Consider the following 144,179-nt stretch of genomic DNA (forward strand, 5'->3'; position numbering starts at 1 on the left):
TGACCTCAGTGAGCTCAGAGCAACCTAAAGCACTTTGTTCAGGCACCTGAGCAGGTGGACAGAGCCTGAGCACTCTAGCCATTGAAAGTAGAGGTGGCTCAGTCAGTGGAGAACGCTTTAGGGAGGGACAGGGCTGGGCTGGTCCTGAAGCGTGAACTGTGTTGGAAAGCCTGGGAAGGTAGGGGTGGAAGGTGGGCAGTGGGCAAAGTCTCAGTGGATAGGTGTGGGTGTAGAGCAGTAAGAAGAGACCTGCCTAAGCGCCAACAGAAGGGAGGGTGGTGGTCAAGGTGAAAGAAAGCAGGACGGAGAGGGTGATCCCATGGCAGTGAGCAACCAATGACCTTGAGCAAGGAGGTGAAGGCCATACTCTAGGCACCCAGCCGACTTTCATGGGGCTATGCTGCAGGATGGGGAGACAATGACAACTGGGACAGGGTCCCTCCCTCAGGAAGGGACAGGTGGGATTGCCTTATTTTCATCTCGGAATGAATGGCTCCTCACCATGAAAAGGAAAATGGGGGGAGGGGCGGGAAAGGGGGGCTGCAACCTAGTTCGGTATCTGGTTAACACTGTAGTCTTACTTCCCCACTCTGACTGACTTGGGCGGAGCTGCAGAGCCTAACCCCAGGGCCCCACACAGCTGACTTGGGCGGAGCTGCGGTGACCCTCAGGGGCCCACCACAGGAGGAGATATATAGGTCAGAGCCTCCCGAGGAGTTCAGTTCAGACTTTGGGTCCAGAATTTCCCTGGACTAGCAGATCTGAGAAATGAAGGTTAAACTTTCCTCCCTCCGAGTGCTGGCTGATCGTTCTCCCGTGCATTCTGCCACAACCACCACACTCCGATAGCATGAGGTATCACTATGAGGTATCTTTCAGCTCTCAGGAATCAGCCTTCCAGTTTTCTAAAGTTTGTTTTTGTTTAAATTGTAAACAAGTCTGTTTACTACCTTAGCTTATCACTCCCGTCAGTGTGTCCTGCGGAACACTAGCCCTATTCTCTGCTCAATTTAGAATGAAGAAGCCTTACTACTCATCCCTCTCTTGGAGACTCACAGAGCTCAGTAGCATCTTAAAGGCTCTGATAAGTCCTGCAGCTAAGGAACACCTTTTGTTTTGAGCAGAAAACCCTTTTTTGGGGGGCAGGGGGGGGGTCTAGAAACATTTTATTTATTTTTATTATTTATTTATTTATTTATTTATTTATTTATTTTTATTGCTTAAAGTATTACAAAGGGTATTACATATGTGTCCTTTTTTTTCCCCTGCCCTTGACAATCCCCTGGCCTCCCCTACCCCCCAGTGTCTTATGTCCATTGGTTATGCTCATATGCATGCATACAAGTCCTTCAGTTGATCTCTTACCCCCCTCCCTCCTGCCCCCCAACCCTCCCTGGCCTTCCCGCTGCAGTTTGACAATCTGTTTGAGGCAGCTCTGCCTCTGTATCTATTATTGTTCATAAGTTTATAATGGTCTTTATTATCCATGAATGAGTGAGATCATGTGGTATTTTTCCTTCAGTGACTGGCTTATTTCACTTAGCATAATGCTCTCCAGTTCCATCCATGCCGTTGCAAATGGTAAGAGTTCCTTCTTTTTTACAGCAGCATAGTATTCCATCGCATAGATGTACCACAGTTCAGAAAACCCTTTTTCAAGAAAGTCCAAGAACATCTCCTGGAACTAGTGGGCTCACAGTCACTGCCTTATCCCACTCAATTCTCACAACTGCCCTGGAGTATCAGTTATTATATTTATGTCCAATGAGAATACTGAGACCAAGACGTGTAGTCATTTGCCCAAGGATACACAACAAAGAATGGTCAGATTCAAGTCCAGGATTTGATACTATAAGTCTGAGGCTTTGTCCCTAACTACTTCTGAATCATCTTTTGAAGATGTTATTGTACTTTTCCTAATGAACAAAGCACGCCTAATTATTTTGGGGAAAAGATACAGAAACTTATAGAAGAGGAAATAAAAACCACTAGGAATGACTTAAAGCTGATCAGGAATAGATCACCCTAGAGGCCTGGGCTGCTTTCCAATTCGGAGGAACTCCTTTCCCTGGACCCATCCACCTTCCCTCAGATGTAGCTCCTATTGGCAGAGGATAGTGCGGCTAGTGGCTGGAGGTGGTTGATGGATTTCAGTTAAGATCAGATGGTTGCCACCCTGGCCAGTGTGCTCAGTGGTTAGAGTGTTGGTCCTCACAGCAAAGGATTGTGGGTTTGATTCCTGGTCAAGAGCACCTAGCTGGGTTGCAGGTTTGATCCCTAGCCCTGGTTGGGGTACATGCAGGAGGCAGCCAATCAATGTGTCTCTCTCACATCAATGTTTCCCTCTCTTCCCCTCCCTCTTTTCCTCCCTCCCACTGTCTCTAAAAAAATCAGTGGAATAAATATCCTCAGGTGAGTATTAGCAACAGCAACAAAAATAAATGAGATGAGTGCTTTGAGATAAACAATGATAAATCAGAAAACATTTATACTATTGATCAAACAAAATTTTATAAAAACCACAAAAGTTAAATTCCTATATCATTTTGTGTGTACAATAATTTTTACCAAAACTATCTCCCGAACAAGACCTAAATTGATGAAGTTCATGGTATAAATAAACAATAATTACATTTTAAAACAGTAAATCCAAATTCAAGATTTTGAGAGTACACACTTTTCAGCAGGATATTCCAACAACAGAAAAAGATAAACACTGGTCTGCGAACACTGCATAAAAAATGTTCTTACAATAGCTAAGATTTGGAAACAGCCTAAGTGCCCATCAGCAGATGAGTGGATTAAAAAACTGTGGTACATCTACACCATGGAATACTACCTTGCTGTAAAAAAGAAGGAACTTTTACCATTTGCAACAGCATGGATGGACCTGGAGAGCATTATGCTAAGCGAAATAAGCCAGTCAAAGAAAGATAAATATCACATGATCTCCCTCATATGTGGGATATAATGATCACCATAATTTGATGAACAAAAATAGATCCAGAGGCAAATGGCAGGGGAGGTGGGGGGGTTAGAGAGCAACCAAAGGACTTGTATGCATGCATATTAGCATAACCAATGGACATAGACACTGGGGCAGTGGGGGCTTGCCTGGGATGGGAATGACAGGGGGGAGGGGGGTTTCAATTGGGAAAAAAAGAGACATATATAAAACTTTAGACAATTAAAATAAATAAATAAAAATTTTAAAAAATGTTCTTGAAATATTTGTATTGGATATGAAATAGGTTAAAAACTAACAAAAACACTAAAGGTGATTATAAAGAATATATTATTTTTGTAGAGCAGGCCACAAATAAAAACATAGCAAGGCACCTAACCAGTCCAATTGATTCAGACAGAAAGTAGGATGTGGTTTCCAGGGGCTGGGGCACAGGGAGAATAGGCAGTTGTTTAACGGGTAGAGAGGTCCAGATCTGCAAGATGAACAGAATTCTGGAGATGGATGGAGGTGGTGTTTGCACAACAACATGACGCTCCTTAGCACTACTGAACTGTACACTTCAGGCTGCCTGGCCTTGGGCAAGTTCCTTAGTTCCCTCGTCTTTGTGAACTTGGAATAATAGTAGCACCTCCCTCATAGGCTTGTTGTCAAGCTTAAATGAGGTAATGTGAGAAAAGCACTTGGAATTGCCTAGCACATGGCATAGACTATAAAGTGTTTTCTCCTCTCTTCCTCTTTTCCCTTCTTTCCTTTTTCTTATTCTTTCTCCTCCTCCTTCTATTATTACTATTACTGTTGTTATTATTATCATGATTATATCATGACTACTTTTTTCCTCTGTGATACAGGCCTCATATTGGAGCTGCCTCCCAGGACGGTCAGGAGGCGTAGTCACTGAAAGTGACGAAGACATTTCTGACCCAGCTGTGGGTTGGCAGCTGTACTGCGAAGAGAGCTGAGCCTTGGCAAACTGTTCTCATGCATGAGATCTGACCCTCAAGTATTGAGGCTGAAGTTTTAACCAATGAACGGGAGCCTGTTCATAAATGCCACCTCCAGAGCTCTGTCCTGGGGAGTGGTGGTGGACGGTGGGGAGAGGGGCTGTCCACATAAGTGGACTGTACTGCCATAGCTCAGACTATTTTTGGAATTTCCCTAATGCCTTCCCCCATCTCCACCCCAATCGAAATGCTATTGCTCTCTTAACGTTTTGGTTAGATCTCCTTTTCTAAATGTAATCAATCCTGCTTAGGGTTATAGTTATTTCTTCCTGAGCCCACCTCTCATCCTTGAGGACAGCGAGCTCGTCTTACTCACGCCCGTAACACCCCCCCCCCCCCCACCCCCTCGCCCCTGTGCGATGTCAGTTCTCCATAAATGCCGGCTTTATTGCTGAGTTATGTTGAGATTGACTCTGTGAATCATGGGGTGCTCTTAGGAATGTCCCCACTGTGGCCAATCTGTGTCCTTTAGGGTGGATGTGGCTTTAGGAAAACATGAAGTAATTTTAAGCTAAGTTTGGGGAATGCGTTAAACAATGCCAATTCTGTCCTACAAATAAGTTTACGAGGCTGGTTTCCTTGCATGGATTGTAAGCCAGGTCTACCTGCCATTTCCCTAGACGGTTTCCAAAAAGTGCTTTGAGCAGGGCCTTTAGAATAGGCACATGAAGACCAAGGCTGGCTTGGCTCTCTGGACCTCGCAGCCATCCCCGAGTGGGCTGTAATGCCAAAAGTGGCCACCAGAGGGGGGACGTGTTCCAGACCCCAAGGTGGGCCTCCACAATTGCTCCAAAAAACTTCGCATTTAAAGACTGGCCGCCAGAGCAGCTGCAGTTCACATCTCAGTACCTAGCAGAGCTGCTGGTGCCTCCACAGGACATCTCCCGAGCGCTGCCCCGGCTGGACCAGGCGAGGCACCAAGACCGGGCTGCCCAGCCCCAGGCCCCCACTTGGGCACAAAGCTGAGCCTTGCCTCCTGATCTCATCCTCCTGGAGAAGTGACCCCCAAGACGAGTCACTGGGCACCCCTACAGCCTCTTTCTATGATTTGTTCTGGATTTGGCTGGCTGTGGGGACAGGCTCCCAGGGGCTGCCTAGGTCTCAGTGCGGCAGGAGCAGCCACCTCTCCAGCCACCATGGGTGCCGGGAACTGAGGGGACAGCCTCTGCAGCCTCCGTGGAGGCCCTAAGGTGAGTCTTTATCACTTTGACCCTAACTTTGTCCCAGTACCTGGCAGCGGGAGGACACGGTGTTCAGGGATCCTCAGGCTGTGGAGCATGGAGGGGCCAGCCCCAGGTGGGAAGGCCTCAGTGGCAGCCTGAGGAGATCCACGGGGCCCTGGTCCAGCTGTTTGCACTGGCGACTGTGAGTCTGCATTTGGGTGCCAGAGGAAGCTATTGCCTTAGGGACAACTATTCCAGGCACGGGACACTGCTCCAGAGCCTATTCAGGGAGCAGAGGGTACCGGTGACAGTCTCCCTACATGTGCAGAGTGCGCGCGTGTGTGTCCGTGCATGTGTGCGTGCATGTGTGTGCATCTGTGCATGTGTGTGCGTCTGTGCATGTGTTTGCTGTGTGCCTGTGCATGTGTGCACGTGTGCGCGCATGTGTCTGTACATGTGTGTGCATGTGCTTGTGTGTCTGTGCCTGTGTGTGTGCCTGTGTGTCAGTGTCTGTGAATGTGTGCATGTGTGTGTGTGTGCCTGTGTGTCTGTGCGTGTGTGCACGTGTGTGCACATGTGTCTGTACGTGTGTGTCTATGCATGTGTGTATGTGCCTGTGTGTCTGTGTCTGTGCACACGTGCCTGGTGGTGGAATATATATGAAGGGAGAGCCTATTTATAAAACATCTACACCTTTCCAGCTTTGGGCTGTGATTGAGGTTAACTGAGTACAGTTAGAGGAGGAGAGGGTTTAAAACCCACTTAGGGATCCACTCTCCAGAGGGGGCCACGTTACAGCTAGGAATCCAAAGAAAAGCTGTGCGCCCTGCAGCATGAGGCACTGGATCCCAGACACGCCATCTTTGCAGCAACAAGCAAGGCACATGCCACCCCCTTGGCAGGAAGAATTGATCGAGTCCTCCTGCTGCCCGGAGAGGGACCCTGAGAGCCGGGGTCCGGATCTTAGCTCTGGCCCGCATTCACGATCGCCTTTTGCAAAGGGCACCCAGACAGCATTGTTCCTGACACTGTCAAGGCGGCCGGGAGGCCCCAGGAACCTGCAGGCCCTCCTTGCTGGCTGCTGGGCAGAGTCAGAAGATGCTGGGGGCTGATGGGTTTCACCAGACCCTGCCGCCGACCTCCCGTGTGCCCTTGCTTGTACAGCCCCTCCATGTTCATGTCCCACATGAAGCTCTCGATGCCGAGTGGCTGGCAGATGTGCTTCTCCCCATCACAGAAAGGTCGGCCTGGGGCTGCACGAGCTCGGCTGATTGGGCCAAGTCCCCAAGTAATAGGAGTGGAGCCAGGATAGGCCCCCGTGCCTGCTGGCCTGCAGAGCGCCTGGGGTGGGGCTGTGGATGGCTGGGAGCCTCAGCTCTAAAATGCACCAAGACACTCTAAGGCAGCGGTTCTCAACCTGTGGGTCGAGACCCCTTTGGGTGTCGAACGACCCTTTCACAGGAGTCGCCTGAGACCATCGGAAAACACATAAATAATTACATACTGTTTTTGTAATGAATCACTATGCTTTAATTATGTTCAATTTGTAACAATGAAAATAACATCCTGCATAGCAAATATTTACATGACGATTCATAACAGTAGCAAAATTACAGTTATGAAGTAGCCACGAAAATAATTTTATGGTTGGGGGTCACCACAACATGAGGAGCTGTATTAAAGGGTCGCGACGTTAGGAAGGTGGAGAACCACTGCTCTAAGAAGTAAAGTGTCTTCTCTGTGGGGGAGCAAGGCCCCACTCTGACTGGAAACACGGAAGTCCGGGCTCCTTGGACTTCCTCCGCAGGGCACCTGGGTGTCCACACCCCCCATGTGTCCATGGCCCTCGTCCCCTCCCTTCCAGCTGTCAGAGCCTCTCCTTGCCCCCAGAGCCCCACCTGCCCCCCTTAACTGACTCATCTTGGGCCCTAAAGGTGGTCACCGAAAGGGGTGGCTACACCCTTCCAGGACAAAACACTGGTGCTGAGCCAGTGCCCTGGGTGGGAAGCGTTTGCGTGATGCCTCATCCCTCTCTAACACCCTTGGTTCTTGCCTCTTTATGCCTCTGCTTATCTTTAAAATGGGAAAGACAGACTGACACCACCTCACAGTGCTCCTGGAGGGCAGAGAGGCCCCGGATGGCAAATGGACTGCAGTGCGTGGGATGTATGCACACGTGAGGGGTTTCGCTCTATTATCACACACTCGGCGGTTCGCTGTGCCTTGCCTGAGAGCACAAACTCGGCCCAAAGGCTATAAGACCAAAGACGGAAGGGTCTAGAATAAACCTTGGTTTGAAAGAACATGCTTAGGTTTCGTTCCCAAGGAACAAACATTAGCAGAGCTGGCTGAGCATCTGCAATCTCATCTCACTCACATCTGGCCTCCTGCTCGGCCAGCCCGTCTCCCCACCCAGCTCCCCAGGCTCCTGCTCCACCAGCTGAGGGGTGCGGAGGGAGCAGAGATGGGGCCGCCTAGGGACACATCCCATGTAACAAGCAGTGCATCCTAGCTCTGGCCTGGAGCTGAGCACCAGAGCGGATGGTGGAAATGAAGATGGGGCTACGCCGGCCCAAGCCCGTCTCAGCGCCTCCCTCCGGCAGGCGGCTCTGGCTCCCTGCGGCCCCGGGGCAGCAGCGCCATTGCCTTTGGCCAGGGGAGGGTTACCACTGGCAGAAGACGCTGGCCTCCTGCTTGCTGCTCGCTGGGATCCCCGAGAGGCAGAGGGAGGGGTGCTGCACACAGTGCTCTGAAACTAGGGAGGGTCCCCCGCAGCTTAGCAGCAGCAGAGCTGTTCAGGGCCCCACCTAGAGGCCCTTACTGGGTGGAGGACTTGGATGGATGGAGGGTATCGGGAGACTAGCAAACTGGACACAACTGCAGCCCAGAGAAGCTGGGGTAGGAGCCGTCTCCGAGCTCCGGGAAACCCTTGGTGCAGGGAATAAAGACCGTGGCGGAGATGTGGGCTCCCCTCCGCCCCTTCTCCCACAGGCTGGGAGAAAGGCCTGCAGAGACTGCGAGCACCCTGGTGGTGCGTGCGTGTGCGTGTGTGCATGTGTGTATGTGTGTAAGTGCACGTTTGCAGGTGTGTGCATGTGTGTGTGTGAGTGCATGGGTCTGAGTACATACTTGCATGTGTGTGTGTGAGTCTGTGTGTGCGCACATGTGTGCTGCATGCACACATGGGTATGCAGATGTGGCATCTCATTACTTGAAAAGACAAGGGCAGCATCCACTGTCCATCCCTCTGGCTGTCCGAAGGGCAGTTGTTTGGCAATTGCTCATTTGTGGCCTCTTCTCGGCACTGAAGTCAGAGGTCTCTGGAGGCAAAGGTCAAGTCATGAAACAGATTTACGTTTGCTCTACCAGAAGGAGCCGTTCAGCCAGCCTCCTCCTTCTTTCTCCCTGTTTACTGAAACGGCCCTGAGGCCACGTTTCCCACCTGCCTCCGAGGGAACTCACTGGATGCTGCTCCTTCCAATCAGCAGGCACTGTCCCCCCACCGCCACCTGCTGTGCCTCCCCCCCAAATACCCCCCCCCCGCCACCTCCTTCTCAGTGGGAGACCCCTGGCTGGCACTCTGGGCCTCAGAACTGAGCTTGCTCCACGCGGGGCCTGGCACCCACCCATCCTCCCAGGAGCCTTTATCATCCTGAGAAATCACTTTTTACAAGTGGATTTATTTGGATTCAATATCCATAGAGTCAAAGAACATCAGAATGAAGGTCAAGCTAGATGAACAGCTAGAGAGTCATTTATAAAATCACTGAGCATATATGTGAGGAAAGAATATCAAGTATTTTATGTAAACAAATACTTTGTAATTTGGCTCGAGAAAACGGATTTTCTCCTTATACAAAGAATGCATCATAGAAAACCCAGGAAACCCAGCAAACAAAAGGAGGCCCTGTTCCCACCAGAGTCCTGTAACACACCTGGATCTACCAGGTCTCGCCTGGGACACCCGGACGTCTCACATACAGTTGTCCTGTCACACGTGCAGGACGTGTGTATGTTACAAAATGGGGTGGTGTTGTACACACTGTGTAACCGGGCCTGGTTCACTTCAAACAGCAGAACACTTGCTCCAGTTCCGGGTATGTTCCTGGGACACCAGGGGTAGGACCACAAGGCCCCGTGATGCAGCCTCAGGAGGCCATGCAGGACCGGGGCCCTTCCTGGGTGCAAGGTTGTCCAGGTCCTTGTGTCTGGGGGGCCCCACCGAGGCCACCTGCTCCTCAACATCCTCCCGTGGCCCCACTAAACCCAGCTCCTCTCACCACCAGCCCAGCCAGGTTGGGAGTAGTTCTGATCTTAGCTCTGTTGGCAGGTGGTCTCCGTATCTGCCTTTGTGTCTAGCTTCCCTCCTTTTAACACAGAGTAGAAACCCATGTCTCTCTGACATGCTCAGGGCTCCAGAGGCTCAGAAATTGCTCCATCTGAGTCAGAAGAATTGGCTCCTCCAGGCCCCACACAGCATGGCTCTTGGAACACCCTGATTGTGCATGCATGTGTGTGTGTGTGTATGCGTGTAAGTGCATGCATGCATTTGTGTGAGTGTGTGCATACCTGTGTGTTGCATGCACACATGGGTATGCAGATGTGGTATCTCATTACTTAAAAAGACAAGAGCAGAATCCGCTCTCCATCCCTCTGGCTGTGAGAAAGACAGTTGTTTGGTAACTGCTCATTTATGGCCTCCCTTCAGCCCTGAAGTCAGAGGTCTCTGGAGGGTGCCAGCCCCAGCTCAGGGCGCCAGCCCCACAGAGAGCTGTTGAAAGATAGAAGACGGATACCCACTATCAGAAAGGCTCAAAGGGCCTTGGTCCTCGAAGCACTGAGGGAACCGGGGAGGGGGGATCAGAGTCCTAAGCAGCCTGTAGATGTCACCTGTGGATGAGGACAGCAGCCCAATGATCAGACCACAGGGAGGACACGTTGTTCTACCCACTCGCTTCTGTTTCCACCTACAGTTTATTCTCTCTCTCCCCCTGCCTCTCCCCTTCCTCCCCTCGTCTCTTGCTGTCTCTCTCCTGCTGCTGCTGAAGGACAGGATGGAGAACAAAGCCATGTACCTGAACACTGTGGGCGACACCGGCTCCATCTTCGAGGAGCCCTTCGATGGCAGGAGCCTGTCCAAGCTGAACCTGTGTGAGGATGGTGAGTGCCTGCGGCTCGGTCTCGGGGTGAGAGATCTGCCCTGAGCCCCACCCCAACCTTGGCATTGCCCCAGGGTGCGGGTGACCTCCTGCTCATACTGCAGTTGTTGAACTTCATGCTTTGAAGGGTCGTTTCCAAGTGTCTTCTCATTCATACATCTCAACAACTCTTTCTGATCAGCAAAATGAAGAGCTGTTGTACAGACGAGCTTATGGAGGCTGAGAAAAGCATGAGGGATCATTCAGCTCACCAGTCGTAGAGGTCTCCTGACTCCTTTCGCCTCTCTCCTCTGAGTGAGTGAGACTGGGGCCAGACAAAGACACCTGAAACCATTAGCCCGGACCCTCTCAGGTTAGGAGCCAACAATCCATTTCCAGAAAAGCCTGCCTCCTGGGACTCCAGCACAGAGCTCAACACTTAGTAGGTGCTTTGAATAAGTTGCTGCATGAATGCACACACTTCTCTTCGCATTGAGTAGAGAGTGTCATCAAAGATGAATAGAACGGGGCTCACAGAAGAGTCTTGTAAAGACTTATGGTCAGTGAACTAGAGATAGTCTGTGTTAGTCAGGTTCTCCGGACAAACAGAACTGGTGTGAGATAATGTGAGGAATTGACTCACGTGGCTATGGAGGCTGAGAAGTCCCACCGTCTGCCATCTATAGGCTGGGGACTCGGGAGAGCTGGGGTGTAATTCAGTCCAAGTCAGAAGGCCTGAGAACCAGAGGAGCCAGTGGTATAAATAGCCGTTTGAGGGCTGGAGAACATGAGGTGAGATGTCCCAACTCAAGCAGTCAGGCAGGAAACAAAAAGCAAATACCTCCACCCTCTGTTCTAACTCAGGTCCTCAACTGATTAGATGAGGCCCACCTACATTAGGGAGAGCAATCTGCTTTACTGAGCCCGCCAATTCAAAAGCTAATTGCATCCAGAAACACCTTCCAAGACACACCCAGAAATGATGTTTATCCTGGGCACAATCAGGTTAACAGAAAATTAACCGTCATGCGGGCCTTTTTTCAAGCACATGTTCATTGTGCTCCACTCTGCTAGCCACCTCTGTTGTGAAATCACTCAAAATATAAATGACTCTCCATGCTCCAAGCCTGCTTTTCTCCCCAAAGGTGCTAAGTGTAGGAAGGGACGCCGAGTGGCTTAGAAAGGCAGCGATGGAGGACAGTCTCCGCTGGGAGAGAAGACAAGGCAAATTTGGGCTTGTGACCAATACACCCCCCTCATGCTGCCCTAGTGAACTGCCCACCATTACATCTCTTCCTCTGGATCCCAGTCAACCAACATATTTGAGAACCCACACTGTGGCAAGCTATTGGTTAGGTGCCAGGCACGCTCCCATGAGAAATTAAACCATCCTTGCCCTCAGAGCGCTTACGATCCCAGTGGAAGAGACTGGCATGCGGATGATTACCCAACATATAAAGTAGGCAAAAATATGGTGATTGTTGAAGTCAAGCAGGGAGAAGCCTTTCGGGAATAGGCCTTAAAGATTGAACACAGCTTTCTAAGAAAAGAGGTAGGTGGGGTGGGGAAAGTATGACTGGCTGCGCTGCACTAAGCCAGGCCAGTGTTTCCGTCAGGTTAATGCCACCTGGGAAGAGAGGAAGGACCCTGGGCCACTCGGTCACTGGCCAGGCTCGGCATGTCCCCACCAGCACCTCAGCAAAGGCCAAGCTGGTTTTCGTATCCCTGCTCCAGCCCTCTTCACATGGCCCATCAGTAGGGAGGCCTGGTTGAGCAAGAGAACTGGGGTCCAGCACAGTGGTGGTGAGTGAAGGACCACCAGGCCCAGCCTGGGTGCCAGTGTGGGAAGGGCAGGGTGGGAGACCCCAGGGTGAGAAGAGGCCTGGGATTGGAAGTACCACTGGGCCATCATATCCTTTTCCTCGTACCTTATCTTACTCTCCATTTTTCTGAACCCCAAATTAAAAGACAAAGATTACTGGGACCAGATGATTGAAAAATAACAGTAACCCTAGCCACTGTGCATTCTAGCCCCCCCCCCCCCCCCCCCCCCCCCCCCGCCTAACCCCCGCAGCCATGGGGAGATCTGATCAGAGCAGATCTCAGGGGTAACCTGAGGCCCAGCACCCCATAATATAAGGACAGGAGAGGTTGGAAGTTGTGGGATCGAGATTGACTCACCTCTCCCAGAGCATGTGACCTGACCAAGGCACATCCCATCTCTGGTCCTCAGTGTCTCCATCTGCCAAGTGGGGACATTGGGGTGTCTCTGAGGTGCTGTCTAGCTCTAACACTGTATATAGAGAAGGTTTGGTCATTGCATTTAGGGTGTGGTCCTTTTAAAACCTAAGCTGGGACATGACGCTACCCTGAGCAAAACCAGGCAAAGGCTCCCGCCTCAATGGGAGTAAAAACCCAGGCGCTGACCTGGCCGAGGAAGCTGACTTTCACGTTGAACCTGCTGGCATGCTCACCAGCGGCCTCTGCTCCCCAGAAGGTTGCTCCCCCAACCAACTCAACTCACTCCTTCACCTCCTTCCAGTCTTTGCTCAAATCTCACCTTCCCCAGTAGGCCTTCCTGCCTCCCCTGCACTCCTGACCCCTTTTTCACATAGTCTTATGTCCTAAAATGACATTGTCATGTTCTTATTGATTGCGTTTATCATTCACTGTTTCTCATGGGAAGAACAGACTGGACAAGGGCAGCATCTCTGTTTTGTTCACTGATGTCTCCCAGCCTGGCACATAGTAAGTGCTCACTAAGTATTTGTTGAATGAATGAATCAATCAATCAAAACAGGGTCCTTGAAAGTTAAAGGTCGCCAAACAAATGCTTTCTAAATCTGAATTCCAAATCATCTGGGTCTCCCCCGCTCTTCATTCCTGGATGCCAGGTGTGAGGGGCACAAGGAACCCCAAAAGACTAGAGGGTTGAGATGCAGCCAGCTACCTAAAAGCTTGTGGGTTCCTTTCCTTTCCCCATCCCCTTCCCTTTTGTTTCTAAGAGGAAAATGATGGGCTCTGACTTGGGGAAATTCCAGCCAGATTTGATCTGTCTCCCCAGGATTTTGCTTTTTCTTGATCCTCATCGCAGGAGAGTGTAACAGGAGAGGGAAGAGAAGGGTGGGGCTGGCGGGAAGGGGGTGCAAGTTGATGGGAAAGAAGACAGAGGGCAGAGGGGGGACAGGGAGGGAGAGCCCAGCCGCTCGTGGGCCTTGAGTGAATTAAAACAGTACCGTCTGGTGGGCCTCACAGGGGTCCGCGTCCTTTGCAGACTCTTCCCTTGGAGGTAGGGAGGTGGGGAAGAGAGGAGGTGCCTCCTCCTGGCCCTGGGGACACTGGGATCTGGGGAACACGGTTGCAAAAATGCAGCCCAGATACAGGGTATGACTTGGACGTCAATGCAGGTGGGACTTTAAAAAGGTCAGGGGGCAAACGCGTTACTTCACAGGTCACGCGCTGGCAGCTTCCCCTCCTCTCCTCTGCTCTCCTTCCCTTTCCCCGCCCAGCCTGCCTTTCCCTCCCAGCCTGCCTTTATCCATCCCCTTCCCACTTCCCAGGTGAGCAGGGAAGGTGAGGACTGCTCAGTGCCTGGGTCCTCTGCCCCTTCCATGAGCAGCCACCTCGCCCTACTCCTGTGTCCCCCAAGGCTCCCTCCCACACCCCACTCTGTGACTCATCGGGACCTCTCCCTTCTCTGCACCCCTTGGTAGGGGCACCTCTCAGGGCCTGCCTCCCTGCTGTGTCTGAGCTTTCAGCATCCCCAGTGGAGCTCCTGGTGCTGGGAAGGCCCCGAGGGCAGGACCTTCTCACCTCCATGTCTCCGCCTGCAACGCATTGGTTGCACCTGCTTTGCTGGACTAACGCGGAAGGAGTAACTGCAGCTTTAGGCCTCTGAGGTCCTTCAGCCAGGCCTCCTCTGGCCTCGATGCCCACTGAACAGAAACCCAACAGGGACCTGCTGGGCCTGCTCCCCCCACCCCCTTCCTTTTTCCTCTCCCCCTTCCCCTCCATCCCCTCTCACCTTCCCCGGGTCCTTTCTTTGCTGCTGCCTGTATAGCCGCAAGCCTCTCTAGTCTGGCGCCAGGAGGCGGACGAGGAGGAGGCCTGGGCGGACTGGTGTTTGGCTGGGTCCGGCCCTTTCTGAGGGTCAGAGAGAGGTGTTAGTGTCAGAAAAATATTGCCGTCAGCTCACCCCGCAGCCTCAGACCCTCCACCACACTCAGCATCCTCCACTGGCCACAAATGGAGGCTTGCGGCGGTAATGAGTTACACATGTTCCTGGCTGCGCCTGGACGCCTGCTTGCTGAGTTTAGGGCCCGAGCTCCCCGTTCCGGTGTTCCTTCCCCATAAAGTGAAATTATTGTCCCAGGGGAACCCCCACTTCTACTTTCTCATCAATCAAATTTTCCCAGTTCCTCTGGCGCAGACGAGGGCTGCTGGGCAGCCGCCCAAGGGGAGGAGTGGACTTCCTGGGAGGGTCTGCCAGGGGCCTCTCGGAGGGACCCCGCCTCTACAGGTTGGAGAATGGGCGCTGAAGCAGGAGATGAGCAGGGAATTAACTCGTGCAGCACCAAGGTGCGCCCAGGTTCTGTCCCTGCGAAACCAGAACAGAGGGCGGAGCACAGCTGGGTACACGTGTGGTCACTGGGGGTGAGTCCCGGGTCTCTCTGCCCAGAGGACCGTCCTAGCACAAGGTGGGGAGCAGCCTGGAGCGGGCAGGAGCCCCGACTTTGAAGTTTGGCAGGTCTGGGCTGAATCCATAGACCGAGTGGCTGTGGGCCTAGGGCTTGGGGCAGGTGTGTTCTGCTTGCCCCTCCTTCCTACTCGCCACCATTGGGCCCACTCTCCGCCTGGCTGGGGTTGGCTCTTGGGGAGCTGCCCTGAAAGGAGATGGGAGGACAGAAGAAAGGGAGGTTGGGGTGTCTACTTGCCCAGCTCCTGCTCTATGGAGTCACCTCAGGCTGCTGTGTCCTTCCCCGCAAGGTCAGAGCTCCTTGTGAGCCACCCTCTCCACACTGGCTTTCCCTGACCCTGGGCCCCTCCTTGACCCTGGGGCTGGGGGTGGTTACAGCCCAAAGACACCACTTTAACCCTGTGGGCTTCTTACACCCTGACCACACCCTTTACTAAATCCTGTAGTTTCCTAGTCTGAATGGGCCACCTGCTTCTCTGACCCTCTAACCCTCAGTGTCCCCGTCTGCAAAATGGGAATAATGTTACTCACTTCACGGGAGCAGCGGGGAAATCGGGTGACATAACCCACGTAAAGCGCCTCACACACAGTTGACCCTCAAAACGCATGTGTTGCACCTCCCTGACCTTTGGGGGTCCCTGCCAATCTTGGGGACACAGGGAGAAAGGAGAGGGAGAGACGAGGAGGAGAGTCAGGAGCAGCTGCCACCCGGGGCTTCCCGGGAAACACCCACGCCACTTCCCAGGGGCCCCGGCCTGGATAGCATTTTAAAGCTGGCTCTAACCTTGGCTGTGGTTCTCAACCTTGGCTGCACATTAGAATCACCTGGGAATCTTTTTAAAATCCTGATTTTTGGGCCTCGTCCTTCAGAAATTCTGTTTCTTTGTTATGGGGTGAGGCCACAACATTAGTAACAAAGAAACAGAATTTCTGGAGGATGAGGCCCAGAAATCAGGATTTTAAAAAGATTCCCAGGTGATTCTAATGTGCAGCCAAGGTTGAGAACCACTGTACTAGAGAAAACACTGCTTCTGCCCTGGCCAGTGTGGCTCAGTTGGCTGAGTGTCGTCCCGTGCACCCAAAGGTCACTGGGTGATTCTGGGTCAGGGCACATGCCCAGGCTGCAGGTTCAATCCCCGGTTGGGGGGTGTGCGTGAGGCAGCCAATCGTTTTTCTCCCTCTCCCTTTCTCTCTAAAAATCAATAAAAACTTATTAAAAAAAAAAAAAAAAAGCAGTTTCAGTTAATGAGCTTCTCCATGAAGCCTAGATAGATACTCAAGGAAACGGAGCAAGTTCTTTCAGTCCAAGTTCTCAGACAGTAGAACCTTTAAGGGACAGCCTGGATCCTGAGGGCTCCGGGCTCTGTGGTGTGCGTGAGGCTGGCGACTCCCACCCCCCACCCCCCACCCCGATCGGAGCAGTTGGCTCCTGGAGGCTTTCCTGAGGTTTGCTACCAGAAGGGCTGAGGATGGGTTTCATGGTCCCTGGCTGGAGCCTGGTGTCTTGCAGAGGGGACAGGGAAGAGTGATCGGAGCCCAGACACCCCGAGAGCTCCTTCCCACATTGGTGCTAACAGGAGCCTCTGCCTTCTTCCTCCACCCAACGCCCCGTCACTAAACTGTGCCATGTCCTATGCGGCATTACTCCAGGGGTTGGGACTATGAGGGTGGCTCTGAGAGGAATGCTACTGGCCTGGTGCCCTCTGGGGTGGGCGGGCTGAGAGGAGGACTTGCAGTGACATCAGGGCCCTCGGTGGGAAGGGGCCCCCAGGAGATACCCTGAGTGGAGGGGTGATGAGTCAGGCCATGGCCATTCTTCATTGTATCCCCCATTTCTCCCCACCCAGGGACTTTGCTCCCTGGTTCCTGCCCTTCATTCCCTTGCTCATTCCTTCCTTCACTGTTTCCTCTTCATCTTTCAATAAGGAAGGTGCTTTTCAGGCACCCTGCAGGTGCTACGCACTGGCTGTGGGCATCGAGGCCGCAGGAGGCACAAGACAAGGCCCTGTCACCATCACTCTAGCTGGCCTGTCCCCCTCTCTCCTCCTGCCCTCCCCGCTGCCCAGCAGCTCAAGGTTGGTCCAAACACAAAGCTGGCCTACAGGTGGTCCAGCGGGAAGGACATGCAGGATTTGGACCACATGCAGCCTCACTGCCCCGAGTATTGTTGCAGCCCTTCAGTCTGTCTGGTTCAGCGGTCCTCAACCTGTGGGTCGCGACCCCTTTGGCGGTCGAACGACCCTTTCACAGGGGTCGCCTAAGACCATCCTGCATATCAGATATTTACATTACGATTCATAACAGTAGCAACATTGCAGTTAGGAAGTAGCAATGAAAATAATTTTACGGTTGGGTCACAACATGAGGAACTGTATTTAAAGGGCCAGAAGGTTGAGAACCACTAGTCTGGTTCTACCCGGGGGCACACTCATGGCTATGCAGCTCCTCCACATTCTGGTTCTGTGTCTCCAGGTCCGTGGGCCCCACTCTCACCTCGTTCCCAGGTTTATCCAGTGTCGATTCCTGCTGTCAGATGATACGAGCATGCCTGAGGTCCCTTGAGTCTAGAAGCCCTGGCCCCTCTCTGTCTCTTTCCCAGGCCTCTGGCCCTGCCTCCCTGGCCCTTGTCAGTTATCCATTCACACTTAGACTACAGCTTGTGCACCTGAGTCCCCTCTGGACTCTAAGTCCTTGAGGCCAAACACCTTGGATTCATCTTCATGTTTCCAGCACCTAGCACTGTGTCCTCCACATGGAGACACCTTTGCTTGTGGAATGACGGAACACATTCTTATTCGCCAGGATAAAGGAAACTTAGAGATATAAGTTTAAGACAAATCAAAGGATCTGTGACTTTGTTTATTGAAAGACTAGAGACCCAGTGCACGAATTCATGCACAGGTGGGGTCCCTTGACCTAGCTGGCGATTGGGGCGATGGGGGCCGATCAGGGGGGGCCGGCTGGGAGGAGGGACTGTAGGAGGTTGGCCAGCAGTGGGAGGTTGGCTGTGGGAGTGTACTGACTACCAGGGGGCAGCTCCTGCATTGAGCGTCTGTCCCCTGGTGGTCAGTGCATAGTCATAGCAACCAGTCAACTGATCATCCAGTTGACCAGTCTTAATGGTTGCTTAGGCTTTTATATATATAGATTACTGGGCTTTAGGGTGCTGCTGGTGAATGCAGGAATAATGGTCATGGTTCCTGCCCTCAAGGGGCTTCAAATCCCCTGAAGACACAGACATGTGAGCAGACATTGCATTACAATTTGATTAACACTCGGAAGGAAGGACAAGCAAAGGCAGTTAGAGGGGAGGAGAAGGAGCCCTCGGTCTGCCCTGGGGAGGAAGGAAGGCCTCCTGCAGGGATAGACGCAGGAGCAAACTCTCCGAGGGCAGGCCCCAGGGTGCCTGTAAGAAAGGGCAGGGAAGGGTTTCCCAAGCCCAGGGAAGGAGCACTCGGGCTGAGGGAGGGTGGTGGTGGGAGGTAATAAACACTCACTCATCGAGCTCTGCCAGGCCAGGCCCTGCTCTAAGCATTTCACGAGTATGAGCTCATTGGATCCTCACATCAACCCAGTGAGATGAGTCTCATTATTATAGCCAAGTGACATATGAAGGAGCCACGGCACAGAGACCTGGTAACTTGCCCAAGAGCACAGTGTTAGGAAGGACTGGTGTTTCCGTGCATTCAGGCTGCTGTAACACAATGCCGTAGGCTGGGTGGCTGATAAGCAACAGATATTGACTTCTCACAGTTCTAGAGACTGGGAAGTCCAAGATCAAGGTGCCAGAAGATTTGGTGTCTGGTGAGAGCCCACGTCATAAAAAGCTGTCTTCTCACTGTGGACTCTTGTGGTGGAAGGGGAGAGGGAGCTCTCTGGGGTCTCTTACAAAAGGGACTAATCCCATTCATGAGGGCTCCACCCTCATGATCTAATCACCCCACAGAGGCCCCCACCTCCTAATGCTATCACACTGGGTGTTAGGTTTCAACATATGAATTTGGTGGGACATTAACATTCAATCTCTAGCAATTGGAATCAGATTCACTGACTCTACAGCTCACATGCTCTTTTTAAATTTTTTTTTTATTGATTTCAGAAAGGAAGGGAGTGGGGGAGAGAGATGGAAACATCAATGATGAGAGAGAATCATGGATCAGCTGCCTCCTGCATGACCCCTACTAGAGATGAAGCCTGCAACCCAGGCATGTGCACTGACTGGAAATTATTAATAAACCAGTGATCTCTTGGTTCCTAGGTCAACATTCAACAGCTGAGCCACACCCAGCTGGGCAACACTCTTAATTATATGAAGCTAAAGCCAAATCCTGAAAAGGTTTCCTGTGCCATCCATAGAAATCGGGCTTCTGGAGACACTGGGAAGCCAGCAAATGGTTTCACAGAAGTGAAAGGTTAAGGTCTGATTTGCATGTTAGAACTGCTACTCTGGCTGCAGCAGGATGTTCAATTTTCCAGCAAAGCCATTCATGTTTGAGTGGAGAGAAGCCAGAGTACAGTGGATTAGGTTTTGACCTGAAAGAGAGGAAGAGGATCCTTGTGCCTGGAATGCAGACTCTGATTTTAAGGCACCTGGTTATGAAGTTGGGAAAAGAATCCGGGGACTGGTAGAGGGCGTCTGGGGTCAAGTCTAAGTGGGATAATCCAGGTGAGACATGCTGGTGCCTCAGAGGAAGTGGAGGAGGTGAGAGGTGACTCAGTCTGGTTGTATACTTTTAGGTTAGAGCTGGCAAGCTGGTGGGGTGTGTGAAAACGAGGAGAGGCCCAAGGAAAGAGCTCTGGCTCAGGCTGTGCTGAGAGGTGTGAGAGGGTAGAAGGTGAGGAGGAGCAGCAAAGGAGACTGAGAAGGAGCAACCAGTGAAAGAACAAGCAAGAGAGTTGGGCCCCGGAAGTGTATTGAGGAGGAAGGGGTGACCAACTGTGCCAATGCTGTTGAAGGGTCACGTTGGAAGAGCAGTGAGCGCTGGCCATTGGGCTGAGCCATTGGAGGTCTGTGGTGACCTGGTGTATTAGTCAGCTCAGGCTGTGTAACAAAATACCACACAGACTCTGTGGCTTCAACAATAGACATGTATTTTCTCCTAGTTCCAGAGGCTGGAAGTCCAACAGCAATGTGTCGTCAGGGTTGGTTTTTCCTGAGACCTCTGTCCCTGGCTTGCAGATGGTTGCCTTCTTGCTGTGACCTCACATGATCTTTTTTCCTATGCACATGTGACCCTGCTGTCTCTCAGTGTGTCCAAATTTTCTCTTCTAATAAAGACACCCATCAAATTAGACACCCCATCATTTTCACTTAATAACCTCTTTAAGGGCCCCATCTCCAAGCACAGTCCCGTTCGGAGGGACTGGGGATTCGGGCTTAAACATAGGAATTTTGGGGGAGGGAGGACACAGGTCAGCCCATCACACCTGGCAAGAGCAGTTTCAGTGAAGCTGGGTGGGAGGAGGCTGATTGGAGTGGGTTCAGGAGAGAATGTGAGGAGAGGAGTTGGAGGCCGTGGGTACTTGCAATTCTTTCAAGAAATTCTGTGCAAGAGGATACACGTGGAGGGTTAAAGAAGGTCAAGGGAGATTTTTTGTTTTATTTTTTTAAGGTGGAAGAAATAGCAGTATGGCTTATGCTGATGGAGCAATACCATGTGGAGGGAAACGTTGACAAAGCAGAATTGCTGGAGTCAGGTCCCTGAATAAGTAGGAGAAGAAGGAATCTGTTGTGCAGTCGAGGGTGTTGGCTCGCCAAGAGCACAAACAGTGCGACTACAGTGATAAAAGGGAAGGCAAAGTGTGGGGCCCTGGACGCGGGTCAATGGTTCCATTGTGGTGGGAACTTAAGGAAGCGATTTCCTCATTGCTTCTGTGTTTTCAGTCAAATGGGAAACAGAATGTGAAGCAGGAACAGACATCTGGGAGTTGAGCGTGGGGATGGGCTAGAAACGGGTGGCAAGCCCGCTGGACAGGCGACCCGGCCCACTTGGGTTTAGTGATCAGGCGCTTCAAGTCAGACCAATCAGCATGGCAGCGTGTTTTCTCTTCTCCAGCTATGCCCAGCTATGCGATGGAAGTGCGGAGTGGCAGAATTAAATCTAACCAGGGCTAGAGTGTTGCCACCGGGGTATGAGGAAGCTAGAGAGGGACAGGGGAGGGAAGGGGGGGGTGTAGAGAGTGAATAACAGAGATTACAGAATGGATATCGAGCCCTGAACAAGTTGCTCAGTTGGTTGGAGCGTCATCAGGTACAACAAAGGTTGCAGGTTCGATCCCTGGTTGGGGCACGTGTGGGAGGCAAGTGATCGATGTTTCTCTTTCACAGAAATGTACAGCCTTGTGATGTGAGACCCCAAGCTGGGGAGTCTCTCTCTCCCTTCCTCTCTCTAAAAATCAATAAAAACAAAAACATATCCTCAGGTGAGGATTAAAAAAAGAATACACATGGGATAAAAAGGGAAGGAAGGACTTGAGGGGGAGAGATGGAGGAAAGACAGGAGGACCCATGGTTAGTAGGTCCTGGTGCGGTCAGGCGGCACCCGATTCAGAGTTCGTGAGGAAGAGCAGCAGAACAGGGCCTGTAATATGGGACTTTGAAATCGGGATTAAGGAAGAGTCCCGTTGATTGGCAAAGCCAGTAGAAATGTAATGTGAACCCCACGTGAAATTTTAGATGTCCTAGTAGCTGTGTAAAAAGGTAAACAGGCACAGATGAAACTAATTTAAAGACAGTAAGACATTTTATTTAACCTAATATATCCAAAATATTATCTTTTTGATATGTAATCATTACAAAAAAATAATGGAGGTATTTATATCTTTTATTCTCATGCTGAGCCTTCAACATCCAGTGTGTATTTTGCATCTGGAGCCCATCTCGTTTTGGGCCACATTTCAAGTGTGTCAGGGTGGAGGTAAAACCAGGAGAGGAGAGGAGGTCAGGAGGACTTGGAACTGGAGACAGAGAGAGAGCAGTGAGCCCAGAGAGGGGGAGGGGAGCTGATGTCCCTTAGCAAGGAGGAGAAATGTACAGTCTTGTGATGTGAGACCCTAAGCTGGGGAGTTTTAGGGAGAAGAGAGAAAGTTCTGAAAGTAGCAATGAGAAGCCAAAAAAAAAAAACAACAAAAAAAAACCCCAAACAAACAAAAAAAACCCACACCCACCTTCTACATCCTTAGGCTAGTGGTATGAGTGTGTGAGTGAGAAATCCACACTTGGGACCACAAAGGAGCAGGTTTCAGTTAGAATAAGGAAGTAAAAGAAAGGTTCTGTTCAGAGGTTGAAGAAATCAGGGACTTTGCAGAAGACTGGCTGGGAGGTCCAGGAGCCACCGTGGGGAGGTTTCAGCAGTTGGGGAGGGAGATGGGGGTCAAAGGAGGATACACAGGCTGTGTGGGGCTTAAAGTGGGCGATGGGGAATCCTGGGCCTTCTGGGGACTGATGTAAGCCAGGCTGAGGGCTCAGTGGGGTACTCGGGCTGATCTCAGGGCAGAGACTGATGGTGAGGCTGAGTTTGTGATAGGGGGTCTTGTGAGAAGCATACGAAGTCCTAGGGATCCCCACTCCCTCCCGACAGTGGTATGTGGGCCAGGGAGCAGGGAAGGGCGGTTGTCTTACTCACCAGGAGCTCTGGAGTTCACTTTGGCTCTTGTGAGGCAAGGAGGCCAGCGGAGGTGGTGGGAGGAGGGGCTGGGTCCATTAGAAGTGATTAAACAGAAGCAATAATAATACATGGCTCCCCTTAATTGAGCATCTGGCCAGAGTGACTCAGTGGTTGAGCGTCGGCCTATGAACCAGGAGGTCACGGTTTGATTCCCCGTCAGGGCAAATGCCAGGTCGCAGGCTGGATCCCTAGTAGGGGGCATGCAGGAGGCAGCTGGTCAATGATTCTCCCTCATCATTGATGTTTCTATCTCTCCCTCTCCCTTTCTCTCTCTGATATCAATAAAAATATACATTTAAAAAATTGACAGCAAGCACTGTGCTCAGAGTTTCAATAAAATTTCCCTATTAAACCTCATTATATATTACTAGAGGCCTGGTGCACAAATTCATGCACCGGTGGGAGGAGCCGATTGGGGGTGGGACCAGCTGAGGGGAGGGGCCACAGGCATTTGGCCAGCTGGCTCCGCCCCTGACTGAGGTGTGGGGGGCCAATTGGGGGCCAGGCCAGGCGGGGGGAGGGACTGCAGGCAGTTGGCTGGCCAGCCCCACCCCCTATCAGGATGGGAGGGGCCAATAGGAGGCGGGGCCGGCTAGGGGGAGAGGTCATGGGAGGTTGGCCGGCTGGCCCTGCCCCCAATCTGGGTAGGGGGGGGGGCCCATCAGGGGCCGGGCCACCCAGGGGAGGGGCCGTAGGCAGTTGGGGCCGCAGTGTGCAGCATAGCTACCAGTGGTTCTGGTCGTTCGGGTAGTTCTGTTGTTCTGGTCCCTTGGCTTTTATAGATTGTGCCCAGGTTGTCCATGAGAAGTTGAAGCCTTAGGTGAAGTAAATTGCCCAAGGTCACCCCGCCAGTCAGAGGCAGAGCCTGGATTCAAAGCCACAGCTGCCTGATCCTTAAACCCCACCCCTCCGCACAGCTCTCGCCCGCTCCTCGGTGCCAGGCCTGGAGCCCCCGGTGACCTTGAGGGGCTATGGGAACGGATTCTTGGAGCTTAGGGTTTCAGGGGTGGAGACGCTCTGGTGGATGATAAAGCTAGGGTGGGGCCACGGGAATAAACGACTGAAAGGCAGGGACAGACGGAATGAATTATCCTGAGGTGCCGCTGGCAGGAAACAGCTATAAACACAAGTAGGTTTGGGGAGGAGCACAATGACAGGGTCTCACATGGCTTCTGGGAGAAGCTGGCAACACTAACCTCAAGGCAGAGAAATGCGCTACCCACCCCAGCGACCCTGCCGCCACCACCACCTCCTGGGGCTCTGGCCTCAAGTCTAATGTCCACACACAGCGTTCAGCCCTTGTGAGGCCAGGAGGCCGGCGAAGGTGGTGGGAGGGGTGGCTGGGTCCATTAGAAGTGATAATAATAGAAGCGATGCTAATACATGGCTCCCCTTCATTGAGCACGTAGTGCAGGGCCATGCTGGCCTGGCTCCTCACCCCAACACCTGGTTGCTGGTGACCAGGAAAACCCAGCCACAGAGCTGAGGTGCCCATGATGGTGCCAGCCTTCTGCACGGCGTCCCAGAGCCTGCCCACTCCCGGGCACCGTCTCTCTTCTTGCTGTCTGGCTTGAGATGCAGTGCAAGTCAGGATAACCCAAGGGGTTCATGGCAGGCAGATCTTTAGAAAGTCCTGTTAGGATGGTTACTCGCCTTATCGTAGTGATCACATTGTAAGGCATATAGATGTAAAATCATTATGTTGTACGCCTGAAGCTAATATGTATATCAGCTGCACTTTAATAAAATAAATAAATTACTCCCCTTGGGGGCTGCAGGGAGGGGGCTGGCCGCTTGCCTCCTCTCCTGACACCTCACTGAGAGGTAGAGCTTCTATCCTCTACAGGTGTCCTTGGGCGGGTGGGGTGGGGAGGGCGGGGGCACAGGGAATCTGACTGATGGAGGAGGGACTAGGAAGATAGGACCTGCTGGAAACTTGAAGGGGGCAGACGGCAGCAATCAGATCAGGAGCATCAGATTGGAGAGGTCTCATGAGGACAAGGGGAAACTGAGGACACGCTTCCCCCATGGAAGCCACACCTTCCCGTTCAAAGGTTTATGCCTGCTCTCCCCGCATGCTGCTTAATGGACGATTCACTCTTAAAAGTGTCTCTATCTGAAAGTGATCTCAGAGTTTGTCCTTGAATAAAAATGAGCTTGATGTGCCCCCTCCCCGGGGAGTTTTATGTCAGCATCTTGTTCTCCAGTGTCGTTAAGGCCTCCGTATACTCTCCCAACGGTAGGAATTCATCCCCAACCCTGACCTCTATTAAAAAGGAAATGTAATGCCATAAGTATTCTAAGCATTCCCGGGGTGTCAGGGGAGCTGCCTTAAGCATGTAGATTTATGTTGGGGGTCATCACCAGGAGGGTGTTTACAGGCTCAAGGTGAGAAGGGGCCATCTTGCCAGTGGGTGGCGCTGAGGAGAGCCTGCCTGCTTCGTGGACTCAGGGGGACAGCCTCAGGGACTCTTGGCTTGCGGGGTGTGCCCTTCTCCCACCTTCTGCGAATGGCCCTCCTACGAAATCCGTGTTTAGTTATTAGCCTCCTTTACCTACAAACAGCCAACAGGTGTTAACTGAGCATCTGCTACATGCCAGGACCTGTGGGATCCAGAGAGGAGTCCCAGACCCTGCCTTCTGGGGGCTGACTCTCAACAAATCTGTATTTTTGTTGATGTATGGGTGCGGTTCTATTCACATTATTAGCTAGGCCACCATTGCCGTCATTTCTCAACAAAGCTCCATACGTGGTAACTGTTGGTGCCAGGCCTTACCAGGTGACAGAGGCCCATGGTCTTCCATTAGATCCACTGAAAGCCCTTCTGCGGCTCAGTCTGCTCTGCCTCCTGTGCAGAGGCCACCACGCAGGAGGCTTCTGAGCCTGCAGGCTTCAGGGGCACTTTCAGTGTATCCCCATACCATTGGCACAGGCCGGGATCTTAGACGCCCTGTCTTCAAAACCGGATACTCAGACGGCCCTTCCAACTCAGTTGGTGGTAGAAGTTGGGGGAGAGAGACGGGGGGTATGAAACGTATCCATTCCTGCCCCAAGGATAGACCAATTCATCAACTCAGGCGCACGGGGAGGTGGCGAGGAGGTGGCACCAGCGGCTTGGAAAGAGTGGGGTTTAGAAATGAAAATAGCTGAGCCCTGGCTGCCACACGGCAAACACATCTCTGGATGATTTATTTCCTCTGACAAGGGGCCAGGAGAGCAATTGGGAGTCTTTTTCAGAGGGATCCAGGGCCGCTCTGCAGGAGGAGGGTCCTTGGTCCTGAATTTAGGCAGAACCCTTAGCCTGCTGCTCTCCGGGTCCCTCTGCATGAAGACAGCATTTCTTCCCATTCATGCACTGGCCACGTTGGGCAGGTGTGGGCACCTCCCGCCAGCCCCAGGGCCACTTCTTCTTCCTGGGGACTCCCTGGCTCCTCCCCTCCTTCCAGGTGGTAGCCATGGGCCAGCTCGCCTTGAGTGCCTTCATCTCCCCTCCCACCTGGTTGTCTCTCCACCCCTCGGCCCCAGCTGCACTGTAATCTTCAGGCCACCCAGAGTCCCTTCTCCTCCTCTTTCCTCGCAGAAAATAAACCCACAAGCCCTTGATTGTTTTCAATTTTTTTTTTTTATGCAGAGTAACTTGGGAAGTCAATCGGGGTTGAGAAAAATAGCAAATATTACAGGGAAGTTACAAAATTGCAAGATGTCTCTAGAAGGACCAGGAGAAACTGTTCTAGGTCATCATAACATCTGAAATGAATGAGCTCTGGCCGTCTCTCCTTCCGTCCCCTCCCCCTTTCTTAGAACTGGATGTGGAAGGCTCAGACTCATGCCATCTTGCAGGAGACTGTGCTCTCCTTCGTCGGGTGCCCTCACCGGGGACATCTGCCTGGAAGACTCAGGTCTAGGGTCCAAGAAGGCAGAGATGACTGGTGTGCTAAGTACCCCAGTGGTCGGTTCGGGGCCCTCCCACATTCAGTTGGGATGAAACCGCAAGTGGGTGGCGGTCCTCTGCAGCGTCCCTGTCTCACTCCGTCCTCTTCCCTCCTCTTTATTGAGGGAAAGTAAACAGAGGTCCCCATTAAAACCAGCAAGGGAGGGCAGCCTGGACAGGCAGAGGTTATTTGGGGCCGCGTTCTTACAAGGGACAATGTGAGTGGTGAGTAACCAGAGCGAGGGTGATGACGTCAGCCTTCAGGGTTTAAAGAAGATTCTTGGACAAGAGGAGCTCTGTGGTCCCTTCCAGACCTAAAACCTTATTTCCACCTGCTGTTGACCAGCTGTGGCATCACGGAGAACAAAAAGAAAATGACTGTCCTCGGCGAAGCTCAATTAGGTGACAACTGAATCACTGCATCCTGTTTTCCAAGTTGTATAGACCCAGGTTCACTGGAAATAAGCAAATACCCACTCAGATAGAGTTTGTGAGTTGGTGGTTGTTTTTCTAATGGGAGAGGGGAAAAAAATCGAACAGATTAAGAACTTGAAAAGTTAGTTTGTCAAGGAAGGGCTAAATTCACGAAGGGGATCGCTCCTGGTCTCACAGTCCGTGTGGGACAGAGGCAGGCTTCGAATCTACCTGCACAGAGCACCAGACCCGTGCTAGTCCCCCTGTGGGAGTGTTAGGGAAACCAGGACCCAGAGTTTCTGAGGCTCCCACATTAGCGTGGCATTGACATTGGGGGGTGGGGCATCCCCTGACTCACCCTCAGCTGAACTGTCGAGGGCTGAGTGGTTTTCAGATGAACTTTCCTTTTCTGGTCTTTAATCCTTGCTCCCAGGCACCTCCCCACCCTCCGAAGACAATATTTGAGCAAAAGCTCTTTAGGGAGTACTCTCGTTCCCGTGATTAAAAGGAACCCCTTGCAATGTTAGCCTCTGGGGATCATAAAATAGTTTGAGACAAGCCCATTTTGAATGTATCTTATTAAAAAGAAATCAACATTTTTACAAAAATAAACCAAGCTCTGATAGCAAGACGTTTCATTGATTTTTCCAAGAATGTGTCTTCACATTCTCTTTTGATATGACAAATGCCTTACTCCACAAACTGTGTACCTCTGTGCCATGGAAGTGTGACTTCACCATTGAATCAAAATCAGAACGTCCAGGGGTGGGGCTCAGGCCTCAGGAGGTCTAAGAAGTTCCAATGTATGACGATGCTATGCAGCCAGGATGAAAGCGTCGGTTCAGTCCCAATGGCTCGCTCCCACGGTTTACCTACCTATTTGGGCACGCAGTGGCAATCCGAAGTCACGGGTGAGCAAGCAAAGCCAAGATTTTGTTTATTTTTTTCAGACCAACATTTTGCACCAAAAAAAAGAGAGGTGTTTACAGCCAACAAAAATGTGTCAACTATTTGCGTAAGACACATGTAAGAGATGATCTTTGCAGCAAAAACAAATGCCTTACACATGTCTTTGTTCCTGCAAAGAACGTTATTGCGGTTCTGCTGTGTGCTGGTTGATGGGGTGAGAGAGATCAGTGGGACACACCCTGCCCCAGAGGACCTGTCAGACACGTGGGGCAGATGGAGATGTCAATAGACACTTGTGAATAATGAAGGTACGGCTAGAGGTGTGTGCAGGTCCCGACATGGTTCTTTCCATGGGACTTAAACCCTAATGTTCTACTGTCTACATATTCTAAATCTTGAACATCTAAAAAGTTTGGTTTTGCTTCTCTATAAATAAAATCTCCTTGGAGTACATCAACTTTTTTCTTGCAAGTTGTCATTGAGCTGTGATTTCATGACTTTCCCTAAAGTCCAGTGTTTCGCAAATGTTTCTCACTACATACAATCCAGTGGTACTCAAGAGGATGTGAAGTGACGCATGGGTGTAAATTTGTTATTTTAGTGGTTAGGTATTTATTTTCATGTGTAATAGGAAGATACTGTTTCCACTTACGATGATGCTATCAAGTTGCCTTCCCAAATAAATTCAAGTTTTAAAAATGTGGAGTGGCAAAGGCAATCATAGCCCGGGGATGTGAAGCTCTGGTACAACCACACAGGCCAGATGCGGATGGGTGCCTGGAGGCGGGAACTCCATCTCTCTGACAGCTTCCCACCCACCAGGAAGCATGCGCTCCCCGCTGAGATAAACATCGCCCAGCCTGGCACTGGGGACTTGTTCTGCAAGTCATTTTGCTTCTTCTTCTTCTTTTTTTTTTTTAGTTTCCATTTACTCGCTTAGAGCCACTACCCTCTCCAGACCTCTCGAGCCCCCTCCCCTTGGCTTTCTGATCTCCTGCGATGCCACCCTCATCTCTGGAGGCCGCCGCAAGATGGAAAAGCCTCTTCCTTGACTCCCCTACATCTTGGTGGAGTTTGTCTTTGTTTCTGTTTTGTCTTTTTGTGCCATTTTCTCTCTCGATCTGGTCTTGTGTGTGACCATGTCTACAAACAACTATGTTTAATAGCTAGCAGCCTTGTTTGGTATTTTCTCCAGAACTTTTCCCACATGGGGGAAGATAGTTTTCTTCTTAAAGCCACAGTTTTCCAATAGATAGCCGTACATCAGGTGATAAAGCTAGTGGATCTCAGCCCATTGTCAAAGGCCTGTCCTTCAAAGAACTGCTGAGCTGCTGCATCCTCTATGCAGGCTCTGGGCCATTCACACCCATCTAATAGTTACCTGTTCACATGCCTTCTTCCTCTCAGCTGTGAGCACCCAAAGGGCAGTGGCCATATTTTAATTTCTTGTTCAACAAACATTTCCTGAGTACCTACTATGTGCTAGGCACTATCTGGGCACTGGGAATTTGCAAATGAGCAAAGTTTCTCCTGCATGTGGCTTGTTATCTTTGCGTTTCCTAATGTCTAACATAAGTGTATTAGTTAGCAATTGCTGAATAACAAATTACCCCAAAACCAAGCAGCTTAAAACAACAAAAATTTATTGTCTTACCCAGTTTCTGAGGAATCCACGGGTGTGCAAGGAAAGTCACGATTGTGTTTATTTTTTTACATCAAAATTTTTTTCAGAAATATATCCTATATAATTAAAGCCTAATATGCTAAGTGTCCAACCTTTGTTCGACTGTTCGACTAGTCACTATGATGTGCACCGACCACCAGGGGGCAGATGCTCCAACCTGTAGGTTAGCTTGCTGCTGGGGTCCAGCTGATCGGGACTGGGCGAGACGGGCCGGACACGCCCTGGAGCCCTCCCACAATCCCTCCCTGGCCCCAACTGGCCCCGATCGGGACTGGGTGAGGCTGGTCAGACACACCCTGGAGCCAACCTCCCATGATCACTCCCTGGCCGGCCAATCTCCTGCAGTCCCTCCCCAGCCTCTAAAATATTTCTTCTAATTAATTTCCTTTCAATGTGCACGAATCCATGCACCGGGCCTCTAGTTTATGTATAATACAATCTGGCAGGAGTCTGGGAGCAGCTTAGGCAGGTAATTCTGGCTCAGCATCTCTCATGAGACTGCTGTCAAGAGCTCAGTCAGGGTGGAGTCGTCCAAAGGCCTGGTTTGGCAGCAGTGTCTGCTTCCAGGCTCACTCACATGGCTGTTGGCTGAAGGCCTCAGTTCCTTATCATGTAGCCTCTCCTCAGGGTGTTCATAACATCTCGGCTGGCTTCCCTCCAAAGAATTGTTCCAAGAAAGAGAAAGAGTAAGCAAGAAGGAAGTTGCTGTGTCTTTTGTCTAACCGCAGAAGTGACACACCATCCCTTCTACCATCGTCCATTGGTCACACAAACCAGTCCTGGTGCAATGCAGGAGGAGGTGTCACAAGGGGTCAGGGACCATCCGGAGCCCTTGAAGGCTGCCTTCTACTGTAGGGCAATAGGTGGTGGGTGTTCAATAAATGCTTGTTAGAGTATTACCCCAAACAAGCCAGAGGTCAAAACCTCTACTTTAAAAAAAAAAAAAAAAAATAGACTTTATTTTTAAAGCAGTTTTGGGTTTACATAAAAATTAGTGGAGAGTACAGGAAGTTCCCATATGCCCCATGCCCCCACACACGCCCAGCCTCCCCCACTATCAGCATCTTTCAACACAGTGGTTACGATTTATGAACCTGCATTGACACGTCATTATCATCCAAAGTCCATCGTTTACATAAGGGTTCACTCATGGTGTCGTACATTCTATGGGTTTGGACAAATGTACAAGGACATGTACGCATTATTAGAGTCTCATACAGAATAGCTTCACTGGACTAGACGTCCTCTGTCCTCCACCTGTTCATCCTTCCCTGCTCCCAGCCCCTGGCAACCACTCTCTTATTACTGTCACCATAGTTTTGCCTTTTCCAGAATGTCATATAGCTGGACTCAAACACTATCTGGCCTTTTCAGATTGGCTTCTTTTACTTAGCAATAGGCATTTCAGGTTCCTCAATGTTTTTTCACAGCTTGATGGCTCATTCCTTTTACTTTTTTTTTTTAACAAATAAGTGAGTATGCTTTTTGCCCTGGTTTTACCGATGGTATCATTACGGAGTGTTTTTAATCTTCCACTCAGCTTAAATAATTTGAATGGTTTACCAGCGAACATGCTGCCTGCCATGTTAAATTAAAAAGTCAATACATGTGTTTTGGGCAGACTTAGTAACTCGTCTTTCCCATACAGTCATATTCTCTAGCCATCTTGCCAGAACCCTTCATGTTCTGCTTGTCTAACGAATTGTGGAAAATCTCTATTTGAAACCCTAATTATGTTCTATTTAAAATGGATTTTTGTTTAACAGACAAAGTAATCGAGTCTTGCTAAAAGAACGGAGCGCTCTCAGAGGAAGGCCTAAGTGGTGTGTGTTAGTTGACGAAGGGACCTGTCACCAGAGGGTGCTTTCTATTACATTAAAGCCTCAGGTAGAGGGGAAGGGAAGTCCTCTGTTTTGATGGGAATGAAATGGAGCCAGGCCATTGCAGTCTGCCCCCCTCTTACAGTGAGCTGGCAACGCCCATGCAGAGGACAGAGGCAAGGTTCAAGTTAGCAGCATTGTCTGCGGTGTGATTTTCCTCTTCCTGTTCTGACAGACTTTAAATAAAAGGATGGTGTTCTAATGAGTGGGATTAAAGAAAAAGAAGAGTCCTTGCCGTTATGACTGATTGGATTAGGAAAATGTTTTCATCCCTAGAGGAATGAAGAGGGCCTTAGTTTTTGGTGAAAAATTTCAAGCTGAGTGGCAATTAGCACTAATCTGACACTTTATAAATTTCAATGTAGTCAAGCTGTGAATGCATATTGTTTGCACTTAACCCTTAACTGTGTTAACATTCAGTTTACTGGACTGACTGTCTCAAGTTCAGGCAAATTAGAGTGCCTTGTGCCTCAATAAAAATATTGCATGTAAAAAAAATATATCAAATTTTTTTTTTTTAGAGAGAAAATAACTTCTTATTATAATGAACCAGAAAAACAAGATTCTACTGTAACTGAAACAATTAACAGAATATAGTTTAACTTAATTAAACCTCCAAAGGAAATAAGAAGAGGTCAAAGAAAGCAAATGAGCGGAGAAGCCCATAGTGGTTGGGATAAATATATGAATAATACATTTCAGCTTGGGCATCTTCCGACCCATCCCAGCAGTTCTCTGCCATCATTCTCATCATCATCTAAAGAGGAAGCTGGGCTTAGAGCAGGAGAGCTGGACCAGCCTTCATGATAACTCATCCTATATAATAAAAGCCTAATATGCTAAATGTCCAACTGTTTGTTCAACCATTCGACCGGTCGCTATGACGTGCGCTGACCACCAGGGGGTAGACGCTCCGACCAGTAGGTTAGCTTGCTGCTGGGGTCTGGCCAAGCTAACTGGGTGAGAGGGGCCTGACACGCCCTGGAGCCCTCCCTCGGTCCCTCCCCAGCCCTGTGTGCCAGTGGTGTCCCTTGGCCTGGCCTGCACTCTCTCACAATCCAGCACCCTTCGGGGGATGTTAGAGAGGTGGTTGCAGCCCCATCCCCACAGGCCAGGCTGAGGGACCCCACCGGTGCACAAATCCATGCACTGGGCCTCTAATATTTGTATCATATTCAATGCTATGCCCAACATTCTGACTCTCAAAGGAAACAGACTTTAGTATGTTGCAACCAGACAGCCAGCAACTCTCACAAGAAACAAACAAACAAAAAACAGAGAATGAAATGATACAAGAAGCCTACATATTTAGGAGCGAAATAGGTTATGGATCCTAGTGCATGAAAAGGGATGAAAAAGTCTGGAAAAGAAGATTTAGGGCGAGTTAGAAAGCTGTATGTGCTCTGTGCGAGTCTTAGTGGAAAATCAGGTTAACTTTTCAAAAACTGCCAATATTTAAGGGTTGATGAGAATTTGTATTGCTTAACAACTGGCTCCAAATTGTACCCAATGTTTTATGGAAACATTATGCGATCATTTTCTACTTAGCTGTTTTAACAGCAGTGTTTTCAATAAAATGGGTTAAATGAATGAGAAAATGTTCCTCACCTAACAATACCTCTGGGGAGACAGGGCCCCAAATTAGTCACCACCATTTCCCCTCAATGTCACCAAACTTCCTGAAGGCCACAGAGGTGCTAAGAGGTAATAAGTAGTCCCCACATACCGCCGTTGCAAACCCAGAGTTACCAGGGAATTGTGAACATCACACCACCTTTTAAAACATCTTCTGAATACCAATTATTTCAGCATCTGGCTGTCAACCTTTCTCTGCTCCACACTGTCCTCCAGGTGCTAACTTTGAGAATAAGCATAAGAGGGCGTGCATATTTTGAAAAACGCCCTCCAATGCTTCTTACGTGCCCTGCTGGGGATCAAGGTGGGTGAGCATCCCTTCCCATCCACTGTCAGTTGAAGGTTAGCGGGAGGTTACTGAGCATCCTGGCCTCTGCATGGCCGTCAGAGAAGTGACTCAAAGGAGAAGTCCAGCTGGAACATGACCGGAAGTCAGAGCACCTGGGTCTCTGTTTACCGCTAACATTTGACATCCTCTATTTGTATTATTTAAGAGGTTGGACTAAATTCCCAAGGTCCAGTAGAGCGCTGATACGTTGCTGTTCGATTTGGGCCAGAAGCTGGTGAGCCTTGAGTAGTTTCACAGAATGAAGTTATTATGTTTTCCTGTAAATCTAAACTCAAGGTTGCAAACCAGTGGTCAGATCCAGCATGCTAATGTGTTTGGTTTATACTCCCTAGCGTTTTATACTTTTTGTCTTATTTGTTGTTGTTTTAAATGAGCTGTTCACACTTAAAAAACAGGGCGATTTCTCTAAATTACTTCTGGCTTGTCTTGAAAATCTGGCAACAGCCAACCTTCATTCTTACACCGAAACTTCTTCCAGACCAGGCATGCGCTGTCGGATTCCCCAGGCCCACCTGACCTACTTGGCTCAATTCCATCCCTTCCCGGCCACTGTCGAAGTTGAGGTTTGCAACCAACCCCTGTTTTAAATTCTCTCCATATTCTCCAGATCACATGGGACAATGATGTCACATAAAGGACACGTATTCCAGCCTATTGGAGCTTTCTCTGCTGCTTGGTCTGGCTCTAGGAGGTGGGATTGTGTGGGCACGTGAGCAGTGGACATGCCTATCTGGCTTGTTCAAGGGCTCAGGGAGTGGCCCTATGATTTCACTTATATTGGAATCTAAAGGACAAAATGAGGGAACAAACCAAATGGAAACGGGCTCATAGATACAGAGGACTGACTGATGGTCACCAGAGAGGAGGGGCGTTGAAGGACTGGGTGAAAAAGGTGAAGGGATTAAGAAATACAACTTGGTAGTTACAAAATAGGCATGGGGATATAAAGTACAGCATAGGAAATGTAGTCAGCAATATTATCATAACTATATATGGTGCCAAGTGGGAATATGAGGGGAGCACTATGTGAAGTGCATGATTGACCACTACGATGCACACCTGCAACTAATACAAAATAATATTGAATGGAGGCTGTAATGAAAAAAAACCATTTTATAAGAGCACAGGGGGTGGGAGGAGAGCTAGAAGCTGAAAGCTTGTCATGGTTCTGCAGAGCTCCTCATGGTCACAGCTGCATGACAGATGTGTGAGGCTTCTCCACGTCAACATCTGCACGCACCACGGAGCGATGAGACCAAGAGAGAAAAAGCTTATGAGGTTTTCAAGTGTCTTTTTCCTTTTCCTCCTCTCCTTGCCCTTATTGTTTAGGTCCATGCCACAAGCGACGGACAGGTGGCTGCTGCACCCAGCTGGGCTCCCTGTCGGCCCTGAAGCATGCTGTCCTCGGGCTCTACCTGCTGGTCTTCCTGATTCTCGTGGGCATCTTCATCTTAGCCGGTAAGAGCACCCTTTTCTGTCCTGGCCTTTAAGGATGTGGAAGGAGCGATGTAGGAAGTGAGAGAGCTAGGAACCGGAGAGCTGGAGACTCCGCTCTTTGTTCCCACAGTTGTGAGCCTACACACTGCCCTTCTCACCGTGGCAACCGTGAAGGAGGAAGCTGTCACCACTGTTAGCAGCATTGCCTGCTTCATTTGGGATGAGTTGTTGGCAGGGGCTGCGTGAGCTTGGGAAAGCTCTGAGCCCAGGAACAGAGACCTGGTTGCTCTGAGAGTCTTCTGACTTTCCCCGAATCGTCGTGTGACATTGTGCATTATACCGGGCCTCTCTGGACTCTGGACTGTGGTTCGCACAGAGCAGGCTGGGCCCCTTGTCCTGGGTGTGATGAAAACAGTCATGAGAGACTTTGCCGCTGAGCCTAATCAGGGTCATGGTCAGCCTGCTGCCCTTTTTCTATTCATGGGGTTGGGATGGGTTTGCCCCCGTTCAGTTGGGCTCTTCTCCCAGTTCCTGTCTGCGGGACAGGCTGGTGGTGATGGGCTGAAGTTTGGAGCACATTCTCTAGTGAGGAAGGAGCAGAGCATGGACGTAGGAAGGGATCGGATGGAGGACGCCATACTTTGAGCAGCCCAGTTCACCACCCATTGTCATTCCGCCGTGATGGAGACAGTGAAGGAATGCAGGCTGACTCCCACCCAAGGGGAAGGATGCTCAATGCCCACCTTTCTCAACGGAGATAGATCAGGCTTGACAAAGTAAGCCACGGGGTCGGTTTATTTCGATCTCTCTCGTCCTGTGTGAGTGCCTGCTTTGTGCCAGGTTCCATGCTAGGGTTGCAGACACAGCTAAATAAGACCCAGGGGCTTCCTCTAAGGAACTCCAGTCCGAGGGATGAAGCAGGGACACACAGAGAGAGCCCTGCCATAGGGACTATGATGGAGACTCTATGTTGACACAACAAGTGCTGTGGTAATCCAGAGAAGGCACACACAGTGCGAGTGTGGGTGTGGCAGGTGGGGGATTGGCCAGAGCAAGGCTGCTGGCAGGCAGAGCTGGCTTGGAGTGCTGAGGGTGGGGTCCTCGGGTCAACTCTAGCGAAGGAATCTGGAGGTTAAGCCCTTGCAGACGACCCTTTGCTAGCAATCCTGAGGCAGATGCTTAGGGCCTCCCTGGTCTGGTCTCGCTTTGTGTCAAGTGAAAGTAGTCACCTGGGCCCTGGGATGGGATGTTCAAGGCCGCCTTTGCCCTCAGGTTCCCACACTCAGGGCAAAGGGCTTCATTAGGGGTGATGTCTGTCCCATCAAACGTTGGCCCGGAGGGCAGCCAACAGCCACAATGAGGGAAACTGGTGATTCATCTCAGGGATGATGTCCAGTCAGAGGATGATTTGAACATGTTCTTGGGCTGTTCCAGGGAGAGATTGGGATCTGGGTTTTGTGGGCTTAGCAGCCACAGCCATAGCAAAGTGTTTGGAAAGTGTTTCAGCCCAGCAGGAAATCTAGGCTACGGTATTACAACTTATCTGGGGAACTGGAACTTTTAGGTGACGGAAGAGGGTCTGAAGGAGAGAGTCAGGCTGGTGGGGACCCAGGGGCAGGTCTCTGGACGCCCAGAGGGCCTGGAAGGCCGCCATCTCTTGGAAAGAGAAGACTTGCAGGGGATGAAATTCTCTTCTGGTGTTTGAAGAGCTGCCATGTTGAAAAGAGCAGATATATTCTATGTGGCCTCTGAAGATAGAAAGGGACAAATGGGTGAGTTTTATAAAGAGACAGATTTCCATTCAAAATAGAAGAGAGTTTCAAACAGGTGTGCTGCCCACAATGATAAAGAAGGACTTTTCTCCTGGCTTGGCGTTTCAATGGGGTTTATGATGACATCCTGGATGTTTCAGAAAGGAGGGTGGAACATGATTTCTCAATCCAATGAAAACATTGTCATGCTTCCTTGGTTGTTCCATGTGAAAGGCAAGGGAGGATTTTGATCTTTATCACCTTTGAACCTAAAGTTTCTGGGTACCAAATTGCCTGTGTGGAGTAAAAATTTTGGTTGGATTGGAACTGATCTGATGAAACAAAGCATCACACTTTATCTCTTGGCTCTATGGCATAGCCACGGTCACCTGCCCAGGTTCTTGTCTGGAAAATCATGTTGGCCTCTGGGGAAGATTTGGTGAGGGCGGCCAATGAAAGAAATAGTCGCCAGCTGTCTCCTCCCTAGGGAGGGCACTTAGGAATGCAGTGGAAAAGTCTGGGAGTTTTCAAGGGGGCCCTGCCTGATTTAGTTTTTTCAGATTACCCTGACTGAAGGCCTCCAATGATGCTTCCCTTCAGAAAATATCAAGACGATGGAGAGATACATGGTTCAGAGTAAGCCAGAGCCTGCCTAGCCTTCTGCAGGTGCCCTGCTCTGGCTGTTTCCCCATTTGGGGCAGGACATGCTCGCCAGTGCCCTGCTGAGGTGACGTGAATAGGATGTGCTACGCACTGAATTGTGTTGCCTCCAGCCCCCAATTTATATATTGAAACCCTACCCTCACGTGTGATAGTATTTGGAAGTGGGGCCTTGGGGAGTAATTAGGTCATGAAGGTGGGTCAGGAAAGAGAGATAGATAGATAGATAGATAGATAGATAGATAGATAGAGATCATCTGAGGAGACAGCGAGAAGGGGCCATCTGCAAGCCAGGAAGAGTGCCCTCAACAATAAACAAATCACACACCTGGATCTTAGACTGCCCAGCCTTCACGGTGACAAATAAATGTCTGTTGTTTAAGCCAGCTAGTCTGTGGCATTTTGTTTTAGCAGCCCCAGCTGACTCAGACAGGAGGAGCTCTGTTTGAACCACTCTTAGACTTCCAAACCTTCTCGTCAATAAAAAGCTCATACATCTTACACCTGGATGACAGGATTATTCCCTGCAACCCAGTGCCACGTCTGACTATCTGATCAGTAATATCAGATTGCAGTACAGATGCTTGCTCTTACTGCTTTCCAATGTTATGAAATTATCATCTAATTACACAAAAATATTACTCTATAAAACCTTACATGGGACTTTTCTCAATTCACCTCTTTATCCCAGCATTCAAAACAAAAGGCAAATACTGTACCTTGTGTTTAGGCATCAGCCCAGCTTCCCCTGTCAGAAGGTTAATCCAGCCATTGCACAAACTATTTCAACAATTGAGCTTTCTATATTTCCACACCATCACTGGGTTCTATGACAACAGCTGTCCATCATCTCCCAAGGAGGCCACACCAGTCTATCCTTCCTATCTCTTCAACTCGTTATTTATTACCTGGGCTGATGTTCTGGTTGTTCCAGATTCATCTCTGAACAGTACAGAATAGGGGACCTAACTTCCCGCACAAGAGAATTGAGATTCAATGATCATGAGGTTAGGAGGTGCTCAGTCCAGCATTTTAGGGAAGGTGTTCTCTGATGGAGTTCAAGGGTTAGAGGAGGTTCAATCTTACCCAGGACTATTCTGGGACATTGTTGTGGTGACAAAGGATGGTCATCAAGAACCACCTCTTGCCAAAACCGGTTTGGCTCAGTGGATGGAGCGTCGGCCTGCGGACTGAAAGGTCCCGGGTTCGATTCCAGTCAAGGGCATGTACCTTGGTTGCGGGCACATCCCCAGTAGGAGGTGTGCAGGAGGCAGCTGATCGATGTTTCTCTCTCATCGATGTTTCTAACTCTCTATCTCTCTCCCTTCCTCTCTGTAAAAAGTCAATAAAAATATATTAAAAAAAAAAAAAAGAAGAACCACCTCTTATTCTCCTTTCTTGTCATTGAGGAACTTGAATTCCCACGAGTGAAAATGAAACAGCAGGAAGGGGAAATGCAAACATCTGGGGGTCTAATTTGGTGGGAAGCCGAAGTATCACAGCCATGTAGGCTACAGACCTGGACCTGGGAGAGTTCCTTGGAGAGAAATGGGCTCCCTCACATCTTCATGCAGTTCTTTCTTAACAGCAGCAATTAGATGTCACCATCAGCGGCCTTAGAATGTGCTTCACTTGTGCATGAGGACTTAGTGGGCAAACAAGCCTGGTGTTTCAGTCCAAGGGCTGCTATAGCAAATTGCCAGAGACTGGGGGCTTAAACGGCAAACATATTTCTCACAGTTCTGGAGGCTGAGGCGTCTGAGGTCAAGGTGCTGGCAGATTTGGTGAGCGGTGAGGGTCCCTTTCCTGGTTCATAAACAGCCACCTTCTCGATGTGCCATTGCGTGGTCAGAGGGGAAAGGGGTCTCTTGGGGGTTTCTTTTATAAGGGTGCTAATCCCATAATGAAGGCTCCACCCTCATGACCTAATCATTTCCCAAAGCCCCCCTCCCCTGCTTAATTCCATCACCTTGTGGGTTAGGATTTCAACATATGAAGTTGGGTGGGGTGCGAACATTCGGTCTATAGCATGGGAATAAAGAGAATCATGAGATAGTTGTGGTTCCTGCTCTGGGAGTGTTTAAATTTATAAGCACACATACACATTAGGACCGTATGACGTCGCCAATGCTGCGGGCCAAATTGTGCAAAGGAGAGCCTGATTCCTGAGAGCTGGAGTGCTTGGGGGGGCTCAACCTGGGGAGAGCTGAACACCAAGTGGTCCACGTGCTGTTTGAACTGAGCACCCTGCTCTGGATCGCCTTGTCTCAGGCAGGTGTGTCCCTGACACCACAGCCAGAGCACAGTGTGCTCAGAGCCCATAGCCACGTGTACTCAGAGCGCTGATCTCATCGTGCATCTTGGAATTGCCATCACGATGCCCTTGGCCTTTGTGGGGACACTGTCAGAAACAGGTCGTGAAATTCCACCCTGGGCTGTCCTACGGGTGCTGGTGAGGACACTGTTCATTCCATCGCACATGTCGACTAAGAGGACCCGGGGAGAAGTTATTCTCTGTCTTGGAGGGTGTGCTTTCCTTGAGGAATTAGTTTGTTTGTACCTTAAGGAGACTGTGAATCGGAGAGTCATTAACATTTGCGTTCAAGGAGGTCATTAATGCAAACTGGTAGTTCCTTGTCATCCCATTGTAAGATGTGTGACTTGGAAGGAAATTAACATGAAACCCTGGAGGCAGATCTGTGGTCCACCCATAGCAACTTATAGACTTCATGGAAAATTTCTTCTGTTTGTCTCATTCCTACCTCCTTTAGATTACCTCACTTGCTCTTCCTTTATCTCATTCTCATCAATTGTTCCTTTCATGTATTTTATGTCTCCTTATAGACCTCTTTGGAACAGAAAAGGGTGTTATGCACAGTTTTGTCATTTTAAAAAATTCTGCCTCCTCTATCTTATTCTGCAAGTGCGTGCTATTTAGGTGAATGGATAAGTGAATGAAAGAGACAAGGAACCTTGGAGGGGGTCTTATTGGTGGGAAAAAGATGATTATTTCAGTTTTAGCCAAGTATCTAAATATAGATAAGTATAGAATCTCCACTCAAAGGCATGTGCTAGTGGGTGTGTAATTAATCACATATATTAATTAACTATATTAATACACACATCATATAGACTGGATTGGCATTATAGCATTTAGGAAGAATATTAAGACAGACATGACCATGTATTACCTTACACTGCTAACGCCATGGACTTTCAAGTCAGCCTGCCTGGGTTTGAATTCCACCCTGCCCTCTGCTACCAGCTGTGTGACGTTGGCCAAGTTATTTGACCTTTCTGAACCCGAGTTTCCTCTTTTGAAAATGGAAGAAATAAGTATGCCTGCCTCATTGGGCTGTTTTCACAGTCAGCACGATAAAAATAGCAGCCATTATTATTGTTGTTATTATAGTATTAGTACTACCACCACTCTTAGTATTATTACTCGTCTTCTCTTGGCTTTCTTTACAGTCAATTAAGCTTGATGATGTGAACTGAGAGTTAGAAAAACTTGGGTTTAGTCCCAGCTCATCCATTAACACTCTGTAATCTTGGGGGGAAATCACTTCGCTGTCTGAACCTTAGTACACGCATTTGTAAAATGAGCAGGTTGGACTGTGTTTCTCAAACTTTTTGATCATGACCTAAATTAAGAAATATATTTTACATTGCAATTAGTTTACACATATGTACACAAGAAAAAGTCTTAACATGTGATGCATGCTGATGACTTTCTATTCTATTCTATTCATTTTTTAAAAATGGTCACAACCCATACATTTATTTCATGATTCATGAATGAGATACAAGCCATAGTCTGAAAAACAATGGGCTAATGATAGTTCTATTATTCTATGTGTCTTTACATTCTAAGTGAATAGCTATATTATATTTAGGATATAGGTTTGGAAGGTAAACTTCTGGATTCAAATCTGGACTGTGCCACTGAATGGTAAATTCTCAGTTTCCTCTTCTATCAAATGGGATCCTAAAGGTACCTACCCCATAGGGCTGTTGTGAGGATTAAATGAATTAATACATGAAAACTCTTAGTGCCTGGCACATGAAAGTACTCGACCAATATTAGATGCTATTCTCATCATAACTGGAATAATCAAAGGGATTTTGCTCTCAGAAGAGCAAAGGATTAGAAACCTACTTGTTTAACCAGTGCACCTCATGATTCTGCTTACAAACAGAGGGAACTTGGTGTGTCCTGTGTGGTGGGAGAGTATGTTCCCACAGCCCACACATTTTTATAAACACAGGGGAAGCCCAGAGACCTTGTCTGAGGGACTCTGCGCTTGCTGTGACAGTGCAGGGCCCAGTTAAGAAACAGACAGTGTTTCCAGCACTGTGGCTCCTCAGGGGAGGGAGTGAGTGAGCGAGCCCACTCTGTGGTGCCGGTCCCACGCGTGACACTCAGGAGCCTCAGAGGATGCCCTGTACAACCTCCCTCCAAGGGAAAGAACCTCCCTCCCACCCTCCCAGACAGACGAGGTGCTGTGCTCCTGTTGGAGAACAACCACAAATGACAGACTTTTGCCTGATCTTCCTTGACTATCCCAAGCGTGAGGTTTCTAGGTCCTCTTGCAGGAACCACTCATCATCAGGCTTTCTCCTCATTCTCATGCTCTTCGGTGAGTTGCAAACACCAGTTCCTTCAACAGTGGCTCATTAGACCTGGTTTGGAGACCTCGTGTAGGGATGCCCCTATCTGCACACTTGCTACATTATATTGAAGTTATCAATGTATATGCTTATCCCTTTCTAATCCAAAAGAAAGCTCTTTCATGAGAAGGCACTGTGTCTTGTTACCTGTGTGCTCCCAGTGCCTAGCATAATGCCCTGCACATAGTAGGTGCTTAGCTAATGTTTGACCTACACTGAACACCTCAACATAATGGCCATCCCCCATCCTCACCCAACAAGCTCCAGGTTTGAGTGATCAATGGAACGAGACACAGTAAAACCAGAGTGGTCTGCCCAGGGCAGGGTGTGCTGGGCTGAGACTAACTTTGATCTCGTCTCCCATGTATGCTGATGTAACCTAAATTGGCATGAGCCTTTCTGGTGGTAACCCGTAGCAATACAGGAGACCACATCCAACGGATGGAATACTATGCAGTCATTTAATCATCATGTCCACTCTCCACCCCACCCGAACACCAGATCTCTTTCAAAGGAAACGCTGCCCAGTGAGAGCTCCTTCGTCCTATGTCGGTACAATTGGCTTTTGTTGGTTTTGTTGTTGCTTGAACTTCAATGTGGCTCTTGTTAGTCATCTTAGTTACATGTCATCACTCTGGTTTCTGCCAAGTATTGCAGCCTGTTGGATCAGCTTCAATCTGGACTCGGACATCTGTCACTTAGCTTTTCCTTTCCGCCTTGTGTCAACATGTCTGAACATGTCTGAGCCAGTCTTCCATGCAGCCACGTGCACAGCTCCCAGGGGGACGTGACCAAGGGCATGTCAGCCCGTGAGCACACTTTACTGACCCGGGAGGTGAGATGGGTCACCTCAAAGGCCCTCCACCAGCGTTCTTCCTTAAACCTTGACCTCGCTCACCTGAGAAACCACCTTTCCCTCTGCTTCCCACCTGGGCTGGGTGGGCCTTTCTGAGCTATCGGAGCTTTCCCAGCAGAAGGTGACCCAGGGGAGTGGGAGGAAAAAAAGGAAGAAGGGGATTTTGACACCTTGACTTCTCCATGAAAGATTCCATTGCCCAGGATGAGGAGCATTTCATATCTCTCTGACTTTGATGGATGCCTCCAGCCTCCCCCTCAGATAAGAAAAATGGGCAGGGGGATGGGAGGGAAGGTCACCTGCAAACTTGGCAATAAGCTCTCTCTGGGTCTTCATTCAAATTGTTACAATAATTAGGACAGGACAGAGGACCAATCTCAGCTACATTCTGCTGGAATCCTTCCTTTAGACAAAGGGCCAAATCTGGCCACTGCCTGTTTCTGTCAATAAAGCTTTATCGGCCCACAGTCATGCTCATTCACTTATGAGTTGCCTATGGCTGCTTTTGTGCTGCAGTGGCAACGTTGAGTAGCTATAACAGACACCATATGATCTGCAGAGCTTCACATAGTTAACAGAGCTTCACATACTCCCTGGCCCTTCACGGAAAAAGCCTGCCAAACCCCTCCCCTCCGGTAGGCTTATATTGACCATTAATTAGTCCTTTATCTTTGACCTCTGACCTGTGCTTCATAGTTTTAATTAATTTTCATATACATTATGTCCTTCTCCTAACAATCAAAAGAATCAGAAAAGAGTTTACAGCATAGGGATGAGGAGACCGAGGCTCAGAGGAGCTGCCAGCGCTGGCCCATGGTCCCACGGCTGGGACTTCTCTTCCCCCCGACTCCTGTTGGGAACAGTAACTGTCGCCCCCTGGCAAGGTGAATGGGCACTGTCAGACTGCCAGGGTCCAAATCTTGGCTTGGCCACTTCCTGCAAACCTTGGGTGAGTTATTCAAGCTACCTACCCGAGCCTTGATGCCCTCGTCTCTAAAGCAGAAGTGGTGGCACTCCCCACTTCGGTGAGGATTAAATTGAGTTATCCATGTAAACTGCCTACAACATCCATGACATACAGCTAAGTAACAGCGGTGTTTGTTAGGTGATTATCATTGAATACAACTTCCACCGACCGGACTATAATCCAGCCCTCACTTAACCAAGCTGCACAGGAAGTAAGAGAGACTTGTCAACTGCTTCCATTTCTATCCCAGGAGCCAGGATTGGAGGAAACTTTAGAGGCAGTGTGAACGCAGCACCCAGATCTTGCTAAGAAAAGGAGCTTTCTTATTTAAGAAATGAAAGAAAAAAAGATGGAAATGGGCGAGTGTTAGTCTCTTTTTTTCTTCTGCAGCTTGCATCTTCCTCTCTATGGCTCAGCCTTTGTACCTTCAAACCCTCCCTTTCCTTCTGCTCCCTGGTCCCGTCTTCTGCTGCGCAGGCCAGAGCTATCAAGTAGATTTTGTCACTGACGGGTGGTTTTGAGTTTGGACTGGGACTGAAGCTAAGTAACTAATAAGCTCTTGTTCTCCACCCTTTGGGAAAGAAGAAGTTATAAACTCTTGGAATTTCTGCAGCCACTCTGTAGGCATCATGCCTGGTCTGCCCCCACTCAAGGACCTGGCACTATGTTATACACAACAAGATAGGAAGAGGACTAAAGAAAGGCCCCAGCCATAAAGATTGCACCAGCTAGAGAGCAGAGATGCAAAAAATAAATTACAAAGCACAGTGTAGAGAAAAGAACAGACATTTTGAGACTGAGCAAACCTGAATTCAAAATGTCAGCTTGATCATTTACAAGTTGCGACCTGGGGAAATTATTTATGCCTCATTTAAAAACAAACATTAAAATGAGGTTAATAATGATCACTTATTGGTACTGAGATAACTCAATGAGATAACACAGAACGTGCCTTGCACAATGCCTGTCGTATAGCAGGGGCTCAATAAGCGTTTCTCTGTAAATCTCAGGCTATAGACACTACATTCTGAGAAGTTCCCATGTAATTTAGTGAAGCAATTGATTGGTCTTCTTTGCTGCCCTGCCCCCACCTGCTTCACCTCTAAATCTATGAGTAACTAAGAGTTCTGTCCTTGGTCTTCTTCTCTTTTTTAATTGAATTCTGTCCCTGGTGACCTTCATCAAATTCCATCACATTCCACCTCTGACTTTTGCCCTGGATTCCAGATTAATATGTTCAACGACCTCCTTGTGTCATCCCTACTTGGTCATTTAATAAGCATCTCAGAATCAACATGTGAACAGAACTCTTGATTTTTCCTCCCCCATTTCTCTCCATTCCTATAAATGACACCACGATCTACCCAGTTGTATTCACCAAGAACCAAGGAATCCTCCTAGATTGATCTCCCCTGCCTCCCATGTTCACTTCATCAGCAAACCCTAACAGGCTCCATCATCTGTCAGCTGGACCCCTCCAATTGCCCCCAGGTAGGGTTGCCACAGTTAGCAAATAAAACAACAGGATGCCCTGATCAAGGTGAATTTCATATAAACGATGAATAATTTTCCAGTAGAAGCATGTCTCACATATGTGATGGGAGGGCCTGGGAGGAAGGAAGACAAGGCTGAGAGCTTCTCACATGACCAGCCGGTCTCGACTTGGTGATGGTGGGCAGTTCCACTACTGGGGCCTCCAGGCTGATGGTCTTATGAGCATAATGTCCTCAGAGATGGAAAACCCAAATCTTCTTGATCCCAGTGGCCCTTCCAGCTGGCAGCCCAGTGTGGCCTGATGGCCAGCAGGAGTCCCCGGGGCTTTTGTCTTCCCTGTGCTCCTTTGTGAGAGCCCCACATTCCCTGAGGTCCTTTATGGAGCAATCCAAGGGATGCAGGGATTGGGACAGGGGACCAGAATTGGGCACTTCCTGTATTCCCGTCTCACCCTGCTGTGTGGTCCCAATCCATAGCCTCCCCTCCTCAGGAAATCCCAGAAGAAGTGTGGGCCCGGGCTCTGCTCCAGCTCAGGAGACATGAGTGGCCTCTCCCAAAGGCTTCATCTGAAGAGAGCATCTGTGTGAGCTCAGTGTTGTCCAGTGGGGCTGCCTGGAGCCAGCACCCCTTGTCCCTGGTTGCGGAGATCCTATCTCTACCAGGGGTCCTTGGAGCCCCTCCCCCACTTAGCACCTGCATGAACATGGGGGAGGCCATGAAGGTGTCCCAAAGTGCCTTGCTGGAGCCAACGGTGCCAGTTCCCAGGGTGGGAAACGGGGACTCACAGAGCCCTGGCCGTGCCGACTCACTGTGGGAGGATGTCCTTCCGCACAGCGCTGTGTCTCCTTCTTGCTGCAGTTAGCAGCAGTGGGATCTGGCCACTTGTCCTCTGTGAGACATATTATCTGCCAGGGTTTTGGAAAAACTGCATCTTCCCGGGAGGAGTTGAGGAAGGGAGTCTCCTGCCCATGAACACTTGTCCCCTGACCATTAATGAGCAGTGGCCACTGAGCAAGAACAAACAAGCAGATTGCCTGGAGGAAGTCCGGGTCCTTTCAGCATCTATAAAAGCCTTTTAGACCCTTGAGCTCAAAAAACCCTACTCCACGGCTCTCAGGGAAGAAAGATAGGCGTGTGTACGAAACTCAACATTTTTCACCGTCACTCGAAACTGGGAAAAACATAAATGTCAAACCTTAGGGCAGTGGTTCTCAACCTTCTGGCCCTTTAAACACAGTTCCTCATGTGACCCAACCATAAAATTATTTTCGTTGCTACTTCATCACTGTAATGTTGCTACTGTTATGAATCGTAATATAAATATCTGATATGCAGGATGGTCTTAGGCGACCCCTGTGAAAGGGTCGTTCGACCGCCAAAGGGGTCGCGACCCACAGGTTGAGAACCGCTGCCTGAGGGGGTTGTTTAGCTAAATGATGGCAAATCAACACAAGGGAATATTACACAGCCTTTCCCAGTGATAACTGTGGAGCAACGTGGGGAGATGTTTATGAAACAATGTTAAGGGAAGAAAGACTGCTCCGTTGCGTGTGTACAGTCCGAGGGCAATTATGCAAGCAGATATACAGGCAAAGGGAGGGAGGGGGGAAGGGAACTTGGAGAAAGGAAAACAACTGTGGTCAATTTCCTCTAATGTCCTTGGTGTTTTAATAAAACCGCCTGTTTAAAAAGCCACAGGAATCCTTCTGAAACCCTGAGAACACATCACCCGTGTGACTGCCCTAGAGCCACCAGCTCCCTCCCAGGTGAGCGAGCAGGTCTTTCCTTACTCCCTCTCCCAGCCTGTGATTGTGCTGCCCCCACCTGGTTTCAGATGCTGCCAACAGGGGCTCCCTGGAGGCAGGGGCTAGAGCACACTCCAGCCACAGACAAGGAGAAGCTGGGCAAGAACCCCGAGGGCGCCCAGCGAGGGAGAGGCTGAATGGCAAATAAAACCAGCGCTGGGAAGGATTAGCTCTGACCTCAACAGTTGTAAATGAATCTGAGGCAACCTGTACTCAAAGGCTCCAGATCCCCCTAAACTCCTGCTCCCCTGGGAAGGCCTGTCTTCCTGCGCATCCTCCTCAGGGGTCCCAGATGCCACTCAGACCCAGACACATGCTCTCTGGTGCCTCCCTTGGCTCTTGAAGCGCACAGCTTTGCTAAGTTTGTTTGTTTTGTTTGTTTGATTTTTATAACTTCTACCTTCTTGGGCAGTAAAGGCATTATTTGGGAGTAAAGGGAGTCGGTCAAATGCCCCAAGTTTCCCTTTAAACTGTTTTTTCTTTTATCTCCCCCCTGCCCAGCTTTATAATTCACAAATAAAATTTATATATATTTATGGTATACAATGTGATGCTTTGATATATGCATACATTGTAAAGTGATTGCCACAATCAAGACAATAAACATAACCATCATATCACACTGTTACCATCGTGTGTGTGTGTGTGTGTGTGTGTGTGGTGAGAACATGTAAAATCTTAGCAGATTTCAAGCATACAATACAAAGCGCAGTCATGCACCGCTTAATGATGGGAATGCGGTCTGAGAAACGCGTCGTTTCATTGTGCGAACATCGTAGAGTGCGCTTACAAGAACTTCGATGGGATAGCCCACTGCACACCTAGGTTATAAGGCACAGCCTATCGCTCTCAGGCTACAGGCCTGTACAACACGCTACTGTACAAAACACGAAATTAAATCCAGCACAAAACAAAATGATGCAACCAAGAGACGCGGTGAACATATGTCTGAGGCTGCTGCCAGCATAACACGGTATCCCGTTTTACAGCAAACTTTTTTTTATAAGTAGGAAGAATACGCTCTAAAATAACAATAAAATATAGTCTAGTAATTACATAAACCAGTAACATAGTCCTTTATGATTGTCATTATTATCCCCTGATAAGCCCAGTGCCCATTTGGCACCATGCACATGTGCTACACTTTTTTTGAAAATTTAATCCTCACCCAAGGATATAGTTATATAGTTTAAAGAGAGGAAACGGGAAAGAGAGAAACATCGACGTGAGAGAGAAACATTGATTGGTTGCCTCCTGTACACACCCCAACTGAGGATCAAATCCTCAACCTAAGTGTGTTCCTGACCGGGAATTGAACCTGCAACCTTTTAGTGTGTGGAATGACACTCCAACCATCTGAGCCACCCAGCCAGGGCATATGTGCTATACTTCTACAGGACTGGCAGCGCAGTAAGTGTATTTACACCAGCATCACCACAAACATGTGAGGAATGTGTAATACTATGACAGTACAATGTCACTAGACAATAAAAATTTTACAGCTCCCTTATAATCTTACTAGAGGCCCAGTGAACGAATTCGGGCATGGATGGGGTCCAGCTGGCCCACCCCAATCGGGGCCAATTGGGCCTGGCCGGCCAGGGGGAGGAGACACAGGAGGTTGGCCAGCTGGCCCCACCCTCTGGTCAAACTCTTGGTGGAACTCCCGGTCGAGGGGACAATTTTCATATTAGCCTTTTATTATATAGGATGGGACCACCATCGTACATGCGGTCTGTTGTTGACCGAAATGTTACATGGTACATGACTGTATTATTAAATATAGTCACCATATTGTAGACCTCCAAAACGTATTCATCTTGAATAACTGCAACGTTGTAACCTTGGCCAACATCTCCCCACTTCTCCCTCCCTCTAACCCCTGGCAACCATCATTCTACTCTCTGCTTGTATGAGTTTGACTTTTTAGATTTCACACAACAGTGAGATAATACAGTATTTGGCCCACTCGAATCCAGTATGACCTTATGTAATTTGAGTACATCTGCAAAGACACTTCCTGAACAAGGCCACATTCATAGGCTCCAGGTAGACATGGCCTTAAAGGGGAACACTATTCACTCTCATGTGCCAGGGAATGAAAGAACGCTTGAAGCCATTCCTGATAAAAGCATTGACAGGGCCCTAGTCAGTTTGGCTCAGTGGATAGAGCATTGGCCTGTGGACTGAAGGGTCCCAGGTTCAATTCCAGTCAAGGGCACATGCTCGGGTTGTGGGCTCAATCCTCAGTAGGGGGCGTGCAGGAGGCAGCCAATCAATGATTCTCGTCATTGATGTTTCAATCTCTCTCTCCCTTTCCCTTCCTCTCTGAAATCAATACAAATATATATTTTTTAAAAGCATTGACAGGGAAAAAGCATTGTGGGCTTCCTCTTCTGCTGCATCTTAGGGGACCTCCCTGTTTTGTATTCTTTCATGAGATGCTTAGGTGCTGCCACAAGAGGAAAGAGAGGAGAGGCTCAGGCCAACAGAATGCATTGTTCCAACAGGACCTGGAGACAGGAGGCATGGCTACCACACAGGGCCACTCGGGGAAGCTCCAGGGTGGTCGGGAGGCAGAAGACAGAATGAGAGGCGCACTTGGGCCTTTACTGGGGTTTCCATAAGGCAAGGCAGTGCAGAGTAACCCATTTAGGATTGGCTAGTTTGAAGACTTTGGGTGGGTTTTGGGCTATTGGGGTGGCCTCTGGTACCTGGCACTTAGGCCTGGGATGATTAGGACAGAGAAAAATTGCCTCCTTTTATTATATATACAGATGGACAGAGAAGGTGCAGCTCTGAATTGGTTAGTTTGCATATCAAAGACATGCTAGGACTGGGCTCCTTGCTATCTCTAAGAATAGGCTAGCCCAGGGAGGGGCAGTTTCTCCCAGCAAGGAAGATTTTTTAAGATATCAAGCATCATAATAGACAGAAGCATTTAAGTATAAATAATGCACCACCACCACCACCACCACCACCCTACCCCCACGGGGAAGAGGAAGGCTCTGTTTCCATTGAACCAGCTCCCGCTCCTGAGCACCCGCACAGCCCTCTGGCTGTCTGGCGGGATGCGCTCACATTCTAGATGGGCTCTTTCTCCTGCCTTACCATGTGGCCATGAGCAAGTCAGCAGCTGCACCGGAGAGAATAGATCGCCACACTGGTGGTCTGGCCCTGCCACTGGCTGTGTGCCCTTGGGCAGGAGGCCTCGTCCCTAAGAACCTTGGGACCTGATCATTTGGCATATCAATGGTTACCAGTGGTTCTACCTGGAAAACCCACGTCTACTTTGGGGCTCTTTAGAGATTATATCAGGGACTCCAGGTTGACCACTATTGGACGAGGCTTTCGAAATCCCGTCAGCTCTGAAAAAGTCTGTCCCAGAGAAAAACCGTGGCACCTGCTCTCACACAGCTCTTCTTCTGCATTCATTTCTCACATCTTTCATTTGCTCTTATACTAAGGGTGATGGTTTCTATGCCTGACTCCCCACTAAGCTGACCTCTGGGAGGACAGGGACTATATTTGAATGCCTTTGTATTGTCCACATTAGCCTAGATTACATTCTGCACCATTTTCACTCTATGACTTCGGGCAAATTACATAACTTCTTTGAGCTGCAGTTTGCTCATCGGTATGTGGGGCTCCTGATGCCATCCTCTGAGTGATGTGGTGGCCCTGGACTGGAACAGTGTCTTTAAGCCCAGACCATTCCTCTTGGGAAGGCATCACAGTACACCATGATGATATTAGCTAGTTCTTGGAGTGGGCTATAAACTAAGCCGCCTAGTCCACTTTAACCTGTTGGTTTTTTCTCATGAAGCTAAATACTCAAATAAGCATTTTATCACAGATCTCAATGGGATTGATGGAATGAGTGCATAGACAGTATCTCTTAATATATATTCAAGGGAGGGGGGAATCAGCATCATCCCTGTCCCCATACTTTAGAGGGCCCCACTTGGTCCCTCATCTGACCCCATCCCATCCTATCCCATTCTATCCCATAAGGCAGAGTCCTTGGGACTAAGAGAACAGTCCTCTTTCTGGGCCCAGCTTTCTTCTGGGTCCATTGCGTCATCCTGCTGAGGGCAGATCCCACTGCTGGCCAGGAGTGGCAAAGCAGGAGCTGATTGCAGGGGTTGGGGGAGATGGTCGGGAGGCAGAAGACAGAATGAGGGGAGTGTACAAGCTGGGGTGTCCCCAAGTGTGGGCATAAGGCCCGCTTGGCACAGGACTGCACAGGAGGTGAGATGGGGGCAAGGCTTCCTCCCAAGGCTGGGCCTGGACCAGGTCCTGGGTAGGCGATGTGTTCCTGGAACTTCCAAGTTCTGGCTCTCATCAAAGTCCAGACATGGGTGATTCAATGGCACCAAATGTGTTGGTGTCACTGCCTCAGACCCGGGGTTGGCCTCCAGTTGGCAGTGCCAAGCCCTCCCCTCCTTGCTGCCCCTTGTTGCAAGGACTCAGCGCAGAAGTAGCCAGCGAGTACGGTTACTCTCAGCCCAGGTCTCACCGTGAGGAATCAACAAGCTGAACGTGTTTTCTGTGCTTTCCTGGGTCTCTGCTCAGGACCCTGTTGATGCCCTCAGACCTTGTTGATGCTCTCAGTCCCACCGGCCCACCAGCTCCAGCTCCATCACTTCCCGCAGGGCACCTCTTTCCTGGTGGGGGCAGCGTCCCACCCGTGGCAGCCCCCAGCTCCTCTTTGGAGCTACACCCATGTCCACCACCCACCCTCTCCCAGGCTGTGTGCAGTCCACCCTCTCCCAGGCTGTGTGCAGTCCACGCTCCCAGGCTGTGTGCAGTCCACGCTCCCAGGCTGTGTGCAGTCCACCCTCCCAGGCTGTGTGCAGTGGAGGATGCAGACCTGAAACACTGTCAGGCAGGGGGTTTTCCCATCCCGCTCCAGTCCCCATGAACATAACAGTTTCCACAGGGATATGGTCAGACAGGAGGCGGTCAGGAGGGGGAGTTATGTACTAGTATTACTGCCAATCGGCATTCTTCTTGCCTTCTTCACACTCTGACTTATCACAGGGCAACCATGGCCTGATTCCCGAGCTGCCCCATTTGTAGTGCCCAAGGCCCCCACCTTCCCACCCTCGCCACCAAGGCCACTACATCATAGGAGTATTGTATTTCACATCACTATTCCACTCCATCTTCTCACCATGCTGTGAGGTAGGTACCAGCATCCCATTGACAGATAAGATGATCGAGGCCCAGTGAGACTGATCATTTATTTTTTGTTTTTTATTTTTTATTTATTTTTTTAATATATTTTATTGATTTTTTTACAGAGAGGAAGGGAGAGGGATAGAGAGTTAGAAACATCGATGAGAGAGAAACATCTATCAGCTGCCTCCTGCACACTCCCCACTGGGGATGTGCCTGCAACCAAGGTACATGCCCTTGACTGGAATTGAACCCGGGACCCTTCAGTCTGCAGGCCGATGCTCTATCCACTGAGCCAAATCGGTCAGGGCTATTTTTTGTTTTTTAAATATTTTTATTGATTCCGGAGAGGAGGGAAGAGGGAGATAGAAACATCTGTGATGAGGGAGAATCATCGATCGGCTGCTTCCTGCATGCCCCACATTGGGGATTGAGCAGCTGTCAGGGCATATACTCCGACCGGGAATCGAATCGTGACCTCCTGGTTCATAGGTTGATGCTCAACCACTGAGCCACACCAGCCTGGCAGGTGTTCATTAAATTTAAATGGCACAGGGGGTAAGGGTCTGAGCTGGATTCAGACTCTGTTTCCTAGTCAAGCTCATTGCACAGATGCCCACTGCTCACACATGTTTCCACCTGCCCCACCGGGGAACGCAGATCAGCTGAAAAGTAGAGTCTGGGCCAGGCGGGAGGGGCTCCGCTAACATGTGATCAAAACGGGCCTGTGACTGGGTCTGCCCAAGTGCACTGTTCTCTCCACCACACCGCAGGGCCTCTGGGCAGGAAGTCGGTAGGGAAACTGAGGCACCTGGTGGTGAGGGAGAAGGAGGGCGGTTTTCCACAAAGAAGACCAGTCCTGGGGCAATTCTCGGTTCCTCCCGTTTGTGTCACAGCTGGCCATGTGGGTTTTATGGTGTCTGCTGTGAGAGCACATAGTATACAAACACATCCACAAAAAGGGCGGTGGTACCACATTGCAGATGACGAAGTAACACACACGTCCTCTCAAGGATGGAGCTTTAGATTTTCTTGGTAAAACTGGAGGTTGTGGAGAAGTTGCCATTCCTTCCGGTGGCCGCTGCCTTCCACTTAACTAGGCGTTTGGAGCCGGAATAATTATTTTCCCTTTCGGTCTTGGAACGTGTCCCACAGCTGGAGCCGCCTGCTCTCAGCTGTTTGTTTTTCCTCCTTAGAGAGGGACTTGGGAACCTTATCCTCTAAACCCCAGAGGAACGGGCAGTTTTAAGAGCTCCCAGGCCACACTCCTCCTCCAAGAGGGCCAAAAGGCTGGCTGACAGCCCTGACCGCCGCCAGAGAGCTGGGCCAGCCCCAGGCCCCTCCACCTAGATAGCTGAGGGCAGAGCAGATGAGGGAAGGGAAAGCAGATTCCAGTCCACGGGCCACAGGCCAGGTCCTGAAACTTCGGTTGTGAAAGCTGAGCTGGGCCTGCCTGAGTGGCTCCCAGGTGGCCCATGTATCATCTGGCCTTGGGTGGGACTGGCAGAGCCTGAGTAATGCTGGCCTGGAACGCTCGCTTGGACCCCACCAGACTCTCCCCTAAGCCCCTCCCTCACCCCAGGGGCCCAGTCCCCAGATCCAGCGAGGCTTAGTCCATCTTCCTGCCCCGTTCCACCCTAGCTCTCCTCGTTAGTTCCCCTTAGAAATGATTTCAATGGTGGTAAATCAGACATAACATAAAGCCATCCCAACCCTTTTAAATGTACATCTCTGTGCAGCCATCACCAACATCCATCTCCAGAACTGTTCTCCATCTTCCCAAACCGAAACTCTGTCCCCTTTCAACACTCACTCCCTGTTCCCCCAGCCCCCTGCCCCTGGAATCCATCATTCTGCTTCCTGTCTCTATGAATCTGACGACTCTAGGAACCTCAGGTAAGTGAATCCTACAGTATTTGTCCTTTGGTGTCTGGCTTACTTCACTTAGCATAATGTCCTCAAGGTTCACCCATGTTGTAGTATGTGATGGGTCTTTCTCTTCATTTTTTTTTTTTTTGGTATATATTTTTATTGATTTCAGAGAGGAAGGTAGAGGGAGAGAGAGAGAGAGAAACATCAATGATGAGAGAGAATCATTGATCGGCTGCCTCCTGCACACCCCACGCTGGGGACTGAGCCCGCAGCCTTGGCATGTGCCCTGACCGGGAATCCAACCGTGACTTCCTGGCTCATAGGTCAATCTCAACCACTGAGTCATGCTGGCTGGGCCTTTCCTTCCATTTTTAAGGCTGAATAATATGCCTTTGTGTGTATATACCACTTTCTGCTTATCCATTCATGCGTTAATGGACACGGGTTGCATCCACCTTTTGGCTGTTGTGAACAAGGCTGCTACAAACCCCAGTGGGTGGACAAATATCTATTCAGGTCCTTGCTTTCAATTCTTTCGGATGTATTTCCAGAAGTGGGATTGCTTACCCTTTGGATGTTTAAGTCAGATTGGATTTGAAGGCCCAACAGGACATTCTGACCACCTGGGACCTCTGTTTGCTGGCAGAGACAGAAGAAGTTAAAGGAGAATAGAGAAGAAACCCAAAAGCCAGGGGGATGATGAACTTTAATCATCCTACAGCTCTCAGCACAACTATGTCACTAAAACAGAACTGGGGCAAAGTTGTTAGAAATGCAGATTCCAAGGCCCACCCCATTTTTGGGTGTTTCTGATTTGCAGAAAGTCTGAGAACAACTCCCTGACCTTCCACTCACTGGGCTGAAGATGGCTAAAGGAACCTCCTTAGATTCTCTGTGGTCCTGGGGACACCTGGGGGGTCAATAGGGATCAGTCCAATGCACCCAGTCTTCTGGTTATCAGACCCTTGGATATGGAGAGCCATGAGCCCTGCCTGGCTGTGTTGTCTGTTACAGTCGGCTTTAGGTTTCTAGAGCCACCACAATAAAATACCACAGACTGGGTGGCTTCAATCACAGGAATTTATCTTCTTACAATTCTGGAGACCGGAAGTCCAAGATCAAGGTGCTGGCAGAGTTGGGCTGAGGCCTCTCCCCTTGGTGTGTAGATGGCCTCCGTCTTGCTGCCACTTGATGAAATGGTCTCTCTGGTCATGCAGGTGTTGGCATCTTTCTCTCTTCTTTAAGTACACCACTCGGCTTGTATCAGAGTCCACCCTAACAGCCTCATTTTAACTTAACCACCTCTTTCAAGCCCTGATCTCCATATACAGTTAACATTCTAAGGTACTAGGGTTGGGATTTCAACAGGAATTTGGGAGGGGGGAGAGACACAATTTAGCCCATAACATTATCCTTTTCTCCTTCTTTCAATAAATGATTATTTCAAATTCTTTATGTTGCTCAAACATGATAATACCATCAGGAAATACAATGACATTACTCATCATTTCACTTTTCTAAAAAAGTTAATTATTTTCAATAATCCAGTTTTCTTTTAATCCTTGCATTTGTGTGTGTGTTTGCTTAATATTAGTGCACATGCATTTCCCACATCTATAATAATAAAAGCGTAATATGCTAATTAGACCAGTTGGCGGAACAATGGAACAACCGACTGGACAACCTTCTGGATGACCTTCTGGACAAAGCTGGGGCTGCAAGGGCTGAGTTCCTTGCACAAATTTCGTGCATCGGGCCTCTAGTTGTTATATAATAGACGTCATAGCTGTCATTTTTAGGGTTTCATCCATGTTCACCTAGTTGATATACCATGATTTAATTATTCTTGAATTGTTCATTCATGACGCTCCCATTTTTCACTGCTACAAATAAGAGGGCAATGAGTTTCCTTGTGCTATAGGGTTTCCCTTCTTTTGGACGATTTCCTTCAGCTTAATTCCCAGGGGTGAGATTATTGAACCGAGGATGTGAACATTTTTATGGCTCCTGATACATTTTGCCAAATTGCTTTTCAAAAGTATTTTACAATGTCATCAGCAATGTATAAACACACTAGTTTTCACCATGGTCTTGCCAGCATGATGTAGCACTTACCTCATTATTTTTAGAGAGGTTTCATTTTATTTTAGTTTGCATTCTTTGATAGCTAATGATCTTATAAAGTTGTTCATACATTTGATTATTAATTATGTCATCTCTTAAGGGAACTGGCTCTTTAAGCCTGATGCTTGTTTACCCAGGTGAGGCCAAATCAGATATTTATTAAGCATCTACTATATGCTCACTACCACAGGATGCTATGGGGTGGAAGTATAAGGCTTAGTTCTTATTTTCCAGAAGCCTACAATCAACAGTCACATTGTTTTTAGTTATTGCTGATTTCTCTTTACCCCTTCTATTGCTTTGCACATTATGTATGCTTAATAAATTTTTTTTAATGTAGTTCAACTCCAGATAGCATGTTTATGGTTTTTTTGTGGTCCACAGAGGTCTGCATTCAATTCAAAGGAATGCAGAACATGAATCCAAAATGATCCTGAAAAACAGAGAAATAGCCTGGGCCTGAGAATCTAGTATGAATGAGCATGAGGTCCTGTGTTAGAACATTAGTGAAGATACACTCGACGGCAATTTTAAAGCAAAGTTTAGGGTTTGAGGTTGGCAGCATGAGTAACTGCATGATGTGGCTGCCAACCAAAAGCTGTTGCAATCAAAGTTATATTAATAGATACAGAGGTGTAGTGTGTAGAATAAAGGAGGTGACAGTCCCACTTGGCTCCATGCAGATTAAACAATTCCACAACTCCTCAGTGTTGATCTTTCTTGTTTTTTCTTTTCAATTTTTTATTTTTAACGTACATGAATTTTTTAAATTTTGAGGATATTTAAACCTACAGAGGAGTTGGAAACATTACATAATGAGCACCCAGATACCCTTCATCTTGCTTCATAAATTATTAGCATTTCACTACATTCTCTCTCTCTCTCTCCCCCGCAACATTATAATTACTATTTGTATTGTGGTACCATTTGAGAGTCAGTTGCAAACTTCACCCCTAAGTACTTTAGTGTGCATTTCCAAGAACAAGAATATTCTCTTATATCACCACTTAGAGCTATTAAATTCCAGAAATTTAACGTTGCTACAAGACAATTATACATATACAATATCTACACTAATAAAAGAGTAACATGGTAATTAGCATACGACCGCTACCCTTCCCATTGGCTAATCAGCATATCCTTATGCAAATTAACTGTCAGCCAAGATGGCGGCCGGCAGCCATGCACTGAAGCGAACACGGAGGCTTGCTTGCTCCAGTGACGGCGGACTCCAACATTCCCCGCCTGACTTGCTGGCCTCTCAGCTGCAACTCTAAGCAACTATGTTGCCAATATAAAAGCTAAACAAAACTCCAGAAACCAGCTTTCAGCTAGCCGGCCTTCAGCCAGCCTGACCGCAACATTGTATCAAATACAGAAGGAAAAACAAAGGCCAGAAACCGGCTTTCAGCAGCCGAGGCCTCAGAGCTAAAGCTGGCCCAGAATTAAAAAAAAGAAAAAAGAAAAAAAGGAGTGGTTGGGAGCTTTAGTCACCTGAAAACAGCCCTCAGCCCCTCACCTAGACTGGCCAGGGGGACCCCCACCCTGATCCAGGATACCCTTCAGGGCAAACCAGCCGGCCCCCACCCATGCACCAGGCCTCTATCCTATATAGTAAAAGGGTAATTTGCCTCCCGGCACCGGGATCAGCGGAGCAGCGAGGCCTCACTTCCCCTGTGTCAAGCGGAGCCGCGAGGCCTCCCGGCACTGGGATCAGCGTGACAGGGGGCAGCGCCCAAACCCCCTGATCGCCCTGTGGCTCTGTGAGTGACAGGGGGCGGGGCCACAACCTCCCTATCCGCCCTGCTCTTTTCATGACAGGGGAAGGTGCCCCAACCCCCTGATCAGCCCTGCTCTGTGCCTAATAGGGGGGAGCTCCCCAATCCCCTGATCGCCCTGCGGCTCTGTGTTTGACAGGGTGCGGCGCACCAACCCCCTGATCGGCCCTGCTCTGTGTGTGACAGGGTAGAGCCATAACCTCCCCATTGGCCCTGCCCTTAGTGTGACAGGGTGCAGCGCCCCAACCCCCTGATCCGCCCTGCTCTGTGTGTGATAGGGGGCAGTGCCCCAACTCCCCTATCGGCCCTAATCTGTGAGTGACAGGGGGGAGCTCCTCAACCCCTTGATTGGCCCTGCTCTGTGCATGACACGGGGGAGCTCCCCAACCCCCTGATTGGCCCTGCTCTGTGCGTGACAGGGTACAGAGCTCCAACTCCCCTGATTGGCCCTGCTCTGTGAGTGACAGGGGGCAGCGCCCCAACCCCCTGATCGGCCCTGCTCTGTGCGTGACTGAGGGTGGCGCCGCAACCTCCCCATCGACCCTGCCTTGAGTGTGACAGGGGGCGGTGCCCCAACCCCCCAATCGGCCCTACCCTGAGCGTGACTGAGGGTGGCATTGCAACCTCCCGATCCGCCCTACTCTGTGCATGACAGGGGGCGGCGCCCCAACTCCCCAATCGGCCCTGCTCTAAGCCTGACCAGGGGCTGCACCTAGGGATTGGGCGTGCCCTCTGCCACCCGGGAGCAGGCCTAAGCCAGCAGGTCGTTATCTCCTGAGGGGTCCCAGACTGCGAGAGGGCACAGGCCAGGCTGAGTACCCACCCCCGCCAAGTGCACAAATTTTTGTGCACCGGGCCTCTAGTCTATCTATATAAAACCCTAATATGCAAATTGACAGAACAGCAGAACGACCAGTCGCTATGACATGCACTGACCACCAGGGGGCAGATGCTCAACGCAGGAGTTGCTCTCAGCCCACATGCCCTGACCGGTGAGTGGGTGGCGCCAGGCCAGCCAAGGCGGGTGTGAGTGGGGACCCCTGATCACCCGCTGGTCGCCCCATAAATCGACCCTGGTTGCCGGCCAGGCCTAGGGACCCTACCTGTGCATGAATTTCATGCACCGGGCCTCTAGTAGTCCATAATTTACTTTCTTCCAGTGCTCCAGTAATGTCCTTTATAGCAATTTTTTTTCTTTTTAACTCTGATGCAGGATGTAATCCAGGATCACATATTCAGTTATGTGATCTGGAATGGCTTCTGTAGTCTTCTTGGATCTAGAATGGCTTCTAGTGTTCATTGTTTTTCATGGCACCAATATTTTTGAAGAACAAAGGTCAGTTGCTTGGTAGAATATCCCTCCATTTGCATTTGTTCAACTAGATTAGATATAGGTGAAACCTTTCTGGCAGAAACACTTCATACATCCTGCTCAGAGCATCACATCAGGGGGCATATTGTGTCACTTTGTTCCTTGATTGCCGATGTCAGATTTGATTGCTTGCTTCAGGTCTTTACTGTAAAGGCACCTTTTGTTCCCTTTCTAAAGAAGAAGTGACCTGTGGGACACACTTTGATTCTGTGTAGAGAGGTACTGTTTTTCAGCAATCTTTCACTCAATGATGTTAGCATCCATTGATAATTCTTGGCCTGAATCCGTTATTACAAAGCTGGTCATAAAATGGTATTTTCTCTAATTCGTTCAGTGTCCTTTTCCTCCCTGAGCACTGCAGTTACAGGTGGAGGAAAGCAGTGGGTGCTGGAGTCACTCCAGTCATGTGCATCTCTTCCCAAGTCCATATTTAGGGATGTCACGTTGGCAGCTTGGCATGGGCCACAGTGGAAGTATTCACACCTCAGAAATGGGCCAGTGCTACAAAGTGGGATTGTAGTTTTTGTCCTGGAGAACCAATTGTTAAGCATTTACTGCTGGAGGCAGACAAGCTGAAACACATTTAAAGAAGAATGATTTGGGTAGTGAAGGGACTTGCCTTAAGGAAAGGGGATCTGGCCAGGCAGGCGTGGCTTATGGTTGAGCAACCTATGAACCCGGAGGTCAAGGTTCAATTCCTGGTCAGGGCATATGCCTGGGTTGTGGGCTCAATCCCCAGTAGGGGCGTACAGGAGGCAGCCGATCAATGATTCTCCCTCATCATTGATGTTTCTCTTTCTCTCCCTCCCTCTCTGAAATCAATAAAAAAATATACATATTGTATTTTTTTAAAGTAAAGGGGATCTGTTTTCTTTCTTTTGGTTTTTGTTAATCCTCACCAGGGGATATTTTTTTCCATTGATTTTTAGAGTGAGTGGAAGGGAGGAAGGGAGAGAGGGGGAGCGAGAGAGAAACATCAATGTGAGAGAAACACATGGATTGGTTGCCTCCCGCATACACCCCGACCGGGCCAGGAATAATCCTGCAGCTCAGGTAGATGCGCTTGACAGAGAATCAAGCCTGTGACCCTTCAGTGGGAGGGCCATCACTCTAACCACTGAGCACACTGGCAAGGGCGGATCTGTCTTCAAATATTAAATAACTGTCTTGTTGGAAATCCTCACTATTTAGGAGTTAACTCCCTACCTAACACTCCACCTTCCTTCCCACTTGGTGCCGCAGTCACGCATCAGTCCTGGCAGGAGTCACAGACCCTGCCCACCTCCCACCACGTGGTTTCCTGTGGGAGTTGGCACAGGGTGGCCAGGAACTCAGAGGCTGCAGGTCACCTTGACAAGGGAAAGGCATGCTTCTCACTCTGGTCCCAGAGGAAACAATGTGGATGCGGGGAGATGGGAGGTGCAAAGCACATAGCGTTCCTGCTAACTGGCATTCATATTCTGGGCAAAGTGGACACAGAGAGTTCCCTCTAAGAATGAGAGGGATGAAGCAGGCTTGGGCGGGAGGGGCATGAAGAAGGTTTCGAAGAGCGGCTAAGGGACTTCTTTTCCCCAGCCCACCAATTCGCTCAAGGCCGTTCAACTCCAGGTGCAGGCAAACAGTACAGGAGTGGGCCGAGACAGCACAATTATTCAGCAAGAGCTATGAGATCCAAGAGGTAGAGCAAAGAAAGGAGGTGGCCGCAGCTGCCCGGGTTTGTCATTGATGAGTATAGAAGTAGGTCATCTCCCCAGAGGCTTGGGGCATTTGAAAGCATCTCTGAATCCAGGCACAGGAGTGATTCAGGCATAGCCAGAGGAGAATTAATGGGGAAGGTTAAGTTATAGGATCAACCTGCCCGTTGAAGACAGTGGGCAGGTCCCCTTATGAGAGAGCTGACAAGCTTGGTGGAAGTGGTTGAAAAGAGAGGAGTCAGCATTCTGGATCTCTTTGGAAAGTACCAAATAATTACCAGGTCGTAGGGGGAGTAGGCCTGGGGTCACTGGGGGGAAAGAGGTGGAAGAGCTGTGTCTTCAGGTTGCTGGAGAGACACAAACATGAGGAAGATGAGGCATAAAGGTGGGTGGAATACACTATTTAGAGGAGCAAGACTGAGTCTCGAGGCCCGGCTGTCACTAGCTAGTGGTGAAAAAACCATTTCTTCTCACCGCCCTCAGTTCTTTATCCAGTATAAGTGGGGATTAAATGCTGGTCCCAAATTTAAAATTAGATACTGTACATAATGGTGCTGTGTAAAATGTAAAACTCTATGCAACTGTTAGACGTTGCATTATGAGTAGTAATGCCAGCAAACCTAATAATGAAGAAAGGGAAGGCATCTTGAGTAGAGGATTTCCATGAACATAAATAGCATGAGTTTGAATAGGGTCTTGCAATATATATGGGGATTTTCTTCCCACATATTTTATTTCCTCAAATGAGATGACATCTGCATAAACCACATAGCCATGCCTGGCCCATAGTAAGTGCTCAATTACTCTTCCCTTTAATCCTCACAACAACCCGAGGTAGATGTTGTTAATTCTGTTTTTAGATTAAAAGGGAGAGACTCAAAATGATGAATTTCCTTGTCCAAGAGGAGCAAGTTAAGTGGTGGGTAGGACTTACTAAACCCAAGCCTTAGGATGCTAACTTCATTATCCCTTCCTTTCTAATCTATGTCTAAAAACCATTTAACTCTCAGTCTATGACATTCTAAATCTTTAGGTAATCTTCTGCACTTCACACACCCTGTCAGGTTTTTTAAAATTGGAAATGTGAGATGCACACAGCTTTTTATTACAGTATGTTAAAAGTTGTTATTAAATTTTTTCCCTTTTGTAGAAAATGTTCTAAGCCCACAGGATACCAGATTATGATGGATGATTATCACTGGCATACTTTCATGTTACTCTTTTGCAATACTAAATATTTGTGCAATACTAAAGATATCCAACCTAATAATGCAAGATACACTGGGGACCAATTAACATTTCAAAATAACTCTCACTCTTAGTGTCAATATTTTCGATGGGAAAAAACTCTGCTTGTTGGGGTGGGAATGCTTTTTGCATTATTGCCCATGTTGATTCATATAGATGGATGGGTGGATGGATAGATGAATGATAGCTGGATGGATGAATGGATGGATGGATGGGTGGATGGGTGGGCGGATGGATAGATACCTAATTCTGGTTTTCTGGGCAGTAGTGTGGTATGGTAGATAGAGAGGTGAACTGGGTTTTAAGAAATACAAGTACTAGGCCTGGATCTGCCACCAAAAATCTAGATAACCTGGGATATTTTTTACTTTTCTCAGCCTTTGTTTCCTCATCTGAAAATAAGATGTAAATGATTATTAAAGTCGATTTCAGCTCCAAGCATCTATGATCTTGGCACCAAAAGTCCACTTTCTGAAGAACAGCAATGTGAGAGATTCGATACATGGGTTGCAAACCTCACGTTCTAAAAGAGGAAACCCTGTAAGTGCCTAGATTCCTGGCAAGTCTGGCCCAGATTTTTTATATGCTTATTAGAGAGAATAATTTCCAACTTCCTTCAAATAGTTTATGACAGCCTCAACAAGTGCAGAAAGATGGATCTGAGAAAAAGGGCCAAGGGGGAGAGCTCACGCCACTCCAACCCAAAGCTGTGTGGGAACTCCGGGGGACTGCTACCGAGCTGTTGGAAAGCAAGCGAACTGATACTGAGTGGCCTCTGACTTCATGGAACAAAGTGTCCAGAAAGATAGATACAGAGAGGCATGCTCCCCACTCTCTCCACCCTCATGTGACTGTGCCAGGAGGCACGCTGAAGAGATGGAGAGGGGGCCCTCCAACCCCGCCTCAGTGGGCTCCTGCTAGAGCAAGAGGGTGGACTGCGCCCTGGGATAGAGCAGGCAGCCTGGGGTTTAAGTCTGGACCTGCCACTCACGAGTAGTGTTGTCTTAAACAAACTGCTCCATCTCTCTACACCTCATCTGTAAAGCTGGACTCCGGAACAGGTCTTGTGTTCTTTCATGAAATGGTCAGTCAAATATGGCCACAGAGGAGACAGCGAAGAGGCTTGGGAAAACAGAGTTTATTGTACTCACGGCGACAGGAGGCCCGGCACGGCACACAGGGCCACGGGGGAGGGGATGGGGGGGGCACCAGGGCGGTCAGGAGGCCGAAGACAGGAGTGGGGGGAACTCCTAGGCCAGTGATGGTGAACCTTTTGAGTTCAGCGTGTTAGCGTTTTGAAAAACTCTAACTTAAGCCGGTGCCATGTCACATATAGAAATTTTTTGATATTTGCAACCATAGTAAAACAAAGATTTATATTTTTGATATTTATTTTATATATTTAAATGCCATTTAACAAAGAAAAATCAACCAAAAAAATGAGTTCGCGTGTCACCTCTGACATGCGTGTCATAGGTTCACCATCACTGTCGTAGGCCATGGTCTTTATTGGACTTTGTGTGAGAAAGGCAAGGCAGGGCGTGGTAAACAACAATTATTTTGGTGAGCTTTAGACTACAGAGGTAGCCGAAACCGGTTTGGCTCAGCGGATAGAGCGTCGGCCTGCGGACTGAAAGGTCCCAGGTTCGATTCCGGTCAAGGGCATGTACCTGGGTTTCGGGCACATCCCCCGTAGGAGATGTGCAGGAGGCAGCTGATCGATGTTTCTCTCTCATCGATGTTTCTAACTCTCTATCTCTCTCCCTTCCTCTCTGTAAAAAATCAATAAAATACATTTAAAAAGAACTTAATTTAGACTACAGAGGTGGTGTCTGGTTGCCTGGTACCTGGCCCTGAAATGATTAAGGCAGAGGAATGTGGCCTCTCGGGCATACTCCCGGCTGGACTGTTGGCTATCTCTAAGAATCGGCTAGCCCAGGATGACCTATTGAAGCCTGGAAGGGTGATTTCAGGTGAAGGGTTAGAAAGGCCACAAGCAGTCATCTTATTTACAATGCCTGACGATAACATCGTACCACTTGGTTCTCATGGTGTGTGTTTGCTATTCTCCCCCCCCCCCCCCCCCCCCCCCCCCACACCGTGGTGCGAAGGCCAGGAGGAGAGCCTGGTGGAGAGACGCTGGAGTTGGCCTCAGAAAATCTGTGCCCAATTCTGGTTGTGTCCCTTCCTGGCTACAAGACCTTTGAAAATGCCCTTAATTTCTCTGAGCTTTAGCCTCCTCCTCTTAATGCTAACTTCACAGATAGTTTTGAGGGTTGAGTGGTGCAAGGCACACACACAGAGGGTCTGAAGTATAGGTAGCAATCTGATAAACACAAGCTGACTGATGCTGAATCCAGGGATCTCTTTCAGAGTCTGATTGCAAATGCCAAGTACCACACTTGTCCCTGGTATACATCTCCTCTTACCTTCAGCTGAGATTTCACATCGATGAAGATAATTTTGAATTTTGTCATCTACAATATTACGCTTGCTAGCTTTCCACCTGCTGTTGGTCACCAATGCATACCGATTCAACCGGGCTGAGGGTCCCATTTCACTGGATGCCATGTCATTCAAAAGTATGAAAGCCTTGCCAGCCTGGCGTGGCTCAGTGGTTGAGCATCAACCTATGAACCAGGAGTTCGATTCCCGGTCAGGGCACATGCCCAGGTTGTGGGCTCGATCCCCAGTAGGGGGCGTGCAGATCATCATAGATGTTTCTATCTCTCTCTCCCACTCCCTTCCTCTTTGAAACCAATAATATATATATATATATACATATATATATATATATGTATATATATATGTATATATATGTATATTTATATGTATATATATATACATATATATATACATATATATATATATATATATATTTTTTTTTTTAAGTACTAAAGCCTTCCTCTTCTTCACCCTCCTATTCCAGGAGGCGCTGAGTCCTGACAGTGGGATTTCCTATCGTGTCTTGTGTGTGTCCCGCTCTACATCCTAACAGGCCTGGGCCTGCTCCAAGGCCCTCCTCTGTCACCAGGACCACAGCTTCCCATCCCACTTCCCTTCTCCAGTTCCTGTCCTTTCCTGTCCATTCTCCACTCTCCTGATAAGGCATCTGACAAAAATACAAACAGACGCCACCTCCCAGACTACTAAAGAATAGTCACTAGTTACACTAATTGTATCCAACTTCTTCAGATAATATTACTGTTGGATTTGGTGTTTTTGATTTTTTTCCCCAATGGACATTTTGAAACACATTTATAACAGGTTCCGTGTGTGTGTGTGTGTGTGTGTGTGTGTAGTTTTCTCCCAAGTACATGGGGAGGCAAGGTTGTATTTTAGACTTCTCTGTACAATCGACCTCATTATGCCCAGATGATGGGTTTCAGGACCCCCTCGGATGCTCACATCCCTTATATAAAACTAAAGACCTGATGCATGGAATTCGTGCAAGGGGCTTGGCCTTCACAGCCGCAGCTTCATCTCTAAGGTCATCTGGAAGGATGTACGGTCTAATTAGCATATTATGCTTTTATTCTTATAGATGTGTAGCAGTTGCATATAGGCTACAGCAGGGTACACCGTCACATCACTTCATTTGCATGGACTCAATGGAGTGCTTCATGCACGGCGAATTCAAGTTTGCTTTTTGAAACTTTCTGGGGTTTCCCCCCCAAATATTTCCATCCACGGTTGGTGGAATCTGTGGGTGTGAAACCCTAGGATATGGAAGGCCAAGTGTATTTACCACTGCCCAGACCCACGTAGTGAGTTGGTACCTCACATACACGTACTTAGTGATTTAATGCTTGAATGAACAAAGGAATATTCTAAACTCAAACTTACTTATGGTCTCTGAAAACGATGGGAAATCAAGGTGTGAAGAAGCAAAGCTGAAAAGGAAGATGGGAAGACAGGGGGCCTCTGTGCTGTGGGAGGAAGGGATGCTTCTAGACATAACCTGGGATTTCTACCGAAATCAGAACTCAAGACATGGGCTTGGCAGTTTATTGTAAGAAGTGAACCTGGGAATCAGGAATAGGGGCCTGGGGAGATCAGAAAGAAGGAAAAGCAAAAACAAAGACATGAGCTTGAATTGGTTTCCAATGTGGCCACTGGGTTCATTCCTGCCAGGACCCTCTGAGGAGCTTTGTATTAAGTGCTGCCGAATTGCCTTTCTGTGGAGAGTGCTATCCACCAGTCCCTGCTCAAGGCCATGCATGAATAAGGTCCAGTTGAGTTCCACAACCCTGAAAGTCACAAAAGGCCTAGATAAAGTAAGAGGCTGCCAGGTTATACCCACTCAAAGTTGGTCATTGTAACCCTGGCTAGAATAAAAAGTGGGTTGAGAGAGTGTGAGGTAGGACCAACGGCTGGCCTGTCCATCTCTACTAGTCCAAACTTTTCTATTTCTAAGAAGTGATGCAGGCACTTCTGTGCCTCATAATACTCTTCATTTTCAATCATTCACTTAACCACCTGACAACCATTCATTGACCACTATCAAGGTTCAAGGTTCTGTGTTGGGCACTATGTTAGTCTAAGTAGCAAGTTTCTGCCCTAGCCAGTTTGGCTCAGTGGATAGAGCATCAGCCTGCAGACTGAAGGGTCTAGTCAAGGGCACATGCCCAGGTTGCAGGCTAGATCCCCAGTAGGGGGTGTGCAGGAGGCAGCCGATCAATAATCCTCTATCATCATTGATGTTTCTCTCTCTCTCTCCCTCTCCCTTCCTCTCTGAAATCAATAAAAATTTAAAAAAAAAATAGCAAGTTTCTAATTCCACCTGTGAATTCACAAAGAACTGGTCTCTTTCCTATTAGAATGATGTGCTCTGTTGAAATGCTAGGTGTCCTGGTGTTGCTGGAAATGATTCTAGATAGATACTTTAGTCTCTGAAATGGGAACCCTGGGGACAGTCTCCTCAATAGGAGCCTTCGGATTTATAATTCACCTTGGATCCCATTCCCACAGTAAACACTGTGAATTATCGAAGGCTCCGTCCGTCTGGTTGGTCCACCAAAGGGAACACTTGTGCCAAGTGTACTGAGGATTGAGCCACGCCTCTGTGGAAAGTAATACACATAGTGGTGGAGTTTTCTTCCTCTGAGGTTGTGCCAGGCCATCCGAATGTGGATACCATGGCCCCCAGGCAGCATGTGCTCTGTGCATCCTCCAGCTCACAGCTTTGCTCACCGATGTGCCAGGGTCTGTTTGGAAAGGATCAACATCTGGGTTGCAGCCAACCCACCGTTTCAGGGGGTGGGCGGGCAGTCCTCATCCTTTGCTGTTGGATCCTGCCTCTGAGACCCAGGACTGGCCACCTTCGCTTGCTCTACAGCCCCACAGCCTCTGAACTGACAAAGGCCACTGCCGGTGGGCATTCAGGATGCCAGACTGACACAGGCAACACCTGTGGCCCTGGAGCCACTGTGGGTGAGCCCCCAGGCTGGCATCAAAAAGCACAGGCCACCTGCGTGAAGACGGAGAGTCTGTCTGGCTTCTCAAAGGCGGCCCCTTCTGAAAGCTCCTGGCTCCCTCCTGTGTATGTGCAGGGGCTGGTGGGGCCCCAGGCAAAGCAGCCAGTCTCCAGTGTGTACGTGTTTGTCCTGGACATCCTGCCGAGCTAGAAACGGGGGCCTGTGGTACCGCAACATAAAAGCTCACCCAAAACTTACCCACTGGCTGCCCTCCTCTTTGGGTCCTTATGCGTGTCCCCGAACACCTCCCCTCCCCCATCCGCTTCCTTTCCCTCCCCTCCCCCATCCGCTGCCTCAGCCCTTCACTTACAAGACACAAATTTATCGAAGGTGAAATTACCTTCTCAAAAGAGAGACAACAGAGCATTAAGCCCCAAGCAGAGGGCCCTCAGCACGGAGCCCTGTGGCTGCACTGCCACACACCCCGAGGCCGGCATCTGGGGTCAGGGGAACCCTAATGAAAATGTGCATCACTTTAAGTGCTAAAGATGCACCGTAACCTCCGTCTTACGCAATTCTGAATGAAGAGTATGTTCCACTTCTACTTCAATTTTCTATTCAAGTCACTTGTATCGGGATCTCAGTACAGTCAACCCAGTTTTGCAGACCACCTTAGAGAAGCCCTCTCCCCCGCCCCCACCCCCAGGTCTACTTCTTGGTGCTTATTAATATTCTGGCTTTGCAGTTTCATTTCAGCCCCATCCGTTCCCACACTCTGCCCTTAATGTGATGCTCTATGAATTCTGATACCGCCTTCCTTCCTGCAGCGTCATTGGCCTGCATGAGGCCATGAAATAAGCATGGACTTAGAGCCAGACAGGATGGCCTTGAGTTAGTTAATTGCTCTGGTTTCATTTTTTTCCTTCTGTAAAAGGGTGACACCGTCTGCCCGCAGGCTTGGGGGGGCCACGTGAGAACTGTAAGGCACTGGGCAGCGCTCTAGGCCCTGCCTCCCGGTGGGTACCTCCGGCAGACTTCTCAGATGCCACTTTTTCCTGCTCTCCCAAACCTCTAACAAGCCCCTCCTGCTTCTGGGACTGGTGCAGGGCCTCTGCCCCTGGGGCTGCTGGTGCTCCCCACCAGTGCTCCCCCAAAGGGAAAGGGGAGCGAGTTTGTCTATGTTGTTTTGGGCAAGGGGGGACGTGGGGGCGGGGGGGGGGGGAGCAGGGCCTTCAGATACTGTGCAGCTGGAGCCCGCTTTCATGCTCTGCCACCTACTTTAGCTTTTTCATCTGGAAATGGGCTTAATAATGCCCACTTCACCAGGTGGTTGGGAAGAGGAAATGAAGCAACTTCTAGTAAGAGACTGGGACTGAGTTTGGCAAGCAGTAGGAGCTTAATAAATGTCATCTCATGCCCTGCTTCCACATATAAATTTTGGAGGTTGGCATGTGAATGGATTAAGGGACGGATGACCCAGTTCATCCTTATTTCATGCTTCTGGCCCATCTCTTGACTTCTTTGAGCTCTATTTTCATCCTTAAATGAGATTATGAATATGTACTTGCCCTGCTGACCTCCCAAGGTTAGTTACGTTAAAAAGTGAAGCAATAGATGTGAAGTTTTATACAAATATAAAGGGTTATTAACACCAATGCCCCAGAGTTATGTCACTAAACATCAAACAGAACACTTTGCTTTCTTCCTCCCAGCCCACACGCATATCTGCCTCGCTGGCCTTGGGGGTGTGCCCAGTGTGTTTGGGGAAGATAGCCCCTCTGGTCAGTCACATCTGGAGCGCCTTGACTTAACAAGCACAGTAACATTTTTTTTTTCCATGAACATAAAGGACAATTACGGAACAGGAAGCTGACTGGGCACCAGGGTGCAGGTGGGAAGGCAGTGGCTTGCATATGAGAAGACTGCTGGAGATAAGTGTGTACAAGCCACTTAGCCCAGGGCATGGCCGGAGGCTGACATTAATACATTACTCATATATTATTACAAATTATATATTAACTAGAGGCCCAGTGCACAAAAATTTGTGCACTCGGGGGAGGGGGGTCCCTCAGCCTGGCCTGTGCCCTCTTGCAGTCTGGGACCCCTCGGGGGATGACCACCTGCTGGCTTAGGCCTGCTTCCCAGGGGATTGGGCCTAAGCTGGCAATCAGACATTCCTCTGGCAGCCTGGCAGCCCTCAGGGGATGTCCACTTGCCAGCGGGGAGCAGACCTAAGCTGCAGTCTCACATCCTTAGCGCTGCTGAGGAGGCGGGAGAGGCTCCCACCATCACTGCTGTACTGGCAGCCGTCAGGCTGGCTTGTGACTGAGTAGAGCTCCCCCTGTGGGAGCACACTGACCACTAGGGGGCAGCTTCTGCACTGAGCGTCTGCCCCCTGGTGGTCAGTGTGTGTCATAGTGACCAGTCATTCCCAGTCTTTCTGCTGTTAGGGTCAATTTGCATATTACCCTTTTACTATACAGTGGGGCCTTGACTTACAAGTTTAATTCATTCCGAGACCGAGCTTGTTAAGGAGCTCGTTAAGGAGCTCGTTAACTCAAATTACACTATCAACTCAATGCAAAAAATCGGCTGAGAGACAGCTGGGGTCCCCACTGGGGTGCCTGGCCAGTCTGGGTGAGGGGCTAATGGCTGTTTTCAGGCTGGCCATGGCCCCCAGCCACCCAAGCTCCTAGTGGAGGCTGACTAGAAGCAGGTATCTGGGGTTTATCTTCTATAATTGAAACTTTGTTGCCTTTAGCAGAGGCCAGAGCTGGCCAGGGCAGGCGGGAAGCTTGGCTTCCTCCATCACTGGGGCAACCAAGCCTCCTGCTTGCTCCAGCTCCATGGCTGCCGGCCGCCATCTTTGTTGGGTTAATTTGCATATAGTTGCTCTAATGGGCTGGTGGGTGTGGCTTGGGTCGTAGCAAAGGTACGGTCAATTTGCATGTTTCTCTTTTATTAGATTAGATATATTAATTAATAGTCAGCAATTAATACTGAATCAGAATCCAAATTTTAATCTCTATGTGATTCCTGCCAAGCAGCCTGACTCCAGCTTAAGCTTATGATGGGGAACTCACTACCTTCATTAGATATTTGTGTGTCTCTTAAAAAGTTTGTTCTGTGCCTTCTACCCTCTCAATAGTATCCCACAGTGGTTAAGAGCTGGGAGCTCTGGAACCAAACTGCCCGGGCTTGGTCAATCTCCTCCAACCACTGGCTGTGTGACCTTGTGACTTACTTAACCTCTGTGTGCCTCAGTTTCCTCATTTGGAATATGAGGATAATAATAACACTTATTTCATAGGGTGGTTATGGGATTAAGTGTATGAATAAGGAAAGCACTTAGGACAGTGCCTGGCACAATAGTAAGCACTCAAGAAATGCCAGTAAGTATTGTCAGTTTCTGATTTATTTTCCCCTTTGTGAAAGCATAAAAGTTGAAGAATAATTAAAGCACATTAAAAATAAATACACTAGGCAGAGAGATAAATGGAGTGTTTGCATAAACATGAATTAAGAGAGTCACACTCAAAAAGAATTGTTCCCTGTTGAGAACAGCAAGCATCTGGAAGAAATTAAATGGGGGAAGATGGTGGGTGGTGTGGTGATGTGGGCTGAGAACACACTGTGACTGTTAGAAGGAGATCATTCATTTCTGGGGTAAGTGATCCCCCAAAAGGGAGGCTGCTCTGGGCTTATACAACAGGATTTGATGCCCAAAGAGTATTTACCCCTCTAGATAATTTCTGTTATGATTAGCCGGGGTACCTAAATTGTCACTGTGGCGAGCCAGAACGGCCATGGCATACTCAGCCCCACGTTGGGTGCCTAATGTGCCGCACCAGCTCAGCCAGGTTCAGTGACCCTGAGAGGGGGCAGTGAAGGATTGAGAAAAGACAGACAAGAGAAGAAAGCTGGGTCTGGGTGGGACGCTGCTGCCGGATGGAGAGACAGCACCACTGACTACAAGCCATGTCTTTATTTTATAGCCAGATTCCACGAGGCAAAGTAAGGGTGTGGTCAAAATGTTTACAACATTCTCGGGGGTTTGGATCCTACTCAATTACATGCACCTGAACTCTATCAAGCCCACATCACTCAGGCACGTGGGGCCACGTGTTCGGACCATAGGTCAAGCTTACAACTAGAGCTGTTGGCTATAATTGTGTGGGAGGGCTTTGCCCTCCAACCTGGGACTTGCATGTGGCCATGAGAGGACTGTGCCCTCTCATTAGTCCAAGGCTTGAACCTGTTCAAACACTGTAGCCTCTCTCCACACCTAAAATGTCACCCTAGCCAGTTTGGCTCAGTAGATAGAGCATCGGCCTGCAGACTGAAGGGCCCTGGGTTCAATTCCGGACTCAATTCCCAGTAGGGGGCATGCAGGAGGCAGCCAATCAATGATTCTCTCTCATCATTGATGTTTCAATCTCTCCCTCTTCCTTCCTCTCTGAAGTCAATAAAAATATATTTTGGAAAAATAAATAAATAAATAAAACGTCTATCTCATTCCTTTGAGCTAATGCATTGCCTTGAAAAGGCCACTTCCAAAATGCACATACACTTACAAAAAAATAACAAGGCACCGTTTCATATCTGTAAAATTCACAATATGAGAACTGTAATACTCAGTGCACTGAGGTTTCACTGAAACAGGAACATTTAAAAATCTATAATGTACACATAACTTCTATCATGTAGGTATAACTTTTGGGAAGTGCTTTGGCTGGAATTTTTGAGTCATAAAAATGTCTATACCTTTTGTTAGTAGATCAGTAGCTCCAACTTCTGGGAATTTATTGCTAGGAAATTTTCAAAAGAAGGAGAGACCTTTCTGCATGTCTTTTCCATGATAAAAAAAAATTCAAAAGTAAGAGACTGGGTAATTTACAACACATCCCCTAGATCAATGATGGAGAACCTTTTGAGCTTGGAATGTCAGCATTTTGAAAAACCCTAACTTAACTCTGGTGCTGTGTCACATATAGAAATTTTTTGATATTTGCAACCATAGTAAAACAAAGATTTATATTTTTGATATTTATTTTATATATTTAAATGCCATTTAACAAAGAAAAATCAACCAAAAAAATGAGTTCATAGGTTCGCCATCACTGCCCTAGATAGACTCTCCTGCAGTCATCAAAATTATAAAAGGCAGAGAAAAGGGTGGAAAAATGCTTATGAAATAATCATATTAGGTTAAAAAAAACACACACAAAAAAAAAAACCCTGAAAATCAAATTGTAAAGATTGGGTCTGCATAAGGATGGAACTAGAAAGTGAAAATAGGCCCTGGCCGGTGTGGCTCAGTTGGGTGGGCATTGTTCCCGGTCGGGGGTGGGGGGGAGGGGGGTGTACTAGAGGCAGCCAATCAATGTTTCTCTATTTTCTCTCCCTCTCTCTCTCTAAAAATCAATTTTAAAAATCTTTAAAAAAAAAATGAAGACAGAAAGAAACCAGAGTGCTTTGTTGGAGAGTGTGGGATTGTAGAAGAATTATTTTATTTCTTTTATTTGGATTCATGTTTATATTGGTTGTGCAATAAACAATAATGAAAGATCCAAACAAACTCTCTAGGGAGGGGTGGCTGATTGTCAGCCATCACCATACAGGCAAGTTTCAGTCCAGTTTCCTGGACAGAGAGAAGGGCCCCAGAGCTGGTAGGTTCTCCGAGGAAGGGGCCAATGGGCAAGGCCAGGGGCCTCCTAGGGAACAGGGTACCAGTTGGGTGTGGGAACCACCTGAAGAGGGAAGGAGGGGCTGGTGGGAGCTGGAAGAGAGTTGGAGTAAGGGAAATTGTCTACTTCATGGTGTTGCCTCTGGTTGGCCTGGGGAAATGGAGTTTTAAATCAATCCTGTGACTTAACTCAAGTAGGTTGTACTGTTACCTCAGTCACTCACAATCCCATTTGAAAACCAGAATTACAGAAACTCAGAGTATTCTCACTAGTTCTGATCCACTGCCATTTCTCTTTGAACTCCAGGGACATTGTGAGCAGAGACTGACACAATATCAGACTTGCTGTTTTCCAATTGTCCTGTCGCTAATATTTATCAACCAATCTGAGTCAAATACTGGACAAACACACCAGCTTTATAATTGAACCCTGGGCCCTAGAAGGTTTGGCTCAGTGGATAGAGTGCCAGCCTGGGGATCAAAGGGTCCCGGGTTCGATTCCAGTAAAGGGCACGTACCTTGGTTGCAGGTTCCTCCCTGGCCCGGGGCCCTTGTCAGGGCTCGTGCAGGAGGCAACCAATTGATGTGTTTCTCTCACATCGATGTTTCTCTCTTAATACCCTCCCTTCTCTGCATTTTCTGATCCTTCTTCTGAATCCCATGTTTCCCTCTTCAGGCAAACACCTCATGTCAGTGACTTCCTACTATTCCTCATGGAGAGGTTCCTTCTCTTGGTTGTAAGCAGCTACATCAATGTTTCTTCCCCTCTCTCTCCTACTCTCCCCAAAAAATCAATGGAAAAATATCTTCAGGTGAGGCATTATAGGGTGAGGATTAACAAACAAACAAAATTGAACCCGGGCCTATGATTATTTCTTAAGCAGAGAGTTCCTGTGGTTACTTGGGTTGTGATTGAGTCATGGATCCATTTCCCCAGAACCTTTATTTGTATTGACAACTCTCTGGTTAAGTTTCCAGAGTGGCAGAGCAGTGGAGTGAATCACTGAACTAGGAGTCAGAAAACAGGCCATTGGACAGATCACATATACTCTCCTGGCCTCAGTTTCTTCATCTGTAAATTGGGGAAAATTGTCCCCAAAGACTGCATAGACCCAAAACCAATGGTGAAAGTCTGAAAAACCCAGATGAAGCTAAACAGAGCTCAGTTTTGGCCACATTAATAGAAGTATTGTGTCCATTAATGAAGGAGCTGATCCTTCTACCATATTTTGCCAAATCTGTCTACATCTTGGAAAACCACATGTAGATCAAGCGCCACCTTTTATACGGGGATAGTGACATACTGGAGTATGTGCAGAAGAGAACAGCCAGGATGTATGGACGCGTAGGACCTCGTCACAAGAGAACATTGTAGAAACTTGCAGTTTTAAACCAAAACTTATCACATAACAAAATGATGGGGAAAATTTTTTCACTAGCTCTACCTGACCCCAGAAGGCAGGATCAGTGGATAGAAACTAGAGGGAGGCAAATTTCAAGTCTGAACAGAATGCAGAATGGTCTAATTGAACCAACTAAAGGAGGAGAGATGGTTGTAAGCACAGGCTGGGTGACCACTTGGCAGTGTGATCTTGGAGAGAGAGAAGCTGCAGTGGGGCTCTGAGGCCCCATCGGGCCCAATGAGACCCTGAATCTAACCTGAAGTGGCTTGTCTCCTCCAGAGGGGCCACCGTAAATGCTTGTGCTTCCAGAAGCCTCACGGAAGGATTGCCACAGCTGGTCTGCATGCGGCCCATGCACCCTCACAGCCAATCTTCTCCCCTCCCACCCTGAGGTTCTGGAAGAATGCTTTTCTATCAGAATGTTCTCACTGTTTTAACAAACTGTATACCAAGTTCCCCAGCTCTCTCTATTCTAAGACTTCCAAGGCAGTACTCCCTCTGTGCCTCATCTGCCCCACCTCCTGCTCTGGTTGTCGTTTCTCTAGCGTGCAGACCAGAGAGGGAGATGGCTATGGATGGCACACAGCAAACAGACAGCTAGGATCCCTAGACATCCCAGCGCCGGTGCGCCCGAGCCAGTGCAGCCCATGAGCTTCCGGGAGACACCGGATGCCAGATTTTAATGCTTAAGATGCACACCCCTCCCCTTAGATGGTGAAATAGCTGCTTACAACCAGGAGAAGGAACCTCTCCACGAGGAATAGTAGGAAGTCACTGACATGAGGTGTTTGCCTGAATCCAGAAGAAGGACCGGAGGAGGCAGAGAAGGGAGGGCGTTAATACAAAAGCGTGTGTACCCGTCCAGAGGAGCCCTTGCTGCAGGAGATGAGCCAGAGGGAAAGGGACCCTGAACTCAGGAGCCGGGAAATGAACTGCTGCCCAGAGCCTGGCTGAGTCTGCTGCGGGCGTGGTTCCTGCAGGCAGTGCTGGAGCAGGCTTGTGGGGGAGCACCGGGTTCTGGAGCAAGCAAGCCGTCTGGCTCCACGACTTCCTTGCTGGGCTACCTGGGGCCCCTTTAACAGCCCTCATCGTGAAAGAGGACAAGAATGGCACCCGCCTCCTCGACTTGAGAGGATAACAACACACAGGATCGTGGGCACAGCCAAATGACACTGCTGATACCTGACCATTTTCAACACAGAGAAATGACCATTCCGTAGGGATCAACCTCATGTATATGGTTCAGTGAGCACAGTGGTGCCCAGACTAGCCTGCACCTTGGCATTACCTCTGGCCTCTTAAACATTCCAAAGCCCAGGTCACACCCAGACCACTCCAATCACAGGGTCTGAAGGTGAGACACCTGGCCAGGTGATCCTAATGGGCAGACAAGCGTGGGGGCCATTGGCTGAGCACAGTGGCTGGTTTCTATTCAAGGCACTCAGCCACAGCCACCTCTGCTTGCCCTTCAACCCGGCACGCAAGAGCCCCTATTGCATGCCAGGTTTTGGCCGGACCTCCCTCACGGCACTCACGTCTCGCCCTCCTCATTCTCAGTGTCCAGGCCTCGGAGCTCCCCAGACGACCTGAAGGTGCTGACTCTCAACGTGAACCGGCTGAACGAGAGCTTCAGGGACTTGCAGCTGCGGCTCCTGCAGGCTCCGCTGCAGGTGGACCTGACGGAGCAGGTGTGGAAGGTGCAGGACGCGCTCCAGAACCAGTCGGACTCGCTGCTGGCGCTGGCGGGCGCCGTCCAGCGGCTGGAGGGCGCGCTGTGGGGGCTGCAGGCGCAGGCGGTTCAGACCGAGCAGGCGGTGGCCCTGCTGCGCGACCGCACAGGCCAGCAGAGCGACTTTGCGCAGCTGGAGCTCTACCAGCTGCAGGTGGAGAGCAACCAGAGCCAGCTGCTGCTGCGGCGCCACGCCGGCCTGCTCGACGGGCTGGCGCGCAGGGTGGGCGTCCTGGGCGAGGAGCTGGCCGACGTGGGCGGCGCGCTGCGCGGCCTCAACTACAGCCTGTCCTACGACGTGGCCCTCCACAGCACGCGGCTGCAGGACCTGCAGGTGCTGGTGAGCAACGCCAGCGAGGACACGCGCCGCATGCGCCTGGCGCACGTGGGCATGGAGCTGCAGCTCAAGCAGGAGCTGGCCGTGCTCAACACCATCACGGAGGACCTGCGCCTCAAGGACTGGGAGCACTCCATCGCTTTGAGGAACATCTCCCTCGCCAAAGGTAAGGAGCCACCGTGCAGCCTGGGCCCCTCCTGCTCGGGTCTTCTCCCTGGGCACCCCCCCACCCCCCAGGTGGCTTGACATTGGGAGACCAGGCCTCCTTGAAGTCTTGCCCTACAGCAGTGGTCGGCAAACTCATTAGACAACAGAGCCAAATATCAACAGTACAACGATTGGAATTTCTTTTGAGAGCCAAGTTTTTTAAACTTAAACTATATAGGTAGGTACATTGTTATTAACTTAATTAGGGTACTCCTAAGGCTTAGGAGAGCCACACTCAAGGGGCCAAAGAGCCGCATGTGGCTCGAGAGCCGCAGTTTGCCTACCACGGCCCTACAGGACCCTGGGAATTTCTGCCCAAATGGCCTATGTCCATTTCCAGGCCTGTACCTGTGCCTGTGCACCGCCTCCCTCAGAGAGTGGTGCTCTCAGTGTCCACTCCCCTGGGCATGACAATGGCCAAGGGTGGCTAATGGGGAACTGGGTCGTCAGAGCTTGGATGCGCCAGCTGGAACCACCAAGAGTTTGGGGCTGGGGGTCAGGCTGCAGGCTCAGGCTGGGAAGAGAGAAGTGCTCCTCCCGTGTCACGGTGTTCCAATGGGTAGAGCTACAAGGAGTTGGAATTCCGAATTTGAACCTGGCCTTCCAGACTGTTATAAAGCAATTCAGGGCGGGGCCAAGTACGTTTACAGTTGTGAGTACAGAGTTTATTCTTGTATTATTTATTAACTACTGTGTTATTTTCCATACAAACCACTGTAAACCTACTTTTGCCTCCCCCTGTACTCATCCAGGTAGAAGAACATGTTTTATTTAACAACCTGTCAGCTTCATTTATACCTCTTAAGTATCATGGCAAAAGAATGTGCAGGCCTGCGTTTGTGCACTTGCTGGGGCCCCTACCCCCCTCTCTCCCATGCCTTCCTGTTTCTGTCCACCCTGCACATCACTGTCGGAGGCAGCATTTATGAACTGTGCTTTTCCTGCATCACCCCCTGCTCAGAACTCACCATGGATCCCCAAGTTCTGCCCAGTTCATTATGGAACACCACCTATGTCAGGTATGGTGCCACAAGTATCTCATTCAAGTGCACTGAGATTCAGAAAGTTGCTCACAGTTGCAGGCGAGGAGGTGACAGTGCCAGGATTTAGACCAGGCCTTTCTGGTCCCACAGGTGGTGAGCTTTGCATCGCATACCTGTCCCCAGCCTATCATCCCTGCCTTCTCCTCCAACTGTTCCCCTAATGCAGGGTTTGCAAACACAGTTGTCTGCAGGGGCCAGTGGAGCGATGCCAGTAAGTAAAGTGACCTCAGTATCGGGGGAGTAGTAGGGGCTCTGACAGGTCCAGCCCGTTTGGGCCAGGCTGGCTGACAAGGGCTTCCCATTTTTTCAAGAGAAAACAGAAACATGGAATGTTCTAGAAATTTTTAATTGTTTCACACTGTGAGCCAAATGCAACACATCTGGGGGCCATATATGGTCCATAGACAGCCAGCTTGCACCCCCTGTCCTGTGTGAAGCATCCAGTCCGGTGGGACGCATCTTGTCACTGGCCCAGAGACACAGCCCGCTTTTCCCACAGCCCTGGCTTTACTCCAGCTGTGCCTCCTATTACAATGCCGCCTTCTTCCTCCTCCTCCTCCTCCTCCTCCTCCTCCAAGTCCTTCAGACCTCACTCCAACCCACCTCTTCCAAGAGCCATACTGCTCTCTCCAGCTCACCCAAGTCTCCCTCCTCAGAGCATCTACATTTATCAGAGCAGAAAATAGCAATGATGGGGCCTCCCATTTGCATAGGACTTTCCAGTCTACAGAATGGTTGGTGGCACATTATTTATGTTGTTTTAAAGTGGATCCCCATGACAAGCTGCAAGGTTGGGGGAGGCAGGTTTCATTATTGAGGGTGGGGTAGGATTCCTGCAGAAAAACAACGGAGGCTCCAGGAGGAAATAGCTGATTGACTCAGGGCTACACAGCTGGTAATGATCCGACCCAGGACTTTTGTTTTCAACAGCTTTAATAAGGCATAATTTACATGCTGTGAGATTCACCCACTTTAAGTGTACAGTTTAATGTCCAAGCCAGGACTTTTCGTCCAACGCCCAGTGCTGGTTCTGCTACACCACTGTCCACCCCCATCTGTTCATTCCTGCTTCCCCCAGGGCCCAACAGGGCAATTCATGTCACTGGGACTCAATCCATGTTTGTGGAACAACCAGTAAATCTCAAACCTGGGCAATCAGAGGACTGGGTTTCTTGTCCTGGGTCATTGTGGGTTTCACCTCTCAGAAATCAAAGGAGAACTAGAGGTAGAATTTCTTCTTTCAAACCCACATCATGGGGATCTTAGCTTTTCCTGCCTTCTCTTTCCTTGACCTCCCCTGCCCGTAGCAGGTACTTAGTAATAATAGAAGCTACACCAAATCATGACCTACGATGAACCAGACATTTTGTCAACATTAATTCTCTAAATTCTCATTAATTCTCTAAATCAATTTTCCAGGACATTAAAGACCATTCATCCTCTCATTGTACAAAAAGGTATTATTGTCCCTATTTTATAGATGATACATTTTAATAACGTCCCCACTGTTTATTAAGCAATTGGCAGGTGGCAAAGCCAAGGTCTGAACGTGGGTTGTTCTGGCTCAGAAACCATATTCTTGTCACTGATCATCCTGCTTTCCCGGAGCAGAGAAGGGAGCATGGTCCCTTGGACTCTATTCCTATACTTGGGAGACAGTCCCTCCCAGGCTCCCCCCCTTTCCTTCCCCTCCTAGTCAACAGACATCGGCGTGCTTCCTTCTGGTGCCTCTCTGAATATCGTACATCCTGGTTCTTTACTTTCCAAGTCCACTCTCCTTGGTCCAACTAAAACGGCTCGAGTTCATTCATTTGCCAACGCTCTTCCAGTGAAATCCTCCAAGTAGCCTTTCTTTGGTTCTTAAAGTAATTTTCACACTTGGTTCTCCTGAACTAAAAGTTTCATCTCGGCCCTGCCGGGGCCTGCCTTCCAGTCTGCCTGCTTTGCATTCCTGATGGGCTGCTGGCTCTTCAGAGGTGCTCACCACTCAGCCCTCTGGCTCTCAGGATCACCACTGCATCTGCTGTCCCCCTTTCCCATTTCCCTCTCTCATGGCTGCTAGGGACCCCATTGGTACCATTAAAGAGGATGCTGTCGGGTACATCCAAATGTGAGTACCTTTCAACTTTAACGAGACAAAACTCTCCCCAGGCTTTCGGGTAAGGGATGCTTTATCAGGAAGGCTGCTGTGCATTTCTAGACTGCTGTCTAGCGTGGCCTTCCTGCCCTCACTTTGTCCAGTCCCTCTCTTAGTCGTCACACACACACACTCACTCACACACACACTTTGCCCTTCCTGGCTCAGAATCCACAAATATTCTGCTATGTATATTTTTCAAATATGAGCTTATTTATGTTATTCTTGAGCTTGACCCCAAATGGTTTTCATTCTCTCGCTTTGTTATACAGTTTTCCATAAATTTTGTCTCCAGTGTGTCTTTTGTGTACATTCGCAGCGGTACTTTGTTTCTGCTTATGGTTTCCAGCATTCAGCAGGTCTGTTGAAATCTGTCTGTGGCTTTGAAAGCAGTGGAGAGCTTAGATGATCAGAGAGAAGAGGCATATCAGGATGGGGGGGAAGGTAACCAGAGAGAGGAGGCACACCAGGAGGGGAAAGGTGAGGGCAAAGGCCTGAAGGCATAGCCCTCTGGCCACATTCAGATGGCTCTGTTTGCTAGATGGTCCTTTTACAGAATCCCATAACATTAGAGTGACACTAGGTCTCTGAGGCTCAGGTGGGGGAATGACTTGCCCAAGTCAAATCCTGAGGCAGTGGCCCCACTGGGACTAGAAAACACATCTCTTGATTCATAAAAACAAGTTGGCAAAGCTAATTTATCTGCAGGCTGCTTTTTTCAAGGAAAAACACCATCTACTAGAGTAGAGAGTCCAGTTCAAAAATGTTTATAAAGGAACGTGGAAATGTTGTGGAGCCTTGGATTCCAGGCTTGGACATCGGGCGTTGGCCTTGAGTGAGCAGGGATGTGTTGGAGGTGTTGCTTATCTCTGATCAGAGCAACATGGAAATAGTGTTTCTCCTCCACTCAGGACTGGGAAGCAGGGCCTGGGCAGTGGCTCCCTGGGAGGGCTGTGTGACTCTGTCATTTCACCCTTTGAATCTGGCTCTGCTAGGTCGGAACCGGAGACCATGCTGTGAAAATTAGCGGTTGCACCCAGCCCCGCCCAACACCCCCTTTTCCCTTAGGAGAGCTGGCCTTGCAGGACCGCCCGCACTTCTGGGTTCAAGCCTCCTCGGTGGTGAAATGGGGTTGACAGTTCTGCCCCGTCTGCATGCTCAGGGTGCTGAGAGGAGGCCGGGAATGAGGGAAGGGAGAGAGCTCACAAGTGTGCAGGTGACAGTGCGGAGAATGCAGTGCCCAGTGACATCAGGGACGTGGGAGTAGAGTAACTGGTGGAGGAGCTCCACCCCGTCAGCTGCCCCGGAATTAGCATGGCTCTGGGGTGGTGTTTACATTATGATTTGGGTCACTGCTGTGCTGGCCTCGGGCCCACTTTATCAGCTGTCACGAGAACTTGTTCTTGGCAGGTCGCTGTCCAGATTCCGGCACACAAGAGTCCCCCGCCCCATCGCCAGTTCCAGGATCCCGGAAGGGAGAACGGACTGCCTTTCCCTCCCTGTGGGCTGGTTCCCAGAAGAATCCTGGTGTTTCTCCCAAATGCTGGGTCACGTACACTTTGTTTTGTTCTGGAGATGCTTCCAGCTGGAGTGGCTCTCAGGCAGCCGGGCAAGGGCAGCACGGCCTGGGGTCTGTGGGGTGGGGAAAGTTGGCTAGACTGGTGGGCAGGCTCTGAGAGGGGACCGAGGCACAGGTGTCCTACTCCCCAGGGCCCTCCAGGAGGCGGGCAGGAAGAAGCTGGCACACCAGACCAAAACACAGTGGACTCTGGGGCTGTGGGGCTGTTTTCATGACTGAGGAGAAGTAGGCCCTGTTCCTCCTTATCCCAGCCCACCTCCATGCTCCCGCCTGCTCCAGGGGTAGAAAAGATGAGAAGTTAAAAAGCCAATCTGGGTACCGCTGGGACCATGGCTACCGGAACGGCTTCTATAACTGCCCAGAAGTCATTCTTAGAGTTCCTAGTGTGTGCCAGGTGCTGTATGAGACACAGGGCCACGGAGAGGGGAGCTCTAGCCTTTCAGAGAAGCCTGTCCTCTTTGGGGACCACAGTTGGAGGTGAGTGGCTGGGCACAGAGTGACCTGACTATGCTCTGGGGTGCCCCCCGTGGGGAGTTTGTGCACAGTAATGCCTGAGGCTCTTTCCAGCTCTGAAATGTGGGCGCTCGGCTCTAGTGTCCGAAGAGCTCAGAAGGGTGTGCAGGAAGGTGAGCTCCAAGGCTGAGGGACAGGACTCTTAGAAAGGAAGGGATCGGGGGGGGGGGGGGGGGCGGGGGCACCATGAGGAGAACACTTTTGCTGAGGTGGAAGAAGCATCAGCCTGTAGGTGTGCAGAAGCACGGACCCGTTGGGAGTGACCCGGAGGGGTCTCTGAGAGAGGGGGGCCCAAGGGCACCGAGTCCCTTTGATTCTGATGAGATTAACTAACAGAATGAGCATGGACAGGGTTGCAGAGAGAAAGGGGAGACAAGGGGATCTCTCAAATGGCTGGGAGCGAGGCCATGAGGATCCTGATGAGCTTGGTGTCGGTGAGGAAGGAGACAGACCCGGCTTGGGCGTCTCCTCAATGAGGAGCCTTGAAGAGGAACAGCAAGGAAGGCAGAGCAAAGGGATGAGTAACAAAGCAAGCTCGAGACTTTTAGCCTGGATTCCTGAGAAAATGATAAAACGTCAGATCCCAGGAGTACATTACGCATGGGCAGCAATGATTTGAAGAAACGCTTGATCGGCAGAACTCTAAGCAGCCTGGCCCCCGAGACTCAGACCAGCCACGTTTTAGGCTCCTCTGAGTCTGCTGGGCCAATACCACCTAAGGAAGTGACTATGGTTTGGAAGTCATTACTCACCTTTACTGTCTGCCCCAACTTCTTCCCAATTCATCTCTAATACAGACCCTCACGAACCCATTATTTGTGACTTAAAAATTATGTGTAGCCCGGCTGGCGTGGCTCAGTGGTTGAGCATCGACCTATGAACCAGAAGGTCAGGGTTCAATTTCAGTCAAGGGCACATGCCCAGGTTGTGGGCTCAATCCCCAGTGGGGGGCGGGGAGCCATGCAGGAAGCAGCCAATCAATGATTCCCTCTCATCATTGGTGTTTCTATCTCTTTCTCCCTCTCCCTTCCTCTCTGAAATCAACAAAAAAGTATTAAAAAAATGATGTCCATGTGAAGAATGTTTTTAGACCTGACTGTCTGAATGACCCAGCCAAGCTTGGCAGGGTGAGTTCAGATGCAGGTTAGGATCTTCACACGCAGTCATCTTAGAATCATTCGGATGAAACGCTACGGAAAATGGGGTACAGATTGTCAGGGATGGCTTTGCCACTCAAAGATTCCCAAGTCCCTTTATATCCATGATGCCATGTAATCCACTTATGCATCGCTACCAATGCCCAAGAAGGGAATTTTCATTTAGATTTTCTAGAACCAGGACCTGGAACTCAAGATGCTCCACAATCAGCCCCAAGTGAACTTTGCCACCCTGACGCCCTGCCATCAGGGCCATTCTGCTGGGCAGTGCCCTCCCTTCGTGAGAATTACTCTAAGGAAGATCCATACTCATCAGAGTGAAGAGAACAAATTGGAGTGTCTGGTCCATTGCATCCTTGACCTGCTCAGTTCCTGGAGCTCTGGTTTCCATGAGGGGAGGGGCGGAGGGGGCAGAGGAGAGTGAAAAGGGGTGGGGTGTGCTGGGGGCAGGGGCAGGCAGGCGGCCCACCCCTGTGGCAGCCCATGGAGTACAGAGACCCAGGGACCTCTCTCAGTCTCCTTTCTTCAGCCTTGCCCTGGCCAGAGGTTGCATGGTTGGGCGTTGGGAAGCTGATTGGATTCTTCAGTGTGTCTTTCCTCTCCTCTATAGTCTTAGTTGTGTTCTAAACAGGTTCTGTGTCTCCACTCTGTCACCTGAAAACTGGGATCAGTATGACTTTGCTTTTCTTCAGAGAAAAGAGGAAGATGGCTCCAGAAGCCAGTCCTCAGATGATTGGTGTAACTCGTGCATTTTTAAATTGTTAGTTACGTTTCCTCTGTGCATGTGCCATTGAATTATTAAACAGCTGTCTACTTCGGTTAGGGTCTGAGGACAGTGCCAACTTTTGGAATGTGTCAGTACATCTTGATCTTGGCCTCCTGGTTGTTTTGTATGTATTAACACCCTCTGATCTCATAAACTCATTCATTCATCAAATATTTATTGTGCAAGACATTTACTGCTATGCTGTGAGCATACATGTTTTGGTTTCCCAGAGCTGCCATAACCAAGTACTGCAAACTCGGTAGCTTAAAACAACAGAAATGTCTTCTCTCATTGTCCTGGAGGCCAGAGGTCTGAAATCAAGGGGCCCACAGAGCCACACTCCTTCCGAAAGCTCGGGGATCCTTCTCGGCCTCTTCCTAACTTCTGGTGTTACCAGAACCCTTGTAGACACATCCCTCCAATGTCTGCCTCCAACGTCATGTGACCTTCTCCCCAGGTGTCTGCCTGTGCTTTCTCTTCTTATAAGGACCCCAGTCATTGGGTGTCCTGTTCCAGAAAGCCACCTTCTAATCTTGGTGCTGTTTGTAACCCTTTCAGGACCACCGGGCCCCAAAGGTGATCAGGGTGATGAAGGGAAGGAAGGCGAGCCTGGAATCCCTGGATTACCTGGACTTCGAGGTAATGGGGAAACCCCGGGAGGGACCTGGGCATTCCAGGAAGGGAAGGGGCCGCCAATCCATTCCTGCCCCTGTGCTTTCTCATTGGGGTCGGCCATGTGCCCAATCAACTCAGCCTCAAATGCCCTGCTCTGTTAGGAGACTGACCGGTTATGGGTGTAACAATAGGATGGAGCAAATAATTTTTTCATAGAAAGTACCAGGAATTGAAGGAAAAGGGTACATGAAAGGCTCACAGCTCCCTGAAACAACTTTTCACCCCAGGAGACAGGCTCTGTGTGACCAGGGCCTGCAGAAGGAATTGAGGGTGTTCTGTGATCCAGACCAGCCCTCCAGTTATGCTGTGCCCCCCTCAGTGGATCACCAGGTACCTGGTGTCCCCACCTCCTGCTGAACCTGCACCGGTCAATGAACACCTGCCCCTCACCTACCTCTCTATCCTGCCACACACACTGGTGACAGCCCCGGAGATCCAGTGGCTGGTAGGGAGGGTATTTTTTTTGCCTTCTGGAAAGTGTACAGTAAGTCCTCACTTAACCTCATGGATGGGTTCTGTGATTTTAAGTGAAGCAACAGGTAACGAACCAATTTTACCTTAGGCTAACTGATAGAAATGAGTTAAGTTCCTATGGCATCTCATCAATGTTATAACGAAACGACACTGAATGAAACGACATTACTCAAGGATGTGCCGTATGTTCTTCTTATTCTCATTGTCTTGGAGGCTCCTGCTCCGTTACTCTAGCAAACTTTGCATCCCAGTCTGTCCATTCCTGAGCCTCTACCGTGAGCAACATTTTTCTAGCAGAGTGAAAAGTCTTCTGAACAATGTAAGAAGAGGAAGAGCTTCTCAGGGAACAGGTGTCTGTTTATTTATATCAGGAAACGTACCTCCAAACCATCTCCTTCCTAAATCCCAGGTGCCTCCTTAGGGAGGTTGCAAGCAGGAGTGGAGGCAGAAGCTGGCGGAGGGAGAGCCCTTGGCCTGGCTTTCATTCCCTGCCTCTCCCTCTCAGGGGAGCTACCTAAACTCAAAACAGCACCCCTTTTCCTGCTTTAGTAAAGGATAGGATGGGGATCCCTGGGCGCATCCTGCACTAGACTCACCGTTCTGTGGCATCAGGGCCATTGGACTCTGGGAAAAGTGTGTGAGGAAAGAGAAAAAGAAATGAAGCCCTTCTCTGAGGTCCTGCCACCCTTATGGGCCACCTGCCCTCCTCCAGCCGTTTGACATACACTCTGGAGGAATCATTACTGGGAGACAGGTTTCTTCACGTTAGAGAAAAAGCCCAAAGAAAACTAACATTCAACGCAGCAAAGAACAATTAATCAGTAATTAAGGCTGCACTGCTTTGCAGAGATAACTGTGGGCTAAGGTCAGGCCACTGGGGACCCAGGGCTGTCACTGGGTGGAAACGTTTGTTGATTCTGGCTCGCCCTGGTGGCAGGTCAGGAGCCTCAGGGCCTGATCTGGTCGCAGGCCATCCATCATCCCATTTACTGGCCTTGCTGACTTTCTTCCTGCTCCTCAGCCTGCTGTCCCTGTCTCTACGCTCCCCGTGTGGGGAGCTATTTCATCTTCCACCCTAAGTACCAGTAAACCCTTTTCATGAGTGTGAGATGGAGCCAACTAACCCTGAGCTTTTAGTTCAGAAAGACCAGAGCTCAGATCCAGCCTCTGACACGCTGCTGTGTGACCGTGGGCAGGTTACTCAATCTCTCTGAGCCTCACTTTCCTCATTTGTAGCTCAGGTAAAATAATACTTACCCTAGTTTATTGGGAGGGTTAAATGGGATACTTTATACAAAGCATCCAGAACGGAGTCTGTCACATAAAAAATGCTCAAAGAAAAAATGTCGCCAAATCTAAATCTCCAATGGGGGTGGCACCACCACCACCATCACTCAGGAGAAGTGGATTTTTCGGGGGGAAGTGTCCAGCCTCCCTGGATAAAGGGTGTCAATGGGGCAGGCATATGCTGACCTTTGGGACACTGCCTTTAGGTTACTTGAGAGGAATCTGGAAGCAGAGGCAACAGGAGGGTTCATGCTTAAAGTCAACTGCTGAGCCAGACGGTGACCTCGAAGGGCCCCAACTTGTCTCTTATCTCCCCAGGTCTACCAGGGGAGAGAGGAACCCCAGGACTGCCCGGCCCCAAGGGTGATGATGGGAGGCCGGGAGCCACAGGCGTGATGGGCATGCGCGGGATCAAAGGTAATAATGAATCTCAGAGCACCCTCGCTCACGGCTGGCCCCTGGGCACCAGCATGGGCATCGCAGCGGATGGACTGGCTGTGAATTCTGGCTGTGCCACAGGCCAGCTGAGTGACCCTGAGCAAGTCACTTAATCTCATCGTTCCACATCCGTGTCTTCATCCCCACCCTAGACTCTCAGGATGCCATATTTCACAGAGCTGTCATGAGGATTCAATGGGATGTATATGTGGGAACACACTTTGTTAGCTCGGAAGTGCTGTCGAAATGCACGGGAGAACCAGCAGTACTACTGGTTGCCACTAGGAGGAAGCCCGGCCAGGAGAGGGGCCCGCAGGGGACCCAGGACTGCCACCTCCTCCCAGTCCGCCAGTCTTTGTATTCCCCAAATATGTCAAACTGGAACCAGTTCTCAGCTTTCCATTGCCAATAGTCTTTCTTCTCATTTTTTCTTCCTACTGATAGGCACCTTGTTGGTTGTTAGGGGAGCCCACTTTATAGTCAGTCCCTGTCTTTCCACGTTTATTTCAAGAGTGTCCAGCCCTGCATCGTGGCAGAAGATGACCGGGCTCGAGCCCCGCACTTGTTAAGATGAAATCTAAGAAAAACGTGCTGTTAGTCATTCCCACCCCATGTCTAGGATGGTCTCCTCCTCTTCCATCCCTGGGAACTTTTATTCTACCTTCTGGTTGGTGATTAAACAAGCTGAGGTTTTCCTTCCTTTTATGACCCACATTTTTTAAATGGATTTCGAAACAGAGTACCACAACAAAACATCCTTACTGAAAAAACCTAATGAAACGGAAGTGTGGAGTATAACGTCAAAAGTCAGCCCCCCACCCTTGGCCCCTTAAGCTCTCACTCTGTAGAATAACCACCATAAACAGTTTGGAGCCTATTCTGCCAGACCTTTTCTAAACACATTCATAGTTATATTTACATTTATGGTTGCCTTTGTCTTTTTCAAAACTTGGATCATCCTTGGTGTTCTCCCCTGGAACTTGCTGGCTTGCTTATTTCCACCAGACATCATGCCCTGGGCCTTTAGTCTGCAGAGAGCTTTCTGAAGGTGCTTGGAATAGAATCGCCAGGTCGTTGTAACGCCTGCTCGAGTGGTGTCAGGACCCATTACTTCTGTGTACAGTGAGGTGCGAGCTGGGAAAAGACCATACTCTGGGAAGGGCATCCCACAGTTCCCTGGGAACTCTCCTCCATGTGTTCTGGCCTCCCCACTAGTAAAGCTGCCTCACACAGAACCCCTGTCTCTCTCTCTATCACTGAAGACCCTCCCCGCTTCTCTCTTCCTCTGCTTATTAGAGTGAACTTGGATGTAGACTTCGAAAACCTTGAGTGTTTAATAGGAATGTCTTTGCTTTGTCTTCTTTCTGCTGAATACCACGTACTCCTTTAGTCTGTGCTGGGGTTCGAGGCTTTAATGAGGAAGAAATGAAACTTCTCAGCTGGGCGCCTTCTCCTTCCCCTGGTGACAGAGCAGGTAGCTCCTTCCTGCCATGGCCTGCCCTTCGGGGCTGCTGGCTCCTGCCTGAGGTTCTCCCTGGTCTTGGGTTAATAAGTCTCCTGCAGCCTGGCCAGCGTGGCTCAGTGGTTGAGCGTCCAAGGTCACCTATGCACCAGAAGGTCACGGGTTTGATTCCTGGTCAGGGCATGTGCCCAGATTGTGGGCTCAATCCCCAGTAGGGAGTGTATAGAAGGCAGCCGCTCAATGATTCTCTCTCATCATTGATGTTTCTATCTCTCTCTTCCTCTCCCTTCCTCTCTGAAATCAATTAAAAAACTATTTTTAAAAATGTCTCCTGCAGATAATACTTTATTTACTACTAGTGGCCCGGTGCATGAAATTTGTGCACATTAAAAGGGAATTAATTAGAGGAAATATTTTAATATTGCTATTTGCCCTTTCTCTTTAACCCTTTGAGTGCCAACCAATATCCTAGGAACTATGCTAAAATTGCCAAGGCATTTTTGCTGATTTTACAGCAGTTTAGGAAAAAAATTATGAATGGCAAGTAAATGAAGTTACATATTCAAAAACTTAAGGAAACCTTTACTACATTGACATATTTAGCAATATCATCATCACTAATAAAAACAGACTTAGAACTGGACACCATTTCGAAGCTTTGATAGTGCTCCCGGCACTTTTGGCGAAAGACAGGAGGAGCACTATCGCGCTCCCCGGCACTCTAGGGGTTAATAGAAGTGTCAGAGATCAAAGAAAATTAGTAAAATGTATATGAAAATCTCCCTCCTGTCAGAGTCTGGGGTGTGCCACGGGACCCAGAGTCAAGTCCCCGCCCACCCGAGCGTGCCTCAAAATCGCACGAGACCCAGACCCAGCCGGCCCCACCCCCGTCAAGCCCTGCCAGATGGCGGGGGGGGGGGGGGGGGCACAGCCTCAGGTCCCCCATCAAGGTCAAGCCCTGCTGGGTGGGGGGCATGGCCTGAGGTCCCCAGGCCCGGCACCAGGGTGGGGATGTGGCCTGAGGTCCCCCAGCCTGGCTAGGCACCACACAGCCTTAGGTCCCTGCTGATTGGTCATTATGGTGTCACGGCATGACAACCATTTGCATATTAGCCTTTTATTATGATGATTAGGATTTACTTCCATTTCTAATGCCAGTTTTCTCCTCTGTTTCAGGTGACCGAGGCCCAAAAGGAGAGAAAGGAGATAAAGGAGACAGAGCGGGGGATTCCAGTAAGGAAACTTTGTTGGGGTCACTGGGTTCTGTGTCAGCATGAGAATAGCTGTCACCCAGAAAGCCACACAAGTTTGGGGGTTCAGGGACTGGATCCATGGTCCAGGGCTTTGATGTTAAAGGAGCCCCCTACCTGTGTCAGGGCTCCACCAAGAGACAGGTGTACTCCGGGGACACAGACCACGTTTCCAGGTGTGGTACAAGCCCTGTGGTTGTGTAGCAGGACCTGGAGGCAGACTTCCTAGGCTTTCTCCTGGCTGCCTCACTAGATGGCTATGTAATCTCTGGGCCTCCGTTTTCTCATCTGTGGAATGAGGATAAAAGAGTCCATACCTCACAGGATCACTGTGAGCATTAAATGAGTTAATCACATAGAGTGCTTGTGCCTGGTCATGAGGTTAGGAATCAGCAAGTGTTCATTATTATTCTATGTAATACACCGGTTCAGACATTCTTCCTAAAATCACAGGAGATGCTAAAATTCAGTTACTGGCCTCATTAAAAAATGCATGGCTTCCCTGAGTACTTGCGTGGGGAAAGGCCTGGAGGCAAAGCAGGGTCCCTTTTGTTTTCTTCCTTTGCCACCAACTGAGCAGAGATGTGAGGGATCTCAGTTACTGGCAGGCCCCCAAGTCTCGGTAAGGGCGTCTTTCTGACAAGGGTACTTCCTACAATGTTTATAAGGCAAGCCAACTTATCTAGTTAGCACTCCTTCCTAGGGTTTATTCTCCCCACTACATGTAGAACCTTGGAGAGATTGCCAGAGGAGTATGAATCTCCCAGCCAAGTCTCAATGAATAATGTCTCCTAACCAAGTTGCAAAAGAATGCCGGCATCTAGAATTGCTGGGCTCTGAAATGCTGCAACCCTGTGTGAGGCATACACGGATTATCCTCTTCCAGGGCATCTGTACTGCAGTCTTGGCTTTGCGGGGAGACGGCTGGGAAAGAGCGCCTGCCTCCACCTTCTGCCCTAGACACTCAGGGACAGGCACCTCTTCAGATTCACACTTTGGACCCAGATGGATGGGTTTCCCTAAGACCAGTCTTTGGTTTCAGAAGGTCCTTAAAATATACTTTCCTCCCAGTCATGCATGACCAGAAGGCCTGGCTCCTTAATAGTACCCTTTCCCAAGGTGTCTCCTCCTTCCACGGTCCTTCCCTTTCCCACGGCAGTGATTCAGGATCAAACAGAGAAAACATTTGTGACAGTATTTTGTCACTAAAGTGATGGACATACCTGAGGACAGGTGTGCCTACACATAACCTTGGACTTCACACATCCCCCTCACCTTAGATGCTGTGATCCACAAAGCAATATATGTGCCTCAGAGTCTTTCTAGCGTTATCTGGAGTCCCTTTCTAGAGCAGCCAAAGGCTGAGCTAGCGGTGTCCTGGCTAGATGAGGAGATCTGTTGGACCCTGCAGGAGCCAAAAGGCAAGTTTTGATGGCCAAGGAAGGGAGTCTGGCTATGATCTAGGACATCTGTGACATATCAGAGTCACACTTATGAACTGGGCTGGGCACCATACTTTGTCTTTGGGTTGCTGCCTTCTCCTGCTCTCTTTGTTGACTGCGCTCTGATGGATTGCTGCCAAGGGAGCTGAGAAGGACCATGGCATTTAGCTGTGTGAAATAAACAACTCCTGATGGGGTGGCAGGAAGGGAGGAACTGTGGAAAGATGACCTTTAGAGGGAAATCAGAAACGCTGCCCACATACCAGAGGGGTGCTTGTCAGGAACTCTTTGGCAACCGTTCTTCAGCCGGCTCAAGAGGAGAGAGGAGGTCTGTGCTCGCCGAGCCCAGGGAGAGGAGGTGGTCATCAGTCACCACTAATCCCAAGGCCGCTTTTGTCACTGTTTAACTCACCTCTGCGGGCCCAGCTGCCTGGGCTCTGTGCTGGGATTGGGCTCGGAAGCTGGGGCCACAGTCTGGGAGGTGGGAGCTGAGCCACAGTGGTGTGGGGCTCCCCGGGGCGTGGGTGGGGAGCTTGGGAGAAGGACGATTAATCCACTTGGCCCTGGAGCCTATTGACTGCACCGAAAGAGGCTGATGTCAGCTCTGGACAGCCGCTCCTCAGGGACTGCTGGCGTTCTTTCCTGTCCTGAGGCGGCTACACCCTCCCTGGAGCCCAGAGGTCAGACAACAGCCCTTGTACAGAGTCTACGCCTCTCCTTCTGGCCCCCTGATGAGACCCAGAAGCATCACCATTGGTGATGGGCCTGGGAGACGAGGTGGCCCAGCAGAGACAGCTCCATATTGGGACGCTTTATTCAGCATGCAGGGGATGTAGGAGACATACAGGAACTGTAGAACCACAAAACTGAAGGCCATTCATCCATCTCCCGGCTTTCAGAGGCCCGAGTGGGGAGCTGACTAACTCTTCCAGGGCAAGTGCAGAGGCAGAACCAAACCCCTGGGCCTCCGACTTCTCTGATTCTGCAACGAGAGCTTAGGCCGGGTCTTGAAGAGTAGGGTTGGGCTCCTTAAAACCCCCAGTGACTCCCTCACCTGACAGACGGATTTCAGGGTCTTTTAGGCTGAAGGGGGCCATTGCAGCAATGTGGAGCTGGGATCCATGCCTTCCCACGGCCTCCACCCCCTGGCCTGCCTCTGACCACATAAAACCCATGCTGTGTTGAGACTCCTGGTTGTGTTTCCAAGGAACTCCAATCCCAGAGGCATAAACTATATCCCTGGGAGTGAGGCTCTGAGGAGGAAGCCAAGGATCATCTTTCAGAAAAGTGCAGAAATTCTGACCCACACTGATTGCCCGCTACCGGGGGGCGGGGGGGTGGGGAGGGGTTGTTAGTCATTCCCTGGGCCAGGGCAGCCCTAATGCGAGAGAGGACAGATTCTCAGCATCAGAGCTCTACCCTCCTTCATAAAGGAGTGGGAGGAGGGACCCTCAGTGGAGGAGGGACTCTCCCCTGGGACCCCAACTTGGGCTGAGGCCATGGAACCTTTTCCAAACACCTCTGACCTTTAGCAGCACAAACCTAAAGTTCCAGCAGGTGGGGGTGTTCCTATGTGAAAGGAACTGATGAGAAAAATAGATGGACCCGCCTCAGGTCAAAATCAGAAATTAGGGGTTTCCTTTGAAGAGGGCCTTATAGAGAAGCCTTCTTGGTACCCATGTTTTAAGTCAATATTGCAATATATTTGTACAAGATCTTGCCATTGTTTACCCGTGTTTTGATCTGGAGTCATAGGATTTTAGAGTTGGGTGGGGTTTCTGATCAACTCCCCTCCTACGCCCAAGCACACCCCACCCGTTCCCTAAACAGAGAGCAAGAACAGAGAGCTGGAGAGACGGGCCACAGTGCCCAGGCTAGGTCATGGCCAAATTGGGCCTAGAATCCAGACCTCCTGATTTCTGCTCGATGAGAGGTAAAGTTGTTGTTTTTATTTCAGGCTATGGTGATATCAGTCATTCTGTTAGATGTTTGGCTTTGAGGAGCTTGGCCAGAAAAGATATATACATCTCAAGACAGAAAGACATTTGTTTTACCTTCGTATATGGTCCATTTGCAAGAAAAATAAATAATATTTTTGCAGCTAGGGGGTGGGGAAAGAATTCGGTTTTGTTTAAGCCCCATAGCATGAATTTAAAGAGGGATGTAAGTTCAGATTGTTTAAAATATTTTCCTCAATTTGTTTCCACGTGGAAAATATATGCAGGATGACCCAGGGTTAATTCTAAGCCAGCGCATGTTGATACTTATCAGTGGCATCTCAGAAAACTTGAAAAATATCCAACATCTTATGTGTGTTTTTAATATTTAGGGATGTAAGTTGGGGGGGGCAGTGGACACCCCAGTGTGCAGTATGAGCTCAAAATAAATTATCAGGATGTTGGCTTCTGGACAGTTTTCCTCCCTAGCTGCTGAGATGTTTCAATCTGGTTTAGAAAAAGGGATGCAAAGAGAGGCCTTCTGAGTCTGTTAATTCTCTTCCTCCCCTCCCTGCACCTACAGCTGGCTGCAAGCAGTGCCCCCGGGAATCTGTTAAGGATAATGTAGCACTGGAAGTTAGCATTTTTTTCCGGCAAGGAGAGACAGAGCTACCAGACCTTTTATATACAATCCTATTTATTTACTTAGTGCGTCGACATCCTCTTTTCTTCATACAGTTTGACTACCCCACTGACAACATGATTTAAAAGTAAGCCACACTCCTAAGGAAAAGGAACCACTCGGATAAAACTACCAACAAACTTGTACCTGGCACTATGGGGAGGAAAGCGTCCGTGTACATTATGTACTGAATTCTCACAGTCATGTTCAAGGGTGGGGAGGTGAGGAGGAGGCTGGGGAAGGAGGAGGAGGAGCCTGCCCAATGTCACCAGAGTTTATAAGGTGTGGAGTGGACACAGATGGGGTCTGCCTGGCCCGAGTCCTTCTGCTACCATCTTGAGTTACCTTTTATTCTCCTGGCCTTTGACAGCACGGGATCCTTATGGGCCATTCTGTCTGTCCTTAGCGGTTTAGTGTGAAGGTGCTAATTCCCTCCTCGGCAATTCTCGGTTACTTTAAAGGTACTCTTCCCTGCCCCCGTGTTTTCTCTTCATGTCACCAAGCCAGTGTGAGGGAAGGGGGGCGGGCATCTGCCAGTGAAACCGCTGTTTCCCATCCTTTGAGATCGGGCACCTGTCTCCCTGAGCTAACCTGTGTGGAAGCACCGGGCACATACCTGGCAGGAGGACTGCCTCACACATTGGTTTCCTTTTTACATTCGCTCATTCCTTCTCACTATACTTACTGAGTGAGTGCTCAGCGGATGCAAACACCACAGAATGTGTACAGATAGGAAAGCATTTTTCAAATGTCTCCCCCCACCTAAGTGTATGTCTAGTCACACTGAAAATGCACAGGGACACAACGTTCACTCAGAAAAACTGTCCTGTGGCAAACATTGCTTCCAGTCCCCGCTGACACAGAGCGGGAGACAGCAGAGAGAAAGAAACGAAGGCAAGGACAGTTACAAAATCACAGTAGAGTGTGGTGAGTGCTACAGTAGATGTCTGTACAAAGGCTAATATGCCTCCTGTTGTGGGGGTCAGTTGAGAGGTGTCTTTGACCCAAGTCTTGAAGGGCAAGTTGGTGGGTGTCAGGTGGAGGTGGGAGGTGAAGTATTCCAGTAAAGAGAACCAGGCATGAATTAGCAGAGCATTGTCTGATAAGTCCACATAGTTTGATATGGTGAGGGTTTGGGACGTAAGAAGAAAACAAGGCCAGAGAGGTATGTTTGGATCAATGGTCAGGAGTTCAGGCTTGACCTCGGGGCACTGGGAAGCCTGGGAGGGCTGGAAGCGGGGATGACACGGCAGCGACTGACCAGGGAGGGGACCAGACAGGGGCCTAGAACAAGAGGTAAAGCCTCAGCCGTCCCTGATGACCCTCAACACCGCAACCAGTGCCAGGCACCGGGTGGGCAGGCAGACCCCTTCTCCCCATGGAAAGGTCCATAGTCCAAGTTCATGTTTCTCTGCTGCTCCTGCTGCTCCTCTTGTCTGAGCTGCTCCCCCTTTAGAAAGTCCTGCTTTTCAGAAACATAGCTCCTGGGAAGATGACATGCGCGCTCTGGGGAGTAGCACAGGCCATGGAGTAGCAATCCTGAGACCCGAGGCCCCTGCTGACCCAGCCCTGAGGCCAGCCCTTCAGCCTCCGCAACTTCCTCTTCCCCGGTAGTGTGCAGAGAATGGGATCTGGCCTTCCGAACATTCTGGTTTGCCAAGAGCCTATCTTAAGCCTTCCAAAAACAAAGCCAGTGACTTTTCCTGAAAGCGTCCTAGCGACCCCTTCCAAGAGAGCTTTTACTGGGCTGTGTGCAGAAAGCATTTCCGTTCCGATCAATCCAGGCTGCCCTGGGTTTGATGACTTCAAATAGATTTGAGAGGGGCTGGAAACGCAAAAGGCCTGACTCCTTTAAGAAGCCAGGTGGTAAAATGGTGCTGTGTGATGGGGGTGCCTGAGAAATAGTGTTGAACCCAATAGAAGAAATAGTGTTCCTATTTCTAGGAACCGCTGAGCTCGTGAGCCCCGTTACATCCACGCCTTACAAAAGCGCAGAAAGGAGAGCTACAGCCTGGGCCCTCGCGAGGAAAAACAGCTTAGGCAGGGGAAAGGAAGCCCCCTTGGGAATCTGTGCTCTAGCGCTGCCCAGAGGTCACGAGCAGGCCCGCGAATGCTTGTTTTATAAATATATGCTAAGTGAAAGCAGGAACCAACCGAAAGCCAAAACTGAGGGCTAACTGGGAGAAAATAAACACGCCCGTGTTTGGAGTTTATGTTAAGGATTAGCAGCCAAGCGTGTAAGTGGAATTTGAGAAGGTTTGCTCTTTTTAACTTCGTCTAGTGGGGTATCTCACGCTTGTGAGTGGAGGTGACCAGTTTGTTCCCTAAACACCTATCCTTCCTATGGTGAGTGAGCAAGGGGGCCTGTCCCACGCTATCCCTGTGTCCCTCCTTCCCTGTGTTTAGCTGACACTGCTGTGCCCGCTGACTGGCATTCCCAAACCCTTGGCAAGCATGCGGTGGCCTCTGGGATTGGCCCTGCAAGAAAACTCCTTTAGTAACAAACTTTCACAGTGAAGGTGACCAAGGAATTTTTCTTAAAAAACAACGCCTCAACAGTACTGAAGAGCTAGCGTTTTGGTCTTTGATGTGGGTTTGTACAAAGAAAGTTTAAAGTTGAGACCTACTTTAAAACCAGGAATGATAAAACTGCTTATGCAGAAAGCAATTCTAACAACCTCAGGAATTGATCTTAATCCCCATGACCTTGCACCCTCTCCTCTGAGGATGGGAGAGAGGCATGCTGAAGGCACTGCAGATTCATTCCATCAGGGAGGTCCCCACAGTGTCTTTTTTTTTAAAAAAAAATACATTTTTGTTAATTTCAGAGAGGAAAGGAGAGAGAGAGAGAAACATCAATGATGAGAGAGAATCATTGATTGGCTGCCTCCTGCACAACCCCTCCTGGGTACCAAGCCCACAACTCAGGCATGTGCCCTTGACCGGAATCGAACCCTGGACCCTTCAGTCCACAGGCCGACGCTCTATCCACTGAGCCAAACCGCCTAGGGCCCCACAGTGTCTTTTTTGATGTAACAGAATCAGCTTTAGCTGCCACTGCCTGTTGACTCTTGTGGCAAGCCGGCACGGCCATGGCATACTCAGCCCCACACTGGGCACCTTATGTGCCACGCCAGCTCAGCCAGGTTCGGTGACCCTGAGAGGGGGCAGTGAAAGATTGAGAAAAGACAGACAAGAGAAAAAGCTGGGCCCGGGTTGGACGCTGCCCTCTCTGATGGAAAGATAGCGACAGTGCCTCGGACTACAAGCCGTGTCTTTATTTTATAGCCAGATTCCACGAGGCAAAGTAAGGGCGTGGTCAAGCTATTTACAACATTCTCGTGGGTTTGGATCCTACTCAATAACATGCACCTGAACTCTATCAAGCCCACATCATTCAGGCATGTGGGGCCACGTGTTCGGACCATAGGTTCAAGCTTACAACTATAGCTGTTGGCTATACTTGTGCTGGGACGGCTTTGCCCTTCAAGCTGGGACTTGCACGTGGCCATGAGAGGAATGAGCTCTCTCATTAGTCCGAGGCTTGAACCTGTCCAAACACTGTAGCCGCTCCCCACAGACTCTCACTGCCCTTTGAGGGGCCCCAGGAGCAAAAGCAAGACAAAGGACTCACCTCTGCACCTGGCCGCCAAGTAACTTCCTACAAATCCAGCTCTGAGCAGAACTTCTGGGCCGTAGAGACATCCTCCCACTGTGATGGGGAGGGCTCCTGCTTCAGGGCTGCGCAGGAAAAATGCTTCCTTTCCTTTTGATCAAACACATTTTCCTTGAACAACTACTGGGAGCCAGGCAGCCATGAGCAGGGTGTTGGAGAAACAAAATCAGCCAAGACAAACTCCCAGCTTCCAATGAACCTGCAATAGAAGAGGGAAGACCAACGGGTGAGTCAACATTTAAAACCCACCCAGCATGCCTAATGCAGTGTTGACTGGGGAGACATTGCTGCTACTTCTTTTACGCAGCGATGCCCAAGCACCCAGGGTGACTCGCAACCAAGGACACAGTACAGTGGCCCCAAGGCCTGTGGTTGGAGACTCAGGTGTGACCACTTAATCGTGTGACCTTGAGAAGCCTTCTCTGAGGCTCAGCTTCCTCCCGTTAAATGGGTGTAATCTCACCCACCTTACAGGGGGACTGCAAAGTTCAAAGGAGACCATCTGACAACATTTCTTTGAAGAGGCACAAAGCACCATATTAAGTGAGAGCATATTAAGTTTCCCAATTGCCATTAGGAAATAGCATTTTATGAAGCACACCCACAGGCCAGACCACATTTTAAAAGGGATGCCCTCCAGCAGGGCCTGACCAGAAATTCCTCAGTTTGCTTATGACAGTGATTCTCAACCTGTGGGTCGCGACCCCTTTGGCAGTCGAATGACCCTTTCACAGGGGTCGCCTAAGACCATCCTGCATATCAGATATTTACATTACGATTCATAACAGTAGCAAAATTACAGTTATGAAGTAGCAACGAAAATAATTTTATGGTTGGGGGGGGTCACCACAACATGAGGAACTGTATTAAAGGGTCGCGGCATTAGGAAGGTTGAGAACCACTGGCTTATGGGGTGACTGCTGTCCTCCCCATGCGAACCATGGGGATGTGGATGTCAGAGCGAAAGAAATGTCCACAGAAGGACACGGCCCAGCTTTCTCCACCTCAGGGCGGGGGCTCTGAGGCCCTGGGCTGTGGGGCGGCCGGGTGCATGGGGAGTTCTTTCTGCACAAGAGAATAAAAGTTCAACTTCCTTAACGGGCAGCTGGTCCAGATTATGGCCTGGGCTCTACTCTGCAGCTGCAGAAAATCAGAGCCTGTTTTCCCATCCCCATGTGTTTATTTCTATGCTCCACAGCCTCCTTTCTGTCGACTTGTTTTGCTTTGGTGGGGCCTGGAAGTCAGGATAAACAAACCTAAAGGAGCTGCGATGTTTCGGGCGCAGGCTGGGTGGGTTTCCCTCCTCTGCTTTTCTTGAGATGCAAAGTTCTCTAGGTTTGGGGCCCTCCTGATGCACAGCCAAGCAGGATCTAGGCTTATTTAGGGATCAGATCTGTTCCGAGAGCCCCTCAAAAGGGCTGTGAACCCTGTTCGTTCATTCATTCATTCTTTCATTCATTCACTCACACCCTCAGTCCAGTTGGGTGAGCACTGTCCCCTCCGCCTGCAAGAGGGCTGCTGCGGGGACCCACGGGGGTGCGATGGCCATGGCCGTGGCTTTCACAGGGATTACACTGGTGAGTGTGGAAAGCCCTGGAAGAGGAAGTGGCAGGCAGTGTAATATTTCTCATGTGTGCAGAGCACTTCCTGGGGCCACAGGTCAGGGAAACCCTCCCAGAGGAGGTGACATCTATAGGCCTTACTCACAAGGCCTGACAGCTGTGTAGCTGGGACTTGATCCCAGATCCGTCCCTTCAAACAGTACGCTGAGCCCTGGCAGTGCATTGACATCACCTGTGAGCTGTTGGAAGCTAGCCTGGCCTCCTCTTGGTAGATTTTTAAAGCACCAAATTATATATAAGGCATAAGGGGGAGCGGGGGGTGTAATATCTCAATCCCTAGGCGATCCTTCCATGTGGCCAGGACTGAGAACCTCTGCTTTCATCCAAGGCTCTTCTCCCTTTTCCTTACTGTTAAAGACACTAATTACTGCAGCCCCAGAAGGCTGTTTGGCGATAGATGGAAGGTGCTTTATACATGGAGAGGGCTGTTATTAAATACTTGTCTTGAGTACTCAGTCTGACAGTCATGTCTGTGGTTTGAACATGAAAGGACTTTTGCTCTTTCCCTGGCTTCACCTTGTAACAGCTGTGTGACCATCTGCAGATTCCTTGACTTTTCTGGGCTCATTTTCTCTTAAGAGGGAGCCATCACTAACTCTGTGAAGAAGCATGAGAAAATGCACGCACGAAGCACTTTGCACATGCCTGCTGTAGTCGGAACGGAGTACACATTATTCCTTTCGCTATCTCTCCTTAACTGGGAATCTCTCCTGGGCAGCTCCCAGAACTTGGCTTTGTTGTAGTTGGGTTTGAGGGTGGCTCTGAGCCAGGTGTGGACAAGCCCGGCAGGGAGTAGGTAGTTCTAAGGCCACCCCAGCCCTGGAAATCGGTTCTTGAGATGGTGGCCACTGGCCCTTAGGCTGTCCTCCCGGACCCACTGGGGGGCTCAGTAATGACGCCACTCCCTCAGTTGTGCTCCCACCAGATGCTAGAGAAAGAAGGAGATATTTGACATCCCCCCCCCCCAAATTATAAGCACAAAACCCAAAGCACATGGAGCAAAACAAAGGTAGGGAATAATTAGATGAAGAAACACTGGAGCCGTTTGGAGATACCAGTGCCCCGTGAATAAAACCAGATGCTGGTTTAAAAATCCCGGAATGGATGCCCAAGCGATGGTGTCGAGTTCCCTTCCATTCCCAGAGGCAGGACGAGCAGCTGTCAGGCGTGGTACTGGGTGGGGAGGATTCCTGTGCTTGAAGTGGGAGAGGGTGGCACAGCCCCTGACAGCTCTGGGGCTCAATATTCAAACCCAGGGAGTCTGGGTGGATCCAGCCTGCTTTGTCTGGGCCCTTGTTTTCCCTATGAATGTATTTACAAGGCCCAGAGAACAAAGAAACACTCATTTTGAGAAGAGAATCCCCACCTAGGAGATCTGTCAGGTCTGTGCTAGGAGCCCCACAGTGGCCTCAGCCCTAGCGCCACATTCCTGGGCCATTCCAGAGCTGCTTTGCCTAAGGAATCACATCCAGCTCACATTAGAGAGCAGAAAGTTTGCTGACAGCAGGAGCCGGACTTTTGCCGAAGCCCCTGTCCCCCTCCCCTAACATGTTACCGGGAACTGCGCCCTGGGGAGAGCAGAGGAAGTTAGGAGAGGAATCCAATTGGAACGATGAACCCCCTTTTGCTCCTCCTCCCCACGCAGCAGGGTTGCTTTGCAAAGAGGGTTTCAAGGATACACTCCTGCTGAGCCACTGTATTCAGCCATCCTCAGCAACTCACGAAGACCCCTCAGAGCTCACCCATGTGTTGCTGGGCAAAGTGCTGACTGGCCAGGGGCGGGAGCTCACAGTGAGAAGTGCCCATACTGTGCCATGTGCTATCGCTTGCACCCACCACCATTATACCCGTTTTCAGAAGAGGGTAGGTGTAGAGGGGTCACATCTGGCCTGCAGCAGAGCCAGAATTCAAACCCTGTGCCTAAGTCCAGACCCAGTCTCTTTCCATTCTACCCCGGTGCCTCCCCACCGTGTTTCCTCCATCCAAATCCCCAAACCCACCCTGGGCCCAAGAGGCAAAGTAGCTAAGCTCTGAGGCTGGTGTGTCGGATTCGCAGGCGCCTCTTTGGGGATTTTTACTGGCAAGGACCAGGGGTTCGGTGGGTCTCTTTAAGTCGTGTGGGCTTATAATAAGGACATACCTTCTTTAGAAAATCAGGACTCATAATATACTAGTAAGTGGGCCTGGAATGGGAAGGTCATTCAGATCCAAGGCAGCTCTGGGGCCACAGCACTAGGGGTTCATGCCTTCGCTTTAGAGTCTTGTCTGCAACATGGCTTATTAATTCCTGTCCCTGCCTCTTCTTGCTTCTGCTCGGCCTTCTCCATTTCCCCCAGCTCAGATTCCTAAGAGAATCTGCGTGGTCCTGACCAGCATCATCACAGCGGTTTGGACAGAACTTTTGCGCTAGACCCATCCTTCATGTCCCTACCCATGTGTAAGGAAGGGCCCATGGGCAGTGAGCATGGCTTACACCTTGACCAGTTTGTCTAATAGCAGCCTTATCACATCGGATGTTAAAGAGAAACAAAACCAGCTGATAGTTAAAGTGGTCAGGATGCATTTTAACCAGTAATGCACAACTGCAATAGGAAAAAGAGACCAGCGTGCACTGAACTAAATTGTGATTTGTACAGAGGTGACTGGGCATTTTAAAGGGACAATGGGGAGACAGGGAAGGGGTGAGTGGGGGCTCAGTAGAGTCAGGGGAGTGAAAACTTACAAAAAGCAGGAGGGGGTTGGTCCCTATGAAACCCATCTGGCGCTTCTCCAAGTTAGGTCCCTCCCCTCCCAAAGAGGCTGGGAGGCAGGGTCCTATCTTCAGGTGTTGGCTGGACGCAGAGTAAATTCTTTTGATAACCTTGAGTTTTCTCAGGCAGGCACTGTAGGAGAGGCTAGGGCAGCCGTGGGCAAACTACGGCCCGCGGGCGGATCCGCCCGTTTGAAATGAATAAAACTAAAAAAAAAAAAAGACCGTACCCTTTTATGTAATGATGTTTACTTTGAATTTATATTAGTTCACACAAACACTCTATCCATGCTTTTGTTCCGGCCCTCCGGTCTAGTTTAAGAACCCATTGTGGCCCTCGAGTCAAAAAGTTTGCCCACCCCTGGGCTAGGGCCATGCGTGGCTTTGAGCTGTTAGCAGTTATATTAGTGTTTTGTTCAAATCTTTACAGGCCAAGGTTGAGGCCTCGTAGATGAGAAGGCTCAGAGGGGCCTGGTTAGAGTTTGGTCAAGGAGAGACTCTTTGTCACTGATGCCCTTAACACCCCTGGGAAGTGAGTGTGACCAGTGAAGAAATGAGAACGAGAGTGTGTCCTAGTGTCCCTCAGACATGAGAAGAACACTGGCAGCATGCTTTGACCAGCCCCCTGTGAGTCCCCTGCTGGCTCACTGCTCTCCTCACCGTCCCCACTGCCTGCCTCGGATCTGCCTGCCTGCATAGGATTTGTCCTATGGCACTTTGCAGTGGCATCTTGGAATTGTCTCATAGTATTTTTTTTAAATATATTTTATTGATTTTGTACAGAGAGGAAGGGAGAGAGATAGAGAGCCAGAAACATCGATGAGAGAGAAACATCAATCAGCTGCCTCCTGCACATCTCCCACTGGGGATATGCCCACAACCAAGGTACATGCCCTTGACCGGAATCGAACCCGGGACCTTTCAGTCCGCAGGCCGATGCTCTATCCACTGAGCCAAACCGGTTTCGGCGTCTCATAGTATTTTTATGTCCAGAGAAGAAGTAGGGGTAATATACCTCTGTGTCCCCGTGGCTGGGCCAATACATGTTTAAAGATCAGCCAAGAATAGGGAGTCTACAATGATCGACATAAAGGCAGCACATAGAGATGCAACCCAGAGTTGAGATCCCCAGTGACGATGTGAACAGCGAGTCCATGGTCTCCATCCTGGAGCACCACCATTCCTGCCTGAGCTGATGGGATCTGTGGGTGGGCACAGCACCCATTCTCAATAAGCCAGGCACCGAAGAGTAAGACTGGAACCAGAGAGACAGAGAAATCTGAGGCATTCAGCTGGAGATTCCACTCGTACCCACTAAAAAAAAGTCATGCATCCAACCAGCCATCTGGTCTCCAGCCCATCTACTCCCCAAATATTTACTTAGCATTTTCAGCCAGCCAAGCATAATATTAAGTACCGAGGGATCGTGGACAAATAAATCATTATCTCTCTTTGCAAGGAACTCTTCCCAGGGGGAAATCTGATATATACAGGTAACCCTGAGAGACAGAGCTTGGCTTGAGCTCTCTCAAGCAGTGCCCTCTGGTCTGAGGAGTGCCAGCCTGCCTCCATCTTGGACCTACTGGTTGACCCTCGAACCAGCTTCACTCTGTGGTATGGCTTAGGCAGTATGGAAAGTGGCTGGTGTTGGAAAGAGCATGGGTCTAGAAAGGGAGGGACTTGGCATCCCTGTAACAGCCGGTTACTTTCTCTCTGAACCTCAATTTCCTCATTTCTAGACGTGGGGTTTGGACTGGGCAGTCACTGAGGTCTCTATGAGCTCTGACATTCTGTGTTCTTATCCAGAATGCCTCAAGGACAAATGCAACACTTATTTATCCATGCATCCTTAATACCTAGCAAATTTGGGAATATGGTAGCAATCCCTTAAGTACATCTGTGAACATCTGGGTGTCCCCACTATGGGGTACAAGGAAAAAGCTCTGCCCAAGTCTCCCATCCAAAATGGTGCCTCCACTCATTCTCCCTCCCCTTTCTGTGCTTCTCCCATCGATGCACTCATCAATACTTGGCCATAACTATATTTGTATTTGTTTTTCAGCTTTATTGTTCATCTTTCCCGCTAAAGTAGCAGTCCACAAAGGCAGACACTGTTCCTAGATGTACCCACCTAGAACAGGGTCAGGCCCCTAAGAGATGGTCAGTCACTGATTTCGCGCAACAAAGAAGCGAACAGAGTGAGTTCAGGATGGCGGAGCAGAGAGGATAGGGGAGAGCCTCCGAACATCAGTCCTGGCTGCCCACCCCCCGACCCAGTCTCTTCCTGTTATTTTGACCCGACACCCTGAACTCTGCCTGGACCGTTTGGACCCACTGCATCCTCCTTCCACTTTCCCTCTCCTTATGACCCCACCCGAGGCTTCTGTTGGAGGCCTCCTGGCCGAGGTGGCCCTCTGCCTCCTTGACAGGTGCTGACAGAGGCGAGGCAGGTCTGTGAGAAATCAAGACTGACGTCTTGGCCTCGGCCAACCTACCCAGGGCCAAGCCCCCAGCCAGCCAGAGGCCAGGCCTTTGCTGCTACTGGCTCCAGGTTAGCAGGCAGGGGGTTTCTCTGTCTCAGGCCCAGCCTCTGCCTTCCAGCTTCTCTCCAGGTTTTCCCTCTCTCCAGATTTTCTGTGTTCCCTTGCTCATCCTCAGCTTTTTTTTGACAACCTAGCGCAGTGATGGCGAACCTTTTGAGCTCGGCGTGTCAGCATTTTGAAAAACCCTAACTTAACTCTGGTGCCGTGTCACATATAGAAATATTTTGATATTTGCAATCATAGTAAAACAAAGACTTATTTTTTGATATTTATTTTATATATTTAAATGCCATTTAACAAAGAAAAATCAACCAAAAAAATGAGTTCGCGTGTCACCTCTGACACGTGTGTCATAGGTTCGCCATCACTGACCTAGGAGGACTTTCAGTAAATGTGCAGGGAGAGGATAGTGAGAGATGTGGGAAGCGTACAAATGGCATTAAACATTGTGAGGAGCCTCTGAAAGTTGGCGCCCTGTAATTTCTCAGCAGCTTGGAAATGGTGTGCTGTCCCTGTGACTTCTTTGGTTCCCCCCGAGCAGAATATTCTGGGGTTTTCCCTGCCCAGGCAGCATGTGGCAGACACATGGCTAGTTCTGCCTCCTCTCCTTTTTCGTGTGGCACAGATGTGGGGTTTATCAGTTCTGCCATCTTCTCCAGGGACCTGCGAAGGTCTTTGCCAACTCACAGTCATTAGAAGCAGGAACCCCCCAGCCCACCTGGCGAAGAAAAGGTGGGGGGGAGGACGCAGCCCAAGGCTGCAGTCCTTATGGGGAGCAGAACTCCAGCAGGTTTGCTGCTTCCTCTGGCAGTTCACATCGGGGTCTCCTGCAGCTTGGCACCCACTTGTCACAGGGTCCCACCTCCACCCTACACGTCCCAGGTGATTTCTGGCTGCAAAAAAATACAACTTTGACATCTTCCCTGGCCTTAGAATCATGAACACTGGAGCTGAAAGGAATATTACAGAGCATCTGAGCCTGTCACTTCCAGCACCAGTCCACACATATATGACCTCAAAGTCGTTTGGGGCACGTGAAAAAATATAGATCCCTGATGGCTGCCACCAAGATTCGGACCCAGTAGGGCTGAGTGGGCCCAGGAATCTGCATTTTCACAGGCAAAGCACAGTGGATTTTCAGGGAGTGAAACTAAACTGTATGAAATTATATAGGCAGATCCATTTGTCCAAATGCAAAGAATGTACAATACCAAAGAGAGAACCCTAATGTAAACTGTGGACTTCGGGTGGTGATGATATCTCAGTGTTATCGATTGCAACTAACGTACCACTTTGGTGGGGGATGTTGATACTGGGGGAGGCTGTGCATGTGGGGGTGAGCGGGGGAACCTCTGTACCCTCCTGTCCATTTTGCTGTGAACCTAAAAGTGCTCTTAAAAGTAAAGTCTATTCTCATAAATATGGCTGCCAGGGGGAGGAGGGGGGAGGAGGAGGGAGGGGGAGGGGGGAGGGGGAGGGGGCCTGGGTGAAAAAGGTGAGGGATTAAGAAGTACACATTGGTAGTTAAAAAATATTCACAGGAACATTCACAATTCATAGGGGAGATTGTCAATGTTATTGCAATAACTGTGTATGGTGCCAGGTGATCGCTGGCAATACCGGGGAGCACTTTGTGAAGTGCATGATTGTCTGACCACTGTGCTGGGCACCTGAAATGAATACAAATAATAGTCAATGTAAACAGTAACCTAAAAAGAAAGAAAATAAATTCTATTAAAAGAAAATAAGAGGGGGAGAGAAGGAGGCTGATAAAGGGCAGTGGCCACCCAGCATGGTTTCTGCTGGTCACGGTTTGGGTCATGGCTGTAGCCCCAGCCCCTCTTCCCTGGGCAGGAGGGGTTGGTAGAGGGGAGTCAGGGAAGATCCCTGGAGGTAAGCAGGAGGGGGCGGGGGGTTGGGGGAGCGTATATCCACAGCAGAGGAGTGACTGTGGGCTGCTCCCAACAGGTGGCCTGGAGTCCCTGATGATCCGGCTGGTGAATGGCTCGGGCCCACACGAGGGCCGAGTGGAGGTGTACCACGAGCGGCGCTGGGGCACCGTGTGCGATGACGGCTGGGACAAGAAGGACGGGGACGTGGTGTGCCGCATGCTGGGCTTCCGCGGCGCACAGGAGGTGGCCCGGACCGCTCGATTCGGGCAAGGTAAGGCGGTCCGGAGGAAAAGGCCACGGGGAAAAGGCCCAGGGATCCTAGGACTGGTCTCCTCGCCAACCCTCAAGTCCCCTCTGCAGCCCTCCTGCCATGGCCCCCTGGCCTCTGCCCAGATAGCAGCTCTCTGTCCGCCAGGCAAGCCGGCCTGTCTTCGGACAGTGCTGACCGGCTGCAGGGACTTGTCCAGGAAAATACGTGAGAGGAGGGCCCACATCCTGTCCAGACAGGGAAACGGAGCCAGGTCCCATCCAGACTGGCCATGGAGCCCTCCACGGCTCACAGCTGCCGCCTCCCCACCCCCGCGATGGGCTGCTGCCGTTCTTGCTCAGCATCGAGTCCCTTAGACCTCAGTCACTGCTATGGACTGAATATTTGTGTCTCCCCTGAACTCATGTGCTGAAATGCTAATCCCCAACGTGGTCGTAGGAGAGGGGCCTCTGGGAGGTGAGTTGGTCACGGGTGGAGCCTTCTGATGGGATTAGTGGCCTTATAAAGGGGACCCCTAAGAGCTCCCTCCTCCTCCTCCTCCTCCTGTGAGGAGACACAGAGAAATCTAAACCCAAAAGGGGGCCCTCACCAGGACCCGCCGTGCTGGCTCCTGGTCTCGGACCTCCAGCATCTGGAGCTGGGAGAAATGAATGCCTGTTGTTCATAAGCCAGCCATTGACAGGGCTTTGCCACAGCAGCCGGGCCGGCTAAGACAATCGCACTGACCGAAAGTGGCTCTTGGTGAAATCTGTTGTGACAGCTGGCGGGGTGCGGCCACTTGACCCCACACATACTAGCCTCTCTACTTCAAAGGCCAGCGTGCGCAGGGGCTCAGAGGGGCCCGCCCAGGAGGGCAGCCCACTGGGCCACCAGGCAGAGCACTGACCTCCCACTTAACGTTTGGGGCTGAATTTCAGCCTGTTTTCTTTAAGAAAAATTGCCATTTTTTGGGTGCATAAGGAACAGAAATAGTAGGGACAGTCCTCATTGTCAGTGTTTGAGTCTAATGAGGACTTGTTCCTAATAAGTGGAAGTAAAACATTATTTTGTGGGGGAGGATGATAAACTTTTAGAGAAGCCGAAATAGGCCATTTGGATGTCATGGGCAGCGTTAGCCTAAAACAGACTTTGTGGCCTTTTTCATTCCCTCTTGATTTTTATAACGTGTGACACATGGAGAAGTCCTAAACTTGTAATTTGATTCTTTAAACCTGTCAATGGGGAACTGGACTTGCTTCTAGGCATGCATCACATTTACACCATGTTTTCCCCATCATGATCCAACAACTAACGTCATGTGACATTCAAGACCTTGCCAGGTAGGCAGGCCAGGCGATATGAATGGGAGCACAGAAGGAGACCCAGCAGCCCAGCCTGTTGGGCGCCCTTTCTCCAAGCTCAGGCTGCACTCCCTCCTCCTCCTCCTCCTCCTCCTTCTTAAATATATTTTTTATTGCCTTCAGAGAGGAAGGGAGAGGGAGAGAGAGATAGAAACATCAATGACATGACAAGAGAGAACCATTGATTGGCTGCTTCCTGCACGCCCCCTACTGGGGACCGAGCCCACAACCCGAGCATGTGTCCTTGACTGGAATCAAACCCAGGACCCTACAGTCTGCAGGCCAACCCTCTATCCACTGAGCCAAACTAGCTAGGGCTGCACTCCCTTCTTTCCACGGCATTTTCTAGGCATCTCCCATGGGCCAGCACTGGGCTCAGTGCAGAGCCACAGAGATGAGTAACCTAGTCTCTGCCCTCAGATTTTTAGAAAGAGAGGAAGGGGAAGAGAGAGAGAGAAACATCCATGTGAAAGCAAACATCAATTGGCTGCCTCCTGCACATCCCTTATTAGGGATTGAGCCCACAGCCCAGGCATGTGCCATGACTGGGAATCAAGCTGATGACCTCTTGGTTCATGGTTGTCACTCAACCACTGAGCCACACCAGCTGGCTATGCTGTCTTTTAATGTTACTCTAAATAAACCTGCAGATGCTAAAATGTTAGCTCCGTGAAGCAGAGAGAGTTTTGTCATTTCTATCTTTTTCTGTTCAATAACATAGTCCAAACACCCAGAATAGTGCTGAGCATGGAGTAGGCCCTTACATATTTATTGAATGAATGAATCAATCAATCAATCAAACAAAATCTCACTGACTCATTCCAACAATATCTGCTTCAAACAGCCCCAAGTGCTCTGTCAGGGCACCTGGCCTCTAGTCCCAATTTTGCCTCCCTAGGATAAAATGTCAGCCCGGTGCTCCATTTCCCTGATCTGTGCGGGGAGTAGCGCGGCCTAACCTGCTCACCTGATAGGGAGCTCAGAGACAGGCCCGTGGGTGTGCAGACATGGGGTAGGGCGGGGCCTCTCAGACCTGAATTCGTGCACCTGCCGTGGAGCTCTTGTTCAGAGACAGGCTCTGACTCAGATCTGGGGGCCCCATGACTCTGCCTTTCGAACAAGCTCCCAGGTGATGCTCAGCTGCTGGTCCTCGGGCCACACTTGGAGTCATCGGAGGTCAGTTCTGAAGCTAAAGTGATGTTTGGTCCCTGGAGGCGGGGGAGTTCTCGCTTCTCCGACATGGCGAGGAGAGATGGTTTGCGGGCTCACGGGCCCCTCGCCTCTGGCTGTAACTGCACTATTCAGTGCAGCTGATTTAGCGACCCTGCTCTCGTCTTACTAGCTCATCCCTGGTGAACATTAGCCGGGACTCCCTGGCTAAACACCAACTGGACTTTGGAGCTTCGTGATCCTCTATCCGTATTTGGGCTGCTAACCTGGGGCCTGTTGAGGATTCGTCAGTCCCCTCGATTTCCTTCTTTATTTGTTTTGGGTGTGACTAATCCCACACTGCTCTTGGGCCTGCAGCCTTTTCCTGGGTAAATTGTAAACTGATACGTTTTCCAGGAGACATTTAATCAGCGAGTTATTGCTCGGCCTCAAATGGTTTATTGTGTAAGAGGCACAGGGGATCCGGCCGGGGAAGAGGTTCTGGTGAAGAAACAGCATCCAAGGACAGCGGAAGGAGGCCTCTCCTCCCACCTCCCCCTCCCCTACCCCTCCCCCCACCCCCAGCTCACTGCTCAGCAGTCCCATGACAGCAGATGTGCCGATTTCTGCACAACAGAAATATTAGTTCATGCCATTGATTTAGGGTTTCTCCCATGCAGTTTGAGAGTGAGCAACAGTTTTAAGGTTTTAGCAGTCAGTGCTGACAATCCCTCTAAAAGGAGAGGCTGTGTGGCTGCTGAGAGATGGGACAGGGAGGAGGCAGGGCTGGCATCAGAATACAGGGATGACTTATGGTCTCATTTGCTCAGCTTGACATAGTCAGTAATGTTGAAGCCCATTTTATGACCTTTAAGCCCATAGACCTAGCAAGTTAAAGGGCTGGAGTGACCAACCATCCCAGTTTACCTAGAACTTACCCAGTTTTAGCATCAAAAGTCTCACATCCCCGTTTTCACATGGAAATGGTCCCCCAGATTGGACCAAGATTTGAATCCAGGACTATCCTACGTATTGCACAGCCCTCCTTTTGCTGTACCAGTGCTCTTCACACTGTAATGCATAACCACTTGGTTAAAAGGTCAAGTCTAGCCCTAACCAGTTTGGCTCAGTGGATAAAGCGTCGGCCTGAGGACTGAAGGGTCCCAGGTTTGATTCCAGTCAAGGGCTTATACCTTGGTTGCAGGCACATCCCTAGTAGGGATTGTGCAAGAGGCAGCTGATCGATGTTTCTGTCTCATTGATGTTTCTAACTCTCTACTCCTCTCCCTTCCTCTCTGTAAAAAATCAATATATATATATATATATATATATATATATATATATTTTTTTTTTTTTTTAAAGGTAGAGTCTAGTTCAGCAGGTCCAGGGCAGGACCCGAGGTTTTGCATTTCTAACAAGCTCTGGGTGATGCTAATGATGCTGTGGGCTAGACCACACTTTGAGTAGCAGAGCTCTAAGCATTGCTTCCATGGCAGCCCTGAAGCTCAGCCCCCAAATGGGTTCCCACCATGTGGGGCCCGGTAAGGCCATCAACCCAGGGAGCCCCCCTGAACCATGGGTGATGGTCCTGCCAGTTCATCAGTGACTCCAGGGACTTCTGGTATAGCCCACTCCCTCTCCACTGACTCCTCTGACCTCAGACAAGCCCTTTCCCTCCCCTGTGGGAGCCTGGCCCAGCTGTCCTATTCCCCTGTCATTTATTGAGGGGCCTCAATGCCAAGTTTATGTCTCTCAGGTGCAGTCCTGGGCGAGCCCAGACCTGCAGGTCTGTCCCCTTGAGATCTGGGTGAGCAGAGCTGACTGCAGGCAAAACTCAAATTGTTTGTCCTAGGGACCTTGAATTTTGGGGACTGATCCAATTACTATGGTTAGGGGTGTTTCTGCCTGCCATCAAATATATGTCCAGTTATATTGTGAAATTCTGGGGTCCTCTGCCATTCCAGCACCATTGTTTGGGACTCCTAGAATAGGAACCATCTAGGTTAAACTTCAAAAGACTAGGGATAATTTGGCACTTTGGTAATGTGGGCCGCGCCAGGACAGCCAAGGGTGATCCTGAGGAACGGGGGAGGGGGGGGGGCGGGGGGGGGCGGGGCGGTGTGTGAAAGGATTGAGAAAAGACAGACAAGAGAATGACAGCTGGGTCTCGGTGGGACGCTGCCTCCCTGATGAGGAGACGGCGCCAGCGCCCACAAGCCGTGTCTTTATTTTTTAGCAGATGCCACGAGGCAAAGTAGGGGCGTGATCAAGTTGTTTACAGCATTCTCGTGAGTTTCAACCTCACTTAACTACATGCACCTGAACTTTATCACAAGGCACGTGGGGCTACGTGTTTGGACCATAGGGGCAAGCTTACAGCCACAGCTGTTGGCTATAATTGTGCTGGGAGGGCCCTGCCCTCCAGCTGGGACTTGCACGTGGCAATGAGAGGACCCTGTCCTTTCATTAGTCCGAGGCTTAAACCTGGCCAAAACACTGTACCCGCGCCCCACAGTAATGGCCATTGGATCTGTCCAATCCAGGATCTGTCTGACATTGTCCCTCTGATCTGGCCCTGCCTGAGTATTCATCAACAAGACTGCAGCATGTCGAACATCAGAAGTTACTCAGGTCTCATATAAAGTGTGGGCTTGTAAGCGGCTTGAGTTCAGACTCTGCCACTTACAGGCTGAGCAACCTTGCACTAATTGCTTTCTGAGCCTCAGTTTTCCTACCTATGAAATGGGTTTATTGTTAACCTGTCTCACCGCACCATGGTGAGGATGGAGGAAGATCATAGGAAATACTCAGTAAAGACTACCCTCCCCACTATCAATTACAGTTATTCTCCCCTCGAGGAACTGAGCCCAGAAAATAAGTATGTGGTCTTGATGCAGTGGAGACGGCAGGTAGGAGCCACTAGAGTTGCCAGCACAGCCTAGGACAACCTGGTCAAGGACAAACACAGCAGTGCTCTCGTTTCTCTCTGTCCTGCGCTCCTGCATACCTGCTGAGAAACCGTGTTGAATTGTCTCCACAGGTACGGGGAGGATTTGGATGGATGATGTCGCCTGCAAGGGCACAGAAGACACCATCTTCCGCTGCACCTTCTCCAAGTGGGGGGTGACCAACTGCGGACATGCTGAGGATGCCGGGGTGACATGCATCAGACACTGAAAGTGGACACAGCCAAGGTCTGGGCCCTACTGCCCAGCCCCCTTCCTGCATTCCTAGGGTGGGGGCATCGCTTGGGGCACCTCTGACCACACCTCTGCCCTGTCTAGGCCAGCATCCTCCTCCCCCTCATCCCTATCCCAGGACCTCAGTGGCCTGTCATCATTCTCCCCTTGGACATCCGCTCCAAACTGTAACTCTGGGATCTACAGCCTGCATCTTCCTTCCACCAGAGTTCCTGAATGTGGAGCCCCGGTCAACTGGATCGCCATTTTGCCCAGCCTTCTAAGCACCATGCGTCAGGCCTCAATATCCAGGTTCCCTTTGGTCTGTTAGTTATAGATGGACGGTGAGACCATGCTGGAGGCAAATGCTGCCGTGGAGATGGGAGGGAGATATCACAGATCCTTCACTCTTCAGATAACTCCCAAACCCCAGTTCAACCAAGAGTTTTGACATCTTCCTTCCCAGCAAGAGACAATACTGAGTGATCCATCTTCCCCTCTTTGCGCTGCCTCTGCATCCTTTTGTTAGTGTGGGGCAGTGACAGCTATAGGCATGAGAGGGAAATCAAGTCACCTACAGGAACTGGTTTGGATTTGAAAAAGGAGAGTGAAACTCACATTTATTGAGTCATCACCGTGTGTGCTGCATAGCGTCTTGGGTACTAAATGTATCCACTTGGCAGCATTTCTATAAGGCATGTTAGCTCAGGTAAGTAAGATCTTACCTGCATACACCTGGCCTAGAAGTCCTAAAATGGAGAATGACGGAGACCACTGTTCCCACAGGAACCTTAGTGTGTCTTTGCTAGGCTTGAGCAAGAAGCGCAGGTGTAAGACCTGTGTGCCTAGAAGGTTACTTATTCCCAAACCTATGGAGGATGGGTGCGAGGGAAGACATGACTGGCTTCCAGGCCAACCATCCACAGAGAAGGAAGGGTGATGTGGAGGGTGACATGGGGGCTGTCGGGGTTAAACTGAGACCAACGCTCAGTCATCTGGCAGTCAGGGTTCAAGCCAAGGCGCCTACATCTCAGAGCTATTTGGAGGTGACGACATTGAACCTTCCAGGCCTCTTGGGGTGTGATCCTGTGGTCAGGAGACCACGTGTCCTGATGGGTAGGAGTAGAAGGAAATGAGGATGCCTTATAGCCTCCAGGGGAAGAAAGGGCCCTGGGCTTCTGCAAATCCTCCATCGGCACCCTCTCCTGAGTGATAGGGGCACCATATTCTGCTTTTGACACAAGAGGGAGATCAAAGTGGGCCACCTGTGTGTTCCAGGACCAGCGAGGGAGGGAGCACAGATCCACCTCATGTGGGGGAGTCCCAGACTCACAGTCAGGCCTGGGACAGACAGCCACCTGTCGTATCAGGTGAGCACCAGCCTGCCTGGGGGAAGGGACCCTCCTGGTGTGGGCCCAGCAAAGCTCCTAACTGACAACTAAACCAATATGTGCTATTGGTTGTTATTTACTTACAATATGCTTGTTATTCATTAATGCCCTAATGATCAGAGACTCTCTTTCTGACCAATTGCTATGTTTACATAATTCGCATGTACTCATGCATTTTTTCCAAAGCCAATCTATGTATGCAAATATACACATGGCACTGTTTACATCATAGCTCAGCACATTGCAAAGTTTGTATTAAAAAGAAAAAATTACTAAAGGTGGAAAGATGTCACATTGAATGAAATAGATTCCCAAGTTGGTTCTGGCAAAGGGGCCGGTTACCCCACCGATGAAGGCCCGATGACTTTCTTACTTGGTAATTTCATTTGGGAAAACACAAGTCTTGTGTTACATCAAATGAAAATGATGGTGATAAGTGTTGAACCCTAAAAAAAATACACAAAAGTCTACTAGTTTACACACCTACTTAAGAGGACGTGGAAATCCCCATGGGCCTGTGTTTCAGGGACTGAAGGAAATTAGGCCTGGCCTACAATACATCAGACCTTTTGTAAGAAAGAATTTCAATAAAGTTAAGAACATGTTGCTGACCAGCTTTGCATCACCTTTTTTCTCATGGAAACCCGGTGAGATGGTGGGAGCATTTCTCAGTGGGGACTGTGGTCGAATGGGCATCTGATGAGACAGTGCCTAATATTTCCTGAAGACAATAAACAACACAGACCCAGGACATGCCCCAAGCCTTGTTTGGTCACCTAGAAAAGGGTCCCACGCAACAGAAGAGTAGTCAAGGCGCGAGTTATAAGAAAATCGCTTTTGTAGTCAATAAAGGGCAAACACGTGTCTATTTCCTCACACCTCCAGAGGTTTTACTTAGAGATGTGCTTCCACCTTGAGTTCTATTTCTGCGTGAGAAGATCGTCCAGATTTAGGTACCAGGTCTGTGAAGTCGCTGAGCCCCATCAGCTAATGAGCAGCAGGACCTCCCAGGCTCGGGACCTGAGGAGTGCATAGAGGTGGCCCAGGCCGCTGCGTAGTCCTGGCCACGTGCTCAGAGCTGGCACCTCTGCGCATGTCTATCTAATGGCCCGAGGCTTGCTGTGGGCCATGATACTTGGTAACGGAAGTGAACAGAGGAAATTTGATTTCTGGAAACCCACAGAGGAGACATCCTGGTTTTCTCCTTTAAAAAGCCAGGAGATGCCCACCCCGAATCACTGTGTATCCCGTTCTGTAAACAGGCCCCCATGGAGAAGGGCAGAAGCCTCTCTTGTCCTGCCCTCTCTAATGTCTACAAAGTTCTGATGCCCTCAGCTCAAATGCCTGTGAGATACAACCTTCAGGGCCTGCATGTGCTATAGTTAAACCACCCACTGTAGTGAGATTGGTATGTGGAAAGGTGTTAGAGCTTTCTCCACCACCGGCACCCCTTAGTTTCTTCAGCCATTGTTTTATGACAGTTATTCTAACACTAGAGGCCTGGTGCAAGACATTTGTGCACTGGGGGTGGGGGTCCCTCAGCCCAACCTGCGCCATCTCACAGTCCGGGACCCCTCAGGGGATGTCTGCCTGCCGCATCCCGCCACCGCCGCTGCACTCGCCAGCTGTGAGCCCAGCTTCTGGCTGAGTGGAGCTCCCCCTGTGGGAGCATGCTGACCACCTGTGTTGAGCGTCTGCCCCCTGGTGGTCAGTGCATGTCATAGCGACCGGTCATTCTGCCATTTGGTCAATGTGCATATTAGGATTTTATTATATAGGATTTCTGTAAAACGTCAAATAATCAAATCACTTGTCTTTATCTTTTTAAACTAGCTGTCCCTTCAACTCTTCATAGAATACCCCTCTCTCGTCCCTCTTTTCCTCTCCTTCCCCTCCACTGTTAGCTTTCTGGAGCTGAGATGGGGTTCTGACCGACAGGAGCTTTGTCGTTTGCCCTTCTCCACCAGCCCACCCCCAGGCAGAACAGGCTCCGGAGCTTCTACGAAGGCTGTTCAGTTCCCTGGGTCCTTCTCCCACTCCGGCTGCAGGGAACATGAACTGCTCTCAGCTCTGTATCAGCTCTGTAATGCTGCTTCCTCCAAAGATGCTCTAGCAGCCCCAGGGGGTCCACACAGATCGGTGTTCAGCCGACAATTCAAGGGAACCTCTGCATCTTTCTGGAACTTTCTCTGTGTAGCTCCCTACTTTCAGATCCGTTGCCAAACAAATCCCAGCCACCGTGGCCTTCCCTCTCTCCAATCTCTGTCTCCTCCGTGGTGAGGTGGCCGGCCTCTGGGCTCCCCTGGCTGTGCTGCGGTTGGTGAGAAACCTGGCCGGCCCTCGTTGCCTTTACTCAAGGATCACAGTCTTGTGCTACTGTTGCTGAATGACTAAAATTATGTTTGAAGTATGTTGGACAATTATCTGGTTGTGACAGAGGAAGGATGCTTCTGGGACGTGCTTTCTCATGGCCTGAAGCAAAGTTCCTGCCGTGGGTATTTTCCCGTCACACAGAATCCTAGGAAAGGAGTCTTCTCAGCTCAAGCACAGCGCCCGGAGAGGCTGGGCCAGAGGCGACATGGAAAGAGCATCTTCTTGAGGGGTAGGGGCTGCCCTTCACATTCTCCTACGGCCCCCACCCACTCAGGCGCCTCTCAAAGGAGCTTCTTGCTTGTTTCTCCTAGTACCAGCTGAGTTAACCTGAGAGTGAGCAACAAGGAAGTCATATCAGAAACACACAAACAGCTTTAAAACAAACAAGTCTCTGAGACAGAAATCTTACACCTTTGATCATTCCTTGACTTGTGGTCCCGAAGAGCCGGTGAGCATGTCCCAGCTCCTGGCCCGGCCCCGTTCCCCGGCAGCCCCACCGCCCACGCCCACACCACAGGCGTTTTCTCATTTCCCACCGTGTGTCCTCACGGTGCTGACCTGCCTTCCGCCAGAGCTCTAGTCACTGGGCACACGTCTGGGTCTGAGGACAGACTTCATGCTTCTGCGATGGACTGTTCAGGGCAGTTTTACTGGACACAGTGACTCGCCTTTCTCTCCCTGTAGAAACCCAGGCCCTGGCCCCACAGGGGAATGGTTTTGACAAAATTCGTGCCCTTCTTTCATTTACCTGGTCATTCAATAAGTATTATTGAGGGTCTGTATGTAAGGCCCCTACTTGGTACAGGAGATGCAGTGGTGGACCAGCCTGACCGGGTCCCTGCCCTCATGGAGCTTACATTCTAGCTCTTATCCTTTTCACGGGCTTTCAGTATAAACACAAGAACAAAAATACACAACAACAAGAATGATATAGGGGAAGGGGACAGTGGACAGTGCTGCTTTAACCTACTTATGCAAAATACAAATAACTCAGTTGCTTTTAAAAAATTATTAAACAACGTCTTTATTGCTGAGTTAACAATAGCACAGGTGGCTCTGCTTTTACAAATCATCAACAAAGGAAATGGGGGTGATTAAACACCAACGATGTAAGCCCATTCATTCAAAAACTGGTAGTAGTAGCTCATGTGGAAACAGTTCCTAACATCTCCTAAGCTCTCCCTGTAGGACAGGCTCTCCGGGCTTTGCAAGACTGAGCTCCCTGCATCTTTATAACCACTGGTTCTGCTCTAATCATCCCCGTTCTGTGGGGGAGGAGGGGAGACTCAGACACTAAGATCACGCGGTAAATGAGGAAATTAGGACTTGAAATTAAAAAATCTTAAACACTGTACTCTACGTAACACAAGCAGTGGTGATATCAGAAATCTCAAAGGTTAACTCTGAGGAAGGTGGAAATGGAGGTTATAGATCAATTGTGGCAGAATACAAAGTATTTGAGCCCTAGCTGGTTTGGTTCAGTGGCTAGAGCGTTGGCCTGCGGCCTGAAGAGTTCTGGTTCGATTCCCAGTCAGGGCACATGCCTAGGTTGCAGGCTCGGTCCCCAGTGTGGGCGTGCAGGAGGCAGCCGATCAGTGATTCTCTGTCATCATTGATTTTTCTATCTCTCTCTTCCTCTCTGAAATCAATAAAAATATATTTTTAAAAAATAAACAGCTCTGCATTCAGTTACCTCCATTCAAATGACTCAAGGCACCAGCTACAGAGTGAACCCACAGGGAGCTCTTACACTAGGGCCAACCCACACAGAACAATCACAGACGCCTCTGATCCATAGATGACTGGCTACAGAGGCAGGAGACGCTCCTTCCTGGCCAGTCCCGGACGGAAGACCTCCGCTTCTTTACAGCATTTAAAGAAGTCAGGCAGCGGTCAGCTTACGGAACTCCTGGGATCTGTTCATCTGTTAAAGCATAAAAGGAGTCCAGCCACGATCCGAAATACTTTGAGTTTTTTGTTTTCTTTTCTTTTTAATCCTCACCCGAGGATATTTTTCCATTGATTTTTAGAGAGAGTGGAAGAGAGAAGGAAAGACAGAGAAATATCAATGTGAGAGAAACACATCGATTGGTTGCCTCCTACACAAGCCCCAACCAGGACCCGGGCCGGGGAGGAGCTGGCAACCGAGGTGCACGCTCTTGACCATAATCGAACCCAGGACCTTTCAGTCGGTAAGCCGGCGCTCTACCCACTGAGCCACACTGGCTAGGACAGTTTTTTTTTTTTCTTTTCCCATATTCCTCAGCACTTTTGGTCTTTCTGAAATTAGTCCTAAAATCTTCTCTCTTAGCAAAAAATTTCACCGCAAATCATTTTGCGTATAATTTCTTCCCTCTCTAATATCACTGGGCAAATTTATTTACTCTTGAATCACAAATTTGATTGAGGAGGACGGTGTTGGACGTTCGGAGCTGTATGACTTCATGCAAAGAAGCACATCAGGCAGGCTCCACCACAACACATAGTAATCATAGCACATGGGGCAACATTTCCTGAATCGAGAGAAAGAGCCACTTACTGTTTATGCTGAACGTGTTTATTACCTAAGTTATCTAGTTATAACCAGACAAATATTTTATTCCTTCCATGTGTTTCTGAGACATAGTGATACTTGAACAAAGAAAACCAGAAAGTTAAGAAACATAAAGGACCATGTTTTGAGATCCTTCTTGGGTGGGTTAGTGTCAGGCAGGAGAGGGCAAAAGGCAGGTGTGCCATCTCTGCATTTGCACAGGGAGGGCTGTGCCAGAGGGAGTGGGTTCAGACTGGGATAAGGGGTGGAATGGCAAGGAAAGAGGTAATTTAGTAGGAAAATCAAGAGGGAAGTTGTGTTCGTTAGAAACCGACGAGACCACATTTTTTTTTTGGACCTTTCTATAAGGATTCAGAGTTTCAAGTTGGGGACCAGAAACTTCAGGTTCTGTTATAGACACAAAACCAGAGGAAGGCGAGTAGAATCAGGGGTCTTACGAACAGTGTGCACCCTTTTCTCCTGTCAACTTCTTACCTACAATTCGGGTCAGTAGTATCTTCTGATGGCAAGATTGCACTAAGAAACAGGATGTTTGAGTAGGTCACGGTGTGGGTGTTGCCTATACTTAGGGGATCAATCTCCTTGGACACTGTGCTTTCATTAGGGTCATTTCCCATGAGGTGGCCAAGGATACCGCCTGAGGGTGAGCCTTGGCTGGAAGGACACTGCCAATATAAAACCCAGAGCCATTCCTCCTCTACCCATTCTAATAAATGTCATCTGGTTTTTATTAAAACAGTTCAACAATGACATCTGCTGTTTTGCTGAAATGATTATCATAACGAGCAAGACTTGATGAAATACCAAGCCGAGTACTTACTTCTCTGCGTGTGTTATAAGGCTCATTCAAGCTCTATCCTTTCATGAAAGCTGGATTAGAAGATTCCGTTGTAATTCCTTGCTCTTTTCAGATCCTGTATGTATGGCCCTGGGGCATCAGAACAATGTGGCATCTATACCTTTTGCTACTTTGCAAGCTGAACATGTGTGTCGATTATTACGTTACTGTCTCTCAGCCCCAAGCACGTCCTCATACACAGCTTGTGATACTCTGCAAATGGCACTTCTGCTTCGGGCTCCCTGATGGGCTCTACATGTAGGCAGCACTAGAGGGAGAGCATGAGGCTGAGCACGGGGAAGGGCTTGATCTTAACTATCTGCTCCTCTAGGCTGCTGCAGGGACAACGCTTGTCCCTCTGCGAGCTTTTCCTGTTTGCTTGAGGTTTCTGTAAGCATCACCCCAGCAAGACGCCTTCCTGGAGCATCTGAGGTGCCTTCCTGTAGCATCAGCTGGATCTAGTCTGCAGGTTTCCCAACACTGTGGGACCAGCCTCATCATGTCCGCTCAGAGACACCAGCACCACCAGCCAGCACCTTCCACCCCCGAGCTCTGCAGGGCCCCTCCTCTACATTTCTCCCTTGGTTTTCTTGGTTCTTTCAACTATAGGGAAATGTAGTTGCTTCTCTCTCTCTCTCTCTCTCTCTCTCTCTCTCTCTCTTAATGTTTTTTATAAATTTTCAGAGAGAGAGAAGAAGGGAGAGGGAGAGATAGAAACATTGATGAGAGAGAAACATCAATCGGCTGCCTCCTGCACTCCCCTGCTGGGGATCGAGCCTACAACCTGGACATGTGCTCTGATTAGGAATTGAACTAGTGACTGCTTGGTGCATGTGTTGATGCAACACTCAACTACTGAGCCACACCGGCTGGGCTGTAGTTGCTTCTTATAGTTGCTACTACCATGATCTTGTAATTATCCCTTTGCTCTTTCAGTTAGCTAGTTAACAGATTTTTTTATATTAAATATTCTCTCAAATAAGTATTATGGTTTTGCCTTCTGGCTGAACCTTGACTGTTACAGCTTGTCAAGTTGCAGAGCCAGTGTGGCTCAGTGGTCGAGCGTCGACCTGTGAACCAGGAAGGTCACACACAGTTCAATTCCCAGTCAGGGCACATGCCTGGTTTTGGGGCTTGATCCCCAGTAGGGGGCATGCACGAGGCAGCCCAGCAATGATTGTCTCTTATCATTGAGATTTCTATCTCTCTCACCCTCTCTCTTCCTCTTTGAAATCATTTTTTTTAAGTATTTAAAAAAAATAAAAAGCTTGTCAAATCATTGCTAGGGACTCTCTTGTACAAACATAGCCACCAAAGGCAACCATTTCTTCTAGACCAAGCTATATTTTTAAACATCTAAACAAATAAGCAAAAAAGTCAAGGTTTTAAAAAACATCAATAAGTAAAATTGGCTCTCCCCTCCTTTAGAGTCAAAGACAAGAAATGAAAATGTAGTAAGTGCTTACAACAGAGTCATAAGCCTTAAGACAATTCTGTAGGTTAATTTTTCCATTTTATAGACAAGGAAAGTGGCCCTCAGAAAGGATAGTAAGTAACCCAAAGTGGCACAACCAGTAAGTGGCCGAGTTGAGACTTAAGATCAGACCTAAACCTAACACTATGCCATGTTGCCCCCACAAGCTAGGATGGCATGAATCCATTCCTCCTCACAATAAAGAGAATGAATTCATTCAAACTGAACACATGTGGTACAGCTCTAGAACGTGGGAAAGTGGGTATTAAAAGTTAAGAAAGCAGCATTCTTTGCCTCCAGGAAGCTCTCAGTCTAGTGGGAAAGACAAGATCATGGCAATGTGGTATTAATTAGTGCAAACCAGAGGAGTGGAATAAATTGCAATGGAATAAGGACTAACTTTTCTGTGGTTGGTGTTATGGACACTGACCCTAAACAAACATCATTACTATTAGGTCTTCTTTAGCAGTCAGTAATTGACTCTGCTATGGAATATCAAGAATGTGGGCCCCGCGGGTGTGGCTCAGTGGTTGAGCATTGACCCATGCACCAGTAGGTAACAGTTCAATTCCTGGTCAGGGCACATGCCCAGATTGCGGGCTCGATCCCCAGTAGGGGGCGTGCAGGAGGCAGCCAATCAATGATTCTCTTTCATCATTGATATTTCTATCTCTCCCTCTCCCTTCCTCTCTGAAATAAATTTTAAAAAATATATTTTTTAAAAAGAATGCAGGTCAAAAAAAAGGAAGGAAGGAAGGAAGGAAGGAAGGAAGGAAGGAAGGAAGGAAGGAAGGAAGGAAGGAAGGAAGGAGGAAGGAAAGGGAACTATACTTATTGAACATCTTGTATTTGCTAGGTGCTTCCCTTATTCTGCCTTACAAATCCTCACAGCATTCTATGAGGAGCAAATTATTATTAGCCCCATGTTACTGATGTAAAAACTGAAGCTCAGAGGCGTTAACAAACTTGCCTGGGGTCATGTAGCTACCAAGGGGTAGAGTTGGGATTTAGGCTCATGTATGGGCTAAAGCCGTGGCCACGGGTGTGGAGATAAGGGGTCAGACTTGAGAGGTTTAGGAAGTGGTTACTTCCCTATGGTGTTTCTGACTCTCCATAAGGTGCAATGAGAGATGGAAAGTTTATTAAGATACCACCTTGTGCCTCATACTGCTGATGCTTCTACAGCGTGTTTGTTACAATGAAAGAAGATAGGAACTCCTTAGGGTAAGAAAATTAGACTTCATGCCCTCACTGACATTTATGTTACCGTGTTAGGAGTGGGGAGCGCTATCCTGCTCATCAATGCTTCCTAGCAAATCAAAAAATATTTATCAACCTATGGGTCTGTCGCACTCTTACTCATAGCCTATCATGAACACACCCCCAATCCAGATACAGTCATGTACCACATAACCAGGTTTAGGTCAAGCATTGACTGCTTATTCGATGGTGACCCTATAAGATTATAATGGGGCTCAAAAATTCCTATCACCTATTGATGTCATAACGTCATAGGGCAACACATTACTCATGTGTTGTGGTGATACTGATATAAATAAACCTACTGTGCTGCCAGTCATATAAAAGTATAGCACATATAATTATCTATAGTACATAATACTTGATAATGTTAATAAATGACTTTATTTCTGGTTTATGCATTAGTTCCACTATACTACGATTGTTATTTCAAAGTGCACTTTTTCTACTTATAAAAAAAGTTTGCTCTAAACAGTATGCCCATTACACCAGCAACAGCTTCAGACATCTCATGTTTACCTCATCTCTTGATTGCATCATTTTCTCTTGTACGTGATGTAATCTCATGTTGCTTTGTCCATCATGGCCCCTGTCCATACAAAATTCACTGCCAACATTTCCTGGAAGAGGCCACCTTGAGTGATTGACCTGGAAACAAATTAAAATAATGAAGGGCTTATGAAGGTGGAAAATCAGCGATGGTTATTGCTCACCGGTCAGACATGTCCCATTCCACCATCGCTGCGATCTCGAAGAACAAGAACAAAGCAACGGAAGCTGTTAAAGGATCAGCTTCATTGAAAAGCCAGACTAACGAAAATTTGAGAAGGGCGTATATCTGACGTGGAGAAACTTCTAATGACCTGGATTGAAGACCGGACACAGAAGTGTGTCCCTCTCGGCACCATGATGATCACAACCAAAGCAATAACATTGTTTGCGATGTTGAAAGAAAAGGATGGGCCAGACCACAGTGTTGAATTCACTGCTAGCTCTGGGCGGTTTAAATGATCCAGGAATCGTTATTTATTACATAATGTAAAAATACAAGTGCTGATGGGAAGGCAGCTGAAGAATTTTTGGAAACTCCAGATAAGCTGGTTGTGGAGGAAAATTACACGCCAGAGCAAATATTCAAGATGGACAGAGTCTCCTTATTCTGGAAACAGATGCAGGAAAGGACTTTCACTCAGGAGGAGGCCGAGCCAGGCTCCCAGGTTTTTAAGGACAGGACAACAGTCTTGCTTGGGGGCAATGTTGCGGCCACAAATGGAGACCCTTTGTGATCTGGGGGGGAGAACCCCAGGGCCTTCAAGCATGGTCACCAGCACAGACTGCCCGTGTTCTATAGGAGCAATGGGAAGCCTTGGTGATCCAGCTCCTCTTCCTGAATTGCTTGGCCAGCAACATGGGGAAGCACTGTTTGGAGAATAACACATACCTTTCAAGAGTTTGCTTATTGTTGATAATGCTCCCGAACATCCTCTTTTTATTTGTATTCTTTATCCCAAGATCAAAGTGGTGTTCTCCTTCCAAACACCACCTCTCTGATTTAAGCAATGGATCAGGGAGTGGTAGCAGCTTTTAAGGCCTACTGTCTGAAGAAGATCTTTGCTCAGCCATTGGTGCAAATGAGGAAGACACGGATGCAATTCTGGAAGGACTACAACATCTACGATTCCATCAAGAGCCTTTCTTCGGCTTGGGGTGATATCACCGAGAAAAGTATGAAAGGCATCCGATGAAGACACTCAAGAGGTTTATCCATGACTTCAAAGGATTTTCCAATAATGAGGAGGTTGAAAAAAATTAACAAAGCTGTGGTAGAGATGGCAACCAACTTTAAGCTGGGTGTGGAGGAGGATGACCTTGAGGACGCCCTAGAGGTGGTTCCTGAGGACTTGACTAATGAGGAGCTGTTGGAACTGGAACTGGAACCCATAGCAAGAGAAAAGGAAACCGCAAGAGAAAAATAAAAAGAACCCCCAAGGAAATTCAAGGTGAAGGGTTTAGCAGAAGCTTTTACAAGCTTCTTAAAAAGTTCAAAAACATGGACCCCCACACAGAAAGGCTTTCATTAATAGAGAAATGTTCATGTGCATTATCTTCTTACCAGCAAATCAGTGATGAAAAAAAGGAACAAACCAAGGAAACCACCATGGACCTATTTCCGAGAAGAGTGACACCTCCTCAAGAAGAGCCCCAGGCAGCTCCTTCAGGAGGTGTCCCAGGAAGAGGCATTGTTATCCCAGGAGATGACAGCTCCACACGTGTTACTGCCCCTGAAGACCTTCTAGTGGGACAGAACGTGGCGGTGGAAGACAGTGACATTGAAGATCCTGACCCTGTGGAGGCCTCGGCTAATGTGTTTGTTTGTATCTTACTTTTTAACAACAACAACAAATTTTTTAAGTAAAAAAATTTTACAAGAGAAAAGCTTATAGAATAAGGAAATAAAGAAAATATTATTGTCCAGCTGTACAAGGTGTTTGTGTTTTAAACTAGTGCTATTCTAAAGGAGTTGAAAAGTTAAAAAATCAAAAAGTTTATGAGTAAAAAAGTTACAGTTTGCTAAGGTTAATTTATTATTAAAGAAAGAAAGATATTTTTTATAAGTTACGTGTAGCCTGAGTGTGCAGCATTTATAAAGCCTACAGTGGGGTAGAGTAGTATCCTAGGCCTTCACATTCACTCGCCACTCACTGACTCACCCAGAGCCAATCCTGCAGACTCCAGTCATCGTAAGTGCCCTATGCAGGTGTACCATTTTTTTATCTTTTATACCATATTTTTACTAAACATTTTTCTATGTTTAGATATGTTTCGATACACAAATACTTACCATTGTGTTGCAATTGCCTACAGCGTTCAGGACAGTGACATGCTCTACAAGCTGGTAGCCTAGGAGCAATAGGCCAGGCATGTAGCCCAGGTGTGTGGTAGGCTATCCCACCTGGGCTTGTGTAAGTGCACTCTATATTGTGTGGACAACACGAAATTGCCTAATGACGCTTTTTTCAGAATGCATAGCCGTCATTAAGCGACACATGACTGTACTGCTGCAAAACCTGTCTTCCCTCTTCTTGTCAGACTATCTTTTGATGTACAGAGTCCAACTTAGATGAGCATCCAGGCGCCCCCTCTTTTCAGGTCTGCGTCTTTTCTTCCTTCCTTGCCCCTTTGCCCAACCCCCAGGGTCCCAGCTCCTGGACCAAGGTGCTATCCTGGATGGTCAGTCCTTCTGCAAGGAACGCACATACAACACCAGCAACCCTGTTATTTCTCCTGAAAGCCTCTCAGCGCAATGGTGTGAGGCTAAATGACCCCCTCCCCTCCAGGAGGGAGAATGAGGAGGAATGAAGGGGATGGAGGTACCGAAAACCCCATCCTGCCTTGGAAACATTTTTCCAAATGACGACCTGCTTTTATTTTTCTTACTTTGTGCAATGACAGGAAGTAGCAAATTTAAATGTTTATTAGTCCCCTTTCTTGCCAGGAACACTGCTGGGTGCTGGAGACACAAGTTGCAAAAGATAGTCTGTTCAAGCTGCAAATGATTGCAAAGAAGAGACCCACTCAAACAGGCCCACCTGCAGGATTTTGTGTATGCCACTCACTACCTGGGATAATCAGCTGTAGCCCAACTAGAGGAGCCAACGAGAGACCACAGCCACGTGGTAGAGACGTCTGCTTTTGTGTAAGGAGTTGTGGGTGGAATATTCATCTTAGGAGCGATGGGAAGTAGGCAATATTAGCATCTCTGGACACAGTCCCTGCCTCAAGGTGCTCTCAATTTAAAAGAAAGATGGACAACAAAACTGGCAATAACTAAGTTAATTATCAGTGTTACAAACGCACAGAAGAGGCCCATCTCACTCAGATGGAGGGGTGCAAGAACGTTTCCTAAGAGTGAGGCCCCTGAAGTGAATCTTGAGGGTGAGCTCAAATAGCTACATCAGACCTGCAAAGCTAAAAATGTGGAGCATGTCAAGTGTGAATGAGGCTATGGAAGACAGGAACTGTTGTGCACTGCTGGCCTGAGTACTGATATGGCTGTTCTGATTAATATTCTGACAGTATTTAGTAAAATTAAATACGATTAAGCCTATGATCAAGCAATCCCACTCTTAGGAATGCATGTCAGAGAAATGTATGTCAAGGAATCAGATAAATAAAATGTGGTGGGTGCATACTTTAGAATATCATGTAAAGGAAACAATGAAATATATATGTGTGTATGTAATATATATTTTACATATATATACACATACATGGAATATATATGCCATATATATATATATATATATGGAAAAAGCTCAAAATAATATTAAATTTAAAAAGATACAAAATGAAAATTAGGGTACTACTTCTGCTTGCAGCCATGATGGTCAGTTGTGGGTAAATATAACCAATGTTTCCTTGGCATTTAAATCTCTTTGAAAGATGATGAACTGGGATGGGGGTTTTGTAAAAGGTAAAGGGGGCCAAATATATGGTGATGGAGATGATTTGACTTTGGGTGGGGGGCACACAATGCAATATACAGATCATGTGTCAGAGAAATCTACACCTGAAACCTACATATTCTTATTAATCAATGTCACCCCCAATAAATTTAATAAAAAAGAAAGAATAAACTGTTCAAAAAACAATAACAATGACTTGTGTGGGGATATAAAGTTATAACATCATTTTGGAAAACAGTCTGGCAGTTTCTTAAAAATTTAAATATATACCTACCATCCCACACAGACATTTCAATCCTCAGTATTTACCTAAGAGAAATACAAGCACGTGTTTACATAAAGACTTGTATAAAATGCTCACAGCAGCTTTATTTGTAATACACAAACTTTGGAACGACCTAAATGCCATCTCCATGGACCAACAGGTGAATGGATAGACAACCTGTGGCGTATCCATACAGTGACCATAATTGTGGATGAACAAAGCCAAACATTGGAAATTTAAAAAGGCAAATAATGTTGATAGGTCTGAAGGAAAACCGATCAAGAAGAAAAAGAGAAGACAAAAGTTTCAGGAATGCAAATGACAAAGTAGAGAGGTAGCAGAGATTAAAAAGAAAATAAGAGAATAAGAGAATACTGTATTATAAACAACCTTATGCCAATGTATTTTTTAAGACATAGATAAAATTTAGATAAAAATTGAAATGAGACTAGAGGGTCCCTAGGGTCCCATTCTCTGGAAGGGCAGTTGCTGAGGAATCTATAGTGTGAACAGCTTCAAAATACACTTCATAGCCCATTTTTCTGTAACTTTACTGGGTAACAGGCCAAGGAGCTTAAGGGAACTTGAAAGTCAGGAGAGAACAGTAGACATCAAGGGAAAAAAGCTTTAAGTAGTATTTTCCTCCTCTTCAGTAAGACCTCTGTTGGCTCTCTGGTGACATCTGCAGGCTAATGAGAGAATGATTGGGAACGGAAAGAACTAAATGTCTAGGGCCAAAACTAGATTCATACATGCATATGAATCAGCTGGAGATTTTATTCAAATGCAGATTTTATTCACACTCAGTAGGCCTGGGCAGGACCCAAGATTCTGCAGGTGTGTTTCAGGTGATGCTGCAAGTCTGCTTCGTCACAACCACTTGCTGAGTAGCAAGGCTATAAGGGACTTTCAGAGTAGGAAATGTCAGAGGTGGGAAGGATGTTAGAAGTCATAGGTGAGGAAGCTGAGAGCACAGAGAGAAAGCAGGAACCACCCCAAATGTAAATAATATAAGGTGTTTCATTTCTCTAAACCTGGCTTTCTCGTCTGTAATGGCAAACTATGTGATCTCAGAAAGGCTTTCCACCTCTAATATTTATATTTTTTAAGATTTTAATTGATTTTAATAAAGAGAGGAAGGGAGAGGAAGAGAGAGAAACATCAATCGCATTCCCCCTCACTGGGGACGGAGCCTGCAACCCGGGCGTGTGCCCTGACAGGGAATCGAACTGGCAACCCTTTGGTGCAGAGGATAAGGCCCAACCAGCTAAGCCACACTGGTCAGGGCATCCACCTCTAATATGTAATGATGATGTCACTTGCCCAAGGCCCCACTGCTCAGACGGAACAGCACGGGCCCAGCTTAGTCTCCTCGGATGAACTCAAGAGATCAGGTGGATGGCAGAGGCCACCAAAGATTAATCACATCACCAAATGCCCTGGCCATGGACATGGCTGTTTTGTACAATGGATAATGTTTTTCCCTGTTTCTCTTTAACATGCTGCTGGCTGAGGAGGTAACCAGTTCTAAATGAGGTCGAAGATGCTCCTGGTTTCCAAATGAAATTGATATTTCCCAGAGGGCAGGAGCCCAGTCCAGATTGTTGAAGAGGAGCCAAGGTGAGAAATCGCCGTAGGTTCCTCCTACTGCCATCTCTGGCTGCAATAACAACAACCACAAAAAAGGCCAACTCCCTTGCCCTAGCTGGTTTGGCTCAGTGAGCATTGGCCCATGGACTAAAGGGTCCCGGGTTAGATTCCAAAGGCATGTTCCTTGGTTGCAGGCTCGATCCCCAATAGGGGGCGGGTAGGAGGCAGCCGATTGATGATTCTCTCTCATCATTGATGTTCCCCCCACACACATCCCTTTCTCTCTCCCTTCCTGTCTGAAATCAATAAAAATATATTTTTTTAAAATGACCAACTCTCGCCCTCACCGGTTTGGCTCAGTGGATAGAGCATCGGCCTGCGGACTGAAGGTTCCCGGGTTCGATTCCGGTCAAGGGCATGTACCTTGGTTGCGGGCACATCCTCAGTGGGAGGTGTGCAAGAGGCAACTGATCAATGTTTCTAACTCTCTATTCCTCTCCCTTCCTCTCTGTAAAAAATCAATAAAATATATATTTTTTTTAAATGACCAACTCCCAAAGCAGTGACTCTAGCACATCATCCACCAGGTTACAGCCGGGTTGCCTCAGGCCTGACCCTAACATTTCCCGGAGTATCCACTGCCTCGGGTTTTGTGGAAACATACCCTCCCCCAGGCCACAAGTGCTCCCTGTAGCCAGGCTGTGAGGGAAACCAGCAGGACTACTGAGTTTAAGTCAAGGACATTTAGAGGCAAGTCCAGGTAACGCTCAGCTATAGTGGGTGTAATTGGCCCAAGATTTGGAATGAGTTACCTTGAAAAAGCAGCTGACATTGTACTGTATAATCCAGGGCTTCAGAATGAATTCCACCCCTAAACTACAATTAATTGGCAGAATATGGAACTAAGCTCTGACTCATGGAATTCATTAACATTACCATTTAAAGCAATGCATCTAGAAACACAGAAATTGACACATATATATGATCTGGCATGGGGTAGTGGAAAGTTCCCTGAACTGGAAACAGAAGATAAGGGCTTGATCCCCAGTCAGCCGCCTACTAAATGTGTGTCCTTGGGCAAGCTATGCAGCCTCTCTGGGACTCAAATTCCTACACTTGTTAGATGAAGGGGCTGCATTAAATGATTTCTCAGTTCCCTTCCAGTTCCAAAATTTAAGACTTTTTTTTTACATGATAAATATTTTTATTTTTCAAAATTGAATTGTACATTTTTCATATAAAAAATGAGACTCTAACCTGTGTTACTTAAAAAAAAACAACATGTGCTAATACTAGCCTAGGAGAAGATTCGCAATGCCTGCAGAAGAAAAATGCAGCGAGTGAACCGGCTCTTGTACCTTAATGTCGCACGCAGAAGTGTCTGCTCTGCTTGGGGACTGGGCACACGGGTAGGTGCTTGTCCTGTGGGACCCCATCATACCCTGCGTTGCTTCTTCAGCAAGTGCCACTGTGCTGGGCACACAGCAGGATCTCATGAATGGTGAGCAAGTGAATGAAAAAAAAGTCAAGTCATCATTTAGAAATTCTAAAATTCTGACAAGGCTTAAGAACATAATTTCCTGGATCCTACTTCCAGTTACTATCCTGTCTGTCTCCTCTTTATAGCCAAATCTCAAGAGATGACATACTGACTCCATTTCCTCACTTCCCACTCCCTCCTCTGCGTGTTACAACCTGCCATCTACCCCTTTAGGGACCCTGACATCGTCTCAAGCTTATCAGTGGCTCCTGCATTACTGTGATAATGGGAAATATGTATATTTGGTCTTGCTCCCTGGTTCCTGGGACAGAGTTCCTAAAACCCCTGTAATTTTCTGAGTGATAAGGGTGAGAGGGGGCATCGTTTGGTTCTCACAAGTCCCATTCAATCATACCTGAGCTTATGCTAATGGCGTCTCTTGGGGAACTGGAGCTGGTTACCAGAGGAACCAACCATTTGAGGGTTGGAACTTTCAGCCTCACTCTGATCTCTGGGGAAGGAAGAGGAGGTGGAGATTGAGTTAACCACCAATGGCTAGTAATTTAATTAATCATGGCTACATAATGAGACCTCCGAAAAAATCCTAGACAGAGGATTGGGAGAGCTTCTGGGGTGGGGAGCATGTGGGGGTGCTGGGAGGGGGCTGAGCATGTGGGGGTGCTGGGAGGGGGCTGAGCATGTGGGGGTGCTGGGAGGGGGCTGAGCATGTAGAGGTGCTGGAAGAGAGCTGAGCATGTGGGGGTGCTGGGAGGGGGCTAAGCATGTGGGGGTGCTGGGAGGGGGCTGAGCATGTGGGGGTGCTGGGAGGGGGCTGAGCATGTGGGGGTGCTGGGAGGGGGCTGAGCATGTGGAGGTGCTGGGAGGGGGCTGAGCATGTGGGGGTGCTGGGAGGGGGCTGAGCATGTAGAGGTGCTGGAAGGGGGCTGAGCAGGTAGAGGTGCTGGGAGGGGCTGAGCATGTGGGGGTGCTGGGAGGGGGCTGAGCATGTGGGGGTGCTGGGAGGGGGTTGAGCATGTGGAGGTGCTGGGAGGGGGCTGAGCATGTGGGGGTGCTGGGAGGGGGCTGAGCATGTGGGGGTGCTGGGAGGGGGCTGAGCAGGTGGAGGTGCTGGGAGGGGGCTGAGCAGGTGGGGGTGCTGGGAGGGGGCTGAGCATGTGGGGGTGCTGGGAGGGGGCTGAGCAGGTGGAGGTGCTGGGAGGGGGCTGAGCATGTGGGGGTGCTGGGAGGGGGCTGAGCATGTGGGGGTGCTGGGAGGGGGCTGAGCAGGTGGAGGTGCTGGGAGGGGGCTGAGCATGTGGGGGTGCTGGGAGGGGCTGAGCATGTGGAGGTGCTGGGAGGGGGCTGAGCAGGTGGAGGTGCTGGGAGGGGGCTGAGCATGTGGGGGTGCTGGGAGGGGGCTGAGCAGGTGGAGGTGCTGGGAGGGGGCTGAGCATGTGGGGGTGCTGGGAGGGGCTGAGCATGTGGGGGTGCTGGGAGGGGGCTGAGCAGGTAGAGATGCTGGGAGGGGGCTGAGCATGTGGGGGTGCTGGAAGTGGGCTGAGCAGGTAGAGGTGCTGGGAGGGGCTGAGCAGGTGGAGGTGCTGGGAGGGGGCTGAGCAGGTAGAGGTGCTGGGAGAGGGCTGAGCAGGTGGAGGTGCTGGGAGGGGGCTGAGCATGTGGGGGTGCTGGGAGGGGGCTGAGCAGGTGGAGGTGCTGGGAGGGGGCTGAGCAGGTAGAGATGCTGGGAGGGGGCTGAGCATGTGGGGGTGCTGGAAGTGGGCTGAGCAGGTGGAGGTGCTGGGAGGGGGCTGAGCATGTGGGGGTGCTGGGAGGGGGCTGAGCAGGTGGAGGTGCTGGGAGGGGGCTGAGCATGTGGGGGTGCTGGAAGTGGGCTGAGCAGGTAGAGGTGCTGGGAGGGGCTGAGCATGTGGGGGTGCTGGGAGGGGCTGAGCATGTGGAGGTGCTGGGAGGGGCTGAGCATGTGGGGGTGCTGGGAGGGGCTGAGCATGTGGAGGTGCTGGGAGGGGCTGAGCATGTGGAGGTGCTGGGAGGGGCTGAGCATGTGGGGGTGCTGGGAGGGGGCTGAGCAGGTGGAGGTGCTGGGAGGGGGCTGAGCATGTGGGGGTGCTGGGAGCGGGGCTGAGCATGTGGGGGTTTTGTTTCCTTGAGTTCTGTGAGCCATTCTAGCAAATTACCAAATCGGAGGAGGGAGTCATGGGCACCCCTAACTTTCAGCTGGTCAGTCAGAAATACAGGAGGCCCAGACTTGTAACTTGCACCTGAAATGGTGGCAGTCTTGTGGGACTGAGCCCTTAACCTGTAGGGTCTGTACTTCCTCCAGGTAGTTAGTGTCAAAATTGAATCAAATTGTTGGGATAACCAGAGAACTGGAGAAATGCTTGGTGTGAAAACCCCACGTATTTGGTGTCAGAAGTGTTGTGAGTGAAGAAAGTTTTCCTTTAGTGGGTAAACCAAACAGGCCTTTTTGTAGTTTGTATTGCTATGGTCTAAATATTTTTGCTACCCACTCTCCCCAATTCACATGTTGCATCCTAATGCCCACTGTGATAATGTTAGGAGGTGGGGCCTTCAGAAACTGATTAGGTTATAAGGGTGGAGCCCTCGTGAATGGGATTAGTGTCCTTATAAAAGAGGTCCCTAAGAGTTCCAGAGCCCCTTCCACCATCTGAGGATACAGTGAGAAGTCTACAGCCTGGAAGAGGGCCCTCACTCACCATGCTGGCACCCTGATCTTGGACTTCCAACCTCCAGAACTGATCTCAACGCAGGAGCTGCACCCTGGTGGTCAGTGCGCTCCCACAGTGGGAGCGACGCTCAGCTGACCAAGCCAGACACTGGTCTCATAGCGAGTGAGCACAGCTGCTGCAAGCCTCTCCCACAGACACTCACCCTGTGTGCCCCTCCCCCATCTGGACCAGGACCAGGATCAGGACCGGCATCGGGACTGACTGGGTGCAAGCCCGCGGCCGCTTCTTGGTCATGGGTGTGCCGGTATCGCCCTATACGGGCGCGCAGAGACCAAAGTGGAGCAGCAGTGGCGGCGGCGGTAGGTGCAGAGGGGCCGGGATGAGCAGGAGTGGCAGGCAGGAGCAACAGGCGGTGTTAGACTGCCGGTTTTGGCCCAATCCCTGCAGGCCACACTGAGGGACCCCACTGGTGCACGAATCAGTGCACCGGGCCTCTAGCATTATATAAATTGAATAATACAACATGTGGTCTCTTGTGACCGACTTCTTTCACTTAGCCTAAAGTTTTCAAGGTTTAGCCATGCTGTAGCATAACCAATGAGCCATGCCAGCTGGGCGTGCACTTCACTTTTTAAAGATTGGTGAATAATATTCCACTCTATGGATATACCACACGTGGTTATCCATTCATCACTTGATGGATGTTTGGGTAGTTTCTACCTCCTGGCTATAATGAATAATGCTGCTGTGACTATTTATGCACAAGTTTTCATACGGACATATGTTTTCACTTCTCTTGAGTATATGTACATGAGTGGAATAGCTGGGTCAGACGCTAAATCTGTGATTAAACTTTTGAGGAACTGCCAAACTGTTTCCCCAGGCAGCTGTACCATTTTATATTTCTACCAGCAATGTATGAGGGCTCAGATTTCTCCACATCCTTGCCAACACGTGGCTGGGGCTGATGAAAACTTCTGGTTGCCTGCCCCTCCCAGGAAGACACCCTGCCCCTTAAGTGAGAGCTGGGAGGAGGAGAAGGCCTGTGTTCCTGGCTTCACCTGCCTGGGATGGAGCTTCTGTCATTTTGAGCAGGAAGTGGGGAGGGAGGGGATGACTCATGGTTCAAATGCTACAGACTCTCCCTGTTCTTACCACGTTTTACTAGGTTTCCTTGCATAAATATTTCTTTATTTGCTATATGGCCTAAGGACAATTTCCAGAGATTTTTAAAATAATTTTCATGAGGTATACTTGCTTTGCTGGAGATTGCTGAGCTCTGGATGCTGTCATTTCAAAAGTGGAAATCTAAATGTTTATGTTTAAAGCTGCTCAGATTGTGGTCATTTGTTGTACAGCATAGAAAACTATTACACAGAGAAGCAGAGCTCCATAAAATTTACTTTGAGAAACACTAATGTTGGTTAATCAAGCACTGGAATAAATTAAGAATTAGATTAAGTAGAAAGTGATAATATTTAATGATTAATGGAAAGCATATTGACTGCACCTATTTCAACAGTGAGATATTTTAAGGCATGATTTTAAAAGGAAGAGCATATTTTTCTCATTCACCACCACCTTGTGCATATATATATATATATATACATACATATACAGGCAAATACATTTTAGGTTAAGTAAACTAGTGGATTCCATACTTTTGAGTTTCACTGACCAGTTAATTTACAAAAAATATTGGGAAACTGTTGTAAGGTTGCCTACTTTTAATATTTTTCATTTAAGAACATTTTTTTAAAAGAGATTATTTTATTGCTTTTGAGAAAGAGAGAAAGGGCGAGAGAGAGAAAGAAACATTGATGTGATAGCAAAACATCAATCAACTGCCTCCTGCAGGCCCCACCCAGGCATGTGCCCTGACCAGGAATCCAACTGGCAACCTCCTGGTACCCCAGACGACGCCCAACCAACTGAACCACACGGTCAGGGCTAAGGAAATCTTTAAAAAACCACCTACAGAAGTTATCACCATTTCAGACCTGAGAGGCATTTAAGCATCGATAAAGAAGGAAGGTCATCTGCCGGAAGCCAATTCCAGCATGACAGCAGGGCTGAATCTGGGAATGGCTGAGGGCATTTCCCCAAACCTGAATAGGAAACTGATTGTGGCTGCCAGACAGTTAAAGGGCATCTTAATCTACGTGTTATTGCCTCCTACTGGCCAAACACCTGAACAGCCTAATCTACATGTTGTTGCCTCCTACTGGCCAAACGCCTGAACAGCCGTAGGCTAATTCTCCCCAGTCTGACAATGGACTCTGTCTACGAAACCCTGACCCTTTGAAGTGTTTATCTCTGCCTCACCTCAGGACAAATTGTACTAATAAAAAGCATGGGGTCCTGAGACGAGGAGATCTTAGTTTCCTTTAAACTAGGCTCCTCTGACCCCCAAATGCTTTTCAAAATTATATTTCGTCTCTGGACTATTTAATCTACACACAGCCTTCTCCAGATTTCCTGAACCCTTCTTAATGCTGGAACAAGAACCCTGGCATTCATCAGCTCAGGACAATGAAGGATAATCTTTTTATTTCTTGACAGAGATAATAAATTTTATTGGAATACTATAATTCAGAGATGACACTTGTCAAGCAATTATGATATAATAAGACTATTGTTTCTCTCAAATCTTCCCCAGAAATATAATGACTACCCTGTATATTGACTTCAGCCTCCTCTAAACCTAAAGTCCTATTATCAGCAACCTTTATACTCTGATCATAATAAATAGATATTAAGAGGTAATAAGTAATAATCTGTTAAGAATTATTTTCTCAGAAATTCTGTTAATTCAAATGTCAGAAAAATATTTGACAAACAACCAGAAATAATAGAAAATAAATTTTATTGATTAAATTTTTAATTGCACTGGTCTAGCTAAGAATCAAGAATATGCTCAACTTGCCATTTGTCATCTTATAATTAATCAATTAAAAAAGATTTAAAAGTATGACTCAAAGTTATTATCTTTGGCAATAACATTCTTGAGAATTAAAAAATTTCCAAAAGTAAGACTAACCCATTACTGAAGAAAAATAATCGAAGCTGTTTTTACTGTTCGAAGGATCATGGAATTTGTCTCATAGGCCAGTGTTTCACACACTCTATTTTAACTATTACTTACTTACAGTTTTAAAAGTTCATTAAAACTTATATAAAGAAAAACTTCTATAACTTTATAACAGTGCTGTCAATATACACTTCATATCAAAACCATACATGGAAGGCATAATGAAGGGTAATCTTTTTAATTGAGTGTATTTAGCCTTCTAAAATGTCACTTACATCCCTTATTTTACTCCTTTTGTGGTAGACCTCTGTTACAGACTGATCCGAAAATTGGCGTTTTGGCACCATCAAAATGTGCAAGCAAACCAAATAAAAAATGACAAACTTAATGGGCTCCCTTGTTTTGGCAAGGCGCCCCTCCCCCATTTGTACATTTTGGATGAAGCCAAGACTTAATTTCTGTCAATATGAAAAAAATCAAAATACTGAGTGAATATTTACTTTACCAAAATATTAACAAGCACTTCTCTGAATACATAGCGATCATGGTATACTATATTTACATTTTTTTATACTCAACTGCTTGATGAAGGAACTTGGAGAAGTAGAGGAATTGAAAAGATAAATGTGTACATGGACATTCAGCCACAACTGGAGATTAAGCAGTTGTGAAATTATAATGTATTAGATGGGGAAGTAGGATCCAGTATGAAATGTCAGATTTACACAACATTTTTCAGGAACACAGCTGTTTTGTAAAGTAAGGAACATTTAAGTTCGTTATTAACATAATTTAGGGCTAAATCCCAGGTTACGTTTCTGTTATCATAATATATCTCTGAGAAATTCTCCTTGAAGAGCAGTGCAGCTGCTCTGGGCTTCGTCCAACTTAGGCTAATTTCTCTAAAATCCTTTATATAGCCAAAAGTCCCTGGAGCCTTCTTGCTGTGATTAAACACTAGCAGAGGCCTTGCCAAAGCCACTTAGCAAATCCTTGGCACTGTAGGCTTCCAGAAACTGAGTGGCCACAGGCAGTCGCAGCAAAGATCAGAATCAAATTCTGTGGAAAATATGTGACTTTTGAAAAAAGGAGTCGGCATTCGTTTCTGGCAGCGTGGCTCTGTGGTCAAGGCGTCCCCTACACGGTGTTCGCTGGAGGTAAATGGAATGTATCACTGGTGCCTCCTTTTCCATTTTTAATTCCATGTCACTCCCCGAGAGAATTATGAGTTATTTTTCTCTTCCTTTTTTTCCTCTTCACAAGAAAAATCAGGTAATGCACTCATCCCACAAATTATTTGGAAGATGAGGAATAACGGGGCAAAGCAAAATATATTCCAAAAAAATAACGTGTCTCCCCCCCCCCCCCCCCCCCCAATATAATGTGCTTTGAAATAAATCATAATTCTGGCCAAAAAAAGTCTCTCCTCTGGACATAGGGTGGGAAGAAAAGCTTAGATTCCATCAAGCCAAAGGGAGATGTGGTTGATGACATTCCATGCTTCACAGACAGCTCAGAATGGTCCTTTCCTGTAACTTTCTTCCCGTCTGAGAAGGCCGACCGGCCTTAAAGTCAGCATATTCGGGGCTTGCTCAGCTATAAGAATTTCTACGACAGTGAAATCACCTGGGAATCAGAGCTCTGGGTCAAACTGTGATGGCCCCTCGGTCGGTAGCAAGGTTAACAACCAAGACAGGATGGACCCTAAGCCTGACTGAATCAGAAAGTCTAGATCAGTCAGACATGTGTTGAAACTAGCAGTCCTCAGGGTTGCACAAGTTCAAGATTTAAAACCTAAATGATGAGGCAATTACCAGGGAATACGCGCGGCCAAGTCAGGGACGGGTGGAAGGAAAAGAATGATCCCAGTACGTCCTGGTCCGGCCCACCTTGTTCCAAACAAGACCAAGAGAGGGTAGTTCTTCCATAAATATTTACTAAGAAGTAAACAAGTCTAGACTTAGAAAAGGAATACAAAGATAAAGGAAAGATTTTCAGAGCTAAAATGGTAGCTTGGCCCTAGCCGGTTTGGCTCAGTGGATAGAGCATCAGCTTGCAGACCCAAGAGTCCCAGGTTCGATTCTGATCAAGGGCACGTACCTCGGTTCCAGGCTCCTCCCTGACTCAGGCCTTGGTTGGAGCGCGTGCAGGAGGCAACCAAATGATGTGTTTCTCTCGCATCGGTATTTCTCTGTGTCTTTCCCTCTCTCTCCCACTCTCTCTGAAAATCAATGGGAAAATATCCTTAGGTGAGGATTAAAAAAAAAAGATGGCAGATTGGACATCTGCACCTTCTTTCACTCCCTCCCAAAACCCTGGTGAAACAAGGACAGAGCGATTTTGTCTTTCAAAGACACAAGCCTATACGAATGAGCTAACAGAAGAAAAGAAAAAGCAACATTTTTGAAACTGGAAAGCTGGTGAATGAGTGGTGAATGACTTAGAATGGTAAGCAGTAAGTGAATGACTTAGAATGGTAAGTAGTAAGTGAATGACTTAGAATGGTAAGCAGTAAGTGAATGACTTAGAATGGTAAGCAGTAAGTGAATGACTTAGAATGGTAAGCCATAAATGAAGAATTCCCCAAAAGCTTAGGATTCAGAGGCAATAGTTGCTTTCGGAAGCGGGCATTAAGATGTGGCTAAAACTAGACTGAAGGTGACGACTTTGGGTGGTGAACACACAATACAATGCACAGATGATGTATTACAGAATTGAACACTTGAAACCTGTATCATTTTATTAACCAATGTTTATTAACCCCAATAAATTCAATAAAAATTTTAAAAATAAGTTTTTTAAATCACCAATTTGTAACCTCCCATAAATTAATGGATCTATGGATTGAACGTCAGTAACTATGAACATCATAGAAAGAGAGACAACCAGATATGTGCCTCCTGATGAAAAAACATGCCACCACCTAGGATTTAATACACATAGAGCAAAAACTAACAGACCTACAAGAAGAAAGAGAAGTCTGCAATCAAGATTTTGGCACCCTTCTTTAAATAACCAACAGAACAAGTGGAGAGAAAATCAATAAGTAGATAGAAGACACTATATATGTAGAACATATGTTGTTCTATATGTAGAATAACTCTGCTGATCAACATGATCTAATAGACATGTATAAGCTAACTCACTCCAAACTGTAGAATATAGCCTTTCTAAACATGCAAATTTCTCTAATATAGACCAGTGTTGGGTCATAAAAATAAGTCTCAATAACTTTAAAAATAAATTTCAAACAAAAACCTTAAAGAGTATTTTTTTCTGACTAAATGGAATTAAATTAGAAACTGATAATACTAAGATATCAAAAAAAAAGACCTCCACATGTTTGGAAATTATAAATCACCAGAGGCCTGTTTCACGAAGAGATTCGTGCAATAGGCCTTCCCTTCCCTTGGCTGCTGGCACCGGTTTGACTCTGGCACCCGGGACCCAGGCCTTTACTTTGGCAGGTCTCTGGCCGGAGCCGGCCCCAGGGCCATCAGGCTTCACTGCTCTGGCTCCAGGGTCGTCAGGCTTGGCTCTGCCGCTTGGAGCCTACATATGCAAATTAACTGCCATTTTGTTGGGTTAATTTGCCTACTCCCCTGATTGGTTGGTTAGCGCAGAGGAAGGTATGGTCAATTTACATGTTTGCGTATTATTAGGTAAGATGCTCCATTAAAGAATACTGTAAATTACTAGAAAACTGTGGCAATATTTTGAACTAGAATATAATGAAAATGCAATATGTCATAATCTATGTGATGCAGCTAAAGTGATGTTTAGAGGGAATGCATAGCCTTAAATACTTATATTATAAAAGAAAGTGTAAAATCAATTATCTAAATTTCTCCCTTAAGAAGTTAGGAAAAGCCCTGGTCCGTGTGGCTCAGTTGGCTGGAGCATCGTCCCATACACCAAAAGGTGGTGGGTTCAATTCTCAGCCAGGGCACAAACCCAGGTTTCCAGTTATATCCTTGGATGGGGAGGCAACAAACCCATGTTTCTCTCTCACATCGATGTCTCGCTCTCTCTCTCTCTCCCTCTCTCTCATCAATAAAAAGATTAAAAAAAATTTTTTTTAAGTTAGAGAACATCACTTCTCGGCCTTTTGGCTATGATCAAGTGTAGTATCTGTTCTTATCAGTTTAATATTTGATACATCCTCTATCCGAGGACATTATATTAAATGTATTTTTGTAATAGAATGGGCTAACAAAAGAAAAGAAAAAGCAACAGAGAGATGGAATAGGGAGACGGAATAGGAGCTTGCTCCATCCACTCCACGCATTGACCTGGCATTGCAGTAACCTCAGGAACAGTGCACACACACAAAAATAAAAAAATAAAATAAAAATAAAAAGTTAGGAGAACAAAGAAAATTAAATTCAAAGCAAGTAGAAGGAAGGAAATTAAAAAGGTAAGTGTAGTAGCTAATGAAAAAAAAAAAATACAGACAAGCAATAGAGAATGTGAGCAAAGCCAAAAGTTTATTCTTTGAAAAGATTTATAAAATTAATTATATCTTAGCAAGACCAGTCCAAAAATTTTTTTTAAAAGAGAGAGGCAAACACAAATTACTAAAATCAGGAGTGAAAGAAGGGCATCACTACAGATACTACAGAAATAAAATGACAATGGCAATAAGGGGATATAATGAACCACTTTATGTCAATAAATTCAAGGACTTAGATAAGATAAGCAAATTCTTTGAAAGACACACTTATCAAACCTGACTCAGAAATAGAAAGTCTGAATAGCTCATATCTATTAAAATAGTTAAATTTGTAAATCACAGAAGAATTCTATTAAATATTTAAGGATAAAATGGTACTAATTTTAAACTCAGAAAATAGAAAAGGAGGGAATACTTGCCCAATAACAAACTCTCTAATTTTGATATCAAAACCTAATATAGATATTACGAGAAAAGAATATTACAGGCCAGTACTCTTCATAAATATAGATACAAAAATCATTAATAAAATATTGGCAAATTAAATCCCAAAACACGTGTATGATTATTTATATAAAGTCCAAAAAATTAACAAGAACTAATGAATAAAGTAAATAGCAGGCTATAGCTCAACACAAAAATCAATTGCCTTTTATACTAAAAACAAAAAATGGAAACTAAAGTGGGAAATGAGACTATTTACAATTGTATCCAAAAACAAAATACTTAAGAACATATTTAACAAAATGTATGCAAAACATCTATACACAAAAAAAAACAACTATAAAGTCATTGCTAAGAAGACCTAAATAAATGGAGAGATACTAGTATACTTGTTCATAAATGTGAAGACTCAATATTGCTAAGATGTCAAATTGATAAGATAATTCAGAAATCAAAATAGTCAAAACAACATTGGAAACAAAAAAATACAACTGGAAGACTTCTGTTACCTGATTTAAAGGAGTGCTATAAAAAAAAGAAGTGCTATAATATTTCACTAGTCAAGACAATGTGATTTTGCTCTAAAAACAAATAGATTGAAAGAATAAAAACTAGAAACTTCAGAAATAGACCCACATATATACTGTCCATTGATTTTCAACAAAGTCACCAGTTTAATTCAATGCAAAGAGTCTTTTCAATAGAGTGCTATAAGAGCTGGATATACCTGTGAGAAAATGAACCTGACCCCCTACTTCATGACACACAAAAAAATTGAGATGACCATACGTCTAAACTAAAAGCTAGAACTATCAAGTTTCTAGAAGAAAACCAGAGAATATCTTTGCAACCTTGTGTTAGGCAAAGTCTTCTTTTAAATGACAATAAAAAAAACCCTAACTATGAAAAACTGTTTAATTGGATTTCATCAAAAAATTTAAAATCTGTTCATCAAAAGATGTCAAAAAATCAAAAGGCAAATAAGTTAAAGACTGGGAGAAAATATTTGCAACACATACACCCAATGAAGGATTTGTTTTCAGAGTATATAAACAACATGTACAACTCAGTAATATAACAACACACAACCCAACTGAAAAATGGGCTACACACTTCAACAGACACTTTATAAAAAAAAATAAAGTTAATGATACACCTACCCTATGACCTAGAAATTCCACCTTTAATATTTACCCATAGCTAATGAAGAAATATATTCACAAAAGACTGTACAAGAATGCTTATAGAGTTATATTAATGATATTTCTGATTTGGAAACAGCATAGTATCCATCAACAGAAGAAGAGAGAAACAAATTGTGGTATAGACATTCAGACACAAAAAGTACGTACTATATGATTTTATATGAAATTGAAGAACAGATAAATCATATGATAGAAATCAGAACAATGATTATCCATGGGTGGTGGGGGTTATCTGAAAGGGGATGAGAGGAAACTTTCTGGATGATGGAAATGTAATTTTTTTTAATGTTTTCATTGATTTTAAAGAGGAAGGGAGAGAGAGAATCATTGATCGGCTGCCTCCTGCATGCCCCCCACTGGGGATTGAGCCTGCAACCCAGGCATGTGCCCTAACTGGGAATCTAACCTTGACCTCTGGTTCAAAGGTCGATGCTCAACCACTGAGCCACACTGGCAGGGCAGAAATGTGTCTTATTTTGATTACAGTGTTTGTTACCTTGTATATATTTATGTGTTTTGTGTGAGGTACATCTAACTTATCAGTGTACACTTAAATCTGTGCATTTCATTGTATGTGAATTTTTATTCAATACAAATTAAAATAAATACATTTTTAAAGTGTTGTGTGTGTGTGCGTGTTTTAAAGAATTTACTGAAGATGCAAAAATGAATGCCTTCAGTCTTGGTTCGGCTTGGAATTTTTACCTACTTGGAATCTTAGGCCCAAACCACATGTGAATTCAATGTGATGTCAGCTCAGGTTGGTGGATGCCTTTCCTAGCTTCCTTTCCTTCTAGCTCTTTGCCCCTCCCTGCAGCAGGGGAGCAATATCTGGGAAAGCCCTTTGGCCTTTCTCTTTGACGGTGCCCCAATAGTCTTCTTGAGGGACTAACCTCCTTTTGTGTTGGCAATAGGTCTCTAATGGCCTCACAAGTCCTGCAAGCTGACTCTACCCCATAAACACTGCCCTCGTTAATTTTGTACTTCCCACCCCACTGCCACTGGCCAGCCTAACCTTGCTTGATTTCTCACCTAGACTTCCACCACAATCTCCCATTGCCTGCCCTCCAATACACACCAAGGAGATCTCTCCAGCTAACACATGATTCTGCTCCTGTCACTCTCCTGCTTTAAGTCTTTCTATGGCTCCCTAATCTCTACAAAACAAAATTCAAATTCCTACCACTAAAAAAGCCCATGATCTGGCCTCTACCTCTTTTCCCAGTCACCTTTCTCTACTATTTATTGCTCTAAAACTATGCATCCTTTCTCTTGCCTCTGCACATTCTGTCCTCGGGAGAGCCCCGCCTCCCCCCATTCGGGATGGTCATGCAAACTTCTCATCCATGAAGACCAGGCCAGTGAAACCTTTCTCACACCTCAAGCACAGCCAGGTTCTCCTTATCTACTCACCATCTGGTATTGTATCAGTTTGTTAACTAGTCTGTATGCTCCCTGAAAGCAGGCTGGTTTATATGTACATCTTTTCATTTGTTTAACCTTCATCCCCTGGCTCAGGATCATTCTTCAATGAATAAGAGAGGGAGGGAAGAAGTGACTGAGTTCACCCATTTTGGGAGTTTTCAAGAGCAATTTTTTAAAGTGCAATCCTTCCCACACACAGGGAGGAATCTCATCAAAGCCCATTTAGTTGAGATTTACATTTAAATCTATCTAGCTAACCCATCTCCCATTCATTTTAGCAGTCATTTCTAATAAGCTGCATACCTAGCTTAGGACTGTTCTTTGATTCACGATTGCTGAATTTACTAATACTAATAGGTACATGAAGGGGCATAGGTATTGGGCCCTTAAAGCAGGAGGTCGGGGCGGGGCTTGGGGGTGGGGACTCCCTTCTGCTATCCACCTAGCTCTTTAGGGTGCCTGGGGAGCAATTATTCAAAAAACTGGATGTATCCCTAACCGGTTTGGCTCAGTGAATAGAGCATCGGCCCACAGACTGAAGAAAGGCTCTGAGTTCGATTCTGGTCAAGGGATTGTACCTTAGTTGCGGGCTCGATCCCCAGTAGGGGGTGTGCAGGAGGCAGCTGATCGATGTTTCTCTCTCAACAATGTTTCTAACTCTCTATCCCTCTCCCTTCCTCTCTGTAAAATTCAATAAAATATCTTTCTTTTAAAATATATTTTATTGATTTTTTACAGAGAGGAAGGGAGAGGGATAGAGAGTTTGAAGCATCGATGAGAGAGAAACATCAATCAGCTGCCTCCTGCACACCCCCTCCTGGGGATGTGCCCACAACC

At 48.4% G+C, this 144,179-nt stretch overlaps 1 protein-coding gene and 1 pseudogene across 3 annotated transcripts; both read left to right on the forward strand.

The window, feature by feature from the left end:
* Positions 1-4,845: 4,845 nt before the first annotated feature.
* SCARA5 (scavenger receptor class A member 5) lies at positions 4,846-114,387 on the forward strand. Of its 3 annotated transcripts, XM_070415542.1 has the most exons (10): positions 4,846-5,159; positions 10,181-10,292; positions 34,766-34,894; positions 76,410-77,084; positions 84,879-84,959; positions 87,075-87,173; positions 89,833-89,889; positions 106,526-106,720; positions 112,247-112,400; positions 112,491-114,387. In XM_070415542.1, exons 2-9 carry the CDS (start codon positions 10,187-10,189, stop codon positions 112,381-112,383), a joined length of 1,479 nt encoding a protein of 492 aa, XP_070271643.1. In that variant the 5' UTR covers positions 4,846-5,159; positions 10,181-10,186; the 3' UTR covers positions 112,384-112,400; positions 112,491-114,387. The 3 variants fall into 3 exon arrangements, with proteins under 3 accessions (XP_070271643.1, XP_070271641.1, XP_070271642.1); XM_070415540.1 differs by having other exon boundaries at positions 112,247-114,387; XM_070415541.1 differs by having other exon boundaries at positions 10,186-10,292; positions 112,247-114,387.
* A 25,520-nt stretch (positions 114,388-139,907) lies between these two features.
* LOC139011902 (U2 spliceosomal RNA) lies at positions 139,908-140,144 on the forward strand (annotated as a pseudogene).
* Positions 140,145-144,179: the final 4,035 nt, after the last annotated feature.

Source organism: Myotis yumanensis, unplaced genomic scaffold, assembly GCF_028538775.1.
Source record: "Myotis yumanensis isolate MYYU_CA2020_CCGP unplaced genomic scaffold, mMyoYum1.0.hap1 SCAF_5, whole genome shotgun sequence".
NCBI lineage: Eukaryota > Metazoa > Chordata > Mammalia > Chiroptera > Vespertilionidae > Myotis > Myotis yumanensis.

Bases quoted from the DNA above. Each gene is read 5' to 3' on its own strand.
- SCARA5 (XM_070415540.1), top strand. From the start codon at position 10,187: ATGGAGAACAAAGCCATGTACCTGAACACTGTGGGCGACACCGGCTCC. The intron at 10,293-34,765 runs GTGAGTGCCTGC...CTTATTGTTTAG, and splicing joins GCTGAACCTGTGTGAGGATG to GTCCATGCCACAAGCGACGG. The intron at 34,895-76,409 runs GTAAGAGCACCC...CCTCATTCTCAG, and splicing joins GGGCATCTTCATCTTAGCCG to TGTCCAGGCCTCGGAGCTCC.